The 121885-nt window shown below is 48.9% G+C and overlaps 9 protein-coding genes across 10 annotated transcripts; 3 read left to right on the top strand and 6 right to left on the bottom strand.

The window, feature by feature from the left end:
- Positions 1-6434: 6434 nt before the first annotated feature.
- NHLH1 (nescient helix-loop-helix 1) lies at positions 6435-14048 on the bottom strand. Its single transcript, XM_068922143.1, has 2 exons — positions 13793-14048; positions 6435-10156 (listed from the first exon to the last, which is right to left on the bottom strand). Exon 2 carries the CDS (start codon positions 9726-9728, stop codon positions 9318-9320), a length of 411 nt encoding a protein of 136 aa, XP_068778244.1. The 5' UTR covers positions 9729-10156; positions 13793-14048; the 3' UTR covers positions 6435-9317.
- Positions 14049-25946: 11898 nt separating this feature from the next.
- Positions 25947-40044, bottom strand: NCSTN (nicastrin). The gene is made up of 17 exons (XM_068922621.1): positions 39866-40044; positions 39304-39408; positions 37605-37728; positions 36948-37066; positions 35713-35858; positions 35436-35586; positions 34823-34932; positions 33789-33941; positions 32266-32370; positions 32016-32093; positions 31695-31864; positions 30360-30462; positions 30016-30111; positions 29416-29503; positions 29130-29281; positions 28570-28782; positions 25947-27004 (listed from the first exon to the last, which is right to left on the bottom strand). Exons 1-17 carry the CDS (start codon positions 39987-39989, stop codon positions 26882-26884), a joined length of 2160 nt encoding a protein of 719 aa, XP_068778722.1. The 5' UTR covers positions 39990-40044; the 3' UTR covers positions 25947-26881.
- Positions 40045-40061: 17 nt separating this feature from the next.
- COPA (COPI coat complex subunit alpha) lies at positions 40062-62134 on the top strand. Of its 2 annotated transcripts, XM_068922620.1 has the most exons (34): positions 40062-40218; positions 40432-40545; positions 41051-41124; positions 41441-41521; positions 41757-41833; positions 42343-42452; positions 46224-46333; positions 46712-46811; positions 47406-47541; positions 48444-48526; positions 49138-49288; positions 49728-49794; positions 50145-50220; positions 52446-52528; positions 53542-53681; positions 54631-54716; positions 55121-55259; positions 55612-55774; positions 55883-56029; positions 56438-56627; positions 56756-56851; positions 57223-57311; positions 57561-57684; positions 57978-58067; positions 58161-58270; positions 58479-58556; positions 58779-58847; positions 59075-59211; positions 59791-59977; positions 60067-60177; positions 60456-60617; positions 60902-61096; positions 61424-61505; positions 61878-62134. In XM_068922620.1, exons 1-33 carry the CDS (start codon positions 40077-40079, stop codon positions 61481-61483), a joined length of 3777 nt encoding a protein of 1258 aa, XP_068778721.1. In that variant the 5' UTR covers positions 40062-40076; the 3' UTR covers positions 61484-61505; positions 61878-62134. The 2 variants fall into 2 exon arrangements, with proteins under 2 accessions (XP_068778721.1, XP_068778720.1); XM_068922619.1 differs by having other exon boundaries at positions 61424-62134.
- Positions 62135-62678: 544 nt separating this feature from the next.
- S100A11 (S100 calcium binding protein A11) lies at positions 62679-65065 on the bottom strand. Its single transcript, XM_009674989.2, has 3 exons — positions 64672-65065; positions 63273-63422; positions 62679-62965 (listed from the first exon to the last, which is right to left on the bottom strand). The coding sequence occupies exons 1-3, from the start codon at positions 64672-64674 to the stop codon at positions 62813-62815; spliced, it is 306 nt and encodes a 101-aa protein (XP_009673284.2). The 5' UTR covers positions 64675-65065; the 3' UTR covers positions 62679-62812.
- Positions 65066-67890: 2825 nt separating this feature from the next.
- On the bottom strand, positions 67891-79716 carry LOC138062857 (trichohyalin-like). Its single transcript, XM_068921962.1, has 3 exons — positions 78875-79716; positions 77871-78375; positions 67891-77759 (listed from the first exon to the last, which is right to left on the bottom strand). Exons 1-3 carry the CDS (start codon positions 79010-79012, stop codon positions 68122-68124), a joined length of 10281 nt encoding a protein of 3426 aa, XP_068778063.1. The 5' UTR covers positions 79013-79716; the 3' UTR covers positions 67891-68121.
- A 4401-nt stretch (positions 79717-84117) lies between these two features.
- Positions 84118-90804, bottom strand: LOC104144181 (cornulin-like). Its single transcript, XM_009675012.2, is given in 3 exon segments — positions 84118-85872; positions 85874-85994; positions 86327-90804. Coding segments are annotated over 3 exon segments (855 nt in total). The 5' UTR covers positions 86465-90804; the 3' UTR covers positions 84118-85276.
- A 9933-nt stretch (positions 90805-100737) lies between these two features.
- On the top strand, positions 100738-101724 carry LOC104144182 (keratin-associated protein 4-4-like). Its single transcript, XM_009675014.2, has one exon. It carries the CDS (start codon positions 100738-100740, stop codon positions 101722-101724), a length of 987 nt encoding a protein of 328 aa, XP_009673309.2.
- Positions 101725-107067: 5343 nt separating this feature from the next.
- Positions 107068-108956, top strand: LOC104144183 (proline-rich protein 9). Its single transcript, XM_009675015.2, has 2 exons — positions 107068-107167; positions 108192-108956. The coding sequence occupies exon 2, from the start codon at positions 108213-108215 to the stop codon at positions 108684-108686; it is 474 nt and encodes a 157-aa protein (XP_009673310.2). The 5' UTR covers positions 107068-107167; positions 108192-108212; the 3' UTR covers positions 108687-108956.
- A 5704-nt stretch (positions 108957-114660) lies between these two features.
- LOC104144184 (keratinocyte proline-rich protein) lies at positions 114661-118685 on the bottom strand. Its single transcript, XM_009675016.2, has 2 exons — positions 118500-118685; positions 114661-116475 (listed from the first exon to the last, which is right to left on the bottom strand). The coding sequence occupies exon 2, from the start codon at positions 116452-116454 to the stop codon at positions 115675-115677; it is 780 nt and encodes a 259-aa protein (XP_009673311.2). The 5' UTR covers positions 116455-116475; positions 118500-118685; the 3' UTR covers positions 114661-115674.
- Positions 118686-121885: the final 3200 nt, after the last annotated feature.

Raw genomic sequence — 121885 nt, 5'->3', positions numbered from 1 at the left:
GGCAGGCCTGGCCCTGCGGGGATGCCCCACCGCCCCAGGGTGCACGGGGAGGCGAGGTGGCACCCGCAGCTCTGGCGGTCACTTGTCCGGATCCTGAAAGTGGGCCCGCAGAGGTGACAAGGCCCGTCCACCCGGAGCGGCCGCGGGCCCCCCAGGGACCCTCTGCTCGGGCCAGTGCCCCAGGGGCAGAGCGAGCCTGGGGCTGGCAGAGAGGCTGCCTCCGGGCTGCGCTCCGGCTCCACTGGGAGCCCTTTGTGCCAGGCCTGGGCGTGTGGGGCAGGGGAAGGATGTGCTGGTGCAGGCATACTCTCCCACGTGCGAGAGCACAGTCCATCACTGTCCATCCAGCCCAACCCAGCTGGTGCTGGTCACCTGTGCCCCTTTGGGTGGCAGAGGGGCGGAGGGTCTGGCCCTGCCCTGTGGACTTCCAGAGCCGTCGAGTCCAGTGCCGTGCCCGGGAGCGCTCCCTGCCCTGCGGCTCTGTCCCAGGGCTGGGCCTTCAAGCAGAGCCACGTTGCCTGTGTCGAGGGACCAGTTCGGACGGTGCTCCGGCCTCACCGGGCAGGATGCAGAGTGGGAGCACCTGGAATACTCCAGCCCATTTCTAGCTAGACCAAGCACGCTGGGGCTGAGGGATAGACACACTCAGCCCTCGGGGATGAGGAGGGGCTGCAGCCCCCACACTCACTGCCTGCCAGGGGCTGAGGATGCATCTCAGGGAAAAGACTAGACGCTCCACTGTGTGGCAGGAGATCGGGGGGAAGAGCAGGTCTGGGGGCCAGCAGTAACGGGGCTAGTCCCTCCACCTGCAGTGGGGACCCATTACGGAGGGTTCGGGGCCCAGCAGCTGCAGAGCTGCTTCATCCCCTCACCCAGTGGGGCCTGCCCATGCCCGAGGTCTTGTTGGCCGTTTGCAGCCCACAGCAGCAGGGGGGTCCCATTGCTCACTGAGGGGGGCCCAGCACCCCCACCTGCTCCAAAGGGAGGGAGCAAAGGGGTGCCCGGTGCTGGGGGATGGGGGTGCCCGTACAGAATCCTCTGCAAGCCCTGGTCCCTGAGGGCAAGGGACAGCTTAGCCCCTCCCGGCTTGGAGGAGGAAGGCAGAGGGTTCCCCATCACGGCTCCAGCATGCACAGCCCCTCCCGGTAGTACACGGCGGAGAGGGTACACCGTGCGGCGGGGGCGCGCCGCCTACCCGGAACAGCCGGCCCCAGCCGCCGGGCGCTTTGTATCAATGAGCCAGGCTGGGAAACGGCCGGGGCCCACCCCCTCCGCACTGGCCAATGGCGTGCGGCGCTCTCCTCCAGGCTCTCGCCATTGGTGGGATTTAAATAGATTGTTTTCTCTTAAAGGGAGGAGGTTTTGGGGGATGGAAGGGAGTGATGAGTGCAGTGCAGTGCGGTTCCTGCCCCAGCCCAGCCCAGCCCAGCCCAGCCCAGCCCAGCCCAGCCCAGCCCAGCCCAGCCCAGCCCAGCCCAGCCCAGCCCGTGAGCTTTGGGTCCATCTGGGCCCTCCATCCCGTTCCCCTCCGGTAGCCCACAGGCAGAGGTGCTGGGTGGGCCATGTCCAGCAATATCCTTTCTGCAGCATCTAGAAATGCATGGTCTGAGCATGGCCTTCGGTCAGCCCTGCTGTGTGCCCTGGGCCGGGAGCCAGTCTGGGCTTGGCTGAGCTTGGCAAGAGCTGCAGGGCTCAGTAGCCAAGTGAGGAGCTCTGCTCTTGGCCAGGCTTGGGGAGTAGGGAGAGAAACGGTGGCCAGAGCTGTAAGCTGGAGCACAGAGCTTGGAGCATCTCAGGAGAGACCCCCTGGCCCCAGCCTGCTTGTCCTTCCTTTCTTCATGAGGATCTTAGCTCTCATGGAGGAGCCCAGCGTAGCGCAGTCACTGCAGCTCCTGCCCCGGCTGCCCCACACAGTTCAGCCAGTGACATTTCATTTACCCCATTTTTCCTACCTCTCAGCAGGGCCTGATGCTGCGATTGTCCCTGGGAACTCCACCTTCAGCCTGTTTCCCTGGCCAGCCCAGGGCAGCTTGAGCAGCCTTGAGGCTGCTCTAGGTCACTCCCTGCTGCCACCTACAAAATGGTGAGGAGATGCAGTGCTGCATCCCACATTGGCACTGGAGATGTGCTGGAGGCAGATCCCAGCCTGTGCTGGTCCCCAGCTCCCATCGAGGAGCAGGAAGGGTCATTACCCTGCTTTTCACACAGCTCAATGGGTCGTGCGAGTCCCTGGAGCCAGCTTGAGGTGTGATGCTGGGGTGTGCTGGGCGCCTTCTGTTTGCCAGAGCTGTGGCCAGGTTTTGGCCCTTGCTACCCAGTGGGGATTGGGGAGCATTTGGGCAGCTGGGTATGGGCTCCCTTCCCCCTGCAGCCAGCTGCCCCAGGCTGTCCTCTCACTCTCACCAGCTCCAGGAGTGATTAATGGGCCCTTGGAGCTCGTTCCTGGCCAGCTGGGGTTGCTGAGCCTCCCTGCCAGCTGGGGAGGGCTGCATTGTTCCACCTTGTGATTTACAGGGACCTTCCCCTCCCTCCTCACCCTGCTCCCAGGGCAGCACGGGAAGGGCAGAGTCTGCCTGGGTCTGCAAGGTGCCCGACACAATCCCACCCAGGGCATCGGGGATCAGCACTGCACAGGGTGCTGGGCACTTCACATCCCTCTGCTGGAGACAAAGGAGTCCCCAGAACCAGCTCCTTTTTTGCTTGGAAGTGACCTTCTGCAGAGCAGGGAAGACCCAGGGTCCTTGCAAAGCCCTTTACTGCTCCTACCTCTGTGGGCTTTGGGGAAGCCCAGAGCTGCTGGACCCCTCTTGGGAGCAAGTGGGGAATTGGTGGGGGGTGCTGTGTCGGGGTCAAGGCTCTGCTGGTCCAGGCAGGTCCAGCTCTGCGATGGGCCCAAGGCATCATGGCTGGGCTTCCAGCTGCATGGCAGGGCAAAGGCACCAAGGCAGATCATTCAGCAGATTAGGAGTCCTGAGAGGGTGGCTAGTCTGTCCCTGCCCCAGGCAGGATCAGCAGTGTTTAAACCATCCCCACAGATGTTTGTCTGACCTATCTGCAATCCCTCTAGCGTCAGACCCCAGGTGATCGACACCAGCCCTTCCTCACCCTGCTGGTGAGGGCCTGCCCTGAGCACCGTGTGCTGCGGACCCTGCCTGGGCTGGGGACACGGGTCCCCCACAACGCGGTGTGCCCTCTTGCCCAGCTCTCACCTTGCCGCTGGCTCTGGACTCTGCTGACTGTTTTATCTCTGCTACAAGATCGCCTGCATGTGGCATCTGATGGCCCATTAGCTTCTGCTCCTTGTCTCTAAACAAGGCATCAGATATGCTCTTTTATCTAGTGAAGCTTTTGGGATAGGGCCCGTCTCTCGCACTGGCATGTCTCTGATCTGTATCGTGGCCTCAGGGGACCCCTGCGCTCTAAGCGACCAGCATTTAAATGATGGGTTACTGAGGATGCAGGTCCCAAGTGCACACGCAGGGTGCTGCTTTCTTTTGCTCCTCCTTGCTCTCACAGTCAGTGACTGTCAGTGATCTCCCTTTTACAGAGCTCCCTTTCACCCGTCTCTGGGCCAGCACGGGTTTGTACTGCTTTTGCACGGCTCCACACATGGGCACACCGGAGCCTGCGGCTCCATCTCCTAATCCATGTCCCTAAACAGCGTGGGGAGGGATGGGGCTGTGTCCAGCCCTGCCTGGGCGCTGCAGCGGGATTTACGCCGGGTCCTTCGTGGGGGATGGCGATGCTCCAGCGCCGGGGCTGGCAGGGACGGCGGCCCCCAGGCCTGGGGTGAGCAGATGGACTCAGCGGGAGCTGGAGGCATGCAGGGCCCTGTCCTGGGGACCCAGCAGATGGCACTGCTGTCTCACTGCAGACGAGCTGGGGACACAGCTGCTGCCCATGGTGACATCCCCAGGGATACAGCCTCCTTCTCGGTCCTGGTGACACGGGCGGCCTGGCCCCTCCAGCCACCGCAGCAGGGCTGTGCCTTGGGCCAGCATGCGGGGAGAAGGGAGGCCCTTCTCCTTTCCAAAACCAAGAAATCACATCCCGCTCTGGCTACTCCTTTTGTGGGAGGAAGAGAAGTGGGAAGGGGTCAGCAGCCATCCCCACCTCACCCTTCCCCAGGGTGGAGACAAAGAGATGCTGCTGGGCAGAAGCAGCTGAGCAGTTTCATGCTAAAGGCTTATATATTTATCTACACATTCAAGACTGGTTATTTTTGAAATGAGAAGCAATTGCGTGAAACATTCCTCCTGCACACACATACCTGTGCTCTGGGACCAATGTCATCTAGAAGCTGGGGGATGGATGGATAGATGGAGATGTGCATAGGGGAGGAGAGAGAGGAGGAAGTTAGCTGTGGGAACAGAGAAAGCGTCTAGGAAAATGTTCAGGGATGTAAAGGAGAAGCGGAGCTGCCTGTCACCCCGCCTGCCCGCAAGCACAAAGAGCAGGCAAGGGACCCAGTCTGTTGGAGACGACAGCAAGGCCAGAACCAGCGTTTAAATTAGCATGAAGTGTTTCCATTGTGAGAGGCACAATGCGGACCATATGTCAGGGCCGGGGCTGGCAGGCGGCAGCTATGGGCCCCGCAGAGGTTTGGGAGCGGCGGCAGAGCAGAGCTCACACGCCTCTAACCTGATTAACGTGGCTGTGCTGCCTCCTGGAGTGTGCGTGGCCCGCGGGCAGGATGGAGATGTCCGCCCTGCACATACCGCGGCCCTGCTGAAGCCAGCAGGCCCTGGATGCATGTCTGGGAGGCTGGCTGCAGGCTTGGCCCCCGCTGAAGGCACCTGATGGGTTGATACCCGGACTGGGGTTTGGATGCAGGTGGGGAGTGGCGTGATGCGTCCCAGGGGTCAGCACCAGGGAGAATTCCCCTGGGCCTCCCGGCTGCCCTGGAGCACGAGCAGAGTCCAGGGCTGAGCCGGGAGCCCTTGCTCGCCCTTCACCCTCCCCACGTGCCCCCTGCGCCCAGCCTGGGGCTCCTTCGTGCTGCCATGGCCCCTCAGCGCACCGGCCAGCACAGCCTCTCGGTGCCAGACAGATGCCAAAAATGAATCAAAAACAGCTGGGTTTTCCCCCCTGCCTTTGCCAAAGGGCACGCTGTTCCCTGGCCAAACTGGGGCTCAGGGACCGTCCAGCACCCACGGGGTCTCATTCACTCTTGTTCTCTACCAGCCGCTATCAGATATTGCCGCTGCCTCTCCTGACCTTTCACATCGCCTTTGCTTCAGCCCCGTGCAGGGACTTTGCAGAAAGGGCCGATCTCCCGGCTACCTTCCCCCACTCCACTCCCTCAACCAGAGGGGTGGACTTCTATTATTTCTCCTTTGACACATCTCTGCTGAGCCGAGCGGCAGCCGAGGCCAATTGATTATATGAAGAAATTTGGAGCAAGTCAGCAAACAGCTGCAACCTGCCCCCAGGGACGCGTGAGACCGGCACAGACAAAGGAGAAGAGCCGCAAACTCGCTTCGCCGTGCAGCACGGGTTGGGATGGGGAAGTGGGTAGCGCACTGGGGGCTTGCAGGGCAAAGTGGGATGGGCAGGGGACCTGGGTATGTGGGGACGTGGGGAAGGGCAGCAAGGGGCCGGGGCTCTGCCAGGCACAAGGGAGAGGTGCATGGTCAAGGCATGGGTGACTTCAGAGCTGAGGCTGCACTGATTTCCCAAGGCTACATAGGAAAGAAAAGGCAGATTTATTGGGTGTGTTTGGATGCACACAGCAGACCTTGTCCCTCTGCTGTCACCAGATAGACTTGGATGGTTCATGGCCCGCTTATCCCAACGCACCAAGCTGGGCTCAGACAGCGGTTGCTGTGCACAGGACAGGGTCTGGGAATACTGAAGGTGCTGAGCTAAAAGAAAACTTTCTGGCCTGGCTGTAAAGCAACAATCCAGAGAAGGATATTCAGTCTAAGCCTTCCTGTCCCCTGCGACTGCCCAGGACCAGGCTCTGTGCCCTGGCTCACGTGCCTCTGGAGGCCAAGGGATGAGGCAGCCAGGGTATGTGTCTGAGGACAGTAGAAGCCTCTCTGAAGCCACCTCCAATCAGATGAGGGTGCGTGATGGGGCCCTGGATGACCTGGGTGCTCCCCTGCCTGCTCGGGGACACCTCAGAGGCAGGGCAAAGCTAAGGATGCTCTGCAGCTGAGTGTATACCTGGGCTTGGAGCAAGCCTAAGCATGGTCAGCAGTGGTGGGACCCTTCCCTGGCTGGACCAGCCCACTGTGCACCAAGAGCATGACTCTCCATTCTTCGGTTTTGATGCTGCAGAATGGAGAAGCTGATGGCTTCCCCCCCACCCTCTGCCTTCGCAGGCATGGCCGCAGCCATCAATTACTGCAGCTGCCATCACCACCAAACAGCACAAGGAAGAGAGGGTTAAAAGAAAGCTTAAAAAGAAAGAAAAAGGGAAGCAGGGCATTCCAGCTTCAAGATCTCTCTTTTACTGGCAGTTTAATTCGTTTCTCCCTCCCCAACTTCCTTGTAAACTCGTACATAATAAATCCTTGCACAGTCTGAACAGCCAAGACAAACATGCACTGGGTCACATCATGTACAAGGGTGGAATGGTTTGTTTTCTGCCATGGTCATTTTTGTTTTCTAATTTTCCTTCTGAAAAAGTGCACAACACAGCAAATAAATAATAACATTTATCAATAAATTAATTCAATAAATATCCTCGTGGCACAGAGACGTGGTTTGTGAGTGAGAGGGAAAGGGTGGGTTGCCCTGCTCTTTTCTGCTCTGCCCCTGCCCTGCTCGGCTGAGCGGTCGGTAATGGGGAAGCCGGCTGTCCTCCCATGCTGGGGGTCTGCTGCTCTGGCTCTCTGGGATCCCACCTTCACTGGCAAATCTTTGCAAGACAGAGGTAGTGATCATTCTCCCTGCTTTTATGGAGAAGGGGAAAGTGAGGTACGGAGCAAGGAAACCATGTGAGCTGGTGGCAGAGATGGGAGAGGGATAGAGCCAGGAGGTCTGGCGGGTCCTGGGAACCCCGGCTGGGTCTGGCAAGGCTCAGACACACGGCGAGGGCAGCAACGGATGCCTTGAGAGAGCAAAATGCAGAGCACTGGGCCCTGCGAGGGCCAAGTGGGCAGCAAGAGAAGGGTAGGTGCTGCTGGGAACAAGTCGACAGCCTAGTCAGCAAAAGGGAGAGGGACAAGGAAAAGCAAAGAAAGAGTCCCCGCTTGGCCATCCAGCCCTGGAGGTTTGCTGGTGCTCCCAGGATGTGGCACTGGCCCTCTTATCTCAAACATTTCGCCTCTGGCCCGCTGAGGCCCATCTCCCCCAGATCCTGGGTTGAGCGCTGCCTGTCTTGCTGCTAGGTTCAAAGAGCAGCAGCCCCATTCAGTTCCTGACAGACCAGGCTGCAACTCTGCTCCTGGCCCAGAGCATCGGCATTTAGCACGATGCTAAATGGTTTCTGCGCAGTCCTGGTTCCCCACCCTGGGCTCTGCTTGTGCTCTTGCCACTGCCAGTGCAAAATTAACTCTTAAAAAAAAAAAAAAGGAAAAAAAAACCACAAGGCAAAACATTCACTCTTGTAACGAGCTTCCACCAGTCTCAGCGGGCCCTTCCTGAGAAGAGGCCGCTTGGATCTGCTTTTCCTTCTCACTTCCCTCCTTCTCCCAAAGTGACGGTTTGTGTTACAGAGCCTGGCGGGGAGAACTCCCAGTGCTGGGACCTGGGCAAGGGGCTGGCTGTGGGACTCCCCTGGTTCCTTCCCTTTTCAACCCCATTGCCATTATATCCGTGAGCAGCAGGTAAAGTGCAGTTTACCGCAGCAGAACGTGCACTGTGGAAGGTCACGTTGCACCAGTGCTGTACTGGTGCAAACGGAAGGGCCTGCAGCACCCTGGTGTCCCGGGGTGAAGCCTCTTTGCATATGAGCCCCAGCAGTCCCAGCTGTGCTGCAGAGGGACATGGCCAGGGTGCTGGGAGAGCTAGTCAATGACATCCCCCTGTGCTGGGGTGTGAGTAACGCTTGTGATCCCAGTCTGACTTTTCTAAATAGGAGCACTGAACTGGGGAGACAGAGGAAGAGCAGGAAGGGATGAAGAGCGGCAGCAGTCAGTTCTAGTGCCCTGCAATGGTCACACCTCTGGACGCAAAGGGAGCATGTAAAGGGTCAGGCCAGTGGGGTTTCACACTTGTTTTGCACTAGTGCAAAGGAGAGGCAGGCAGCGAAGCCTTGAACACACGGCTTTGCGGGAGCAGACTCCCACCCGACATTCCTGAAGCAGGAGATTTTGGGAGATGGACATGCAATGGTGCGGTTTGGCCAGACCCCAGGGCCCACTGCAGCTACAGCCAGCCAGATGCCTCCCTTGTGTGGCAGTGGGGCCAGCATTGCTCCAGGGAGGATGTGGCTGGCACCTTCCAGATGGGAAAGCAAGCAAGTGCCCTTCTCTCTGCTCTGTCCTAGGAGGATCTTGCTGCTTCATCATCCTTGGAAAGTGTGGCCAGGTCCTGCCTTGAGTCTGTAACTCTGCCTTTTCTGCATCACACTTTGTGCTTCCTTTTGGTGCAAGAAAAGCCAGGGAAAACCCAGATAACTTGGTCTGTGCTCAAAGATGCTCCTGGGCTTTGCTACCCCTGTGGAGAGAGGTCTAGGGTGGCAGGATGATCCCAATGTGGGTGTTGAAGTGCCTAGCACATGATGCTGGGGCAGAACAGAAGCAGACAAAATGCCAAGACTGGCCATGCTGGTAGAGTGGCTGGTGGCAGAAGGTGCAGACGAGTGGATGCATGAGCATCCAGTGGTGCTGCTTGGTGCTGCAGCGTTTCACAGATCCAGTTTGTGGCTCAGATAAAAGAAGTAACACAGACAGATTTGTACTCAGTGGCTCATACTGTGGATCAGGTAGCAGATGTGGCAGACAGACTGATGGATGTGGGCTCAGATCCTGAAGGCGCTATCAGCAGAACTTGCAGTGGAAAGATGGAAAAAAGCGGGTAGCATACATGATCAACACAGGTTTCAGGCAGCGGATCCAGCAGGACGGAGAGAGATGTGGGGCTGATGGACCAAACATGGAGCCCCTTACTGAGGCAGGATGGAGAGGAGATGGACATGGGCTTGGTGGTGTGGAAATATAGAACATAGTTCAGACAGAGGGTGTAGCAGACAGATGGGGACTTTGTCCATTTGAACAGATGGATGAATACAGGCACAGCATATTGGATGCCCAACATGTGGTTCAGGTAGTAGATGGACAGATGGACTTGAGCTCATAGCTCAGATGTCCAGCACATGTTCAGGTAGGAGATGTGGCAGACAGACAGACGGATGCAGGCTGGGCAGCTCAGACGTCCAGCACGTGGTTCAGGTAGGAGATGTAGCAGATGGCCAGGCGGAGGATCTCAATCTTGGAGAGTTTCTTGTCTGGTGGCAGGGTGGGCAGCAGCTTCCGCAGCTCCGCGAAGGCCATGTTGAAGGCCTCAACACGGATACGTTCCCGCGTAGCGTGGGCTGTCCGGTATTTGGCTGTGGCACGCCGCCGGCGCCGACGTTCCTCCCGGCTCAGGTGCTGCAGGTCTTTCTTCATTGCCTCGCCCGGCTCGGCTATTCGGGACTGACCGCACAAGCCAATGCCGCTGGCGTCCTCCACGCTGCCTGCACGACCACCCCCACCACCGCAGTCACTGAAGACAGACTCAGACTCTGAGTGTGTTGGGGGCAGGTCAATCTCCGTTTGCTCCGAATTGAGCATCATTTTCAGAGAAGATGAGTGGACAAACAGATGGACACTTCAGAGAAATGGTACTTCAGGAGGACAGACTGACCTGGGCACGTTGTTGAAGCAAAACTGCTCCAAGTTAAGGAGAAAGTCTCCGGCTCACAGTAAACCACTGGTTATTCTCCTCCTCCTCCTCCTCATCACACAAAGTGTCTGCGAGGGAATTTCACAATTATCCCTTTCCCCCAGAGAACTTGTCGGGTGAGCAACAGCTTTCAAAATAAATAATGTAAATAAAATAGTAGGATGCATATAAATTAAATAAATAAATATCCTCTATGCGTGCATGCGTGTGCAGGGGAATATTGTGCGTGTGCACAGAGATCACAGGCTCTTCTGTGCAGTCATTGCAGGACCCAGTTTTGAAGTCTTCAGATGTCAGAGGTGAACTCTTCCAACATGCTCTAGAAAACAGAAGCACAGGGGCACTCAGTACCATCTGCCTCCCAATGCAAGACAAGAACGGAAAGGCTACATGAGGACATGGTTAGAAAGCACATCTGTTTGCTTCCCTTGTCCCTGAATCGTTGGTGCGAGCCGGCCAGGCAGCCTGGGCCAGGACAGGGGCAGCGCAGCCTTGTCTGCCCTGGTGCTGGTGCCTGCGTGGGACGGTCTGGGGAGGGAGCCCACGGGGCGGCTGTAGGAGTTGGTGGAAGCTGCTTCTCCTGGCTCTCTGGAGGGATGACAGGTGGTGGATGAGTGAAGGAGAAAGACAGACTGCGGGGGCGAGAGAAAGGGGGGGCTGATTGTATATTAAATGAGCCCGTATGTCATGGATTCTGGCACCCTGGACATATGGAACCCAACACAGCTGCTTGGCTTGATGTGTCCAAATGGAAGCTGGCTCCCCGCTCCCTGCGGGACGTTGCACTGCTGGCCGGGAAAGCTGCCTCTCCAGCTCCCTTCCCTCCCCCTCCTGCTGCCTCTGCAGCTCAGCTCTGACACGCTGAGGGCCCAGGCCCAGACAGATGCCTGCAGTGCACCAGGAGCAGGTCTGGGAAAGGTAGGGCCTTGTCGGAGGCACATCGTCCCCCGAGCAGGGGAAGGATCGGGGTGGAGCAAGGGAAGGGGAACAAACTTCGGCAGGAGCAATGCTGCTGCTCAAAGAGATTGCAGCCCGCCTGGGAAGACAGCCAAGCAGAGATGTACAACATATTACATCTCTCAGGCCTGATAAGCCTGTAACGAGCCATATGACTAAGAAATGCAAAATGAGCAGATACGGACAGGCGGTGAAAGGAAAGAAATATTCTATATCCTATTTTAAAATTGTGACAGACAGAGCCTTTGATGTGCATTTACAGAAACATTGCCCAAGAAACACAAGGAACCCCATAAGCATACTCAAAAATGCCTCCACAACCCCTCTGTCCCCCACACAAGCATACATGGCTGTTTGTCTGTGTGCTTACAGACATGCACACACAAGCACACGTTTCCCAGCACATATGTGCAAATATTCTCAGCCAGAAACTCCTCTGTGAGAATCTCACATCCATTTATGCGCCATAATTTACATCCATGTTCATACATTCACCCTGAACCAGGCATTTGCATGCACACACACACATGCACAATTTGCTCTCAAGTGTCTTCACACAATAATTCACACAACAGCAACATTCACACACACACACACACACACACACACTCTCACAAACTCACCTGCATGGCAATACTCAGATTTCACTAAAAAATTATCTGGACTTTCTAGGTATTTTTCTAGAATGCAAATCCTTTCAACTATGTGTAATAGTATAAGTAAACCCTTCAAAGACTAAACTAAAAGTTATTCTTGTGAAACCCTTAGACTGAGATGACGGAAGGAACTGCATTAGGTAAGGGCTAATGGAAATGTGGCTTGTAGTCAGATCCAAAGCGATATCCCCTTAAGGCTTTGAACTTGCAATAAAACATACTGCCCTTAGAGCAAGATTGAGTTTGGCTTTGCGTTTAACTTGCTCTCTCTGTGATCAGGTTCAGAGGCAACAAGTCAGGTACCCAGAGACATGACCAACGCAGAAGCACATATGTTGAGTTCCCAAATTAGCCACATCTGCTCTAGCTGTATATTGCAACTGTGATTCCTGCGTCTTACTGAACTTTCTCTTTTGCCCTCTAGCTTTCATTTCCCTCGATCCTTGTTCTCCCCTCTGCTTTTATGACGTTCCCACAGACCCAGGATCTCTTTTCTCCTGCTCTGCGGAGGGGAGAGCGGTCCCTCCCCTCCAGGGGCTCTGCTCTCAGGAGCAGCATGTCTGTCTGTGAACAGCACTTAAACAGGGCAGCCTGTGCCCAGCCTGCGAGCTGGGGTAGCCCCTCTCCTGCAGCTCAGCAGGGCCAGCCTGAGGCTTGTTGCTGCAGCCGTGTTTCTTTGCATGCTGGCGGTGCGTGCGTCATGCCAGGCAGCGCGTGGAGCCGCGAAGCTCCTGTTCACAACAGCCAGCCCCTGAGCATTGCTCTGAGCCACCATGGCTCCTGACAGTGGAGTAGGGCAGCCGTTCCGGCTGCGATCACGAACTCCAATGAAAGAGGCTGTAGCCAGGCTGGGAGGAGGAGGGAATGTCGGCTCTGGGGCTGGGCGCATGCCACAGACCAGCCCTGATCGGTACCTGTAACGCTCTGCAGCGCGGCACGTTCAGCCCCTGGGCTGGGGGCGCGGTGATGAGTTACTGTGTGGACATCCGTGATCACGTTCATGTGTGCAGCTCCACACTCGTGTGTGCAACTTCTGGCTCTTTTTAAATGTTCTTCCCCCTGCTCCTAGGGACTGGGGAATGCATTTGATTTCTTGGACTAGCTTCACTGCTCTTCTGTCTCCCTGTTATCCCAGCACGCTGCTCTGAAAAGAACAGGCCTGATACTCTTTTGCTCTGCAAACTTGGGTGCTGCCTAATCTGGCTGGAGACCACTGGAGGTGCAGTCCGCATGCAGCAGGTGAGCTACCCTGGCATGAAATCGCAAAGCAGCTCTGCTCTCCCCTGGCCTCATCGCTCCAGCGCGGGGCAGGGAAGGTGACAAAAAATTGTCTCCTGCCCTAGCCTTCCTCCCAGCCTCCGGGGACTGACGATGTCAGTCGTATCCTGGGGGAGGGGAGGGTGCAGAAACTCTCTTTCTCCTTGGGAAGATGGGGATGGCAACATGGCATGGGAACAGCCCAGGAACCGCTCACCAGTCCATCGTGGTCCATAGAGGGCACAGGACCTGTTTTACCATCACCACCAGAGGCCCCATCTCAGCTTCCTTGCAAGCAAATTCAAGGTGTATCCCAGAACAAGAGGCAGGAGTCTTGTGTGGGGGCCTCTCTCTTGTTTTCAGTCGCATGAGGATGTTGGCAGGACACACTGGGTCATTTGCATGAAGATGAGTTTCAGTATCCAACCCAGACTCCTTAACCCACTCCTTTGATGTGTTAGTCCTCAAGAACTCTTCCTTCATGCAGGTGACTTCTGCTCTGAGAGGCTCTTCTGCTCTTTCCTTTGGATGAACTCTAAATTGCCATCTTCCTAAATTTATCTAAGGCAAGAATCTCATTTGACCTACACTTGTTCCAGTCCTTCCTCAAGAGCTCAGCAAAACGCCAGTAACACTTACACTCCTGAAGGAAAGTAATGCTCCCCGCTCTGTGCTCTCCTTGTTTGCCCTTTTCCTTGCACTCTGGACCAGTGGTGCAACAATTTGTGAAGATTCCCTGGTCATGCAAAGCAGGGATTAGGCTATGTCTAGGACCCATTTTCAGGCCATCTAAATGGAGGTTCCTTTTCTTTTTTCCAATCAGAAATCCTCCATGTCACTGATAAGTCCAAAGTGAAGGATGTGCACATGTGCATGCATTAAATGTTACATCAAGTGCGAGTGGAAGGGTCAAGCATCTCTTCCTGAGAGAGCTTGTAGATTATGCAAAGGGCTGTCTTCTAGCACAGATAATACTGCTAAACTCGCTGTCCATCTCCCTACCTGTCACGCTAGCATTTCAGCGGCCACAAACCTCACAGCAACATCCAGGTGCATCTCTAACCCATCCCAAGGAGCCACCTTACCCCTAAGCCGATGACCATTCCCGAGCTCCGGCTTTTCTCTTCCAGCAGGATGAAGCTCAAATAATCCAGGGCACAAGGAACTGCTTGGCTGATCCGTCCATTGACAAGGAAGAAAGTTTCCCCTTGAGCACGTGGTGTCCTCCTCTGTGGGATAGGCTTGGGGGTCAGGGGGAACCCCAGCAGCTTTGGGGCCCAGGCATGCTATTCCTAGGGCAGGAGGGTGAGCGGGCCACCGTGCCTTGAGATGGACACCCCAAGGAGGCATGTGCCCCATATGCTATATATACACCCCAGCCTCGCACGCTGGGTCCGACCCCAGCTGCCTCATTGGCCACTCCAGTGCTCCCCCCCTCATAAATATTAAAGTCAAGAGAGGGGATGCCATTGGCTGCGTGGGAGGTTGGAGCCCCCGGGAGAGGAGGGAGGTGGAGGTTGGATGTGGTCCTGGAGGGTGGATGGAGGTGGTGGGCTGGGAGGGAGGGAGGGAAGGAGGGAGGAGGGTGGGGGTGCTCCGGGAGAAGGCGACATCTGTTCTCCATGCATATTTCATAAAGGAGAAAGAGAGATGAGGTGGGGGAAAGGGAGTGAGCGTGGAAAGAGGAGAGCGAAACAGGCAGGCAAGTCTCTGCGCTGGGGTGGGACGACGCGCAGCGTTTGCAGAAGAAACGGGACGGACGGTACAGCTTTCATGGCGGCTCCTGCTGGCGTGCAGCCCCCACTGCTGTGGTGTGGGTGCGTGTGTGTTGGGCAGCGTGTTTGTGCAGTGCCTGCACGCATGTGCGGCCGTGTGCATGTGTCTGTGTGCCTGCATGAGCAGGGTGTGGGTCCATGGGCGCACATGTCAGGCAGGCGAGTGCTGCTAGGTGCCTGGGCGACCGACAGGCTCTGTCAGGAGCAACAGCCTACCTCATAGCTCCTTTCTGTGAGCTGCTGTAAAATACACCTGTAGTAAAGTTTGATGAGGAAAGGGAAAAAAAGTGAAAGAAAGAGGTACCCAGAATATACAGTTATTACTTTGAACATCGATGCTCTATTTAAGGATGAAACAATGATCTCTTTTGTGGGCTAGACTTGGTTTCTGCCTCTCACCCTTCTCCTCCGATTTCAAATCCTTCTGTTAAAAATAATCTGCCTTAGTTTGTTCTCATCATCAGTAAACTCCCTGCTCTGAAATCTGTGCACCCCTTATCCTGCACATACATATCTGTGTGTGTGTCTTCCCCAGATCTCCCGGCAGTTTGCTTGCTGGAGTATCCGTCTCCATCCTGTCTCTCTCTCCCGAGTGGGAGGTTACTGTCCCCCCTTGCCTCCCGCACACTGTCCCTGGGGCTGGTTCCCCCTGCCCGGCCCAGCAGGCGAAGCCCAGGTGATGGGCATTCGCACCTGGGTAGCCTCCAGCCCACGGCACAGATCAGCAGATGGTCGTGGAGCTTGCAGGGCGAGCGGCGGCCGAGGCAGGGGGATCAGGTGGCAGTGAGGAGCCTGCCTCACCATTGCTATGGCACCGATTATAAAACAATATTCGCCTAATGAGCTCGTGGCAATAGCCACATCCGCCCTGAGACTAACACGCGCACGAAGCACAGCATGCCTGGATAACGCACTGGATACAGCGCACGTCATGCATCTAGCACCCGCGCACCCCATGCACATTTCTCACAAGCACACACATGGCACAAATCGTTCCTCTCTCATATGCAGACATGCAAACAGCACAAACGTGCCCGTGCAGGCACATGTGCCTCATCACACACCGTGACACACCAGCGCCGTCCAGCCCCACCGTGCACACGCCACCCCCTCCCTGTGCACACACGTCCCCCTCCTCCCTCCGCACGCGCTGCCATGCTCTGCCTGAGCCCCCCAGCTCCCCCGAGAGCCTGATGGGCTGTTTATTTCTTGCTCGGTGCTCCTTGCTCTGTTCCTGTCTCGCCTGCCCACCCCCAGGGCCAGCTCCTCTCCCCCTGCCAGTGTGCCAGCAGGGCCCCACCTCTCTCCACAGCTGATGCTAGGCTGCTCCGGGCATCCTGCCGGGCTTGGCAAGGAGGGGAGGGAAGGCGCAAAGCTGGCTGCTCTGCTCCCCACTGGGAATGCGAGGCCTGCTCTGTGCCTGGCCTCACGGCCGCTGCAGAGTACAACATCCAGGCTAGCGGGCAGGTTTCTGCTCCCTTCAATGATCGCTTCAACTCAAGTTGCTCTCTCAAGTCGAGGCTGAGGTAGATCTATCCTCCCTCCCCTGGATCCTTGCTGCTCTCCTGGGGAGCGATGCACAGCGCTCTGGCACAGCTGCCCGGTTGCACTGTGCCACTGCGGGGACAGACTGTCTGGATTACTTGGCCCCGAGGCAGGGGAGACTAACACGGGCAGCCCTCTCTGCTCCACACCAGTGACACCAGCAAAGCTCCTGTTCCTGCCAGACAAGGCCCGCTTCCTACAGCGCGGTCACCTTAGCTCTGCCCTGGGATGCTGCAGATCGACCTTCCCTCGTTTCACAGGCAAGATCTGTGATTGTGAAGGCCTATTCACTTTTCAGCATCCAAACTTTGCACTGTCAGGAGCAAGAACTTTGTCTGGGATCATCCCTCAGCTTGGAAAACCATTGCTCTTTGTCTATGAGAAGGATCTAAGGGCAGGATGGGGTCCTCATGCTGAGCGCTGCACCAACGCAAACACCAACTTGCGGGGCCTTGCAGAGCTGACCATCTCGGGGAAGACGAGATGAACACCGACAGGGCTGTGCTCTCCTGCTGTGCTGAGGAGCAGGGGAAGGTGAAGCAATAGCCAAGGGTCTCACGGGAGGGTGAGGACATAGCAAGAAACTCAAGACCTCTCTCCTGCAATCCAAGCCAATACTCCCCCCCCTCAGCTGCAATCTTCCCTGCTCTTCAGAGCCTGCAGCCCGGGGGAACTGCTGTGGTCCCTGGGAGGGACCTCCTACTCCGCCAGGCTGCCAAGGGCAGTTTGGCTACTAACTTCAATTTCTACTTCCTCGGCAAGGAGAACTTCTGAGCTCCAGATACCATAAGATTGGCCAAAAAATGATGCAATTTGGGGAAGAAGGAACAGAAGACCCTCTGCCTTTGTTCTTCACTTCTGAATCTCCCAACTTCCTGGCCAGCAGAAACTGGTGTTCCTTGTCAAAACCAACCAGCTCCCTTAATCACAAGAGTGACAAGCTGAGGCCTGCACACAATCCTCATTTCCTCTGAATTCCCAGGCTTCACTTTCAACACAGCATTCAGGAAGAAAGTGAGGCTGTTGAATACTAGTAGGAACAGAGCCAACTTTCTAAAGTCTCTCAATGACCAGTGAGACTGAGGTCCACATGGGTTCATTGTGGTGCTTAAGTCCAAGGGGATAAAGCCCTCCAGGATTTGCCCACAGAGACAGAGGTCAGGAATCAGCTGTGGCTGAGAGGAGCAACAGCTCAGGGCTGGGGGTCCCGAGCCGCGCGCACTGCGTGGCGGAGCCACTCTGGGCTGCGTGTGTGCGGGGAGGGCACGGTGAGGTATGAAAAGAGACTAGAAGAGGCAGCATTTGGCAGGAGATGAGGTGACATATTGTACAAAGCCACTGGGGACCACACTGGCCTGTGCTTGTCAGGGAAAACAGACGGCTTTAACCCTTGTGCTGCTGGACCCAGCCAGAGTTTCATAACTTTTATAGAGCAAGGCAGTGCATGCTCAAACCATGGATGGGAGACCTTGAGGGGCATCCCTGCCACATCGTACTACGACTCAGGACACAGAAAAAACAGAGTCCCTGGGGCTCAGAACCCCTACCAGTGGAAAAGGATTATCACTGCCCTTAACGCATAGGGAAACTGAGGCATGACAAGGCAGAGGCACACAGAAATGCACTTTATAGAGAGGGCAGCTCCCAGCTCCATCATGTCTGGTTTGCAACATGCTCTTGCAACCAACCTGCAAAGGTTCAGATGCTTCACATAGATGGCTCAAGGCCTCACCAACCACACTGTGATACTAAGGCAGAGCCGTGCCATGTGCCCCCGCACTCTTTGCAGACAGACTGGGAAAGGAAGCTATTTGGATTGACATTGGAGAAGCACCTGGGCAGCCTGTAAGTCCTCATTCTGGGGTGACGATGTCCTCTGAGGCCAGTGCTCAAAGCCTTTTTGTGCAAGTGTGTTTGAGCACGTAATTGTGTGTGCACGGGTGTCTGCACAAGCTTCACGTGCAGAAGTATGCATGCACACATAAACTTGGGTTGCAGGGTGTGCATGCATGTATGCGTGGGGAGGCAGGTGGATGAGCAGGGTCCAGGGTACCTCTTAGCACATGTGTTTATGTGCACGTGTTTGTGTGCGCACACCTATGTTTACTCATACATGTGTGAAGCTAGAAACAGGAGGTCTCTGATCTGCATAGCTCTCCCCACACCCTGGGCACGCTTGCCTGGTTAGTGACAGAAGCTCTCAGCTCTGATAGTCCCTCTCCTCGCCTTTGTCTCCCTGGCTTTTATTGAGCGCAGGTTTTGTGAGCGGTCGGTGACAGACGGCCCTAGTGCTCGATAACTAGACAATCTGTCACCACCACCACTGACAGCTTTCACAAGGAGCCCCTTTCCTTTCATCCTTCCCGGTTCCCTTCGTTGCTGCTTGTCCCCCTTCCACACGTGCTCTCTGGCTTTGTTCCCCCCTAAAAGCCAAATAGCGACAGAAGCTCCTGATCATAATATTGCTCTAATCGAGTCTGTCATAATCGGATCCAATCTAATTACGTTCAGATCCCTCTCTTCTCCTGACTCTCTCTATTGCCTGTCCATCTGTCCCTCTCTTCCCTTCCAGTCTTTGTGTCCATCCATCTGTTATCTACAGGCCTTTCTCCCTTCCCATCATCTCCCTGGGCCCCTGCCCCATTTGCAGTGTGGCCGCCCCGGCCCTTTCCTCCAGCGGCTCCCTCTCCAATCCATCTCTCTCAAAGGCCTCTCCATCAATCCACTTAGCAGCAGCTCCCTGCCTCCTCTAGCCCATCTGCTTCTCCATTTCTGCTGGCTCTGAGATGCAGAGATGCTGTTTTGTTTGTATGTCGATCTTGATTAGCCCCAGAAACCTCACTGTTAAAGCTATGCTGGCGCTGGGGAAAGATCACCTGGGTAGCAGAGAGCTGTAGGTCCTAAGCAACATCCTCCATCCCTGCCTCACCCTCTACCTCCTCTGAGCAACCACAGGGCACACAAGTAATCAGCTGGCACACAGGTGCGAAAGGCTGGACAAAGCACTGAGCAAGGAGAACGGGGCCTCAGGAGCACAAGGTGGCACAGGACAGACTGGGAAAGGGCAAGTTCAAATCAATAAATGGGAGGTGGCAGCAAAGTCTTCTCCTAACACCGCCTCCCCAAACCACCTTCCAAATTCTCTAATCCTGGTATTTTTCTCCAGAAATGCAAACAATTGACTGGGCAGACAGATGGGTGGGAGATGTAACTGGATGTTCTCAGTGCACATGTGAAGAGAGGACAAGGTAGAGCCGAGCTGGGGTACCAAAGGCACAAGGTGCAGGCATTAGGTGCCCAGCTCTCACGTCCTTCTGGTGCTCTGACAGGTCTGGATTTGGGGTGATGGGTCAGCAGCTGGGTCATCCTAAGGTCTTTTGTGCCTTTCCCAGCAGCAGCTGGTGGTGGTCTCTGTCAGAGACAAGGGCGCCGGCATGGATGGACCCTGGACATGATCCACTCTGGCAGTTCCTACGCTCCTATTTGTAGTATTCAGACCCTGATTTTAAACACATGTTGGACGCAGATGCCTGCTGGATGCCAGCCAATGGCCTTCGCTTGCTGCAATAGTTATCCTGAGCTAGGCTGCCTTCTTTCCTTCAGCTGGACCACACCGCTGCTCATGGGCTTGACACAGAAAGAAACTGTCAATGACTGTGGCAATGAGAATGTTGGAGAGTCACTCTAAGCTACTGGTTAGAGCACTAGACTGCAACACAGGACTCACGGGTTCTCTTATAGCTTTCAGTGACTCAATAAATGAGACTAATCTCTTTACATAAGATTCCTTGAGCTGTAAAGCAAGGATAAGGTTGCATACCTGACTTCAGCATCACACTTCTTCATCACATTCAAGTGTCCTGGGCAAGGACAGGCAGGCAGCCCACATCATGTAGCACTCAAGATCCTCACATGAAAGAGGTGAGGGATGTGCAGACAGAGGTTGCTTGTTTGTATCTCCACCTGTTTACTTTTGTCTCAGCAAGTGCTTTCCCAGGTTGGCTTCTTGTAACCAAAACAATTCATTAGCAGTGCCCTGATGTATCCTTTAGACAGCAGCATCCCACAAGGGCTATTATGACTCTATCCAATGTAATGGTCCATGGACCCTAGTCCTGGCGGTCTGCATAGGTAAAGGATGGCCTCATGCCCGTTTCACAGATGGAGACTCAAGGCATAGGGCATGCAAAGCTCAGAGGTCTTAAAAGAATTCAGCACAGACAAAATCTAGTCTAGCTTCTGAAGGCGTTACAGGAGTAACCCTTGTTCAAATCAAAGAAGAAAGCAAGTGGCAGACTTTTCTCTGCATATTTATTTGGGAGTTACAGCTAAATACTCTTCCTTCAAAACTCAAGCAACTGAGTCACCTGTGAAAAGAGGGCCTAGCTGTCTGAATATGCCTTGTAGTGGTATGTACAGCAATGCCTCAATACCTTTAAATCCTGAGCTAAAGGTCAGGCAGGCAACAGCAGAACTGGGAACAGAACCTGGCCACACCGCAAGGAGAAGCGAAGGGGGTGAATGACAGTCCCAGCAAGCCCATGTGCGGGAGAACGTAACTCTGGCTAGCTGCAGGCGCTGCTGCCCAAAACGCAGGTGCTGGGCCTTGGCACCAGGAACAGAAGAGGCAGCAGAAGCTGCACAGACTGGAAAGAAAGGATAGAAATCAGAGAGCAGAAGTGTCACTTTAAGTAAGGGAAATAGTGACTTCTCAGAGAAGTGACAGAGAGCACCATACTGTAAACACTGCTCTGCTATGTCCCAAGCTCACTCCCCAGCTTGGATATGCCACCAGCACTTTGTCAGAAAGTCTCTCCAAAAATCAAGCCCTCCATCCTCCAGTCGGCTTCAACTCCATTTAAGCTGCTGACAAAAGGTAGAAAACAAATTATTTAAGACGACACCAATTTTTTCTTCCTGTCTTCACTGCTTCCTTCACCCAGAAGCCAAACAGCCCTGGCTTTGTTCTGGGTATTAACTAACTTTCCTGCCTCTTAATATTCCAGAGCCATAAAGATCCCAGGAGCTGGGAGGCTGGGCGCTAAGAAAACATACATTTCCTCTCCTTTCTCCTTGTTTCATTGACTGTCACCCCCATATGTCTCCCCCCTCAGGGCACAAGGGCAGCTGCAAACCCTCCTCTCTGGGCTCAGCCCCAGCCCTCTGCCTCCTGGGAGGCAGCTGAGTTCAGAGGTCAAGAGAGTCAGTGGCATCTTCTTTTTGTGCAAAAATCCCTGGTAGAGTTGCGTGGGGAGAGAGGAGAGGAAATTGCTGCTTGCAAATTATATGTCTGGGCGGGGGGGGGGGGGGGGGCAGGCGAGTCTCTCAGCACAAAGCCTAGGGGCTCTATGGCAGAGACCACATGTGTCAGCTGCCCTTTTCCACAGCCAGGGAAGTCAGGGGCTGCCCAAAAAACCCCAGTGTGGGTTCTGCTCAAGCTGGGGAAGGTTTGGGGAAGTTTCTTTAGGGCTGTTTGGTAAGCCAGGCACAAGCACAGCACCAAGAACGTGACTTGGAGTTGCACAGGGAGCCTGTGGGAACATCTGAAAGGACAGGGCTCCTCACTGACCTGTCCAAGGCAAGATAAAGGGATGAAGCTGATTTTGAACAGTCAAGAAAAAACATGGCAGAGAGATCTCCGGGTTTCTAGCCCTGGCTTGGCACTTTGTGGCCAAAAGGACAAGGAGCAGCGAGTGAATTAGTTACAAGTATAACAGAAAAGCTAGTTCCACAGTCCTGCTTGCGCTCTGTTGCTCGATTCCCTTCTCCAGGGCTGTCCGACCAACACCAAGCTCACTGGAGCCAGATGCAGCGAGAAGGAAAACAGGCACAGAGATGCAGCCTTCATCCTCAAGAGCAAAATAGCACAAGGTGCAGACAGGTGACTGCCCTGGGGAACAGCTGCCTCTGCCCTTGCTGGCATCAACAGCGTGTTTATTTTGAATAGGAGTTCAGCAAGACTTGCTAGAAGTTGCATCACTTCTTTTTCCCCGGCAGAAGGCTGCAGAACTTGCTTTTTCCAGACTCCTCCTCTTGAGGGTGAATTTGTTCTTGGCTGCTCCACTACTTTCTCCTTTCTTCCCTGTAACTTTGGTCAAGCCTGGGCTAATTCTGCGTTCTGCAAGAGAAAGCGTTTATCTGATTCCCCAGTTAATCTAGAACCACATCCAGAGATGGTCCTGACTCCCAACATAGGGCTCCGTGCCTCAAGCTACTCCTTCCCTTTGCAGCCAGTGGGTTAACAGCTCACAGATTTACACGGCCCAGGAGAGAGCCTGGCCACCACGTTGAGTACGACTCAGTGCTAAGGGGCACCCGAGGGCTCATAAACGCTAGGTGAGAGGCAACGTGGGGATCCACACTTCACAGGGAGGGCCATTAGGCCTAGAGAGATGGCAGGGGAAGCAAGCGGAGGCCAGAAAGGGCAGCCAAGCTAGAAGCCAATGGCCATTTGCAGTGCTAGCAAAAACAGGGGTGCAAAGGGCTGAGCAGGGGAGTGGGCTTGTGGACCCTCCACCAAACCTCGCTAAACCAGCAAAATAACTGACCTGCTGAACTCAACACCTGAAAGAAGCCAAGGATGCCAAGTGCTTGGACAGAACTCAGAAAGCTGTCCAGCATCTTTGAGGAACAGGAAGAACTAGTTAGATCAGCAATGATTTAAAACACCCACAAAAGGTAGTATTTCTGGAAGAAATTCAAGGACTCATGCTTTGGAGCAACAAGCCAAAGTCTTAAAACAGAAGAGGGCATTTTCCCAGTACCTGAACTTGATAGCTATGCTGAACTGACAGGGAATAAGCTTTTGTCCCCTGTGCTGACTGTGCTATAGAGATGGTAACCTTTAGCAACTGGGAGAATACCTTAAAACTCTGCAGCAAGGTTTGCCAGAAGAAATCTGCCAAAGCCAGAGAACAGCTAGTTATCTCTGGAGCATTCCTATAAGAGTCCTTTCCCAGGTGAACTACACACTCCTGTAGATGAAGTGGACCAGCAAAGGCAGATACAAATGGTGCTTGCTATATCCCTTCCCTAGATCGAGAGGCAGCCAGGGATAATACAAGGTGAGAAGTTGCTTCAAAGGCGACCAGACACCGTGGAACAGGAAAGTTGTTTGCTTTCCATGTTTTGCATAATTTCCTATGCAATCTTACTCAATTATCAAAGCAAATGGGCTTTGAACAGGGGGATTATCTTGTTTACATCAGCCTACCTCAAAGGTGGCCACACCAACAGCTCTGCATTGTCACCCAGTGTAGCTATCTGAAGCTACAGTAAAGCAGCTAGCAGAAACAGGGGAGCTAGAAAAGAAAGTACTTCTCTCACTGCTGCCTGGAATGACTGTGAAGGTCCAGGCTGTACTGCTACTTACAATCTGCCTTATTTAGGCAGCATCCATCCAAATATATGTGGTTGCGCCTCAGAACTCAATAATTTTGTTTTCATTGCAAAGATAAAGATACACCTATGTATATGCCAACGCTCCAACTATTTTCCACATTCATAGACGGAGAAGGCACTTATTCTCTGTTGCTTATTAGCATTAGGAATGCTCTAATTAATGCACATAATCCCTGGAGTGATGGAGAAAAGTGTATCAAGGGAGTTATCAACTTTAAGGTTTGAGCAGCTGAGGACAGCTGCTGTTACACCAGGAACTAGAGATACAACTCTATCTCAAACCAAAGGGCAGCTAATGCACATTATGAAGGAAGGTAAACGTGTGGCCAAGCTTGTTTCATTTTTAAACTGGGGACATCTACTACAGATATCTGTACTCAGACTGAAGGCATGAAAAGGATGTCTTAAGAGTAAATCTTTCCAGAGGTAAGACACTAACTCTGGATTTAAAACAGCAGACAGCAACTCCCTAAGGGGTAGCGATTCAGTAGCAGCGCACAAAGGAAGCAAATGGTTTCTTGATCCCAGCGGAGGGGAATAAGCACTCCCAAATCCACTGTCAGCTCTCTGTTTGAAGAACAGGAGTGAGGATAAATGACTGAATGGGTCACAGAGATCCTGATTCCTTCCAGCCTGCTCCATTTATGGGCTGGAGAAGGATGCAGGTGAGGGGAGTTAATTCTCCATGATATACAAAGCAACTCCTTTCACTAACATTAGCTCTACTTTAATAAAACCCTACTGTTCACCTGAAGGTCTCAAGAGCATTCCCTCACTTCTGTGAAACAGGACAGTAACAAGGTTTACAGACAAGAGAACAGGCACAACAAGGGGAAGTCAAGTGGTCACAGCCACCCTGGGGAGGGACACAGAAGAGAAATCTGGGCCTACTGACTCACTTCTCATAGCTCATTTACTTCCCAGATGAATCCACCAATCCTGACTATTTCTTCCCCACACCCTTTAACCCAACACTAAGGCCCAAATCCCCAGAGGAAGTAAGGCTCAGATTTGAGCAGCAGAAGCCTGACTGTCAAAAACCAGCTGAGCAAAATGAATTTACTAACCATGACGAGGAAGGCTGGAAATACTGATGGCTACTCCCTTTCCTTTCACCCCTCTGTGCAGCAACACTGCTGGCACCAAGAGAGTTTGTGGGATGCACAAATCCCCAGCTCAGGGTAAATTTTAGGCTGACAGTCAAGCAAAGACTTTCGGTGTTCTCCAGCACTGGCAGCAGCATGGAAAATTTATCTCTGCGGCAGCGCCTGCCAGCCTAGCCCCCTTGCTTCTCCATTCCTTTTGTCAGCCACTGATAGGAGGGTTGCTCATTGCACTGTCCACAGGGGAGACCTGTTGGCCATCCAAGGAGCGGCGTAGGCACATAGGCACAGACAACGGAGGCAGCTGTTTGCTAGCCTCGCCAGAGAGCAGCTTTGAACAAAAAGCTGGTAGTGGAAAATGAGGGTGAGAGTGGTAAAAGGGTTTATTTCTGTTTGTATGGGGGGGGGGGGGAAGCAAGGAGAAAAAAATTCCAACCAGAAGCCTTCAGGGAAAGAAAAAAAAAGGCAAACAAACAACCCCCCTAAACAAGCACAGAATCCAGATTTGAGATTAGAAAGAGAAGGAATGAAGCTTTTTTAATTTTAAAGCTATTGAGAGTCTCATATATATGGGCACAATTTGTTGATTAGCTATCATTGATTCCACCGTCTCTCCACAAAGCTCCACCATGAGTTAAGCATTTTCACTTTGATATGTGAAAAAAAAAAAACCACAACAAAAACCACCCCCCCACATATATAATAAACTTACCTTAGGGAGGCAACCCCCCCCACATACTTTACAAAATTCTGTGTCAGATCACATACTGTTTTGAGGCCCCCCGTGTCATGCAAAACACTTTCATGCAAAACACTTTCATGCACTGACATAGTCTAGTTGGATAATCTGAGGGAACTGATTTTGTTCTGATAAAGTTGGAATGATTCCAAAGATTAGGAATCAGAGTGTATAAAAACCCTTATAATAAAGGAAAGGTATCTCCATTTAAATTGAGATGTGAGTTTCTTCAGCATTGCTAGGAGAAATGGAAAGAGACCAGGCATAGAAACATTCCACCAAGTATCAGGAACAGTTTCCTGATAGCAAGATGTGTTAACAAGTGGAAAAAGTCTCCCCGAGGGAAGCAAGGTCCAGTTGAGAAAAGACTTAAATACAATAAGCTTGCATTGTTCTCTAGGGAAAGGAAAATGATGCCTGGTTTAGTGCTAGTCAGCTCTGATTTCTTTGATTAATCCTCTCCGCCTATTGAGCTCTTCACTTTGGACAACATTGCTCTCCCATCTCTGAATCAAGATGACTGAAGAACAAGTGAACTTACTTTCATACAAAAGAAAGAATCAGGAATATCTGAGAGCCTTTCTCTCCTGGGCTGGTCAGTCACAACCGGTAGCCCTCAGGGTCCAGTCCTACTGGGTGCTGTGCAATAGCATCAAAGGAAACAAGAGTGTGTGAGTATGCTCTTCATAAAACATATTTATTACATCAGTGCCTAGGGATCAACCAAGATTGAGGTGCCGCTGTACAAAGCACTGTATGGAGCCATTAGCCATCTCAGCCTTGGAGAGCTTACAGTCTAAACAGGTAAGTCGGACGACAGTGAGTTAACTCTCTGTCCTGTCCGAGGGCATCATTTCTTTTGTTTGTCCAGTTCTAGAAAGGATGTAAAAGTTGCACTGCGAGTTAAAAAACAAATCAGACAAGTTCCACTCCTCCCAAGACCAAACCATTTTGCAAGACCCAGTGTTTTTGGTCCTTTTGGCAGCAACTAAGACAATACAGGCAATGGGTTAACTTGTAAGTGGAGATTTTTTTTTTTTTAATTAAATGGAACTATTTATATATATATATATACACACACACAAAACCCAGAAAATATTGCACCTTTAAAAAAAGACATTTTACATCTAATCATCTGTTTAACAATACCTTGCACTCCCTGCATTGTAGTATACACAGATTCACAGCAACTGTTCAACATTAACAGGTAATCAGTACTGTCAGATACCACAGAAATCCACCAGTCCATGTACATCCCAGAAAAAATACCTTTACACTTTCCACCCTTGCCCTCATTTTGAGGATACATCCATCACATTGTCTTCTTGGTGGCATCCAGGACCAATCCTCTCAAGTTGCTCAGAAGAAAGGACAAATTACCAAGAAAGGCTTTGGGAACTTCTTAGGCAGTCATAATCTTGTTAGGACTTGGTCAGCATGGTTTTCTGGGAAAGTCTTTTATGTTTTGGGGCTCAGACCCCAGAATCTGAGCATGGAAGTTCTGGAGCGAACCATTTGCGTCCCTATCCAGGGAGAGGGGCATTCCAGTGTAGTTTTATCTTTGACAATTATAATCCAAGGACTGAGACTTCTCAAGCCCAGGGAGAATCTTCAGTAAGCCACAGCCCCAGGGTCCCGAGGGATGCTAAAAAGTACATCCGCTTTGGCGTTGATAAAATATGTGGCGAGGAGAGAGAAGATCAGAATGGCAATGCCCACAACCAAAGTGATTATCTAGGAAGGGATGAGAAACACTTAGCATTTTGTTACAAAGACAGACCTTGCATCACCTCACAGAATTTGTATTGAACGGGGCTCATATATTAAAACAAAAAGATTCTCTGAAGACCTTGTAGTCTTAGACAAAAGAAACAGGACCGCCAGACAGGATCAGATCAGCAGTGCACACAAACAGATGTTTAGGAGAAAAGGCAAGAAACTTATATCATTCACATAAAGAAAAGTGTGACCCAGTATCATGTTTCAAAAAAAAACAAAACAACCCATTGGAGTGGTCGACGCAGTTAGCAAGGATTTTTAGCACGCATTCAATGTCAACGGTGACGCTTTGGCAATTTCCGTTATTTGCATGAACAGTCACCTCCTCCAGCAAGGAACTGTAAATGCTTTCAACCAGCACAGTTGTGTGCAGAGCCAACATCTCTCAACAGCTTTAGCATAACTGAGATTATCTCCTACTCAGCACATTCCCTAAAGCCTAAGTGCCATACCAGTCTAAGGCACACAGCCATTAGGTTCCTCTCTGTTAACCCTTCTTGCATGGTAAAACTACTATTTCCAGTTTCCCCTGGATATCTCAGAACAGTCCCCATGCCATGGCCAGAAGCGCATGTGTTGCTACAACTCACATAGTACATTTTACATCAGCTCAACGCTTCAGGGATGGCTAAGCCTGAACCGTGCATCTCTGAAAGGCATCAGCGCCCACTGGGCTGTAACAGTCTGAGAGACACAGGCAGCAGGATGAGACACACAGGCAGGGCATTGTCCTTGCCTGACATAGTGTTAAAAAGGCCCAGTGCCACACAAATAAATTGCTCATAGTGCAAATAACCATCTGAGAGATGCAACAATTGCCTGGGCTTGCATGGCCTTTGGGTGGCTTACTGCTGGAACACATGACAACTACAGTGCTTTGCACTCTGAAGTCCTTACCAACAGGGTATGACATCATTAACAACCAACCAGAGGGCATCACGATAGGCACACAGTCCGAAAGTCACTGTAAACTTAACCCTTATTCTGCTGGTACTTAAGCCTTATTACACCCAGCTAAGTGCTGCTTAGAATCTGAGACTGTCAATCAACAACAGCTTTTACTTGTAAAGACTTTTGCAAAGGTTATTTCTTCTATGTCCCAAGAGGATTTAAACTGCAGCAAAGAAGATTTGGGTTGCAAAACACCTTAAAAGAAGCATCACTGGCTTGGCTTCCATTGCTTGGGGAAGGGGTTAAGACTCATGTCACTTGCATCTTCTGTTCATAGAGCTCAGTCTGCTCACCAGACTCTGATTATTCTGCACCGTCTTGGCCTCAGCCGACTAGGTTATTAACCTACAAATGACTGGGGGTGGTAGGGTATCACCAGTGACACATTATTGTCACAAGGGTCAAAGGCTGGCTCTTCTTAGTTGGGGAGCTCACAGAGGACGACGGCACAGCATCTTGCAATGATCTCTGAATGGTTTCTCGAGCTGTCAGACGTTATTCAAAGTCTTATGGATTTTGCCTACTTTTTTTTTTCCTCTATTTTCTTTTTTAAACCTGTACAAACTTACCTCTAGCTCCTTGCTGGCTACCAGGAATATTCGGGCACGGATCTCTTTCCATCGACTCTCTGTCCATGTGGAGTACTCGGTAGATCCCCATTGTCTGAGCTCGAAGGCAGGAGAGAGTGCTTTGCTTAGATGGACAGTTGACCGAACACAGTAGGGGACTCGTGATGTTGAATTAGGGTCCTGAGAACCCTGCACCCAGGCATACTCATACATCTGTGAAGCAAACAGGGCAGTAAGAGACAGCAAGGCATCAGCAAATAAACAGACTAGTTCCCCTGTTCTGGAACCTCACTCACATCTCTAGAGAGAGAAGGGCTTTATTGACTGTTCTGTTTACAGACTGTTTACTGACTGCAATGGGATCCTTTTGCCCGCTCTTCCTCTGCCCTTGGGCATTAAGATGCCTCTTTGTTGGAGGAGCTTCCCCAGTTCTCCCATGCGTGATCACGGGCAACAGAAAGTACTCCTAACCAGATTTGTTCAAAAGCAGAAACACAGCAAATGAGACAGCAGTTCTTTCCTTGCCTACCATCTGCTATCCTACTTTAAAGGCTACTTACTTCTTTCTCAGTGTTGGGTGTTTTTTCAGGGTTCAGGCACTCTTCCTTGGTGAGGTTGACAACAGTGCCTGTGAGGTTGGCCAGGACATACTGCACAAGGTAGGTAGTGTTCACAGGGCTGGAAACTGCAACATAGTGTTGGGGAACATCACCTGGAACAGTCAGAAAAATGGGATTGGCAAGGAGAAGGTCAGAAGCAGATGACATTTCTATGGAGCTTTAGAGAGTTGCCAGGTAACATATGGGGTCAAAGCTAATCCTACATTCTTCCCTATATCACACTTACCTAGAATTACTTTTATGTCTGGTTTAATGATGGACTGAAACCAGGAATTGTTCATTTTAATCAGAAACCCATACAGCATTCGAGACACCTGGAAAGAGATGGAAATTTGTTTATATAAAGAGGAGAGAACACAGCATCTTAATGGCGCTCTCTCAAGATTATCTGGCTGAGAGTTGCTTCCTACTCTAGGGGCCAAGAGCACAGCAAAGGAGTCACTATATATCACAGCTGTACATAATGCAGGGATGAGTTGCGAAAACTGGGTTTGATTCTAGCTCCGCTCTTTAGCTGATCCCTGTGGCACATACTGCCATTACGCCTCAGCTTCCTCTTCTGCTTTGTGGAACGAGGATAAAGGAGCTCCATTTTATAGGAGGCTTGTGGATCTTAATGTCTGCCCCGAGACTGAGAGGGAAGGTACTACAGAAGGGTGAAATGTTTTTCATTTAGCTTTGGTGGGGAAGGGGAGAAGGGGAGCAGCAAAGCCCTCATGGAGACAGACAGGACAGCATGCTGTGTAAACATATATAAACAGAGACAGAAGGGAAGTACGTGAGGGCTCAACATAGATGCCAGGGACTCAATTCCATCTGCTCGTACCGTTTTTGGATCTGCCTGAATAGCAGAGGTGTTGTTGGCTCCCCCCGCAAGCTGGTAGAGAGCACGGGCGACCACTGTGGCAACTTCTGCCAGGGACTGCAAAGGAAGAGGGCTCTGTGTTAATCAAGATAGGCAGACCCAGCACAACAAGGAAGGAGAGCAAGCCAGAACCTACACATCTATCAAAGTGCTTACATCGTGCTAGCGTCTGAGTGCCTATTGCCTTTGTCTGCACAAAGCACTCCAACCTCCCCCTTCTCCCCGTGATCCTACTTGCTGTCTACCCCTACCCAAAGCCTCATCCGTCCCAGATACAACAGATAAAGAAAATGCAAAGTAGGAACCTTGGCTGTTTCTGTGACATACTCCAAGGTCTCCTCAGGGCTAAGCCCTTCAGGGTACTCCATCCGGATGTTCTCTGGAGTGTCATACATGCTCTGGTAGTATCTGAAAAGAAGGCGGCAAACAGAGCTGAGAAGGGGCGGAAAGAAACCACAGGGCATGGAATTCAGTTCAGAGTGTGCCTAAAGCAAACAGTGGGAGCAGTCTCTTGGGAGCAGAGATGCAACCCTGCCAAGGCACTACCCTGCCACACGCTCCTTAAACCATTTAATGAGGCTTTATAATTAACTTGGCCCTTCCACAGCTTCTCCCATCTGAGGATCTTCAAGCAATTTACAAGCTGTGATTAGCTTTCAGGTGGACGACAGCCCAATTTATTAAATGGGTAGAGAAACTGCGGCAGAGGCAACCTATGCGCAAGGCCTCATGGGAAGAGAGCTCTTAATGCAAGTCATGCTAGCAGACTTTACTGATGCCTTATCTTGAAGCTGGTGAGGAGTTCCCAATCAGCTTTATAAGAGGTTTACATCAAAGTATCTGCAGCAGACGGAGCTGACTAGGAAATGGGGCTGGAAGCCCACTGCATGGTCTATGCATTTGACATTCCCAGCCAACCTAGGACTGATCCCCCAAGTCTAAAGATGGGTCACACAGAAGCGAGTTGTGCTTTTCCTCTACCCCAGCATTTTCCTGCCCTTTCAAAGAAGTGCAGATCTAGAGCTGAAAATGAAGCTACTTCCCTCCCTTGATCACTACAGATATTCCCAGAAGGGGTTATAGAAGGGTAGAAAATGAAAGGAAAGAGACAATTTGAAGAGAATTGGGGAGTGAGCGGGGAATAGGCTTTAAGGAGATCTATTTGTCTTCTTCCCCACATTCCCACTTTCAAAGTTGAAGAAGAGAGGATCCCCAAGGAACAAATTGTAGTAGGGTCAGGTGGGGTAAATGAAAGTGCCCTTTCCAATGCCTGGGGCTCCTTGCCACTGCAAATAGAAAGATATATTAAAAGGAAAAAAAAAAAAAAAAAAAGCAGCTTCTGGAAGAACAGATGAGGCTTAGGCACGCTCAGTTGCCGATTGCTCACCTCTGGCTTCCAGCCAGCTGTGGGGAACATTTTCTGTACAAAACTGGATTTCTTTCGGTTGTCAGAATAATTATGTTGCGCCTGTTCAATTACATGGCACATGTTTGCTCCTCTGCTCCCCCTGGACTGCCACTCTACATGTATGTTAGACAGCACACCCCCGGGCAGAGGCATCGCGGAAGCTAGGGCTGCCCTCTGCCGGCTCCAACTTCTGACACAGGCCAACGTGTGCCCTTTTGCCCCTGAGAAGTACCTGTTTTGGAAGAAAGTGTGGTGGTCAGCCAATACCACTCCGGGGATGTGCCTGGCCCGAAGGAAGCGTTGGAAGGAAGATGGGGGAAGAGGCTGCGAATATCCAACTTCCTGCAAAGTCACTTTTGCTCCTACACTGCTATTGCTCAGAATTTCTAGCAAGTTTTTAACCTGAAAAGAAAAGAGGAGAAAACCACACTGTTCCACTGTATTTTTGGAGGTGGAATTTCTCTGGAAAGGTTAACATACTGATCATTGGTAGCTTGCTAAAGACTGCATAGCCTTTTGGCTGGATGAAGGAGTATAGATTGCTCTCTATTACCTGCATTTGAATTGATTCATTCTTCCGAGAGACAGGATCTGTATGCATCCACAGAACAGAGCCATTCCTTAGAGCCACCTGCAAGAAAAAGAACCACCCATAAGCACATAGTAGGACATCACTTAGTCTTGGTAGAGCAGGGGAACCCAGTCCAAGGAGAAGTCAAACACAGTGAAAGGCTGGCTGGGAAAGCCACATTTAAATTATTACAAAGAAACAGGATAAAAAAGGTCCCTAACTTATCCCACACCTGATTCAACTCCACAAATGAATGAATGTTGTCCAGGCGGAGAGGAAACTTGTCTTTTTCCATATCATACACCATTCGTGAGCTGCCAATGTAATCAAAGGTCTCCTGCAATAGAAAAAAAAAAATCATATATGAACCACATAAGGGTAGCTGCCTAGCTCAACTGTCAGCCATATTTGAGAGGCCGAGGTAGGACAGAGCCAGGAGTTCAATGGCCAACAACTGCATCAATTATTTCTGGAATTCCGTACAGCCCAGCACACGCCAAAAGACCAAAGTAAGTATTACACTGTGCCTGGCTTTAAAGACAAATAAAGGCAGGGATGGAGCAAAGGACAAAAACACACAGGGACAAAAATGCAGAGGAGAGCTAGTGAATTCCACAAGCAACAAAGACTCAGAGGCAAAGTCAGAACGGTATCAGTGAGCACTAATATCTAACAGGGTACTGCAAGTGAGTAACAGCAGAGGAGCATTAATACAGCCTCTACTCCGGAATATGCCACTTTCTTTGTTCTTGGGTGAGGAGAGGGCAGAATACAAAGTTAGGGAAAAGGGCAACCATCCATTCCAGGGATTAAAAATATGAGCCTTTTCTGAAAGGAGGGGTGTCTGTTTCCCTGGGGGAAAAAAAAAAAAAAAAAAAAAAAAAAGAAAGGAAGGCGACATCACAGGAATGAGTTTGTCACAGGAGCTGCAAGAAGCTGAGCATTGCCCAGGGAAGGATACATGTCTCTAAGGAAGAAGATCCCTGTTACAGAGAAGGGCAATAAAGTCAGGCAGCTACTAGATTTCCCCCTTGACTGATTTACAGCCAAGTCTTACCACTCCTCCTACATTCTGGGAGCACAACAGAGACTTTCCACTCCATAGCACTGCATGCCTGTCTCCCCCAGGAAAACTCTGACTAGGGATAGATGTGCTGGGGAGGGTGAATGAAATCACGTGGCCACAGCATGGGGCTGTGGGAGCCAGTTTCACAAAGCTGCACAAAAGAAGCCATCAATGTAGATGCCTTGAGGGGAACATCAGCTGTTGGCCATCAGTCCCTCCTCCACAAGCTTATTCTGCTTTAATACAGCTGTCAACTCCAGTGCTGGGCTCTCTGAAGTGAGCTGCATTTCACTGCCATCAACATATATAATTTTAATCTAGTCTTTTCTGGGCTTCGTGTCAGAATTTAAAGTGCGGCCACTGCATTCCACCCTGAATGGTGGTGAGGCAGAGAACAGACACAGACAGAGATACTGGCGAGAGAAAGGAGCAAAGGGAAAGTTTGTGTCATTCACCCAGAATGAACTGGGGGCAAAAAAAAAGGTTGCCTGAGTGGAAGCTCCATCTCCTATCGCTATTCCAGAGCGGTTGAAATCTCGTTCTCACTGAGTAAACAGAGAGAAACATGCTGCGGGGATGCAGATGATGACCTTGCAAAAAGAATGGCAGAGAGTTCATTTGCAGGGAGCCAGGGACTGATGTACTATCTAACGAGCCAAACGGTGGAGTGGTGCTGCTACTGCTCTTACCCCTTGAAAGAAGGTGAACATTATATTCCTTTGCAGCAAATGAACATCTGACACTTTATGAAGGGCTTCAGCAGCAGCCAAGTGGGTCACAAAAGAAGAGACGGCACTCTCTGCCCCTGGGGCAACATTCCAGAAGAAGGAGTGGCTGTCAATCTGCAAGCATGAAGAGCAGGCATAAGAAATATGCACATAGGCAGTGAGAAAATAGACCCTGGCAGAACTGACCAACGAGCAAACTTTATTGGGAAAGCACCAGTCAAATCTGCAATGTCTCTCCTATCTCACAACGCACCCCACTTACGAGGGAAGAAAAAAAGCACTCTGCTTAATGAAACTTAAGATGCCGGTTCCACTGCTGTGCCAGTCCTGAGGCCTCAGAGCTCTGCCAGCACACCTCAGTCCTGGCCAACACGCCTGCCAGATATGCTAATTCAGGTATCCTACACTCAGCACTTCAGGGCTAGGCCTCACTGAAAACTGAGATTACCCAGTGCACTGTAATTTTAATAATGCTCACCAAGTAAAAAAGACTGCTAGACAGGGGAGTAAACTTTTTTGCTCAGCTTTGATACCTTCTCACTGCTTGACCTGCAAAAAAAAAATCTCCATGTGATTCAGTTTTGCCCTTCTGTTAAATACTGACAGATCAATGAGATCTCCCCCTCTGCAAAACATTCCAAGGATGTAAACTATCTTAGAAAAGCACAATCAGAAGTGTTGACTATTTCTACTTGTCTGGTTCCTACTTGTCTGGTTCCTTAAAGGCTTTGCATCACTGAGCAAATGCCCCAAGTCATGTAGCAAGACAAACAGAAATAAAGTCCAGATGTCCTTATGTTGAAATAATAGGCTCTACTATCTAAAAGGCTCCTACTTGCAGAACTATTATAGTCAGTCAGATGTAAAGCAAGGTCTGAAACATGGGAAGAAATTAAAATATTTAGGAGGGGTATATTCCAGCAAGGCCCTAAGCCCACATCTTCCCAGAATCCTTTCAGCCTGCTCTCTTCACAGCAAGATTAAGAGGTACCTACTCGAGTGGCAACAATAATGACTTCTTTCTCAGGGTCGACTTTTCCAGAAGAATTGATAGGTTGCAAGGTGCTCCACACATTGTAATCAAGAAGAGGATCACATACAACCTCTACGAAGCAGAAACAACACAACTCAAGAGCTGAGACTACAGCAGTGACAACAAGTGAGAAACAATCTTTCTGGTCAGCTATAGCTCATCAGCGGTTCTATCACAGCAGCAAGCTTCTGCTCAGCATGGGTGTAAGTCCTGGCCCCAGGAAAAGTCACTGATAAAACATGCACCAGGACCAGGATTTCAATCTATGTACACGCACTGCTAGTGAAGTACTGATATCAGAGCCATTCTTTATGATCTGTTTAGCAGATATTAAGTCTCTTCCTCAGCCAGAATCCCCTCTGCATACTAATTTTCCAAACCAATGACAAATGTACCCCTAAATTCTTCATCGCTTAAATAGTTTATTTTGAAAAGGCTTGGTCAGCAAGCAAATCTTCGGGGACATTTTAGAAATTTTCTTTCTTTCTTTCTTTCTTTTGAGCCATTGTATTCCACTGGGATTTTTATTATCAGTCTTGTCCCACATCATGACAGGGTAAGAGGAATCTGCTTACCTGGATTAAGGCTGAAGGTGCTTTGGATGGAGCTGCGTCTCATGCAGGTAACAGTGCTAGTGACAGCATGCATGTGGGAAAAAAGCTGCATAGCACACAGAGGGTACTCAGGGCCAGATCCATCATGAGGGACATTATGATCTTGATAGCACTAGAGAGAAATAAAAATTAGTATAAGACTTAGTATTTCTGTAATAGTATTGCACACTGCAATACAGCCCTCTTTCTTGAGCCATGTTGCAAATCCCCTCGCCCGCCTTTTGGCAAAGTGCAGTACCTGCTTAATAACTTGAGTCTCATTGGCATCTTCAAGTAGAAAAATAGGGAAGTCAAAATCCTCATAAGAAAGCCCGCTCCCCACGGGATTCCACACAGTACTGTTGCAGTGTGCAAACTGAGGGCCATAATCTTTGGAATAGACACCTGGAAACAGGAAGAAATGGGCAAATCACCGCAGGAAAGGTAAGGGCTGCTGAGAAAGCAGCAGCAAGCATACATTTAGCACCGTTATGGGCTAAAGAACGAGCTGACAAAAGCTTAGAGAGATGGAGCTGGTCACTGCATGCAGCAAAGTGGCAGAGACAGAGCACTGTGCCATGTGGACAGAGTAAGAAACATGCATGCTCAAAGCCATCACATGCCAGGAGGCTGGCATGAGAACTCAACAAGCATTTATCACATGCTGAGAGAGCAGAGGAGGCATACAGAGAAACATCATACTTCAAAAGGAGGAACATACACACCAGCATTTTCTGAGCTCATCATGTGCTGGAAGTACCTCTAAGGCATCCATAATGTGCCAATCATTTTAATACCTAGATACTGCGTGCAAACAGCAGGAAGGCAGTGAGACAACAAATGCCAGCACACCAAACTCATCTCAGGAGTTTATATAGCATCCTTCACAGCAGAGCAGCAGAAACCTTTGTGCAAACTACACAAGGTATAGTAATCTCTCCCCTCGAAGTAAAACACAGTAGTTTTGCTGCATGAAACATTTCTAAAGTTTAGGGGAGCATGAAAAACAGTGAAATGAAAACCCGACTGAAACTGCAAGAGGAACACAGGGAAGCAGAACAGAATTTAAAAAAGTAACTAGTAGCCCAGAGTTGTTAACGCCTACTCCACCCAACCTGCACAAACACAAGAGGCTTAATGATCATGTTTGGAAAAAATACAAGTTTCATATGTTAAAGAAAAAGAAGCTAGAGCAAATCTGGGTCAGGTTTAACATTTTAATGACATAATGCCATTTTATCCAGGGCAGATTCAAAAGCTCATCTAACAGTCTTTCTTCAAACATCAGTTCCAGCCCTTGTTGAGAATGGATGAGATTCCAGCTCAGACCAACTACTTCTAAAGGATTTACTGAGCCTGGACCTTAAACATCATTTTGACATTAAACTGCAGCTGCAATTTTGGCTGGCCTTTGCACTTCTTGCTTTGACCATACAACGTAAAACTGCTGTTTCTCCTCCACCCAACAACAATAAAGACTTTACAGTTCCTTACCAAACCCGTCGTTGGGGCACTTCAAACCAGGAGAGAATCCTTGGGGAGGGCTAGGTTTGGCAATGGCCACAGCAAGGCCTGAAACTCGTGAGGTTCCCTTCAGTTGCAGCATTACCCTCCTAGAATAGAGAACAGAGGAGTGAAAATTTGAATTCACTAACCAAAAGTTACAATCCAATACATGCTATTGCTGATGTACTACAATCAAGCACTGCTTGATGCTTTTGATCAAAACATGCCCCTTTCTCCTTATCTTCTCAGAAATACATGAGATTATGCACATGTCAACAAACAGAAAACAATCACTTCACCCACTTTTCTCCTCTGCCCAGAGAGAAATGAGACAGATGTTAATCATGTAATTTAATTAAATATAGGAAGTGCTACAGCAATGAACATGACTTTAGAATTTACATAGAGCAGAACTCTTGAACAACCAAACCATTCATTTAAGAAGAAATGAACAAACACAGGCACTAAGACAGTAAAAATACAAATGCTCCAACCTTACTGTACATTGGTACAATCAGGCATTCAGGGCTGATTTACCATGCGTCATTTGAAAAATGACATTTTTCATCACCAGATTAGGGACCCTTGTTGGTCCTCTGGGCTCTTGTCACCTTGGGAAGATTAAAACTGATGATGACTCATTACCTGTTGAAAAGGTTCCCATCTAGCAGTATCATATATGGTGGGTGTGGGCCATCTGCAAGCACCCAGTTCAGGTCTTCTTCCTTCTCAACCACATGGATCACCCCTGTGTCTCCGCTGATGGAAGCTGCGGAAAGAGAGCAGGCCCTTCATGTTTCACTGGAGCCTGTTTCTTTCAAACCTCAGAAAAGAAGGACAGTATGTCGCAGAGAGGTTTAAGGAAGAACAGCTCACAGGATTAGAGAGCTGAAGGAAGGAATTTGGTGAAGTAGCACTTTCAGCTAAAACATGCCAGAAAAGTAAATAGGCTTTTTTTTTTTTTAAAGTGAAAAAAGCCAAACATTATAATTTAAGAAGTAATAGCAATAAGCACCCACGTGTTGAAAGCATCTTTTGTCTAAGCTCAAAGTGCTTAAGGAATTTCAGCTACCTAAGCACTACTAGTTTTCTGTGACCAAAGAAAATAAGAAAGGATATAATAGGAAATTGAGGCCCAGAAACAGAAAGGTGCAAAGAGGAGACAGGAACTGCCTCAAGGACCACAATCACAGAAGCAGTTTAGAGCTGCCCATTATCAAAGAGTAAAGATTGCAAATTCAGAAACTGAGTGTTCAAGCACAGCTCAGCACGAGGCCTGGAGCACAGAGAGATAAAGATGGCAAAAGATCACGGTGGCAAAGAGGACTAACAACAAAGCAGGTGGAGGAAGAAGCAGGTCTGACTACTTGTCATTTCACTCCATCCCAAAGAAAACATGCACGTGCTTTGTCCACTGCCCAAGAAGCAACTGTTAAAACAGGTACTTTGTCAATGCCCGCAGTTAGTAACTGTTATCATTGTCAAGAACTGCTAGTGACTAGGAAGGCGGGATTGCAGGCAGCTGTCTGCATTAACACTAGGCTCACACCCAATGATGGAAGTCAGAGAACCTTGTACCCCAGGTCATCTATCAAACCAAGTGCAGCTGCGCTGCCCTGCAGTACCAGCTGACAATCCCACTGCAGGAAGTGGCTCACTCAGGAACCGCAAAATTCAGTCACAAACTAGCAAAACACCAACTCAGAGAAAGCCCTTTCTATATATTACTGCCTTCAGCAAGGAATGTTGATTGAATTGGGTGTCCTTATTTCTCTCTCCGTTCTTACCAGCCAAGCAGTCCTCGCTTCCCCAATCCTAATTCAACAAAAAACTTACCAAGTTAACAAGCGCTGCACAAGCAGCACAACCAAGCCATCTGTTCCCTACAGATCTCAACTTCCCACTTCTTCACCCCCTGCTCCCTTTGTCCAGTCCCTTGTTACCCCTAACTCACTCTGCAGCACGCACACCTTTACCTTGTACCCCTAAATACTGGCTGGGCAAGAGATGGCCTACGCTGAGGCCTGGTTTTATCCTATGCGTGCGCTAACTGACTGCTACATACAAGCAGTAGATTGCTGAGTTCAGAGTGCTGCTCTCTGCCAGGCACTGATCGTCTGTCAGAGACTACAGGAGCACAGCCTAAGGCCTCTACCCTTCAATTTAGCAGAAACTGGTCAGCAAGTACAGCCTTACTGAAGCGGGACTGGAAGAGAGGGCAAACAGCACTGAGAACACAAGCAATGTTGTCAAGGCAAGGCAAACAGAACAACACTCTTATGCCACATCGCTCAGGGCCTGGCCATCCCAAAGGGCAGCTCTGGGGCCCCACAGCAGTACTCACACTGGCAGCCGATCTGGTGGGTGGCATTCAGGAGGCGAACGCACGGCGCCGTTTTGTTCAGGGGGATGTAGATCTTCCTCTCAATAGAGTTCCCCTGGCAGGAGCCTGAGGACAAGAGATAGGCCCACCTCAGAGAGGGCCAGATGAGGGGTCCTGAAGGGAACCCCCCCAACTCAGAAGGAAAAATACAAGGCCCTCCCCCATTTCAGAAGAAGAGAGACTACCCTTCCCCCCAGCTCAGAAAGGGGCAGACGATGTGGGGTCTCGAAGGGAGCCCCCCAGCTCAGAGAGAAAAACAGGAGTCCCCCCCCCATTTCAGAGAGAGACATTTGAGGCCACCTCCCCCCCCCCCAAGAGAGAGGCAGACAAGGGGGTCTCAAAGCTCAGGGAGGAAAATGGGAGCCCCCCAGCTCAGAGAAAGACAGTTGAGGCCCTCTCCGCCTCCCTCCACCGACACCTCAGAGAGGGGCCTTCCTCCCCCCCGCCCCAGCAGAGGCCGAGTAGCCGCAGTTCGGGGGCGCCCTGCCCTGTCCCGCCCGGGCCCTCGCCCAGTCATCCTCACCCGCCGCCAGCGCGGCAAACAGCAGCGCCCGGAGCAGCCCCCGCCAGGCCGGGAGCGGGATCCAGCGGCTCCTCGCAGTGGCCTCCATCCCCCAGCCGCCCCCAGCGCTGCCCACCGCCGCCATCTTCTCAGCCCTTCCGCTTCCTCCACCGCGGCCACAAGGAGGCAATGCCGGAAGTCTCTCTGCACCAGCCAGGAGGATTACAACTCTATGGTCCAGGAGGACTACACGGGACGGAAGCGGAAGTCTCTAGGGGGCACTTCCGGGGCGCCGACGTGGACCGTCAGGGTGGAGGGTCGGTGGCGGTGGATGATGCTGACCAAGTTCGAGACGAAGTCGGCTCGGGTGAAAGGTAGCGGCTGCGCCGGGAGTCCTGAGGCTGGGGGCACGGGCACGGGACACGGGCGCCGGGTGTCCCCGGGCTCAGGGGGCCGGGCCCCCCCCCCCCGCTCTGGAGCCTGCGAGGCCCAGCGGCCCCGGCCGGGGCGGGGGGGGGCGGCTCTAACAGCCCCGAGGCTCCGTCGGCGCGGCGGCTCCGCTCTCACGCCACTGCGGGCCTCGGCAGGGCTCAGCTTCCACCCCAAGCGGCCGTGGATCCTCACGAGTTTGCACAATGGCGTGATCCAGCTGTGGGATTATCGGATGTGCACCCTGATCGACAAATTTGACGAGCATGACGGTGAGCGTGTTCGGGGCGGGGGGGTCGAGATTGGGAAGGCTCGGTTTTGCAATGAGAGTAAAGGCTGAAACTTGCTTGTGGGAGAAGATTGGGGTGAGAGAGAAGAAAGTGTGTCATTTTGCTGAAGGCATTGCTCAGGCCTCTGCTGGTTTGACTTCAGTCCCCATTTGTTTTACCCTGTCTTTCTTCCTGGCCAATTTATTAGTTTCTGAACATTGTGTTCGGGCCTACAGAATAGTGAGTGTATTAGCTTCATTGTCAGTATAAAAATAAACTTGTAATTGTGTGTGAAGGGCTTGGATATTCTGTGATTCCTGTGAGTGCCCTGATAGAAAGGAATATGATCTCAGAGTTTTGCCTGGCTTTTCATTGTTGCGTTAAAGTTTTTTATTTTATCGATATCCAAAAGAATCAGGGAGGGATAAAAATCATAACCTACGTGATATAAGGGACTGTTCCAGCTATCAGGCATCTGTCTCTGTCAACCTGCTTCTCCTGTTTGTAGGTCCCGTTCGAGGTATTGACTTCCACAAACAGCAACCTCTCTTTGTTTCTGGAGGTGATGATTACAAAATAAAGGTAAAACTTTACCCCGATATCTCTTGTTCTGTAAAGGACGTTGCCTAGGCAAGGGAATGTGTTGGGGAAATGCTGACAAGGTGAGAGAGTGAGAGGGAAAAAATAGCGTTAGGCGCTTAAGGATTCTGCTGTTCCAGAGGCATTAGAGATAATTGTAATGAACTGAAGTGTCTTCGCAGCTTGCATTAGAGCCATATCGTAAAATAGAAGAATGAGGTTTGTATGTGAGTTAACATCTTTAATGTGTTGTGAGAGAGCACAAGAAGTCTTGGCAGGCTGTGGCACGGGCTTTTTGTTCTGTTTCTGTGTCGTGCAGGTCTGGAACTATAAATTGCGCCGTTGTCTTTTCACTCTGCTTGGGCACTTGGATTACATTCGCACTACCTTCTTCCACCATGTAAGTCTCTTTGTTACTTAACCCAGTGATGTATGTCTGCTCTCTTTTCATATAAAATGGTATCCTTTTTTTGGCTGCCCTGGCTCCCCCTCCTCCCCCCCCCCCCCCCCCCAAAAAAAAAAAAAAAAACCCAAAAACCCCTGGTCATTCGTGGGGACCATTGGAAAACATTGGGAGGGGGGAAATGTCTGATGTGGAGATTATTATTTCATTTGCAAAATACTTTACCTTTTAGGAATATCCCTGGATATTGAGTGCTTCTGATGATCAGACAATTCGTGTTTGGAATTGGCAGTCCAGGACTTGTGTTTGGTAAAATCAATGGGTGCTTTATGAGTAACTGCAGGGCTGGGGTGCAAGCTATCTTAATTTGTTTTTTTCAAATGGGAGATATTATTGATGTTTCAAAACTGCATAGTTGAAGGAAAAGAACTGACAAAGAAAATTGATCAGTTTTGAATATATCTGTCGGTCCTTTCTTTTGCTCGTTTATTCTGATGCTACTAAACCATCTCTTATTTGTGAATTGACATGTTGTTTGGGTAAAAAAAATTTCCCCGGTTGAAGTAATATGTTGGTATTCACCTATGAGGTTATTGTCATCAGTAAGTAAGCCCTTGAACGCTCTCCGCAAGAACATGCATCCAGTGTTCAGTCACACTAACTCTTGAAGAGTTGCATTTTTTTTTTTTTTCCTGAGTATCACGTTATTATATATCCCTTATCAACCTTCTTCCTCAGACTGAGCTTATTCCTGTGGCTACAAATGTATGTTAGTATCTGCTATGTTTAAGTGGTATTTTCTGTCCTTTTTGTTGTAGTGTGCTGACAGGACACAACCACTATGTGATGTGTGCCCAGTTTCATCCCTCTGAGGACCTGGTAGTGTCAGCCAGCTTGGATCAGACTGTGCGCGTTTGGGATATTTCTGGTGAGCTGCCCAGGTTGAGGGGGTATCCAGTGGCACAGCCCACTTCAAAACTGCAATTGCTGAAAGCCAAGTGAGGCAGGAACTAGTCGGTTTGTATCTGAGAGCAGAAAAAGTAGCTTGTTGACTGCAGGAGCCTCAGGCAGCAAAGTACAGAATTCTCTATTGACGGCGACCCATTGCCCTCAGTTTCCATGAAGTGTAGGATGTTTGTTGGTAGGGACCTCTGGGTGTCATCTAGTCCAGTCTTCTGCTTGAAGCAAGAATTCTCCAGTGATAGATCAGGCCAGCTATAGCTTTGTGCAGTGATGAAAACCTCTGAAGATGGAGATTCCACAACCTAATATCCCAGTGTGTATGTGTGCTCTTTGTGGGTTTTTTTTTTTTTTTGGTGGGTGATGAGTATTGCAGTCAGAAGGCACATAGTACTGTCACTGGATCAGCTTTGCTGATGTGCCAGACTTTGTAGGGGGAATTCTTGAGATTTGTGGTTCATCTTTATCCCCTTGAAAAACTCCTGGAGGCAGCAATAAGTCATTCATTCAGAGATAAAGATAAAAAGGGCTTTTCTCTTTTTCCTTTTGGGTAACCTAGTTATGGATGGGAAAAGGAAGGCAATATTAGAAATTTCTTCAGCATACAATTTGCTTGTCCGTTTCATAAAACGAAGCGTATTCTAAAGACCAGAGCAAGGAAATGCAAATCAGAATTCCAAAGTATTTTGCTAGTAGGTTATTGTTAGTTGTTTCGTAGGTTACAGCTAGGCCACGAGGTGACTTAATGATTGAAATAGGATCCCTAAATAAAAAAGTAAAAGAGAGGAAGTATTAGATGGAGATGAGGGACTGCTTGAAGGCAGGCAGGTGGGACAGAACTGATGGTGTTACAATGTTGTCTATCCCTAGAGATAGATTGTGGTCCTTTATCCCACCTCCCTCTCTCAACGTTGCAGTTTTGGTTGGGCATGCTGCATTGTTTGTGGTACACACTCAGACATGGCCAGCTGGGTCAGCAGTAGGGGCTGGGGACGGGATCTCCTGGTTATTTAAAACCTGTCCCCCTCTCTGTACTGCCAGCATGGGGAGTCTAACAGCTCTTCTGCCAGTAAGCTTTGCTGCTGCATTCTCCCACAGACTCTCTCTTACTGAAAAATGGATACAAAAATTAGGATTTCCCCTGCGCTGTCACCCCACAAGTTTTTCCCCCAAATGACTTCTGATTTGGTTCTAACAGTCTACTGGGAATGGGTATTTCCCCATGTTGTCTGATGTCTCTCATGTGTGCATAATCCTAAACATAGACAGCATCATTTGATACTGAGCTTTAACTCCAGTTCTGAGTGCTGCTGATAACTTCCCATTGATGTCAACAGAAGCTGCAAGTTGTGTTTTCAGCAAGTTTGAGGATTATGAGCACTGGTTCTTTGATGCCCTCAGTTAAATGAGTTAAAAGGCCGTGTTCCAAAATCCTCTTTCTGAAGTTGTCAGCTTTGTTGGCAGTGAGGGAGGAGGAGTTGTAGTGGGTGAATTAAGCATGACCTGGAGCAGGCAATCAAGACTACCCTTTTGTTTTGAATGCCCATGTGTTTTGTGCACTGTGGACTGAAACTTTCTGTCTTCAGAGCTGCTGATAAAGTATCTTCAAATACGGTCCAGGTTAAGGAGTCCATTTTTTACTAGTCTCCTGAGAGAGACTGTGTGACTACAGTCAGAAAGAGCATGCTTGTATATTAAAATGCATGAATATTTGTTTTGTATTATTCACCTGTGCTGTGGAATGAAGTTCTTGCTTATGGTGCTGATATTAACTTACAGAAACTACAAAATAACCTGTTTTTTCTAGCTCTTTGTAATTGTTAACCAGGAGGAGGGTGTTAGTTGTCCTGCTCAGAGTGCGCTTTTGTGTGTACTGTAACATCACACACCAGCTTCTGTTTAACTTCCTCTTAGTTGGCAAACGTTGATGTCTGCTGCTTGGCAGAGATCTTCCTTGTTCTGTCGGGACTGGGATTAGTTCATCAGGGTGACCAGCTTAAGTGAGGATCACCTGAGGATTTGGACTTTAATTCACTGTTATGCTGTTGAGGAGCCCTGGGGCTGAGAGGACCTGAGCTGACAGACCTCAGATAGCATTTGTAGACCTAGCCTACCTCTTTTTGAGCATCCTTAGCAGATGTACTTTCATGATTGGCGAAACCTTGGTACAACTTCAGCCTCCACTGCGTTTTTCTAATTGCCCATTGGATACAGATGGTAAGTTATAGACCCTCAAGGATAAGGCCTGAATTGGGAAAAAGAGGAGAGTAGAGCAAAAGAATTTGCAAAGGACTGTCTGTCGTTCTGTGTTGCCCTTAATATGTCAACCACTGTATTCCTGAAAATGGTTCCCAGGAATGCCCCAAAGCTTTACAGTTCTCTTCCTTCTTCCCTCCTAACCTCTGGGTTTGTCAGTCACAATTAGCATGTGTCCCCTTTTCTCTGGTTATTTTAATACCTCTTCCTCTTGGTGCCCTTGTGCATGTTGAGCCGAGTCTCCTTTTTAAATTTTTTTTTAAAACAGCTGTCCTCAGAATGGCTAACATCTATTGTTCTGCTACAAGTACTTTCTCTTTCCCTGCTCCCTCCCCAGAGCAGCACAGGAAGCTGGTATGTTCCGAGTGTCCTGCCTTCCCTCTAGATCTGTGCAGTTATGCCAGAAATTTTCCACTTGTGTTCCAGTCCTGTTTCACTGACTTGTCAAAGGCTCGAGGATTTTCTCTTCTGAAAGCTCTGTGTTTCTTCTTTCATCATCCTTTGATTATGTGTGTTTTATTCCTTACTTTCTGGAGCAGTTTTTGTCAGCTTTGTAGAAGCTTCCACTCAGCCATTCAAGTTCTTCACTGTTACTTGGACCATCTCTGTGTGCACCTCACCCAGTGTGCAGAGCATTCATAATTTTGTCCTTGGTATTGTTTGTTCTCCTATTGCACCCCTCTCTCTGTGGGCATCCGTAACTGGTTCAGTTCTGGTTTTAGTCCATCAGTGTTTTCTTATTCTTGATAAATTTCATGATGGCTTCCTTGGGCCACTTACCTTTAATTTGAAAAGTATATTTCCTAAATTTTGCTTTAGGATGCTTTATCTACTAAACTCACTGTCTCTTCCGTGTGCGTTGCTGGATGAGAGGCTCATTTCAATGCTCGTTTTCCCGACTCTGTTCCTTTTGGTTTTGAACGCGGGATGGCTGACAGGTCTGTTTTTAACTTGGATAACTTGGAGTTTTCTTCAGAATCAGGAAGAAGCTTTAGTTGCTATAGTTTTAGCCTCTTAGAAAAGCTCCTCAGAATACCTTGTTTCCAGGCAGATTGTCCTAATTGATAATCAAGAGGTGAATGAGAGCACTCCTCAAACTGGCATAGATTACAGCCCCCTAAAAGTTGCAAGCTCAAATTAGCAAATTAGGAGTGAGAGAGAAACCAGAACGTGTCAGTCCTTCTTTGCTGTGATGCCGCTATCTGCAGCCTAATGAGCTGAGGTGATCCTTTGTATGGTATATAGCATTGCAGATTTTCCTTTTGACACATCTAATCTGAGTTTGCGCTTGTGGAGGAAGTGGAAGGGAGTCTTGGATGATTCTCTTACCCTCTTCCACTCTTCCAGTTCTTCCTTTCCACCTAAAGATGTGTGTAAACAGCACAGGAAAGCACTCAGCTTGTTGCTAAATTAGAAGTATTGTCTTGATGATGTAATTTTTGCTTCCTCTGCCCCTGCTTCTCCTTCCTCTCTGCCCCTCAAGGCCTAAGGAAGAAGAACCTGTCTCCTGGAGCTGTGGAATCGGATGTCAGGGGAATAACTGGGGTGGATTTGTTTGGGACAACAGATGCAGTTGTGAAGCACGTTCTTGAGGTACTGTGTTAATATATGTGCACTGTGCAGCCTTTTCAGCTTTATTTAATGAAGTCCCTGTGATGACTTCAAATGATCCTCCAGAAGATCTGAAAAACAGTGGAGGAAAAAAAAAAGAGTTGATACCTGACTCAGGTTTATAGATTTACATGCTGTTGCAGAATATGGCATTTATTTTTAAGAAATTTGAGCTCTGAAATCTGGAGATGTTTGCACTGTAACCAAACAGCTACTGTTTTCTCTATACAACTAAAGTCTCAGCTAAATAGCAGACATTATTGCCTTGTTGGGGGGGGGGGGTTTCCCTTTTCTCAGCATTCTATAATAGCCCATTAAGGCTAGGAAGGCTTCAAGTGACCATTTTGTTTTTACATGTAGGGCCATGATCGTGGAGTGAACTGGGCTGCCTTCCACCCCACCATGCCACTTATTGTATCGGGAGCTGATGATCGACAAGTGAAGATTTGGCGGATGAATGGTAAGGAGATTCTCCAAAAGGAGCACGCAGAAAGAAGGGAGGCTAAGTAGGATAAGAGTTGAAATTTATATTTGAACATCTGTAGGTCGAACCTGAAGGTAATTTACGCTTTGCAGGCATGTTTGTACAAGTCAGTGGTAAACAATCCCAGGCAGCATTGCCTTTTGCAGTTTGAGGAGAGCTCAGTTCCCTAGCCAATACCTCAAGCTTCTTTTATGTTTCAGCTACATCTGAGCAGAGGCTTGTAGGAACAGATCAGGTTGACCCGGAAGTTTTTTGAATGTACACCAGTACAATAAGAAAGGGAGCTTATTCCAGAGCCAGAAGCCCTTCATCAGGAACAGGTGTACTAATGTCAGCTCGGCTAGATAAGCTATATAATAGATTAGCCAAAAGATGCTAAGACTTACTTTACATGTTTGTCAGATGAGTTGTGCTACAGGTGAAAAAAATTGTGAATGTAAATTGGAGAGAATGATATAGTAACTAGGAGCCCATAGAATCCTCTTTCTAAAGTTGTTTGCTGTGCTTCTGCTATGGCACAACTTAACTTGCTTAAGCATTAGTTTCCTCATTGTGTTTTGCTTTTGTTAGAATCGAAGGCTTGGGAGGTCGACACTTGCCGTGGACATTACAACAATGTCTCGTGTGCTGTTTTTCACCCACGGCAGGAACTGATCCTTAGCAATTCGGAAGACAAAAGCATCCGTGTCTGGGATATGTCTAAACGGTTAGTGCTTCTCAAGCATCTGACTCAACCTTATTATGGAATTTTTTACACAAATGGAAGGCCTACAAATATTCTTAGAGCAGTTCTTAAAACATCAGTTTTAGAGTTTGAAAATTCATGGGTAAGAAACCATGTTCTTCACGTTCTCTGTCCCTTCGAGAGAGACGCTGTGGACAAGGCTTGCAATTATCTGAAAGCAAATGGAAGAGTGCTGGCTTGCCTATTGACAGTGCTGCTGAAAGTATTTTGAATGAGAATATATTATTTGCTTTGTCTGGAGGAATATCGTTCTGCTGAAATGGATACAGAATGAACCAGACTAGAGATTTGTATGTAAATTGAGTATTCTTTAAAGGATTGCTTTAATTTTGAAATCAGTTACTAGATCTAGTACTATTCTTCACCTTAGGCATCAGGAATAGCACTATAAGTCCAAATACTTCTGACATGAAAGGACTTCATAAATGGACCCTAGCTGAGTACTGAGCGCAGTTAACTTCAGGTCTCATTTTGACATAAGTCAGTTTATTCTGTTCTTATTTAGAGAGCTTAGCTAGTCCTAAGCTAAGCTTATTCCAGGTTTGGACTCTCATCTGCTCAGACTCTTGTTTGCATAAGAGACATTTCTGGTTTAGAGAAGCAAAGTAGTTTGTACGTTTTAAAGTTGGAAATAGTATTTGAGTGTCCTGACTTTTGAACCAGCCTGACAGAGTATGAAACAGAGGCTTTCTCTAAATAAACCAGAAGTCTTTGGGTTCAGTGTTTTGAACTCTCGGTGGACTTCCCCATAATGAATGCCAAGATGTTCTGTACTGTTAAGCTCAGGATCTTCGTTTTGTGAGCTGGAGCTTTCATCAAGGTGTCACTCTGTTTATTTTCTAATCCCTCTCTTGCACACTTAGCACGGGTGTCCAGACATTTCGTCGTGATCACGATCGCTTTTGGGTATTGGCTGCTCATCCCAACCTCAACCTCTTTGCTGCAGGTAAAAAGGAGATCTACTCGGGCTGGCAGACTGCAATGAAGAGAGTACATATTCCGTGCAGAAAGTCTGTGCATCAAGGATTTGATTTTCATTAGCACACTTTGCAGAACACACTGGCTTGCAGATGTTTATATTAAATGTACTGGAAGGAAAAGATCCTTGTTTAACTTGCTGCAACATCTGAGAGCTGTGAATGGAACACAATTTCATTGCGCCAGCTGTTGATCAAAGCTAGAGCAAGACGGTCTCTGCCTTAACTAGTTAATGCTCTAAGGCATTAGCCTTAGGCGTAGGACAGATCCAAGAGGAACCTGTGCTGGACTAGTTAAAATTACCCAAATGCCTGTCAGCAAGGCATAGTGTTTCTAGTGGAATGCCAGATTTTAGATGTGATGGGAAACCTAAAGGGGGATGGAAACATGGCCCTTAGTGAGGAAGGAGATAAAATCACTTCTTTCAGTCAGGTTGAAAAGTAGTAATGTGGCTGACAGTCATTGGTTGCAATCTTTATTGGACTTTCTTGGTCTGGGGGGCTAAGTCATGTCATCTACACGATGAAAAAAACATGAAATTTAATCTTTAAGTTTGAATTCTCACATGTCTCTTCTCAGGCCATGATGGTGGCATGATTGTGTTCAAACTGGAGCGTGAGCGGCCTGCTTATGCTGTGCATGGGAACATGCTGTATTATGTAAAGGACCGTTTCCTCCGCCAGCTTGATTTCAACAGTTCAAAAGACGTTGCCGTCATGCAGCTGCGAAGGTAGGAAGAGATGAGAGTGTTCATGTTATGATAGTTGATGGTATCCTGAATCGCTTGTTAGTTCCTCATTGATAAATTATATTGTCGTTTTCTGTTCAGCGCCTCACTTTCAACTGATTGTTCTGCCAGATGAACTACGAAGCCTAAAATAAGTTGATTTAGGTCAATTTTTATCTGTGTACAGTTACATTTTTCTTTTTTTGTAACTAGCTTCAAATTTGAAGTAACTTCAAACTGAAATACCAGCTCTTTTATTTAGAAAATGCCAATATTCTTAGTTTTTCCATGTGGTTTTGAGTCGGGAAATTCATCAAAACTGAGCTTTTCTGGTAGTCAGTGCATTTCAAAAAATAAGTTTTTATCAGAAGATGATTTGGGCAGAAGAAACAGTGATCTGCTCTATTACTAACTCTCTGTTCTCTTCATCACTCCTCTTCAGTGGCTCCAAGTTCCCTGTGTTCAACATGTCATACAACCCAGCTGAGAACGCGGTCCTCCTCTGCACGGTAAGCCAGATTAGCTGCAGAATGTGCTAAAGAACTTTCCAGGAGGCTGTGAATATGAATTCTGTTCTCAAGATAAAATTTAAAACCAAATCCCAAATGCAGAGGATATGAGATACAAAGCTAGACTGGGGACTGATTTTATGGGTGACTTTTTGCTTATGAACTGTTTTGTGCGTTTATTTTTGATCCCTACCAACTTGCTCCTTTTAATCTCATGTTACAGGCTGAATATAATTTTTTTATCTTACTATTTTAAATAATTTTCCTTCTCAAGTGGGTATGTAATTTGGCAAAGTGGGGAAATCCTATCTCTTAATGATTTTTTTGTTTTTGTTCCCTCACCCCTGCAGAGAGCCAGCAACTTGGAGAACAGCACTTATGACCTATACACCATTCCCAAGGATGCAGACTCCCAGAACCCGGATGGTAGGCATTTTTTATTTTACATTAGTTTTTGTTAGTGTGTTGTCTCTTTACGGCTGGCCCTTCCTCTGCTCTTGTACTGTGTGTTTGTGTATGTGTTTTATGTATATGAAAGCTTTGTTTCTCTAAGCCTCTCTTGTTGGACTCTTTCTCCGTGTTTCCCAGCGCCCCTGCAGCACGCATCATTTGGCCCACTTCCTGCCTCCTATATCACAAGCTTCACTGACTTGAAAAATTCATGTTCATCCCAAACTTTTACTGCTACAAATATATATTTTATAATTTTGTTATTAGGAACTTTCCATTTTCCCTTTCGGCACAGCAGGCAGCCTTCCTGGCTTGTCAACAGAGATGGATTTTAACCAGATATGTTTTGTTCTAAAAGGGCTTATACTCTGAAAAGTGGCTGTAAAAGTGACAGTGCCAGGGCACCAGTATTCATTTTTTCCTCTCAGCAAATTCCAGATCAGTTTTGTGCAATTTACAAGTCAAAATATGATTTAGAAAAAAAATTTTTCTTTCTCCTAACTGTGAATTCCACTTGGGATCTGAAACTCCAGCTGGTTCCTCCTGCCTCTGTCGTCATGGCAGTAAAGATTCTGAAATGAGTGGGAATGATGAATGAGTTAGACTGGAATCTAGCTTACTTCTTTGGAGATTTATTAATTTCTGTGGGTCTAATAAAGGGAAGATTCTTTGTCAGTACAGTCAGCAGGTGTATTTTGGAGAAGGAAAGAGAAAGGGAGCTTTTTAGTCACTTTATATAGATTAAATGTTACTGAATGTATTTCATATATTTATTCTGATTGAGAGGTTCAAAGCTGCCTTGTTTGGGGACATCTGACTTGTGACCCTATTAAGGAGAGGGGTAATTCTTTCAGAGGAAGAGGCATATATGCTTCATGAAAACCAAATACTCTTAATGTACTTTCAGTTGAAAATTGAGACTCTCCCTTGTCTTTGTCTTGTGTTTATTTTTCTAGGGTGTTTTTAAGCACCCATCTATTCTCAAGGACAACATAAAATTCTACTAATTTATAAGTATCTTCCTAGTTAAATGCTGTGTATGCAGCCTTCTGATGATCTTCCAAATCTGTAAAGTAGGGATTTAACGCATGCCCTGGAGTAGGCCAGGTAAATAAGCTGAAGGACGTGAGGATGACAACAAGGGGAGCTAAGCTTCCTAATCACTCTTCCATAATCTTGTGGGTAATGTATTTCAATCGCTTTCTACCTGATGCACAGTCAGCGTTAAAGATTTAAAGCCATTATGTGTGGGGAAGTCAGTAAAAACCCTGAATTGTGGAGAGTCATAAAAACAGGTGAAGTTGCCTTCAGAAAGCCCCTAGCTGAGCTGAGAATAGAGTTTAGACCAGTCTTCCATGCGTTGGGTGGTAAATGAAACCTAATTGCCTTGCCTTTCAGACCTAAGTTAAATAGGATGTAGATCTGCTACAGGTGACATTATGCTTGGTGAAATGGCACTCAATCTAGTGAGTTGAGTGGCTTGCAGGTTCCCTAAGAAGGTCTCCCAAAACACTCGTGTTTTCAGCAGCAGGAGTACTGTTAAGGAAAGGGACTGGGACCTGAAGAAGGAGAAACTGTATTTTACCAAAACAGCAGCAGTTCTCTCACCTCGCTTGTCTGTTCCTTTCCTCTGCTGCAACAGCCTTCCCCACATCTGAAACACATCTGAAATGCATCCTGCAGTACAGTTCTCTCTATGCCTCTGACATGCAGAGCGTTTTGTTTATATTAGCATTTTAAAATTGAGAGAACAGCTGCGTGCTGGGGAAAGTGCAGCCTTTTTCCTCCAGCTTGTTATGTTAGTTTGCGGGGGGAGGGGGGGGGAGAGAGGGAGAGGGGGCTTACATTGAAGCCGGGACCCTCGCTGCTCGGTTTGTTTGGCCAGCAAGGCTCTGCTCGTTAGCTTGACAGACTGTGCTGTCACCCAGGATGGCCTGCTTCAGTGCCAAGCGGTGGGGTTGGCTGTACAGACAGCCACTTGTCTTGTGCCTTGGCTGGAGAGAAGGGCTGGCGCTGGCCACACTGAGATCTGAAAGGACATTGGGGGAGGAAATGAGACTTGCGAATAGCCTCAGGTTAAACATGAATTAGTAGGAAGCAGCTGATCCAACAACAAGATGGGATCAAACAAGACTGACTAATGTGTTGCCATAAGAGCTTGCCAGAAGTTTTATGCACTGCCTACGTTTTGCTCTCCCTAGCCCCTGAAGGGAAACGTTCCTCCGGGCTAACAGCTGTGTGGGTAGCTCGTAACCGCTTTGCAGTCCTGGATCGCATGCATTCGGTAAGGGGACAAACTTAATAGGGTCATCTTTTTAGCTGGGTATACTGTCATTTTGGAAGCATGAGTGGAAAGTGGGAAAATTGGGTTAACAGAATTATTGGTGATCTGAGTAGACTGGCAAAGCACTGCCAGTGAAGACTGGGTTGCAGATACAAAGAAACATAATATGGTAAAAATGTAATGAATTTAAATATTGTTTAACTTGTTTTACCATAAATGTTACCTCTCAGTTGCTGGAGGCCTGCTATAAAAGGTGAGTTCAGAAATGAAAGCTTCCAAGAAAAGGACTGTGAAGCTAGCCAGGCCACTTTCCTAGCATGCAAGTGCTGAGTAAATGGTGAAAAAAGCAGGTATAGGTATTTATAAAGCTCTTTGTTCTCACTCATAGAGTGCAATAGGAGAAAGAAGAAAGACAGTAATGGAAGATTCCCCCCCCCCCTTGGATTTACTTGATGGGAAGGGGAAGAAAAGTCTTAATCTTTGCCTTGTACAGGATACTGTATTCTTCACAGTTTTTAGCATTTGATTGCATTGTTCAATATTTTCTTGCTTAGTAAATTCAATTTAACTACATATCTGTTTTGTTACTACTCTCTTCCTCGCTTCCCCTTCTCCCCCTTGCTGTTCTCGTCTCAACTTCCCCAACTTTTTTTTCTTCTTTGTTTTAACTACATTATATTCTCTATTGACTTTGTATATTCACTTGTAAAGAGGGCTTGCAAGTTTTATCAGTCAGCTAATAATGACAGCAGTGGTGATGAAGGGAAAGGGTGCGCTGTGTGAAGGTGCACTAAGAAAAACAGATTTTTACCCTGACAAACTGACGTGATTGAGTTTTCTGGCAGGATAAATTTCTGTTGATCTTGCTTTGTGAAAGGCTGTATCTTCTGGTTTTTTGTCTCTTGTCATTGGGGTTCAGCTATACAAAGTGTCTGAGCCTAAACATTCCTGCATGTCTTTGTAGATTCTACTTCACTTTTCTGTGGTGTTACTTTTCGTTCATCACATGACAGATCCTAATCAAAAACCTGAAGAATGAGATCACCAAGAAGGTGCAGGTGCCGAACTGCGATGAGATTTTCTATGCTGGCACAGGGAACCTGCTACTAAGAGATGCAGACTCCATCACCCTCTTTGACGTGCAGCAGAAGCGGTAGGTTTCAGCCTGCCGGGAGAAGTTTTAATATTGTAATCCTGCTGGCGTGTGCCCTCTGGGGACGAGTAAATTCTGGAGTGCATTAATAGCTATTAGCATCAGCTGCAGGCTGTGTCAGACTGATCCAAACCACGGCTAACAACTGTTACGGAAAGCACAGTGTAAACGTAGCCAAGGTGCAATTTATGCTGCAGGCATTGTGCCATTGATCACAGGGAGATGTGCGCCATACCCTTGTAAATTCTGTGACAACAGAATTGGGTATTACAAAAGGAGAAATAATAAAAATAAGTAAATAAATTGAAAAACCTCCATCAGGCTACGCTTGCCCGATGCCTTGTCCCTTAGGATTTATATCCGTACAAAAGGCTCTTAAACCACGATGTGGTAGCATATTCGTATTGATTTAAGTGTTGCTAGCCACAAAGAAACAGATGAGGAGCTGGTGGGTTTAGCCGTATTTGGGACTTTGAGGAGTCTGGTTATTTGCAAATAGATACGGTGTATGTTGCTCACGTGTCCTAGAGCTTGCCTCATGAGTCTCATTTCCTTATTTGTATGCCTTTTGTCTCTATGGTATTGTTGGGATAGTTGTGAAATAATTTAACAAAATAAATGCTGCTTGGAAATACCGTATTTTCCATATTCTCTTAAATCTATCCTTAAAAAACAAAAGCACCTTCAGAAACCTAGAATTTGAAGTCTCTTGTCACCTCAAGTATGTTTGTTGCTGCGCAGGTACGGAGAGAGGTTTGTTTTGCTAAACTAGACCACAGAGACGGTCAGTTCTGTCACACAATTTTATAGCTCCAGAATTGCATAAGGGGGATTTGGAGCATCTGCAAATTGGGTTCAGGGTGTTGGGCACTGGTAGTCATCATAGAGCTTGCTGTGGGGAGGAGGAATATTGTTCAGCTCTCTGATGTCAGCGCTGTCCTTTCCACAGAACACTGGCCTCGGTGAAGATCTCCAAGGTGAAATATGTCATCTGGTCAGCTGACATGTCCCATGTAGCTCTGCTGGCTAAGCATGGTAAGCAGGGGAGGCCTAAGTGTTTCACCTGGGTCCTAGGCACTACATCGGCCCCTTCCCCTTTTGGGAGCAGAATCTCTCTTTTTATGGCCTGCTAGAGTAACCGTTCAGTGCCATGGCCACAAGTGAAGGTATAGCTGAGGACATGCACAGTACAACTTTTCCGCAAGGTTTCAAAAAGGAGGATTTCTTAAACTACTGAAAAGGATTCGGCTAGTTTCCTTCATAAAGTAAAGACAGAGGGTAACAATTCTGTTTGTGCTTGCTATTATCTCTTAATGTCTGTCTGACTCTTTGAACAGATCCCTGTTGCTGGAACTATGGAGGAGATAAGCATGGTTCAGAGGCAGATATTTAACAGTAGAGAGTTACATATCCTTAATTCTTTTGTTTTTCTTCTCCAGCCATCATGATCTGCAACAGAAAGCTGGAGTCACTGTGTAATATCCATGAAAATATCCGTGTCAAGAGTGGAGCCTGGGATGAGAGTGGTGTTTTCATCTATACCACCAGCAACCACATCAAATATGCTGTCACCACTGGGTGAGTCTGGGCATCACCCACTTAGTCCCTGAACTGGCAGGCCTTGCACAGACTACTATGTTTTTTTGACAGAAACCAAAGCTGGTGCTGGTGCAACTGCACTTTTTCTCAACATGGACATACCCAAAGGCAGCTAGAACTAGATGGTTGCACTGGCCTCATCTTTGGCTGCTTACATTGCACACTGGTTCTTTATTATTGGGGGGCAGCCCTGTTCCTCAGACTGGGGCTTGCTTTTATAATCCAGACTAAGGTGACAGAGTAAGTGTTTGAGCCGCCTTTGAGATACAGGATGTGGTCATACAGATGTATAGTGTTAGCATGCATGTCACAGGACTGTGTTTTGGTGTAGGGATCATGGCATCATCCGCACCTTGGATCTGCCTATTTATGTTACCCGTGTGAAGGGGAACAATGTGTACTGCCTGGACAGAGAATGCCGTCCCAGGGTCCTCACCATTGATCCCACAGAATTCAAATTCAAACTGGCATTGATCAACAGAAAATACGATGAGGTGAGGAGGCAAGAGAAACGCTGCACTTTTCCTTGACCGTGACTTGGGGGTATAGGAAAATCTCTCAAGTGACATTGTCACCTTCGTGCCTGGGCCTTTTCTTTGCAGGTGCTGCACATGGTGAGGAATGCTAAGCTTGTGGGCCAGTCCATCATTGCCTACCTGCAAAAAAAGGGCTACCCTGAGGTGGCACTGCACTTTGTCAAGGATGAGAAGACCCGGTTCAGCCTGGCACTGGAATGCGGCAACATTGAGGTGAGGTGGCAGGTGGTGCTATGGGAAAGCCATGTCTCTTCGGGCAAATGTCACTTTATGCTGCGAGGGGAGGAGTGTTAGGAAGGAAAGCTTACCTCTCCTTTTCTGCATTGCATTTCACAGAACATGCATCTCCCTGGGAGAGTAGATGAGAGTCACAGGTCTGTTTCCTAGAGCAGGGAATGATAGCAACCTTGTTAAGGTGCAGGCCCTCAGCTGAGGGCACAATTTAATGCAGTGATCCTTAAAAGCCTATACCTTACATCATAGGTATTTTCAACAGGAGACTGCAGAGAAGACTGCCTTCTGCAAAGCCACTTACTGTTTTTGGTGGGGCAGAGAATAGAGCTCAAGTCTTGTGAGTGTGTTTGGCTGTTTTTTCGGGTGACTGTTTCATTCTCTTGTTAGATTGCTCTGGAAGCAGCCAAGGCTCTGGATGACAAGAACTGCTGGGAGAAGCTGGGAGAAGTGGCATTGCTGCAGGGAAATCACCAAATTGTAGAGATGTGCTACCAGCGCACTAAGAATTTTGATAGGCTTTCCTTTCTCTATCTCATCACTGGCAACCTGGAGAAGCTCCGGAAGATGATGAAGATAGGTGAGTCCCAGGGTGGCAGCAAAGAAGAAAGAGGTAAAAGGAGTAGAGCGTCATTCCAAGAGGGAACGAGTGGCAACACAGTGGAGGCCAGCAGAGCTATCGTTACTTTTGTTTTTCTTTTGATTTAGCTGAGATCCGTAAAGATATGAGTGGCCACTACCAGAATGCTTTGTATCTAGGAGATGTGTCAGAGAGGGTGAGGATCCTGAAGAACTGTGGGCAAAGTGAGTAATATCAGACTAACACGTGCTTCTGTGGGCTGGGGAGAAGCTGCAGAGGTTGTACGGATGGATGATAATTTCTGGAGGCAGATAATGTAGTCCCTTACATGAAAAACAGAATCAGATGGGAAGAAAGTAATTCTAAGAGCTAGAGTATGATCCAGGAGACCTGAGACAAACTTTGACAATCTGAATATGCTCTATCATTGCATGCGCACACTCTAGTCCTAAATCCAGTGACGCCCCTAAAGGTATAATTATAAATCTTAGTAATCTTTCCTTTGTGGCAGTGTGGTCATGCAAGCTGGCATGAGAAATTTTCTTGCTCTAGGCAATGAAGGACACCCACTCATATTAGCTATATCTCATTTCAGAGTCCCTGGCCTATCTCACAGCTGCAACTCATGGTCTGGATGAGGAAGCTGAAAGCCTGAAGGAAACATTTGATCCTGAAAAAGAAACAGTTAGTAAATTAACTAATGCTTTATATTTAATTACGAGAGCCTTAGAGATTGGGAAGAGGATGGCAGTAGGATGTGGTGTTAGTGCGATTGATGAGGCAGCTTCTTTCCAGGAGGGAGGAACCATCTCTGTTGCAATCACTGCTGATCATCAGGCTTGAGACTGTCTATGGTGCCTAAAGGAGGGGTAGGTCAAAGAACAGGATTTTCCTTATATGGTCTTTAGCTGATTTCTGTTCTTTTCTGCTCAGATTCCAGACATTGATCCCAATGCAAAATTGCTGCAGCCTCCTGCCCCTGTCATGCCTCTGGATACCAACTGGCCATTGCTGACTGTCTCCAAGGGATTCTTTGAAGGAACAATTGCTAGCAAAGGTATTGCTCTATCCCTGGAAAGCTGCATTAAGCTGGGAAACGTAGAACTGAATTTGTCCCCATGGCTCCTGAACTGTTGCTGTTAAACCTCAGATTTGTTGAATGTTACTAGCAGAGATTGGAATCCAGCTAGATATTTACACCACCCTTAAAATCTCTCAAGAAATCTTTTGTCCTTTTAACAACAGGTGGTGGTTGACAATTGGAGGGAAAGGTATTGGCCTAAGAATTCTTTGGTTAACATCTTTTCTTCTCAGAGATGAATAAATGAATAATCTTATCCTTTTTTTAAGGCAAAGGGGGTGCCTTGGCTGCAGATATTGATATTGACACTGTTGGCACTGAAGGCTGGGGTGAAGATGCAGAGTTGCAGCTGGATGAAGGTGGGTGAATCCAAGAGTGTTTTTTAGAAAAGTGAGCGAGAAGAGCATGCATGTGTGTGTAAGAGCTCTAACTAATTCTTTTCTTCCATGCAGATGGTTTTGTGGATGCTGGAGAAGGCTTTGGAGAAGAAGGCCTAGGTAAAGGGCAGGAAGAAGGAGGCGGATGGGAAGTTGAAGAAGATTTGGACCTTCCCCCTGAACTGGTAGGGTGCTTTTGGGTGCAAGGTGCATTTGTGAGAGTTCTCAAGTATCCTGGTTGTAGTGACTTGAGAAGGCAATGAGAGCTTTCAGGGAAGAATTATTTTCTGGGCTTTACCAGAGAGTCTCTGTCACCACAGTTACAGCCAGCTATGATTTCATCTGGGTGTCAAACACTTGGATGCTATTCGCTGTTCCTGTATGTTTCCCCAGGATGTACCTGCTGGTCCAGCAGGAGGAGCAGAAGATGGATTCTTTGTGCCACCCACCAAAGGCACCAGCCCTGCTCAGGTAATGGGACAAATCTTTTGTTGTCTTTCCAATAAACTTTCTACTTTTGGTTCCCCCTTCCCCCTCCCCCTCCCCCCAAACTCTGTTTCAGACTTTGTGTTAACACTCAGCTGTGAGCACAACACAGGAACTTGTTATGGGAATGAGGGGTGATGAGAGTAGGTAGGGCAAACGTGTGCACGTATGCAGTTCTTGTAATATGTTTCTCTTCCCTTTTTGTAGGTGTGGTGTAACAATTCTCAGCTTCCTGTTGATCACATCCTGGCAGGCTCCTTTGAAACAGCAATGAGAGTAAGTTTCCCCAGGAGTTCTTGGGGAGGTTGGAGGGGAGAGCTTGCCCTTGTGCCCAGGTGTTCTTCTCTCTGATCTAGTCTGAAGCTTCATTTTGTGTCCTTTTGTGAATCATTTCATGCATGGTTTTCTCTGTTTATGAAGTAAGAGCCTGAGTGTTGATGTCTCTGCAGTCTCTGTAAAGCCCTACGCGTCTTTTGCTCAGCAGATTAATGTGTCCCTTTCAGCTCCTTCATGACCAGGTAGGAGTCACAAACTTTGGCCCCTACAAGCAGCTGTTCCTGCAGACCTTTGCCCGTGGCCGTACAACCTACCAAGCCCTGCCTTGTCTCCCTACCATGTATGGATATCCACATCGCAACTGGTAAGCAATGGGGCTAGCTCCTTTTCTGTGCTCTTTGCCTTGTGCCGTTTTCCTCCCTGGCACCTTGGAAGTTCAGTTGTAGCCAGAATTCTTCTCCCTCTCTTCTGAAGGGAGGAGCCTTCCTGTTTGATGGATGTAAATAGGGAGTATTCCATATTTAGTGGGATTTTTCTGCTCTTGTTAGATGTAGAGACTTGAAAGGACTGCCTCCCTTTTTAGAGGTTGAAAACAATGTGAGGCACTTGAGATGCTGGTTTTTCTAGCTCTAATACTTTCCCTCTGGCAAAGCTAATCTGAAGCTAGGACATCTAGAGAACCACAAGTGTATTTTCTATGGTGGTGGCTGGGAGTCACTGTAGAAAAATGAGCCTTACTTTCCAGCTTGTGTTAATGCAGAGACAGCTGGGCATTGTGGGAGGCAGAATTGTGGAAGCACAGATGCCGTTGGTGCTAAGGTGAGACAGACACCGTGGTCCTAGGTCAAAGTGTTGCTGACAAGTTGCAGTTGAGCTGTCAATGTAACGTTGGTGTGTTCTGGATGCCCTCTGTCCTTCCCCAACACCTCTCTGGTGCTCCCAGGAAGGAAGCTGGCTTGAAGAACGCCCTTCCTGCTGTTGGACTGAAACTCAATGACCTGATCCAGCGCCTGCAGCTGTGCTACCAGCTCACTACGGCTGGCAAGTTTGAGGAGGCTGTGGAGAAGTTCCGCTCCATCTTGCTCAGTGTGCCCTTGCTGGTGGTAGACAACAAGCAGGAGGTTGCTGAGGTGAGGGGCAACTCTTTCTTTTGACCATGCCCTGCATCCTCCAGGGGCCGGAGGCCGAATGCCTGACTCCCTGTGTCGCTCTCTCCAAGGCCCAGCAACTGATAGCCATTTGCCGGGAGTATATTGTAGGGCTCTCAATGGAGACAGAGCGGAAGAAGCTGCCCAAAGAGACCCTGGAGCAGCAGAAGCGGATCTGTGAGGTACAGAAGCTCCATGAAATTCTTCGTGGAGTGGTTGGGAGGAAGCTGGGGAGGAAAATAGCCTTTTGGTTTAAAAAGGCACTGGGAATCATGAGTTCTGCCATTTCTACCATTTCCTCTTACGTGGAGTTGTGCCTCGGTTTTCTACCTTTAAAGCAGATGTGGCCGTGATCACCTGGGAGGGTTTGGTATGTTTCTTGCACTTTTTCAGTGCATCCAGTTTCTCACTTGGTTGGTAGTGACTGTATCTCTCCTTTTCCTCCTTCTCCCTAACACAGATGGCTGCCTACTTCACCCACTCCAACCTGCAGCCTGTCCACATGATCTTGGTGCTGCGCACTGCTCTCAACCTCTTTTTCAAACTCAAAAACTTCAAGACAGCTGCTGCCTTTGCTCGTCGGCTGCTGGAACTGGGTCCAAAGCCTGAGGTGGCGCAGCAGGTATGTCTGTGAGGTGCATGGCCAGGAATATAACAGAGTGCTCTCTGTGTGCTTTGGAATGAGACCTGCTTGATTCAGAGAGGACTAACTATTGCTTCCTGCAGGGATAGGCTGAGGCTTTTGTGATCAGGGCAGAAGTGCTTGCTGATGGGAAGGGAGAGGCATTGAGAGGAAGCACCCTGGTTTATGCTTGTTGCCAGTTGAATCTGTTCCACCTCCTGTGGTGCACTTTATTTGGACTGCTTTGTTGCTCCCCCTCTGGTCAATGTGGTTGCTTTTTGCAGACCCGCAAGATCTTGTCCGCGTGTGAGAAGAATCCCACTGACACCTATCAGCTCAACTATGATATGCACAACCCCTTTGACATCTGTGCTGCCTCTTACCGGCCCATATATCGTGGCAAACCTGTGGAGAAGTGTCCGCTCAGTGGAGCCTGCTACTGTCCTGAGTTCCAGGGACAGATCTGCCGTGTCACCACAGTAAGGGAGTGTAAACGTCTGTAATCGTGCACTCCTAGTCCATGATGCTTCCCTTGAGAATTCACTCCAAAGATTCCCCTTTGCGCTCCCTAGACTGACTTGGCCTGGGTTTTGGGTCTAGAGTTGCATGTCTGAGGACTTGGCATGCAAGGAGGAGCAGTTTGGGAATTGTGTAATACAATGTAGTTTAAATCCTACCTTCAGGGACTGACCTTGCAGTGTTCGGCCGTGTGCGTTCCTGAGAACTCCGTAGGCTGTGAACACCACATGTGGGGTTGGGTTGTTGAGCTGCTTTCAAACATTAATCATCTCCCTTTTATTCCCCAGGTGACAGAGATCGGCAAAGATGTCATTGGGCTGCGGATCAGCCCACTCCAGTTCCGCTAGGGCCCTGCCCTGTCCTGGGGAGGTGAGAGGATCAGAGGGAAATGGTCCCGTTTCACAGCACAGTGTTGAAACTTTTACCTCCCATCATTCCGGCTTCTAGTCAAATCTCTTCACCATAGTTGTGCCCGTGCTATTGTCTTACATACGCTTCCTCTCCTAGGAATGCTGTAGTGAGACTCTCCGCTGTTTTTGAGCAGTAGCAACTTGAGAGTCTGTTTCCAGATCCAGTTGATGTGACATTTCTATGTACTATTGCCTCAGAGCTACAGTTCCCCCTCCAAAGCCCAGTCTTTTTCCAGAGGGCAAAGGGTGGCTTTTGCTGAGACCTGGGTACCATACAGTGCACACCATAGAAACTACTTGATAGGCAGTGACTGGCTCTCACTTCCTTTAGAGTTGGGACTCCTGAAAGAAGTACTCAACCTGCTGCAGCTGGAACGGCAGGAAGAGCTGATCTGGCTCTCACTGGAGTGGGGCACTGTCTGGACCTGGGGCCAGCACAGGACCTGACGCAGAGACAGCTCTGCTCCCTTTGGAAATGATGGGAGAGCAGCTCAGAATCTAACTGCTATTGTTGACTTTTTTTGGTTCTGCCAGCTTTTTTCAACATTCTCTACTTCTCACATGAATAAAATAAATTGACCATCTTGATCCGCCTCTTTGGTAGCCCAGTTGGTCTTACTGAGATAGAATGGATGTTGGATTTCATTTCCCCTTTTCATATTTTTTTCCAACCATCTTGTGCTCTTAAGCTACCAGCTTTGGAGGGTTTTAAAGTTCCCAGAAAATGGAGGCTACATTGCTGAAATAATTTAGTATGCTGGCAGGGGGTGCTTTCATTAATTATTAGTGTATAATTGCTCTTACCAGTGCTCAAATTATCGTTACTTGTAATGCTCCTGTCTTCACATTTACCTTGTGTAGTTGTACCATTTGCAATTACTGTGCCCTTCCCCATGATATTTAACAGACTGGATGATCTCCAAGGTCAGATGAATTGTAGTTTTCAGCAGTTACAAGACTGAAACATGTGCAGTTAGGGACGCTGTGAGGTTGAGGGGAAAAGACCTGTGTTCTCACATCAGTGGAGAAGCAGAGGAGAGGAACAAGAGATGCTGGCTCCCTCAGGTGTCTGGACTGGTTGTGTAGTGCTTCCCCCTGCCTTGTGCTACAAAAATAATACCATGCCTTATGCTAGGATTTAAAACCTTTATTTTATTCAGAAAAGGGGGAGTGGGGACACCCACGTTTCAAGGGGACTACTTCCAGCGTTGTGTGGTACTTGCTCACGACAAGTCCACGGTGACGGAAGAGGCAGAGCTGCCTGGGCTAGCGGCGAGGGGCCTGCACAACCAGGGTATCGTGGCATGCTACTGCAATGCCCCCAATGAGGTTCAGGAACTCCTGGAAGTCCAGCTGCCCGTCACTGTTCAAATCAAGTTTCTTCATCATTCTGTCCAGGACAGCTGGGTCCTTCTGATTCTGCAAAAGATCAGGGAGTCTGCTATCAACATCTGCTTAGAGGCAACGGTGCCCCTTGCTGTTATCTGCCAAGGTATGAACCCTGCAGCTACTGAATTTTAATTACCCTTGGAGAGGGGTTGACAGAGGGAGACAGAACTCAGTGGGGGCAACTTTTGTCAGGATCTACTCTTGCTTCTGGCAAAAGTGAGTTCTTCCCACCACTCACCCCACATTTCTTGTGAGAATAAAGGTTTTAACTGCTGTCCTAGGGGCTGAAGTACACAATGGAAAACTCCTGGAAGGGTCTGGCGTGGGTTTTGCTCACCTTTGTGAAGGAAGCCAGCTCACTGTTCATGAAGGCAAGGAACTCTCTCTTGGAGAGCGTGCAGTTGTCCCCTTCGCGCCCTGCATACCGCTGGAAGACAGCCAGCAGGGACTCGATGCAGCGTTCGGTCTCTGTGGGTGACACCTTTGACTGAAGGAGTGAGAGCAAGTTTAGGCTAGCCCTTGAAGAGAGCTCTTTGCTTGCAGAAAAGAAGCAATGTTATTTCTAGAGGAAGGTTGGGGTGAGGGGGACCTTGTGCAATTGCTCTCCTGGAGGAGTCTCCTATGCCCAACCTATTCAGCTACATTTTTCTTTAGTGTTCTTCTAATGCACAACACTGTGGTGAGGAAGTACCCAGGGGAGGGATGGGGTGTGAATCATGCTGCTTTGGGATTCCTGGGCTCTCTAGCATGGAAAATCTCTTGGGGAGGGGAGTTGCCCGGAAGAGGAAGAGCTCATGCAGTGAGAACGGCTGCTCCCTCAGCCTGGAAGAGCAGCTAGTTTTTTCAGTGCTTTCCAACAGGACTGGGCTACGCCTGCTTTTCTAGAAAGATAAGCATTTCCCCCTTTCCCTCCTCCTGCCCTCCCTGGACAGAGCAGAAAGTCTGAGTCAGAAGACAAAAATGCGAGCAGTGCTGGCTCCCTCAACTGCTCGCTTCTGGGACCTGCAATATTGCGATGGCCGGGGGGACGGGGAGCCAGAGGGTGAAATGCTGACCTGGCCAGGAGGGAGCTGGGCTGGCTAGGGCTGCTGCACTGGGGACACCCAGGGAAAAGGGAGGGGGACAACATAGGCCCTAAGCTGAGCTCCAGTCTTTGGGAAAGGGCAGCGCAGGGGAGAGTTGGGAAGAATCTGCCCTTCCCTCTCTAACCTCTGCATCCTGGGGACTCTGTGGCCACATCCTGCCCTGCCTGAGGCTGAATTTAGCCTTTTTTGGTTGATGTGAGAGAAGCCAAGTCGCTTCCGCCCTGGGCCCTGCTTCCTCAGTTCTTGGCTTTGCCTGCGCCCCCTGCCCCGGGGTCTGGTGGAGGGAGAGATGCAGCCCTGACTCCAGGAATGGGTATCAGAAACACGAGCAAGAAATAGAGAGAGAGGGGAAGGCTGTGGGGGGACTGCAGGGGGACAAATGCTACCTCCTGTTCCCCTACAGCTGCAGGGACCCTCTGCCCCCTCCGCAGCACTGCACCCTCTTCTGGCTCCCAGGCCCTCTCCTAGGGAGTGATTTTAATTCAGCCCTTGGCACTGTCTCCTCTTTCTGATGCTAGAGCACGTTTCTCTTTCAGCTGCGCACAGAGCTCTAGGGCTGTTTGCTGGAACCACAAACAATCTCTTGCAATCTCCTTCCAGCTGTTACGGAGTGGCATCTCCCTCCCCTTCCCAGGGACCTGGCTCACTCACCATGGCTGGGGCGTGAGGAGGGGGCTCGATCCTTGGCAGGGGCTGCGGCGCAGCGTGGCACAGGCAGGAGCTGGGGCGGTTATGAGCCTCACTCTGGCTGCCACCGCCCTTCCCGGCAGAGCCAGCGTCGAGCCCTGACTCAGCCCCCTCTGCCGCGTTAGGCAATCACAGCTCTAACGGCAGATCTGGACGTGTCTGTGGTTCCCACCTGGGGCTCAGGAATGTGTGGGGCCCCTCCTCTGGGCTCTCTCATCCTCTTCCCTCTCTATGTGTTATTCTTTACAGTGATTTGCACTTTCGTTTTTCTCCTTCATATCTTTCAACCTTCGTTTTTCTTCCAGCCTGTTTTCTCCCCTCGGTTCTTTGTCGTTTGTCCCTTTGCAGCTCCCTTTCCTTCTCACCCAGCCTAAGGGCCCCCAGGGCTGCTTTGCTGCTACCCAGAATGTCCTCAGTGTTTTTGCTTGCGACAGTGAGGTTTAGCTTCCCCTGCTTTGCTAGAGAGGCACAGGTGAGCAGGCAGCTCTGCCCTGCCGAAGGCAGTGGGGACCTGGGGACAAGTACTACATAGCTGGGGCTGCTGGAAGGGAGCAAAGGACTTGCCAGGGATGTCAGACCCTGGGGACTGTCTGCATCCCTGCTCTTCGTGCTGACCTGTCCCACCTGGTGAGCTACGCTGATAATGTGTTTTAAGCTTGTTATATTGCAAAAGGGGCAGCTGCCTGTGCTGTTGGGTTCTCAGGGGCAGAAGGAGACCTCGCTGGGGCTGGGGTGCCGGTCTGAGCTCCCTACTGCAGCCAGCCACCCTCGTGCCTTATGCTGCTCAGCTGCAGTGAGAGCCTGTGCTGGCCACGGAGGGCTTAAAACGGGGAGATGCAGATGTGGAGGAGGGACACCCAGAAGGCAAGGGATGTGCTCACGTAGCGTGGAGGTGGGACGATCAGGGCTGTCGGATTTGCACTGCCATGAAATCAGCACGGTAGAGAGGAGAGCTGGGCTGAACCCTGGTGCCTGTGGCTACCTTTGCCCAGGGAGCAGGGCTGGTCCCGTGAGCAGTCCAGGGCCATGCCCTCATCCCCCAGCCGCCCTCCATCCTGCAGCCAGTGGGTGCTGGGGAAGCTGCTCAGACATGTTGGTTTATCTGCATTTACATAGCCACTGCGTAGTTACGGCACCCTTTTTCTCTGCTCCTTTGAGGTGAACATGAACATACCCCAAACCCTGCAGGTCGTGAGGGCCAGATTTTCCCCGTGACCACCAGCCCCAGATGGGGCCAGATTTCCCCAAAAACTTCAGGTGGAGCCTGGAGCAGAGTGGCCAAGGATAATGCAGGCAGCCATGACGGTGTGTAGGGAGTGGGGATGCCCTCTGGGCTCAGGGGCAGCTTGTAGGGATGGGGCTAGCTGGGAAATCTTGCTGGAGACTGACTCATCATACGGCAGGAGAAAGGGAAATCATATGAAGCACCAAATCTGGGGAAGAATCCTACTTCCTAATCTATTTTCCTTTCTTGCCCCAATTTCCTTCCCCAAACTATGTTTTCCATGTTTTGGGGAAAAAGTGCCTCCCCCATCCAACCTCTCCTAAGCCTGAAACATTTCAGTGCAAGTGGATCAAAAGGACTTTTCAAAGCAGGGAGCTGGGGGCAGGAAATATGTTGTTCTTCTCTTTGGACTTTGCGCTTCTTTCTGTGCTTTTGCAAACTTCTTTTTGTGATCCCTTAAAACCAAGATAAGAGCTGTTCAGATGGACCAGCATTATTTCCTGTTTTACAAGAGCAAATCCCAGAAAGGGCTCTGGCCTAGCCTGGTCCTAGTTGCAGCGTGGGGTTTGGGGAAGTTTCTGTTTCCTGCTGTTGCTGTGTGTTTGCAGTCGGGAGTTTGGCTGTGTTTGCAGACAGGCCATCTGTGCTGCCATATGTCTGTTACTGAGAGGTGCAACAGTCACGTGCATGAAGGGAGCATCTTGGAGAGTTGTCACCCTGTGCATCCGCCTGTCCCAGGTTGGGACAGATCCTTACGAGTTCCTCTGGCACCAGCTGTGTCTGAAACATTAGAGGAAAGCGGCTGTGCAGCCAGCCTGTGCAAGTGAGGAACCCCGTGCACTTCCTCCTGAAGCCACGTCAGGCTCTAATGGGCTTGAGATGCCCTTGCTCCTCCCATCTGGTGCCATTACCAGCCAGCAGGCTCTGACTTGTACAGCTCTAGTTGCGTTGCAGAGCGAGTCACAGATGGTGGCAGGGTTGTCCTCGCTTCTCCTTCCATCTTCTAGCAAAATCATAGCCCCATCTGCTGCTGAGGGAATCAGTTCCTTATTGCTCAAGGGAAAGGAAAATGAGTAAAATCTGATTTTCGTGAGGGAGGGCCGTGGACATATTCTCCAGTTGTGTGCACCATGTCTGAGAAACAGTGCATTTTCCAGGCCACGTTGCTGCCTCTCTTCTGCCCGAGGACCCGTGAGTGGTCCCAGACATGGGGCAGCCTGGGGTTAAGATAGGCAGATGCCTGTGGCCAGGAAAACGAGCATCTAGATAGCTCCTTAGCCAGCAGCAGATCTCCACTGCGGGCTTTCCCTGCCTGTGTCTGTCGTGAAAGCCAGAGAGCAAGGGCACATCCTCGCATGGTGAGGGCTATATGACCCACCATGAGTCTTAGATTATAACATATGTGGGCTGCTATGGGAGTTTTAGAGGTACGTGGGCTCCTAGATGTGTAGCTGGGTATTTGGAGGGATTTTCAGCAGATTTTTCATCTCTGTCTGAATTAAGATTAGGAGGGATAGGTGGTCTGAACTGGGACGCCCTCCCACCAGCCTGAAGTCTTTGAAGAAATTAGATGCAAGGTTGAAACATGGCAGCAGTCAGTGCAGTCATCAGCTATTTATTGTGATTTTTCATGCAATACGTCAGTGTGAAAAAGAAACAATCCCTCCCTGTACCCGACCCACCACCACCATTACCCTGTGGTAACCACAGCATAACTCAACTACTTCAAAGCCTCCTTGATACTGGAGCTGGGATTATGCTCAGCTGCTAGGAAAGCAAAAATGTGTAACTAAAAGCACTGAGTCTGCATTTAGAGGTGTCTTTTCCCAGCCTCAAGGATTTTCAGGCCCCAGAATGAATATGATTGAGATACTGGGATTTTTTTTTGCATTGCGCAGCAGAAGCTAACAAGCAGGAGAGCCTGCCACAGGGCTAAGGATATGTGAGTGCAGTGTGAGATACAGAACAGTGATGCCACAGGATAGCAGAGATGACAGGGATATAAAGGACAGAGATACCCAAGGAGTCCAATTGCAGTAGAAAAGTGAGTAAATACTGCACTTAAGGTGGATAGACATAATGCAAGAAAGCAGAAGTTACAGAAGCTAGCAGAAGCTAGAGAGTAGAAGCAATCCTCAAAGAGACTTGGGGAAGGCCCACCAACTACCTGGCAGAGACCAGACATCTCCCTAAGATGCCTTGACCTCATCCACACCGGGACAACTTGGTGTCTCCTGTGACCTTGGAGGGCTGGGAGGGCCCTGGCTCTGCTTGGTGCAAAGATGTGGTTCCTCTTCCCCTTGTGTCTGGGACTCGCTTGCTTGGCAGTAGCTCCTCTTGCTGTTTTCTTTCTGTTGCAGGTGGCTCCTCTCTGCATCCTGCTGACAGCAGCTGGCTTCCTCCCTCGGGGGTGGCTGCAGACAGGTATCTTCTGCAGCTCGCTGGCCTGACTTGCATGCTGGTGCCTGGTGCCCTCCACCTTCCCACAGCTGCAACTCTGGAGCCTGGCCTTGGGCCGCCTGGTCCTGGCTGTGTTCGGATGCCTTGGACAGAGGTAGGTGGCTTTTGGCCTCCCTCTCCTTGCACTCGTTCCCCTGCTGACTTGATTCCCCCCAGGGTGATTTGGTCTTCTGTGGCCAAGGCTGGCTTCCCTCCTTCCCTGGCGCTCGGGGCTTGCCCGCTGGGTGGCAGCTGGATTCGGGCTCCTGCAGGACCTGCTCTCCAGAGGCTTTCGATCCGCTTTCCTGTGGCTCCATTTCGGTATCGGGCATCCTTGAACACTGATTGTTCCTCCTGTCCTGTCTGAGTTCAGCCTTGCAAGGTTGATGAGGTTCACCCTTAATGCTATCTGATGGGGGCTCCTGACAAACCCCTTCCTTCACTTCTATTTCAGCCCTCTCGTGCTGACAGGAGCTTTTTCTATTCTCCTGCGGCTCATGCTCATGTGGCTCATTGAGGTCCCCTTTTCTTTCCTGGGGGCTGGAAGGAGGTGGCTGCTGGCTACTGCTCCTGTCCACACATGGTTCCAAAACACATGTGTCTTTGTGCTGCGGGGATTCAGGCTCCTGAGTATCCCCTGGAATTCTCTCGTCCTCACTGGGTTCTGGCTCCTGGCGACTGCTTCCTTCGCGCGGGACTGCCAGAGGCTGTGGTGACACATAGCATTTCCTTGCATAAACAGGTTGCCCCAGGTCATGGGGCTGGTAGCAGACAATCTCGTAGGTGGCTGACTGGGGATTGTTTAGCTTCTGGATCACGTGGATTAAGTATGCCACAGTATGAGGCTTGCAAGGCAGAGGGAGGAACTTGACGTCTGGCTGTACATCTAGCTCATCAGGAAGATAATGGATCCTCCTATCTGCAACAGACTCCAGCTCTGCTGGCAGGCTCAGGTGCTTCGTATCCAACTGCACTATTTGGAAGAGGCTCCTATCATCCCTTCTTCCTTTGCCCTCAATTGATGGGTACCTTTTAGGTTCATGCACTAGTGTTTCTTGCTTGTGTAGCAGTGTGCAATTCCTCTTGCCCTGGTGCTCTGTAGGCTCACAGGGGTTACTCTCTGGTGCCTCACACTGTAACCCATCTGGATGATGGTGGCTAAAAGTATAACACTCTTGTTCTGACTCACTTCTGTCACAAATGCTTCTCTCATGGAACTCCCTCTGGGTGCTCGCGGGAGCTCGCTCTCCTCTCTCCCGTGCCTGGCGTCTGCTGCTCTCGGAGACGTCAGCTGCGAGCTCGCGTTGGCGATCGATCCTCGCCTGGCCCGCTGGCTCTTCCAGCTCTCGTCCCCGGCGAATCCTCCTCTCGTCCTCTGCTGGTTCGCCCTCCTGGGAACGGTCCCTCCCTGCTGTGTCGCCACGTGGCTCCGGTTCGCGGGAGACACGGCAAACCCTCAGGTCTGCCTCGGCTGCCTCTTCTGCGGTCCGGCGGGTCCGTTCGTAGGCGCTCGCGGGAGCTCGCTCTCCTCTCTCCCGTGCCTGGCGTCTGCTGCTCTCGGAGACGTCAGCTGCGAGCTCGCGTTGGCGATCGATCCTCGCCTGGCCCGCTGGCTCTTCCAGCTCTCGTCCCCGGCGAATCCTCCTCTCGTCCTCTGCTGGTTCGCCCTCCTGGGAACGGTCCCTCCTTGCTGTGTCGCCACGTGGCTCCGGTTCGCGGGAGACACGGCAAACCCTCAGGTCTGCCTCGGCTGCCTCTTCTGCGGTCCGGCGGGTCCGTTCGTAGGCGCTCGCGGGAGCTCGCTCTCCTCTCTCCCGTGCCTGGCGTCTGCTGCTCTCGGAGACGTCAGCTGCGAGCTCGCGTTGGCGATCGATCCTCGCCTGGCCCGCTGGCTCTTCCAGCTCTCGTCCCCGGCGAATCCTCCTCTCGTCCTCTGCTGGTTCGCCCTCCTGGGAACGGTCCCTCCTTGCTGTGTCGCCACGTGGCTCCAGTTCGCGGGAGACACGGCAAACCCTCAGGTCTGCCTCGGCTGCCTCTTCTGCGGTCCGGCGGGTCCGTTCGTAGGCGCTCGCGGGAGCTCGCTCTCCTCTCTCCCGTGCCTGGCGTCTGCTGCTCTCGGAGACGTCAGCTGCGAGCTCGCGTTGGCGATCGATCCTCGCCTGGCCCGCTGGCTCTTCCAGCTCTCGTCCCCGGCGAATCCTCCTCTCGTCCTCTGCTGGTTCGCCCTCCTGGGAACGGTCCCTCCTTGCTGTGTCGCCACGTGGCTCCGGTTCGCGGGAGACACGGCAAACCCTCAGGTCTGCCTCGGCTGCCTCTTCTGCGGTCCGGCGGGTCCGTTCGTAGGCGCTCGCGGGAGCTCGCTCTGCTCTCTCCCGTGCCTGGCGTCTGCTGCTCTCGGAGACGTCAGCTGCGAGCTCGCGTTGGCGATCGATCCTCGCCTGGCCCGCTGGCTCTTCCAGCTCTCGTCCCCGGCGAATCCTCCTCTCGTCCTCTGCTGGTTCGCCCTCCTGGGAACGGTCCCTCCTTGCTGTGTCACCACGTGGCTCCGGTTCGCGGGAGACACGGCAAACCCTCAGGTCTGCCTCGGCTGCCTCTTCTGCGGTCCGGCGGGTCCGTTCGTAGGCGCTCGCGGGAGCTCGCTCTCCTCTCTCCCGTGCCTGGCGTCTGCTGCTCTCGGAGACGTCAGCTGCGAGCTCGCGTTGGCGATCGATCCTCGCCTGGCCCGCTGGCTCTTCCAGCTCTCGTCCCCGGCGAATCCTCCTCTCGTCCTCTGCTGGTTCGCCCTCCTGGGAACGGTCCCTCCCTGCTGTGTCGCCACGTGGCTCCGGTTCGCGGGAGACACGGCAAACCCTCAGGTCTGCCTCGGCTGCCTCTTCTGCGGTCCGGCGGGTCCGTTCGTAGGCGCTCGCGGGAGCTCGCTCTGCTCTCTCCCGTGCCTGGCGTCTGCTGCTCTCGGAGACGTCAGCTGCGAGCTCGCGTTGGCGATCGATCCTCGCCTGGCCCGCTGGCTCTTCCAGCTCTCGTCCCCGGCGAATCCTCCTCTCGTCCTCTGCTGGTTCGCCCTCCTGGGAACGGTCCCTCCCTGCTGTGTCGCCACGTGGCTCCGGTTCGCGGGAGACACGGCAAACCCTCAGGTCTGCCTCGGCTGCCTCTTCTGCGGTCCGGCGGGTCCGTTCGTAGGCGCTCGCGGGAGCTCGCTCTCCTCTCTCCCGTGCCTGGCGTCTGCTGCTCTCGGAGACGTCAGCTGCGAGCTCGCGTTGGCGATCGATCCTCGCCTGGCCCGCTGGCTCTTCCAGCTCTCGTCCCCGGCGAATCCTCCTCTCGTCCTCTGCTGGTTCGCCCTCCTGGGAACGGTCCCTCCCTGCTGTGTCGCCACGTGGCTCCGGTTCGCGGGAGACACGGCAAACCCTCAGGTCTGCCTCGGCTGCCTCTTCTGCGGTCCGGCGGGTCCGTTCGTAGGCGCTCGCGGGAGCTCGCTCTCCTCTCTCCCGTGCCTGGCGTCTGCTGCTCTCGGAGACGTCAGCTGCGAGCTCGCGTTGGCGATCGATCCTCGCCTGGCCCGCTGGCTCTTCCAGCTCTCGTCCCTGGCGAATCCTCCTCTCGTCCTCTGCTGGTTCGCCCTCCTGGGAACGGTCCCTCCCTGCTGTGTCGCCACGTGGCTCCGGTTCGCGGGAGACACGGCAAACCCTCAGGTCTGCCTCGGCTGCCTCTTCTGCGGTCCGGCGGGTCCGTTCGTAGGCGCTCGCGGGAGCTCGCTCTCCTCTCTCCCGTGCCTGGCGTCTGCTGCTCTCGGAGACGTCAGCTGCGAGCTCGCGTTGGCGATCGATCCTCGCCTGGCCCGCTGGCTCTTCCAGCTCTCGTCCCCGGCGAATCCTCCTCTCGTCCTCTGCTGGTTCGCCCTCCTGGGAACGGTCCCTCCTTGCTGTGTCGCCACGTGGCTCCGGTTCGCGGGAGACACGGCAAACCCTCAGGTCTGCCTCGGCTGCCTCTTCTGCGGTCCGGCGGGTCCGTTCGTAGGCGCTCGCGGGAGCTCGCTCTGCTCTCTCCCGTGCCTGGCGTCTGCTGCTCTCGGAGACGTCAGCTGCGAGCTCGCGTTGGCGATCGATCCTCGCCTGGCCCGCTGGCTCTTCCAGCTCTCGTCCCCGGCGAATCCTCCTCTCGTCCTCTGCTGGTTCGCCCTCCTGGGAACGGTCCCTCCTTGCTGTGTCACCACGTGGCTCCGGTTCGCGGGAGACACGGCAAACCCTCAGGTCTGCCTCGGCTGCCTCTTCTGCGGTCCGGCGGGTCCGTTCGTAGGCGCTCGCGGGAGCTCGCTCTCCTCTCTCCCGTGCCTGGCGTCTGCTGCTCTCGGAGACGTCAGCTGCGAGCTCGCGTTGGCGATCGATCCTCGCCTGGCCCGCTGGCTCTTCCAGCTCTCGTCCCCGGCGAATCCTCCTCTCGTCCTCTGCTGGTTCGCCCTCCTGGGAACGGTCCCTCCCTGCTGTGTCGCCACGTGGCTCCGGTTCGCGGGAGACACGGCAAACCCTCAGGTCTGCCTCGGCTGCCTCTTCTGCGGTCCGGCGGGTCCGTTCGTAGGCGCTCGCGGGAGCTCGCTCTCCTCTCTCCCGTGCCTGGCGTCTGCTGCTCTCGGAGACGTCAGCTGCGAGCTCGCGTTGGCGATCGATCCTCGCCTGGCCCGCTGGCTCTTCCAGCTCTCGTCCCCGGCGAATCCTCCTCTCGTCCTCTGCTGGTTCGCCCTCCTGGGAACGGTCCCTCCCTGCTGTGTCGCCACGTGGCTCCGGTTCGCGGGAGACACGGCAAACCCTCAGGTCTGCCTCGGCTGCCTCTTCTGCGGTCCGGCGGGTCCGTTCGTAGGCGCTCGCGGGAGCTCGCTCTCCTCTCTCCCGTGCCTGGCGTCTGCTGCTCTCGGAGACGTCAGCTGCGAGCTCGCGTTGGCGATCGATCCTCGCCTGGCCCGCTGGCTCTTCCAGCTCTCGTCCCTGGCGAATCCTCCTCTCGTCCTCTGCTGGTTCGCCCTCCTGGGAACGGTCCCTCCCTGCTGTGTCGCCACGTGGCTCCGGTTCGCGGGAGACACGGCAAACCCTCAGGTCTGCCTCGGCTGCCTCTTCTGCGGTCCGGCGGGTCCGTTCGTAGGCGCTCGCGGGAGCTCGCTCTCCTCTCTCCCGTGCCTGGCGTCTGCTGCTCTCGGAGACGTCAGCTGCGAGCTCGCGTTGGCGATCGATCCTCGCCTGGCCCGCTGGCTCTTCCAGCTCTCGTCCCCGGCGAATCCTCCTCTCGTCCTCTGCTGGTTCGCCCTCCTGGGAACGGTCCCTCCTTGCTGTGTCGCCACGTGGCTCCGGTTCGCGGGAGACACGGCAAACCCTCAGGTCTGCCTCGGCTGCCTCTTCTGCGGTCCGGCGGGTCCGTTCGTAGGCGCTCGCGGGAGCTCGCTCTCCTCTCTCCCGTGCCTGGCGTCTGCTGCTCTCGGAGACGTCAGCTGCGAGCTCGCGTTGGCGATCGATCCTCGCCTGGCCCGCTGGCTCTTCCAGCTCTCGTCCCCGGCGAATCCTCCTCTCGTCCTCTGCTGGTTCGCCCTCCTGGGAACGGTCCCTCCTTGCTGTGTCACCACGTGGCTCCGGTTCGCGGGAGACACGGCAAACCCTCAGGTCTGCCTCGGCTGCCTCTTCTGCGGTCCGGCGGGTCCGTTCGTAGGCGCTCGCGGGAGCTCGCTCTCCTCTCTCCCGTGCCTGGCGTCTGCTGCTCTCGGAGACGTCAGCTGCGAGCTCGCGTTGGCGATCGATCCTCGCCTGGCCCGCTGGCTCTTCCAGCTCTCGTCCCCGGCGAATCCTCCTCTCGTCCTCTGCTGGTTCGCCCTCCTGGGAACGGTCCCTCCCTGCTGTGTCGCCACGTGGCTCCGGTTCGCGGGAGACACGGCAAACCCTCAGGTCTGCCTCGGCTGCCTCTTCTGCGGTCCGGCGGGTCCGTTCGTAGGCGCTCGCGGGAGCTCGCTCTCCTCTCTCCCGTGCCTGGCGTCTGCTGCTCTCGGAGACGTCAGCTGCGAGCTCGCGTTGGCGATCGATCCTCGCCTGGCCCGCTGGCTCTTCCAGCTCTCGTCCCCGGCGAATCCTCCTCTCGTCCTCTGCTGGTTCGCCCTCCTGGGAATGGTCCCTCCCTGCTGTGTCGCCACGTGGCTCCGGTTCGCGGGAGACACGGCAAACCCTCAGGTCTGCCTCGGCTGCCTCTTCTGCGGTCCGGCGGGTCCGTTCGTAGGCGCTCGCGGGAGCTCGCTCTCCTCTCTCCCGTGCCTGGCGTCTGCTGCTCTCGGAGACGTCAGCTGCGAGCTCGCGTTGGCGATCGATCCTCGCCTGGCCCGCTGGCTCTTCCAGCTCTCGTCCCCGGCGAATCCTCCTCTCGTCCTCTGCTGGTTCGCCCTCCTGGGAACGGTCCCTCCCTGCTGTGTCGCCACGTGGCTCCGGTTCGCGGGAGACACGGCAAACCCTCAGGTCTGCCTCGGCTGCCTCTTCTGCGGTCCGGCGGGTCCGTTCGTAGGCGCTCGCGGGAGCTCGCTCTCCTCTCTCCCGTGCCTGGCGTCTGCTGCTCTCGGAGACGTCAGCTGCGAGCTCGCGTTGGCGATCGATCCTCGCCTGGCCCGCTGGCTCTTCCAGCTCTCGTCCCCGGCGAATCCTCCTCTCGTCCTCTGCTGGTTCGCCCTCCTGGGAACGGTCCCTCCCTGCTGTGTCGCCACGTGGCTCCGGTTCGCGGGAGACACGGCAAACCCTCAGGTCTGCCTCGGCTGCCTCTTCTGCGGTCCGGCGGGTCCGTTCGTAGGCGCTCGCGGGAGCTCGCTCTCCTCTCTCCCGTGCCTGGCGTCTGCTGCTCTCGGAGACGTCAGCTGCGAGCTCGCGTTGGCGATCGATCCTTGCCTGGCCCGCTGGCTCTTCCAGCTCTCGTCCCCGGCGAATCCTCCTCTCGTCCTCTGCTGGTTCGCCCTCCTGGGAACGGTCCCTCCCTGCTGTGTCGCCACGTGGCTCCGGTTCGCGGGAGACACGGCAAACCCTCAGGTCTGCCTCGGCTGCCTCTTCTGCGGTCCGGCGGGTCCGTTCGTAGGCGCTCGCGGGAGCTCGCTCTCCTCTCTCCCGTGCCTGGCGTCTGCTGCTCTCGGAGACGTCAGCTGCGAGCTCGCGTTGGCGATCGATCCTCGCCTGGCCCGCTGGCTCTTCCAGCTCTTGTCCCCGGCGAATCCTCCTCTCGTCCTCTGCTGGTTCGCCCTCCTGGGAACGGTCCCTCCCTGCTGTGTCGCCACGTGGCTCCGGTTCGCGGGAGACACGGCAAACCCTCAGGTCTGCCTCGGCTGCCTCTTCTGCGGTCCGGCGGGTCCGTTCGTAGGCGCTCGCGGGAGCTCGCTCTCCTCTCTCCCGTGCCTGGCGTCTGCTGCTCTCGGAGACGTCAGCTGCGAGCTCGCGTTGGCGATCGATCCTCGCCTGGCCCGCTGGCTCTTCCAGCTCTCGTCCCCGGCGAATCCTCCTCTCGTCCTCTGCTGGTTCGCCCTCCTGGGAACGGTCCCTCCCTGCTGTGTCGCCACGTGGCTCCGGTTCGCGGGAGACACGGCAAACCCTCAGGTCTGCCTCGGCTGCCTCTTCTGCGGTCCGGCGGGTCCGTTCGTAGGCGCTCGCGGGAGCTCGCTCTCCTCTCTCCCGTGCCTGGCGTCTGCTGCTCTCGGAGACGTCAGCTGCGAGCTCGCGTTGGCGATCGATCCTCGCCTGGCCCGCTGGCTCTTCCAGCTCTCGTCCCCGGCGAATCCTCCTCTCGTCCTCTGCTGGTTCGCCCTCCTGGGAACGGTCCCTCCCTGCTGTGTCGCCACGTGGCTCCGGTTCGCGGGAGACACGGCAAACCCTCAGGTCTGCCTCGGCTGCCTCTTCTGCGGTCCGGCGGGTCCGTTCGTAGGCGCTCGCGGGAGCTCGCTCTCCTCTCTCCCGTGCCTGGCGTCTGCTGCTCTCGGAGACGTCAGCTGCGAGCTCGCGTTGGCGATCGATCCTCGCCTGGCCCGCTGGCTCTTCCAGCTCTCGTCCCCGGCGAATCCTCCTCTCGTCCTCTGCTGGTTCGCCCTCCTGGGAACGGTCCCTCCTTGCTGTGTCGCCACGTGGCTCCGGTTCGCGGGAGACACGGCAAACCCTCAGGTCTGCCTCGGCTGCCTCTTCTGCGGTCCGGCGGGTCCGTTCGTAGGCGCTCGCGGGAGCTCGCTCTCCTCTCTCCCGTGCCTGGCGTCTGCTGCTCTCGGAGACGTCAGCTGCGAGCTCGCGTTGGCGATCGATCCTCGCCTGGCCCGCTGGCTCTTCCAGCTCTCGTCCCCGGCGAATCCTCCTCTCGTCCTCTGCTGGTTCGCCCTCCTGGGAACGGTCCCTCCTTGCTGTGTCGCCACGTGGCTCCGGTTCGCGGGAGACACGGCAAACCCTCAGGTCTGCCTCGGCTGCCTCTTCTGCGGTCCGGCGGGTCCGTTCGTAGGCGCTCGCGGGAGCTCGCTCTCCTCTCTCCCGTGCCTGGCGTCTGCTGCTCTCGGAGACGTCAGCTGCGAGCTCGCGTTGGCGATCGATCCTCGCCTGGCCCGCTGGCTCATGTAGCTGGAGGCTTCTCTTATTTTCCACTGTGTGATCCTCCCATTGCTGTTGGTTGCTTCTCACAGTTACTTGTCTTTCTTGTTCACCTCTCTGACAGCTTCTCCTCTGATTCTCCACTCGTTCAGATTCAAGTGACTGATACTGGCTACGTTCATACACTGGAGGCCCTGTTTCACGTGATGGACCACAAACCCTTTCATCTCTCTTTCGTGCTGGCTCAGATGATCTGTGGTTGTGCCTCTCATATTGCAGGTGTTCGGTCTCTTGAGACTCATAACTGCTATATTGGTGTCTGTGAGGATATGGTCCATGTGACAGGTTTTGATTCCTTAGATCTGCCTTTTCTTCTTCCTTGTGTTTTTGATGACTTCTGCTCTCCAAATCCAGGCATTCCAGCTCATGTGGCTGGCGGCTGCTATATTCAAATATTTTTTGTTCTAGCTCATGGAGGTGATAGCAGCTTTTCTCATCTGTGAGTAATTCAGGCTTATGTGGCTGGTTGTGACTTCCTCTATCTGCTTCTTGTTCTGGCTCCTGTGGCCAACGGCTGCTCCTTCCATATACCACTGCCTCTTGGTCTTGTGGCTGATGGTTTTTTTGATCATTCGTTTGTGGTGCTGGCTCATGTGGCTCTTGACTACTCCACCGGTTTGGCAGTGGTTGAGGTTTACATGGCTCATTGTGACTCTTCATGTCTGCCAGTTGTTCTGGTTGAGGCCCCTCTTGGTTTTGTCTCTCATCTGCCTGCGGTTCAGGCTGACATGCCTGCAAGCTGCTGTGTTTGTTGAGTTGCGCTTCTGATTCATATGGCATGCATTGGATCCTCATATCTCCTCCTTGCTCTTGCTGACGTGTCTGGTGGCTGCCTTTCTCGTACACCAGTGGTTTGGGCTTTCTTGACTCACTTCGGCTCTGTATATCTTCTTGTCTGTCCAGCTCATGTGGCTGGTGAATGTTATGTTGGTCACATGGCTCTTGGCTTCGTTCTTTGTATACTTGAGAGGTTGGTTCCTCAGATTTGCTGCTTCTTTTTGCATCATTTCTGCTTTGTGTATTATGTTGCTGGTGATGACTCCCTGTTTCCTCTAGGGTTTCAAGCTTGTGAACCCTGGTGTCTTGTTGTGTCTCAGGTTCATAGGGTGGATGGCGATTATTCTCACAGATCTGTGGTTCCTCTTCCTGGAGCTGACGATGGCTCCCTCTGTTATCAATTTTAGGCTCTTGGAGTGACTTGCCACTGGTCATTAGCTTTGTTTTTTGCAGAAGACATGGTCCCTTCTCCAGATACCAATAGCAGGCCTTAGCCACTCTGAATACCAGAAGTAGGAACTCATTAAAATCTATTTTCCCATCACCATCCCATTCAAGAAACTGCAGAACCTTGTCAATTGTTTGAGGGTCACGTGGGTTCTGTAGGGAAAACAAACACAGGAAAACAATAACAGGATTTTAGCCCTCCTGCTCCTTTCCAGAGAAATACAAACACAGGAGTAACTGCAATATTTTCTCCTTCCATCTCTTGCAGCTTCAGTTTTATAGCTCAGCAATGCTGCCATGTCTTTGTTCTCCACTTTTCTGGTGGTTTCCTGGCTACAGCTAAGCAGCTGGTTCTCTTCTTTTTGAGAGATGCTATATCCTTCCACTATATGCATTGCCTTTGGAAGAAAACCATACCTTTCCACAGTTTCTTTCCTAGTTTTTGCCAGTTTGTTCATAACAGAATTGGTTGAAACGGTTGGCAAAGCAGTCAGTGCAAAGGCATGCATCTGCTGCTACCCCTTGGTAAACACCTCCCACTGCCATCTGGTAATGAAAATCATCCCCTCTCCTGGAGGAGGTGTCTGCAATCACTACTCTCCAGTCAGCCTCCATAAGCGCTTCGAGGGCTCCCTCTCATAATAACACTCACCACTATGACATCTGCAAACTCCTTCAGGATAAACTTTTTCATCTCCCTTCTGCTGAGGATGGAGCCGTCTCCCTCTTCCTTTGCATGTTTGTAAAAGATGCTAATGATGGTGGAAATGCTGTCTAAGAAGTGAGACATCTTCCTGCAGATTCAAGCAAGCCTGCAAGAAAAGTAGGAGATCTAAGGACAGGATTAACTTGTTTGTCTCTTAGCATGAATGGAAAGGGAAGAATTGCTGGGCTCAGGCTGGCTGTGTGCGTTGACAGGTTGCTATGTGCTATGCATCTGCTCCTGTGCCATGGTGATCGCTGTTCCCCCCAGAGCACTGGGAAGAAATTCAAATGCTTAGGGGTTTTAGTGGGATGGGGAGTGTCCTCCAGCTTATCTACTGACATATTCGAATGACGTTTGATATAGGATGGCAGGATGTGTGCATTTATGGATCACAGGGAGGGGACTGAGAAATGATGACTCAAGAGATACCCCAAAAACCTGTCCTCATGGTGCTATACCAAGCATTTATGTTTCCAGGACCCACCCTGCTGTCTCTGCCTGCCACTGAGGATGTACCAGCTTCTCTGGAGCAAGTTAGAGGATGTCTAATGCAGTGGTGGCCTTCCCTTAGACAAGATCTAGCTGGCTTAGAGACAGGTAGAGAGGTAATACAGTATTAAAACAAGCCCTGTGGCCAATCCTCCTATGACCAGGAGTATTGTAAATCAACTGATGAATCTTTCATTATAGCATCATTTCATTGGCAAATAGATTGTGGCCAGAGGAGAACTGCCATATCACCTAGGTCAGAGCTACTTATTTAATTTTGCTGTGATCTGCTCAGCAGAAAGCAGTGCTCCTGTTTGAGTTTTGTGTCTGGAAACCTTGAAAGCCATCTGCTTTCCTCCTCGCAGGATCCCAGAGCCTGTTATCGGGATGGATCGGTGCTGGATCTCATCTTGCACATTGGGAAGCTGTGCTGCCTGTCTGCCTCACTGCCTGTGTAATGTATACACACACATGCACAAACACACACCCCTCTGTATACAAAATTCTCTTTCTTGATATTTCAGCAGAAATCTGAACATTTCTACAATCTGTTCATTGTGGCTGCAAGCTGAATCCAGACCAAAGTAAGGCACAAAACCTGACTCCCTCTCTCCCTTTCCCTCAGAGGACCACTGCTTCTACACATAGGCACAGCGATAACAGCATGCAGATGTCCAAATCTCACAAAATAACATTTTACTGGCTATAAACCTGAAAGAACCCCAGAAAACAGTGCTGCAGGAATGACATTGTCACCTAAGATGAATCCTATGTCAAGAATCCTATGTTCTTTCCAAGCAAAATGAGTGTTTCAAAAAGAATGACTTACCCAAATCACCAACGGGATTAAATGGGATTCCAGTGAAGCCGTGCAGAGTGAGCAGAGGACCTGAGCGCTTTTATAGGGTCCTTGATGGAGCTAAAGAAAGGAGACACCCTTTGTGGACGTTGTCCTGATTCATCTTTGGCCAAGCCCAGCTGCACCTTCATGTCCTCAAACGGGTTATTTAACTTATCATCCTCTTACCTATCATTTTAACCCAGAAATAGCAGCCTCCATGTGGCAATTCAAGCACTGGCTGGTTCCACCTAATCCGATTGTAAAGTTATTTTACAGGTTGATTGCATTTAAGATAAAAAAAAAGCCAAAACCCTCGAATAGCTGTAAAACATAGAGATGTGTTTAGAGGGGGCAAATTTTTATATATGTATATATATGTGTGTGTCTGTATAGGTATATGTTTATATATATATATGTATAATGTACACAGGCATGCACACAATACCAGAGTGAAATTTGGAGGATGTTGATAGAAGCATTGAATTTAGTAGAGCTAATTGTGAACAGATCTGAGAGAGTAAGAAATCTGCATGGCCTGTGAGCTTGGTACTGTAACACCAGAGATTATCTGTGTTTGCTTTTTTTGTGCAGTTCTTTCGGCACCTTGGGCCTGAGGTCAATGGACTCTGGATCTGGCTTCTGTTCACAGTGGAAGAAGGACAAAAGGACTGCCAGGCACTATGGAAATGGTGAAATGGAGGCATATGGCAATGAGATCCCCAAATCCTTGGTTTGTGTGGTGTCTTTGTAGGGGATGTTGAAAAATATACTTTATTTTGGTAATTTCTTGTTAAGGAACTTTTCATTGTACTATTCAGGTTTTTGTTGAAGAAAAAGAACATTTTTAAATTGTGAGGTTTGAAAAATGAGAATTTTTACAAGAAAATGTATGTTTAATAAGCTTTTCATTGAGAAAAATCATGATAGAACATTTTCAGATTAACTGTCTTCCATGAAGGACTTTCCTTTTAACTTTGCTTGATCTTTAATTAAAACTAAAAGCAGAAACATCTCTACTGAGAGGCAAATTTATGTTGAATCTTCATCTGGTTGCTCCAGGCAGCTTTTGGTGTAATTACCTCCACAATCCTTTTTTTATCTTTTAACAGTATATTAATTAGAGACCAACTCATTTCTTTATTCATCCCAAACTCTACTGGTACTCAGAGAAAATAAGGAAGACATTAGCCATGCCACCTGGGCTCCTGCTTTGGAGTTCAGAGGAAGGCTTGCTGCTTCGACAAGCGTGCTGGAGACATTACAGAGAGGCTTCAGAGCATGAACTTGTCGTGCAGCCTTGGGTGAGTTGCTGATCTGGCCCATCTGTAAGGTGAGATAATAGTGGGTGTAGGAGCCTAATTAATTAGTGCTGGTAACACCTTGGGGATACTCATATAAGTGCGTATAAAGATTGTTACTACCCATACTTCATTTTTAAGCTTTTTTTCAAGATTAAATTATACTTGTGCAAATTATACCCCACCTGTGGGATAATGATAGCCTTGGGAAACTGTAATGTTATGGTAGATTGGAGTTATTATTAAAATTAGAGCATTACAGTGCAACTGGAGCTTGTACGCTTAGTGTCCTATAACAGTCTGTAATCCCACCCGCAGGAGTTACAGCAGTGTGGGATGACCAGGTGCCGGTTGGGCCACTGGGCAGGCAGAATTCGGCTGTTGATGCCAGAAAAGAGACAGGGCGTTTTGATCGCACGCACATTGAAGCCCTGCCTTGCTTTTTCGTATTTTGCTGCTGTTCCCGAAACAAACCAGTAAATTTCAAAGCACGTTCGCTACAGTATCAAACCCCCAAATTCTCCAAGGGTTTAGGTTTCCCAAAGACATTTTTAAAAGAGGGGACACAGGTAGATTTTTAAAAGCCATTACGCACCAAAGTACAGATTCTTTTCAAATGTCTTGCACCCTGGGAAAAAATTGTTCCTTGCTTTCTTCTAATTTGGCTTCTGCCTTAAGGAGATTAAACAACATTTTTGTTATTCTCTCTCTTGAGGTACCTTCAGCTTCTTTGGAATGGGGGAATATCACACAGGAGAGACATCAAGGAGCTAAAAGTGAGAGAGACACAGGCTGGTCTGTAAAACTGAAGGGGCGGGCGGAGGAACTAGGGATGGTACTGGGAGAAGGACAGAGGAGCAGTGCATGAGAACCATGTGCATTGTGCAGGCAAGTCTGCTCACTCCCTGCATCTGCCCTGAGAGCAACAAGGGGGCCTGATGGGGCAGTTCTGCCCTCCTGCTGCTTGCACCCATCTGCAGTTCCCAATTCTGCACCTGTCCCTAGAGCATGATTGGGAGCAGGAGGCCGTGTGCCATTGTGCCTCAGCTGACAGCACGTTCACCGATCCACCATGCAGCCTCTGAGGTCTGATCCTGCCTAATCACTCCAGCCAGCCACATTGAAGGGGACCCCACGAGCAAAGAGACAGAGGCAAACTGCTTATGATCATTTTGCAAGAATCCATGCCGGCCGCAAACACTGATGGAGTGGCTGGTGGGATTAGTGGGATTATATGGGGCAGCCAAGCCTGTAGAGCATCTCGCCGCAGAAGAACCAGGCGCCTCGCAGGGCGTACCCTGTATGGGAGACCGGCTCCCTTCCAACGCCTCCCAGCCTCCCAGGGTTCTTAAATAGCTATTTGTTTCAGTTGGGTGATTGTGTTATAATGTTCTTGTTAAAAAGGAACCAAGAAAACCTCCTAACTTCAAATACGATACTCCTGATGGCAAAAACAGTGTTATTCAGAATAGAGTATATAATTAACAAAAATGAGCCAGAGGCCAATTTAGGTGAGCACAGGACATTCTTCCTTAGCTCACTTTTGTTCCCACCCGGAGCTGGCAGCATATGGTGCTGGAATAGCTTCAGCCCAGCTCAGCGTTTCTCTGAGGGCAGCAGTCATGTCCCTAACAAGACTCAGTGGCTGCCTGAACCCCGTCTTTTATCGGTGCTGCAAAGGGCAGCAGAATAAGAATATGGATAAGAAGATGATGGATGGACAGGCAGATGGATATGTAGGGATAGTTTTGAAACGCTGATTTTTCTGTTCTGATTCAGCACACAGCAAATTGTGAAATTCTGGGGTGTCCCAGAGGAGCGATGTTTTATTTTCCAGTGAGGTGTCTGTGTGCTGTGTGTCACTGACCACAGAGCAGAAGGTGGGGGTGCATTTATAATTTGCTGATTTTTCTGGTAGGGCGCAAGTGAAAGATAGTATGGAGAAAAACAGGCTAAGCATCACTTTCCCAGCAGGATGCTGAGTCCTGGGCCTGCCCGGTGGTCCAGCACACATCTGAACCTCATAATAATCCCCACTGACTTCACCAGACTGCCCATGCTTTCGAAACTATCCATGTTCCTATCTACATTTTTGGATTAGACCCTATTCCCTGAACTGCTGAACTAAGTTTGAAAATGGCTCTAATGGTGCACACTGTGCTTGTGATCTTTCTATCGCTGGCCTCCTGGTTGTTGCTGGGATCAGATATACCTGAATAATAGTTTTCTGTGTTTAATATATCTGCACTCCATCCTTTGAGGACTTCTATGGCTAAAAGGGATTTTTAATCTTCACAGCATCCTCCCCATTTCCCTTGCTTCTCAGAGTACTAATAAGTGAGGTTAAATAAGACAAATCCCTCCCATTCAGTGTTAAGCAGCTGTTTATTCTTTTCACAGCAGATGTGAAAAATGCCCAGAGCAGATGGTTGCTGTGAGGGATCTGTTCAGAGGTTGGTCGTGCCATTGTGTTAATGCAGACCTTTTTTCTTTTTTGAGGACGTCTCTCACCGGGATGTCACACCTCTGCCCACAGAGCAACCCACTTGCCTCAGCAGAATTGCAAAGGTACCTCCAAACCTCCCATTTGACTGGCAGCTCAGTTTGAGGGGAGCCTGCCAAGGGCAGTATTTTGGCTCTGCTTTGTTTTAGGGATGTCTCAGCTCTCGCAGAGAAGGACAGAGTGGTGGGACAGGGGCAGAAGGGCTTGAGGGAGGAGAAGGAGGAAGGTCCCTAGAGGCAGAGCAGACGCTGCAGGCACCACTAATGCCACTGAAGCTGGACTGGGACATGAAACCCCAACACCTCTGAAACCGGGGAACGTGCCTTGGCCTGATGTTACCTGAGGTTTGTTTGATGTAACAAGAGTTGGGTGGTGAACAGCAGCACCTTTAGGATATCTGCCCCAGACAAGCCCTTCTCTCTTTCCGTCCCTGCCTCTACCTTGAACCCTGATAAATGGAGCAATGTGGCCATGTGTCATGCAAGAGACAGACCTTCTGGTCCTCTGCACCTTGTCACATCATCTGGCTGGTTGTTTGGAGTGGGGCTGAGAACACGCTTGCAGCAATACACCAGGACACTGTGTCATTTTGCCTTGAGTTTTATTATTACATGGACAGAGGCAGCCCAACAAAAAGTAACAGAGAAGGTCTCTAGCCATCGAATAACTCAGTATAGAGCAGGGATGTGAAGCCCAGGGTTAATAAGAAATTAGGCAAGATATGATGAATAGGAATGCAAACCATAGTGAAACTGGACAAAATGTACCTCCTCGTAGGGGACGAGCTCCAAGCAGATCGGAAGAGTTCAGCTAGCTGAAGCGGGGGGGAAGTTTGTGGGGACACTTTTTTAACTTACCCAAAATCACGCCATGGCCAGCAGAGGGAAATGTATAACAGCATTTCAGATTTGCTATTGCCTTTTCTGCCTCAGTTGCAAGAGGGATTGTTTTTGTCTTTACTGCTGTGGCGGCCACTGATAAAGAAATTGCTGAAGATTTTAGGAATTACAGGAGTACAGGTCTGACCTAGGTGCTTGCTCTGCAGCAGGTTGTCTTTGGCCATGAGCATCTTGCTGCTCTTGTGCTGGACAAAACTGTGCCTTACTGCTGAGCTCCTGCTCCAGCACCTCAGGTTTGTAGCTCTGACTGAGAGCTGGGTCACAGCACATTTCCTGGTGCTCAGGACCCTCACTGAGGCTCACATCCTGCTCCAGGGACTACAGCTTTTGGGCCTCACTGGGTTTGGGGTCCTGCTGAAAGGCCTTGCACAGCTGAGTCTCATTGCTTGTGTCTCTCCCTGGTGTCTCAGAGGGACAATTCAGGTCCGGCTCTGCTGACTCCATCTCCAGGACCTGATGGCTGCTCGAGGCCTTCTCTAGTGTCTCAGCATCCTGGGCCTGGTGGTACTTTGGACCCTGTTCTGGTGTCTTGGTCTCTTGGGCCTGGTGGGTTTTTGGGTCCTGTCCTGGTGTCCCAGTCTCATCAGCCTGACAAGTATTTTGGTCCCGCTCTGTGGTCTCAATGTGCAGGATCTCAACTCTGTTTGGGTCCCATTCTGGTGCCTCTGTCCCATCAGCCTGATGGGTGTCTGGGCCCTGATCTGATGTCTCAGGCTCCTGGGTTTGATGAGTGTCTGGGGTCTCACCCTTATGGACCTGATTGTTTGTTCCCTGCTCTTGGATCTGCCAGTGGTAGGAGACCCTCTCAGCTGCATGTGGTCCTGCTGGCTGCTGCTCCCTGCCTGCCTCCTCTCGGGCTGTCAGCTCGTGTCCACTTTCCAGTCTGTGGTACTGCCTGAGCAGTTTGTTACAAGGAGTAACAAACCTTCGCCACGCAGAAAACCAGACTAAGAAACTCACTGAAGTCAACCCTGTCATTGGTGTCGTCGTCCAAGAAGCACAGCACCTTCTCCACAGTTTCCAGGTTGTGGGGGTTCTGTAAAGAAACAAGCAGCAGTGGCAAAGTCTGTTAACCCTTTGTGTTGTCTCCATCTAAGAGTGTTTGAGCAGGGCTGACGCAGTCTCCGGGCAGAAATCCGGGCTCCCTGCGCTGTGCTCTGCAAGCAGCTAACCCTGGGAGAATGAATAACCACCTTCTTTGCTGCAGATCCTCTCACCTCTGAACATCTCCTTGCCTTTCCCAAAAAGCCGGGTGCACACATGTGCAATGGAGAGCATGGCTTGACTGACTCTGCTACACTTTTGATCCCGGCCCTGCAACCTCTGTGCACCCTCTTGGCAGACACTGGCTGCAAGCTGGATCCTCACCGCTATCACGTCTGCAAACTCCTGCTGGATGAGCTGCCTCAGCTCCTCCTTGCTCAGGGTGCTGCAGTCCCCATCTCTCTGGGCATATGCATAGAAAGCAGTGATGATGCTGTTGATGTTTTCCTGGAGCTGGGCCATCTCCCTGCAAACCTGAGTCAGCCTGCAAAAAAAGCACCAACAAAAAGGAGTCTTTGTATGTTTTTTTTTTTTTTAAGTTACTCTTGAAAAACACAGCTGGACAGAAAGACAGAGAGAGAAAGAACTGCCAGAAAAGGAGGTAGACAGAATAAAGTAGAAGAAGAGAAAGAAAATGGAGAACAAGAAGGGACTCACGGGAAAAATGAATCTCTGACTCGCTGCAGAGACAGCTGGGTACGAGGATGAGCAGTGAGGGCTGGAGAGATGAAGGACAGTGAGAAGTGAAAGGTTGGGGAAGCAGGCAGATAGCAGGAGAGGGGAGAAAAAAATCTTGTCCTTGGCCTTAATTTGGCTTTATGTGGAGCAGAACAGAGCTGTGAATGCACGTTGCTTCAAATGAGCCACAGAATATTATGATTCTAGGTCTCTTTTATGAATTTTTTGACTCATAAAAAGCCAACATAGAAATTCCTTTAGGAGAGCTCAGCAGTGGTAGCTCCAGGAAGACATTCATGGCCAAAAGCTCCTGCTTTACTGCCAGTAGCAAAGTCAGACAATGTGAAAATAAATGAGTTTCTGTATATCCAGGCTTACCTAGGTCAGCAATAGGAACAGCTGAGCTTCAGGAGTGGAGTTTAAAGCAGATCAGCTATTGGTGGTCTTAAATAGGGTTTGTAATCATAGCCTGCATCTTGCAAAGGAGACACCTCTTCCACAGGGTGCCCTGAAACGTTTCTAGCCCAATTATGCTGTCATCCCGTGTCTTCATTTATCTCTTCCTCATTAACTTCTGCACTAACGTTTTTCTCAGAAGTTATTGCAGGGTCCATCCTAAGCTTGCCCCACCTGCAGACACATTTTTGAGGCATTTTACCGAAGAGGCTATTTTACCACTGGAGGTTTTTGTATAAGGTGATGCCTGAGGAATGCCTGTGATTCGCATGTTTGGCAAAGGTGTTTTGTGAGACTGCGATCCCCGAGGGAGTGACATGGGGCCGCTCTGACACCCAGGGGAGGAGGCCACCAGGAATGCTTTCATTTTGAAGTTTAAAAAAAGAAAAAAAAAAGAAAAAACCCCCCAGAAAATTGTGATGTTAAGATGCATATGATTCCTTCCAGAAACTCCCCCTCTCCTGACTGCAAGATAGGTGTCAAGTGAAGAAATCTTTTCAAATAGTGCCACCAAGAGGCATTTGGAGCAGACTAGGGGCGTGGTGCTGTGCAGCTGATCCTGCAGCTGCATCACCATTTACTGGCTGGGGAAACTGAGGCACACTCGTTTCTCTGGAAATTATTTTATAACTCCCTACACTTTCGTTCCCCCTGGCTGCTACAAATGCAGTGTGAGATGAAAGCTCTTCGCTGGCCACTTTCAGTAAGACTTTTAAGTGTCCTAACTTTAGCCTTCCACTTTTTAAACTTCTTTTCTTGGCCAGTAAATGGCTATTAAGAGAGAATGAAAAAAATGAATGACAGAAACCAGTATAGCTTTTAATGTACAAGGTGATATTTGGACACAACAAATACAAAACTGGTTGTATTTTATTAGAAAAAAAGCACCATGAGGAAAATGCCCTGGGTGGCTCCATGCAGAAAGGGAGGGTTAATGGCTCTGAGTGCATTTGTGTAAAGGGCCTGCAGGTGTGCAGGGTCAGGAGGGGATAAATAAGGCATCCGAGGAGCCCTTAGGTAAAGCTTGGGAGGCTGTGGGTGTTGGCTGTGCAATGTTGTCCTGTCTGTCTCAGTTGCCTGCTGGGGAAGGTGGATGGTTCCTGGCAGTGCCTTTCAGGGAGGGAAAGCTCTGGAGCTTAGAAATGCCATGCTGATAACTGTGATGATTAGGGTCTCTTGAAGCCTCTAGCAATGCCTTTTCTAGTTTTTCTCTTTAATGTTCAAAGTTCAGCTCTGAATTTGGTCAGCTTGAACCTAGCTCTGAAGTGTAGGAAGGGGATTTTCAGTGCTGCTCATTGAGCTGTAATTGAAATCATGCTTTTATTTCCCTCCTCCTATCTTATCTCTCTGTTTATTGATCTATCAACCTTTGTCATATCTGAATATACACTACTTTTCTCTAACACTGAGTGCTTGCTGCTAACCTTTTCATTAAGCTGCCATAAGGGGGGAGAAGTACATTCTTGCTGGAGTTATTTCTACTTGAATCTCTCACCCAGGCTCTGAGGAGGGCAGATCCTCCTCCTGTAGGCAACAATATACAAGGTTTATGTTGTACAGGATTTCATACATGCTTTAGGAAACAGAGAAGGTTAGAGGGTCAAAAGATATGTGAAGAAATGCAAAGAGAGCAAGAACTACATAAGGGGGGGGGGAATCACCTTTAGTACAGCTGGAAATAAATTGCAATCTAGAGAATTCAGGAAGGAGGCAGCAGGTGTTTCTGATCCTCTTGTGCTAATGAAATCACCTGAAGCTTCAGTGGTGCTGGATTGAGACAGGTGGGAAGTAGGCAGGGAAGTTGTGAACGAGCTCGCTCCTCGTTTCTAAGGAGCCTGGGGGGTTGCAATAACGGCAGCAAAGTTGATGCAGCTGCCTGACCCTGGGGGTGGGAGCAATCCCTTAAAAGGGTCTGAAAAGAAGCTGATCTGCCTGAGAGCAACTTGGCACAGCAAAGTATTTGCATTGCTCTTTCCCAGGAAAGCTGCTAGTCCAGCAGAGCCAAATCACTTAGTATTACTCAAAAGTGTTTCACTGGGGCATCACCTATGCCTGCCTGCTATGGGCCTGAGTTAGGAGCTGCATTTCTCTCATGTAGGGTATCCTCTGCCAGATTCAGCATTTTATGTGTGCAAGAGCGTGTGATGTCTCTAGTTTCCTGAAGAGCTGGAGGGGGGACTGTGAATTGAAGGAGCATGAATCGGAGAGCAAGTTGCCATTAGTCAGCTCTGTTGTGCTCAGGCAGCAGGAATGATGCAGGTTCTCCCAGGTCTCTGAGCATTTCCTGCCCTGTGCTGTCTCCGCCATGATTTGAGGGAAGCACAGTCTAGCCACAGATTCTTCTCCTGCCTCTACAACTAGCTCATGGTGTTTTTGGCCAAGTTAAAGCTCGAGCCCTGACTTCATTTTCAGCCAGTATGAAAGGAGGCTAGCAGGCCTCTGAGGCATGCTTGGTGCAGAGATTTCCCAGCACCCTGAGATCTCCAAGCTGTGCTGGTGCTAAAAAAGATGATGTTAACATTGCAACTCAAAAAAAATCAGGGTAGGAGGGGCAGAGCCTGATTTTAACGTGAATGTTCACTCCTTCCCTGGGATGGCAGTTGTGTTCATGGGAAAAATAAATACTTTGGGAGTTTACATTCAAAGCAGCCGAGATGCATGTTTATCTTGGCTGAATTTCCAAGGCTGATTTGCCACAGAGGAAAGGTGCAAGGTGTGGCAGAGGAGGGAATGAGTCTGCAGCATGTTGTTTGCTTGGCAAACCTGCTGTAATTACCACAAATTTTTGAGGTGTATTTGCCAAAGGAGCTCTGACTTCTGAGCTCACTGGCAGAAAATGTGTTGGGGCAGCAGGCAAACAAGCTCCTCTGGACAGGCAGAGTATATATTCAATTTCTCAATAAAAATAAAGAAAGTAATCATTGTTTATACCTGTGTGACTCAGTTTGATTGTTCCTGCTCAGCAAGAAGGATTAGAAGTGTAGATTAGTAGGGATGACGGAGGGAAAGTGCCACAGTGAAGGTTTAATGTGAGAAAGCCTTTAAACATAGGTCTTGGAGAGCTGAAGGGCTGCAGGGCTTGGATGGCTGGGAGCTCACTTTGGGAGGTTAGGATAAAAACAAGTGGCTAGTTAGTGCCTGCATGGGACCCCAAAGTTTTATTTTTAACTATTCCCTTCCTAAACCACTGCCTGTACCTTTTCTGCCTGTTCTTGCCTTCTCTTTTGCTTGTTGAGCCAAGAGGCAGTTTACTCTGAGGTTTTAGCTAACCTCCCTTTTCTTGCCTCCCTCCTTGTTCCACAGGCGAAGCGCAATTCCTAAACTTTGTGAGAGCTGGAGCCTATTATACAGAGAGCTTATCACTACATCTATGTCATTATCAGGAATTAAGCGAATTGAAGTGAAATGCCTTATTTTCCTATGCTACCTAGGTATTCCAGCAAGTTGTTTCTGATGCAACCCTTTTTATTGCTAATTCATTGTGACATTAAGAAGTGTGATACATTAGCTTTTCTCTAATACACTTTTCTACTTTTTTGCATGTTAATGAGCATATTTAACATATTGCTTCAGAGATAATTGGATTCCAAGACTTCCTGTGGTAATGCACTGAAAGCCAGCTAGCAATGCCTTTAGTATCCGAAAGACTCTTTCTGCATTTGAATAATCTCACAAATAAAATTAAGAATTAATCTCTTGGCTGAAGCAAGACTTTTGTGGATACATTTTTTTGTTTCGAGACAGTTTTAATACATATTTCAAGAACTATAGTTATGAAGAAGTTAATTAAACCCTTCCTTTGCATTTCTACCATGGAACTTAAAAAGGGGCATGGGTATTTCAGGTCATCTTGTTGCTCTCACCCATTGATTCTTCTCCTGAAGACAGGCTTTTTCTGTGATTCATTTGCTCGTATCCAGCTGGGTGCTCTAATACAAAACGCAGGAATTATCTTTGGGTAAATTATTTTCTGAAGGGACAACGGAAATCATGAGTTTACTTATCCAGCCCTAGGAGTGGAAGAGGAAAGGCGGTGATATGTAGCTAGACATTAAGAATTCCCAGTACCTTACTGTGTGCAGTGTTTTATAGAGCAGATACGACATTCCATGTTTCAAGTAAATCTTTAGCAATCAGAGACTAAGAGTAAACCTAACATGGAGATTTGATTATAGTTGTATTTGTGGATATGAAGAATTATTTCACTTTCCTCTGAAGGCATCTGGTTTTCACTGTCAGAAAAAAGATACCCAGTGAGGTAACCATGCATTGGCTCCTCTCGGGCAGTCTTTAAATCCAGATGTTTGTGAACCCTATTAACTGATGGGCAATAAAAAAAATCACACAGCTTCTACTCAGTTACCGCCAGCCCAGAAAACTTGGTCTAAGTTTTGCAGTTTATCTGTCACTAGAAAACAAGTTTGGACTATCTGCCTGTATTTCTTCCATTGTAATTTCTTCTAATTGTAGCAGGAAATCTCTTCAAGCTGTTCTAGTGCACTGAGCTTTCCCCTGCCTTGCACCACCAGAGGACGCTGCTCCTACACCTGCACTGACATGCACACCTATGTGTGTGTGCACACACCTGGTGTGGGTGCACAGGCCGCCTGAAACACCTGCCGGATGCTGGTCCACATGTGAGGTCTGCTCTCTGCTCCTGACAGTGAGGCTTGAACTAATCTCCAGAGCCATGCACATGGCTTAGCTTTTGGAAAATCAGCTTCTGGTCAGAGCTCTGACCACATTGAATGTTGCCTTGAAGGTGAATTAAAGCAGTTTTTTTGTGGTAGTGCTTAGTGGCCAGGCAGGCATTGCAGCAGACCAGCTGCGACCCTTCCTGCTTGCTTTTATTTCTGTGCTGTATAACATTGAGCTCCGAGCTGCAGCGCATATGGGGAGCATGGGCGGGGAGGAGCAAGCAGCGCCTCGCTAACGCATGTCACTGCTGAGCTTGCACAGCCCACAAAGCACATCTCCTCTCTCCCTGGGACCAGCCTCAGAGGAGAGGGGCTCAGACAGGACCATGCAGTCTTTCAGCTTGGTCTCTTTTGGCTTGCTGTGCTGAGAGGGTTTGGTAGAGACCTGAGTCAACTTTGTGGTCACCATGGAAGTAAGTCATAGGCTGCACTCATTCTAGCTGCTCCCCTTTGGTGGTGGGGACTGTTTCCGTGCTGCTCCCCGTTAGCTTCCTCACTGGCCAGTACATCAGCAGGAGAATTTCAATTCCTTTTCCTAGGCAGTTGCAGGAGGAAGTTGCAATTTTGGGGAATGACTAAAGCCTTAGTTTTAGGGGCATCTCTGGTTGGGGCAAGAAGCCTCCTGTTCTGAAAACCACCTCTAGCCCTCCAGGAGTGACTGCAGTGGTATTGAGGGCCAGATATGGAGACAAAGCAACATCAAAGGGCTTGGAGGCAGCCGTGAAGTGCAAGCAGGAGCGTCGTCTCAAGCAGAGGTTGGAAGGGGGCAGAGAGGACATGTTGGGAAATGTAACCTGGTTGAAACCCCACCAAAGGCAGGCTGGGAGGGTGGTGGAGCTGGCTGGGCAAGGTGGCGCGGGGAGGAATGCATTGCGTCAGCTGGCCAAGGAGAACTGGCACAGGTGCTGGGGGCGAGCTGAAGCTTGCCTGGCAGGGAAGCGTTTCCAGCAGCGGTATGCTGGCGCTTGCGGCCGTGTGAACAGCCGGGCTGGGAAGCTGGTTGCACAAGACTCATGGGGTGGCAGCAGGGAGGAAAGCCAGCCAGGCAACATACCTTGTTCTGCGCCATGATACACCCGTTCCTCTTGCAGTCAGTTCAGCAACGCAACGCTTGTCTGCCCTCTCCACTCTTTCCTTGTTTCCAGACAGGGAAATATCCTGTTCTTTTTTTATTGGGGTTCATCTTTCTTCATCCTGGCTTTCCCAAGAAGTAAAGCTTTGAGGCTCACACTTGAAATCTAATTACTCTCAAACCTAGTATTTGTAAGCAAATTTGATGCAGTGGCATGGTTCAAACCAGTGCTAAATCCCTGTGAGTTTTATGAAGATAGAAAGTGATGTGATTAATGCTGCCCCTGGAGGAAGGGCCAATCAGTTCTCCCTTTACCATGCTATTGGATGCACAGGAGAGACAGCCGAAACCAGTTCTGCCTGGTCAAAACGACGCTTTGAAAAACGTGACTTAAGAAGTGTTTTGGAAAGTCTGAGCTCCCATCCTGTGAAAACTGGCCTGAGATGTCTGTGTGGAGCTCTCAGCATTACCAGCTGTGCCTGAGAAATAAGGCTCTTGCCTTTTGCTTGTAAACAAGGTTCAGCCAAAACCAGACTGGATGGTTCCTTCCCCTCTGTAGGAAAAGGTAAATTACTAGCTGATATGTCAGGAATGTCACAGTCACACCTGATGCCTCTCTTCCAGCTCTATCAATTATACTCCATGCTAATGACAAGGCCATCACAAGGCAGGAATGATGCCGGGAGTGAGGGGAGGAGGAGGTTGCCGTGAGGGGGCATGAGACCATCCACAGGAACGAGGAGGTGGGAGAAGGCAAGGAAAAGGCTATTTGTGGGTTTTAAGACCCAAGCATGGTACATCCACAGACAGCAATGACCAGGGAAAGGTTCTAGCTGGAGCTGCTCACTTCTTTGCCTGCTGAGCAGTGGCTACACTTGAGGAAATGACTGTCTCTTGCCCTGCTGCTTTGCCGTTGGCGCTGCAGGCCTAGGATTGCCTCCTGGGGCCAGTACACTGCTGCCTAACTGCAGAGATGATCTCTGCCCCAGTCTGCTTGACTGGAGAAGCATTTGCTGAAATTACAGTCAATGCACCCACCAAAAAATAAAATAAAATTGCTTTTTCAGGTTTAGTTTTCCTGTAAAACACGAGCAGCCACCAGTATTTATAGCCCTGGGTAGACTGTGAAGTCCTTTAAAGAGCTACAGAAATCTTCAACTTGGTCTAGATGAACACCTCTAACTTGCTGAAACTTCAGGAACAGGAAACTCTCACTTCTTTGCCTGCTGAGCAGTGGCTACACTTGAGGAAATGACTCTCTCTAGGACTCGTTGCTAAGCACTTGGAAGCACCCAGGGTAATGCCAACAAACTCTGAACATCAGTACATGGATGGCTGAACGTCTGACATGCCTGATGGAGTGCACTGTGTTGGCATAACCGTAAATGCAAGTGTGTAATGGTGGTAAGTGATTTCTGTAATTGAGATTATGTGGGAGAGCCCAATGATTTATGTAGGACAGTGTCAGAAGAGTATCTTTTAACAGTGAGTGGAGCTTGTCTGACTTCTGCGAATGCCTGTTTGGGAATGCAGAAAAAAATATTCCTCTATTTATCATCTTCACTTCTTCATTTTTAGTAGTCATTTTTATGTTACTATAGGCTATCTTTACTAAGGTTTGATTTACAGGCGTTTCAAAAGTCTAATACTGCAGATCTAATCTAATTCACAGCAGAGTTGTATTGCAACATAATGGATAATATATGTAGTTCTAGGCACGATAATCTGGTGTAGTGTCTTGGGAATGATATCTGTTGATTTATTTACCAAAAAAAAAAAAAAAAAGCAAAGAGGAAGGAAATAATTGACAAACTTTTCAGGTCATGAAGATTTATTCTCTCAGTTCAGTGTGCTGCAAATATTGCTACAATATAAAGACTCATTTCATCTCTCTCTGAATGCACACACGCAGTGCTAACATGCAGACATGATTTGATATGCATATGGAGGTGGAAAATCCTTTCTGACAGAAGACATTAAAGACGTGGAGAATGATGTGCAATCATTCAATAAAAATGACTTTCACTGAGCGGTTCTTTGCAGATGCCTCCATTGCTTCTAATCATTTTTCCGGGCTGACCTGAGTTGCGGGGGGCTGTTTTATAGCAGCAAACCCCTGTGGCTGCTGCTACCGCAGCACCTGCCCCAGCACCCCATGGCGGATGGGAGCCTGTCCCTGAAACGCCGGCACTGAACGCGATAGCAGCAGCTGGGCAAGAAACGGCAGATGATATCTCAATTACACTGCAGGCAAATGCAAGAATAATTGGTGTTTCCTTCTCCCTCTGGCCTTTCTACAGTTTTTTTAAAGCTTTATCCATCTACTGCATCAGGCTACTGCTAATATCTAGAGATATAACTCAGTCCTTTGTAATGCTATTACACGATGGGGGAATGAGCAAAGGCTCCTTGCTGCTCCTGAGGAGTATGAAGCCTTTTAATTACACCGAGTCCAACCCAGGCTTCAACTGGAAGCCTGTTGATGGATTGCAACAACGAGGCATCCATCCCTCAGCATTACTCCTCTCCTGGCATCTTCTGTGACTTCGCTCTATTCAGTGCTTGCTCTTTCCTCACCCCCCAATACCTCCTGCTATTTTATAGATCCTTAAAAGACATTTCTCAAACTGTGTTAAAATGATGCCTTTCAGCTACTTTTCTTAATATTCTCATAATAATTTCAACCTAAAAGACCTGTATAAAAGAGGATAGAAAGCCCAAGGACAAGATCCTAACTGAATTTAAGACTTATGAAAGTAGTTATTTGTATGTGGAAGTAAAATTTTGAAGATGATGAAATGTGTCTCTCTGAATGCAATTACTTGCATTGCCTACATTTCTGCTATTATTATTGTATTTAATATTATGCAATAGAAATAAGAGTCATAATTAAGAGCCGATTTATTTATTTTTTTTATTTACCATGAAATCTTTTTCTCTCTTAATACAAATGAGAAATCAAGAGAACCACCAGAAGGAGATCCCATTTGTGCAGGAAAATCTCTCTTTATTGCATGCTGGTGGCTGCCGCCCTGTTTCTTGCCTTGCAGCCAGTTCTGACACCTCGCCAGGCACCGCTCCACAATGACAGCAGTGTGGGTGGTGGGGCAGCTGGGTGCCTGCTGGGGAGAGCCGGTTTCCCCAGGTGCTGCCATGCTCTGTGGCATGCACAGCTCTGTGCAGGTTGTGCTTGGAGGTGCACAAGGATCCACATGGATGATGAAACACCTATCTGGTCAGGGGTTGCAGGTGATCATGCCCTGAGGACAGCAGGGCTCTACTGGTGAGGCTGCGGGCTGCAGGAGGAAGGTGGTACCTTGCCGGCCTTGGTGGGCATCACAGGTGATGGCTGCCAGACACACGCCAGTGGTGATGCATGGAGGCACGCAGGGGTCCCAGGCAGATGGGTGCTCGGGGCAGTCGGGACAGCAGGTGCCCGCAGAGATGGGAACAGTGGCAGGGCAAGCGCCCAGGCAGGTGGCTGCACCCTGGCACGGGCAGGCACCCACCCCAACAGGCAGTTTGGGACAGGAGTGCACACTATGCATAGAGTGGGTGACTATGGCTTCTGTGGCACCCTGCAATGGGCAAGTGTCTGTGTGTGCAGCCAGCCCCATGCAGGCAGCGGGTGGCAGGCAGGGTGGCTGGCACTGGTGAGACATCTCTGCACTGCAGGCAAGGCTGAAAGAAAAAGAACAGTTTGGTCTCTCCTAATGCAAAGCATCAGAGCCTTCATTTTCTAGGCTGGTGAATTTTTCAGCAAGACACTTGCTGTTTATTTCACAATTTGATCATGAAAAAAGGAAAGGAGAGAAGTTTTTGCCGCTATTTTAAATTCTGCAGCCACTTCCTATGAAGAGTTTGGTCATTCTATTTTTCTGCATAAACTGCTAAATCCAACTTTCCTGTCTAAAAAGCTGTTTTCAGCCAAACAATTTCACCCTAAGAGCATTTTCTTGGCCAGATAGCAGTGGATTTAGTTAACATTTTCAGTAGCATTATAAACTTTGGGTTATTCCCCTCTCTTTTCTAGACCTCCTCTTGCTCTGATACTCCCTTGCAAGGAATACCCATCTCCCAGCGGCTGCAAGAGGTGCAGCTATTACTACCCTACCTTTAGCATTGCTAAAGGCAGCAACAAGCCCAACAGGTAGAAGTAGAGGCAGAGCTGCCCAGGTTTAGTGTGGGGCTTGGCACACCCACCTGGGACCTTGGCTGTACACAGTGCTGTAGTCACTTTGCTGCTTGAATGAAGCTGGATAACTAAATGCAGAGCAGTTTTGGCTCCTGCCCACAGTGTAGGCACTCCAAGAGCTAGGTCGTACGTTAGTCCACTAAATCCAGTGCTGAGACAACAAAACATTTTGCAGAACATCCATGGGAATTACAGCAAATGAAGATTATGGTTACTCTTTTAAACTCTTATCACCAATGAGGTGCAAGGGCAAATAAACAATTTCCTTCATGCAGCTTGTAACAGTAAGCTATATGAGCACATAGTAGAAATTTAACCCCGTAGATAGGCTCAGATTTGTACAAGCCAGAAGATACTCACCTGACTCAGTGGTAGCAAATAAAGAGAACAAGCAGACACAGCAACTTTAACCTGGGCTCTGCGGTGTACATTCAGGAGCCTGGCCTCCAGAGATGAGGTGCCCCAGGTGCTCAGACAAGCTACGCTTTGCTAACCCAGGCCTGTTCTGCCTCTGTCCCATGATGGATTATTTGGCTAATTGTTTTTAATGGAAACTGGCTATTTCCGTGGCTACAACCTTGAGTGAGCCAAGATGGTCTGCAAATTCACGTGTCCTTTCAGTGGTGCTGATGTCAGAGAAGAATTTGGGAAATGAATGGATTCTCAACTTACCATCAAATATTCGGACAGTCATGGGTCAGATTTTCAATGACAGTATGACATCTTCACGTCCAACACATCATGTGTGCTATTAGAGACAGAATGGGATGTGGGATTGGGGGATTCTTTTAGCCAAATCTGGCCTATTTCTGTCATTGCATCTGTCCTATTCAGATCTGGTCTTCCTGGTAGTAGATCCTGACATGCTTTTGGAAACTTTTATGAAATCATCGCTAGTCTCATGATGTTTTACATTTTCTCCTAAAGCTCTGACTAAAGAGCAACACGATATTCCATCACCATGATGTTACCTTTATCCTTGTGCAGTTGTTCCCTGGAAAAGCAGATCCAGGAGAAGCAACCATCACCCTTTTCCCTTCAGCCCACCGGCTTACCAAATTCAACTGCATTGTACTAAGGGTTAATTCAAATTACTTGGTAATGCAAGTGGGTCACGCATGCTAAATTTATTTATTTCAATTAAAATAACCAAAAGCCACTGCATAACTTTCTACCATCATAATTTATGATGGGAGACCACCATGCTCAAGAGCACATTTACAGGTAGGAGAGTGTGCAAACACAAAAACACCTCTTGGCTCTGGGTGATATATGCCCTCATCTCTGCATGCAGGTGATGTGGGTTCGATGCTTGTGTCAATGAGTGGCTTGGGGCTAGTTCAGAGCAAGCAGAGAAGTAAATTTGAGAGTCTTTGATCTTGTACGAGGATTGCCCTTGTTAGCTCTCCCTTCTCTCTTCTAACACAGGAAATTCAGCTGAGAGCGTCTTTCCTTGACCACAGTTGTGGCGGGCAGAAAGCGGTGACTCCGTACTGCTGCAGTCAAGGACACGTTGCTATCTTTTGCGAGCGGCGTAGCTCAGTTGCGAGCTGGACTGCACAGAAGTGCTGTGAGCACAGCAAGCAAAAAACACCCATTGCCAAGACTGCAGACTGCACCAAGCACAGACAGTTCATTACCCTTGGGGCATCAGTGCAAGAGGTGGGCTTTTTTAAGTTCTGGAACAAACTAAATGAAATTAAATGTCTTAACGTAAACAGGGTGATGTCATCCCTGACTGCCCTACTGCCAAAATCTAACCAATTTCAGTTGCACAGGAGTATTGTATTTGGCTGAGGTACAGAGCTGCTGTGAAGCTGGCCACAATACATGGGTGCTCCCATGGACAGGACTGCCTTAGCAAGAGCACAGTTGACAGCTCCAGGGAAGTGCATATTCACCTTTATCTGGCACTGGAGACCACATCTGGACACTGTGTCCAATTTTGGGCCCGCAGGTCTGTTCACCCTAGAGAGGAGAGGGCCTAGGGGAGATAATACTGCTGCTTTCTGCTACCTAGGGGGTATTAATGGAAAAGATGGGCTCTTCTCAGAGGTGCCCAGAGAAAGGGTGAGAGGTAACAACTGTAAGTGGCAACAGGGAAATTCTGACTAGATATTAGAATAAAACGTTCACAGTGAGCAGGATGCTGTACATTAGTGAGAATACAGAAAATTACACAAAAGAGCAGCACAAAACACAGTCCTATCCCATCTGTAACAGAGGAAGGTGCAAGAAAATGTACAAAAATAACTCATATCAAATTAAAAATTAATCCCCGTGAGGTTTGTTTTCTAGCTGCATTGCCAGTTCTGTGGTCTCCCGCCCCCATATGAAACATGTGGATCAGGTGTCATGTGTACCACCTCAGTGGCCAGGTTTCATTAAAAATGATAATGTAAGCAAGTCATTTAAGGATTGGAGGTAGAGCAGGTTTGACTTACTAAAAATTTTATTTCCATACCCCTGAGGTGTCTCACTTCCGGAGACATGGACACTAAAATCATATAAAAGGGTTCATATTGCAGTGTTTCTCAAACCATTTTGATTTCCTTTGCTTCTTCCTGTTAGAGATTTGGGTAAGTCTTTTTTGGCTTACTGGGAAGTAACACAATGGATGGGGCTATTTATTTTTTAACTGTGTTCTGCAGAAGCAAGTAAGAAGACTTAGTGCTTCAGCATAGCAAGATTTGTATATGAGTCTTACCAAATACCTGAGCCAAGGGTAAAAACTCATTCTATCTTTCTCTAATGTTCTGTTAGCCATATGGTTTGCAATTGCTGTGCTTTCTCCATTGAGATGCTTCTCAGGGTAGCTGAGAGTGGCATAACCGCCTTCCTTCTCCAGTGACTTTGTTACCCTGCTTTAACTAGGAAATTATGAGGTTTGCGAGGGATCAAAAGGCAAGGACTTCAAAGGGAAAAAAGTGGGAGGGAAGATAAGGAGTGGAGACTTGCAGGCTGCGAGGGCAAGCCATGCCTGGAAGAGAGTCTGGATGAGAAGAGCTGGGAGGACTTCTGCAGAAGAGGTGGGGATGCAGTCAAACACTTGCAAAAGTCTCGTAGCATGAAGCCTCCTCTGATGTTGTCCAGCTGAGGAGCTGCATGGGGACGGGGTAGTATCATCAGCCTAGTCCCCATCCTTTTTGGATGGGGAGCAGGAAGTAACATCAAGGAGTTAATCCCAAACAGAGGGGAGCTGTGGACCAGTGGGCACTGTCATATCTCCAAACCGTGCAATATAATCTCACAGTGTCCAAGTAACAGTACTTGTCTTTCCCATTTTGAGAAGAAGTTATTTGCAATGTTTGTGCAGGCAGCAGCTACAACCTTGTCTAAAATGCTATGGATTTTAGGCTGTTTTCCAAATACATTGCTCCATATTTCATTGGAAAAAGTGTAGTTTAACTCAATGAATGAAATAACTTTGTGAAGGCTGAATATCTCCATTTCCCACAATGTATTTTCCTTTCCTTCTTGCAGGCTTTCCCCTCCCCCAGAGATGTTTTGCCAAAATGAGTACCAATGCAAACAGCCCTGCCTTCCCTCTGCTGTCTTCTGGCTGAGGAGTTTTCCCCAGCAAAAATGTGTGGAATCCTGTGGCACTGTCTATAACGTTCAGCACTTAACTCAATGCATGGATCCCTGTTGCTACAGTGGAGTTACTCAGGCTGCCACCAAGTATGTGGACCTGTGTGGTAATGTTGGCCTGACACAGTCTGCCAGGTGTGTGGACCCGTGCAGCTCTGTGGGCCCTCGGTACACCACCACCTGTGTGGATCCGTGCTGTGGCGGAGTAACGAAGTGCACCACCAAATACATAGATCCGTGCTATGGAGAAGTGACCAAATGCACCACCAAGTGCGTGAATCCGTGCTGTGGAGAGGTGACCAAATGCACCACCAAATGTGTGGATCCATGCTGTGGCAAAGCCACCAAGTGTACCACTACGTGTGTGGACCCATGCTGTGAGGAGGTGAGCAAATGCACCACCGAGTGTGTGGATCCATGCTGTAGAGAAGTGACCAAATGTGTTTCCACATGCATGGACCCTTGCTGTAGCAAACTGACCAAGTGTGCCACCATATTTGTGGATCCGTGCTGTGAGGAAGTCACCAAATGTACCACCACATGCGTGGATCCATGCTGTGAGGAAATCAGCAAGTGCACCACCAGATGCGTGGATCCATGCTGTGGAGCTGTGACCAAGTGCGTAACCAAGTGTGTGGACCCATGCTGTAGCAAAGTGACCAAGTGTTCTACCACATGTGTGGATCCATGCTGTGAGGAAGTCACCAAATGTACCACCACGTGTGTGGATCCATGCTGTGTAGCTGTGACCAAATGCACCACCAAATGTGTGGATCCATGCTGTGGCAAAGCCACCATGTGCACCACTACGTGTGCCGATCCGTGCTGCGGGGAGGTGACTGAACACACCAACAAGTGTGTGGACCCCTGCTGCAGGGGTGTTCAGGCTGCTACCAAGTGTGTGGATTCCTGCGGCACAGCCAGCGTGACGCAGGCCACCTCCCAGTGTGTGGATGCATGCACCCCTGCCTGTGCCCATGTCTATGCCATCAGCTGTGCAGATGTCTGCCGTCGTAAATGCATGGCTCCTTGAGCCGCTGCACACATGCAAGGATCAGATGAAAATGATTTGCAGACTCCCTGTCCTAATTAACTCTTCCTCTTGTCTTTGCTTCCTAGTTCCCTTCTTGTCCTAGGAGAGGGGAAATCTTCCTGTATTTTTTCTTACATTTTTATATAACTTCTGCTATATTTCTTTAAAGCACAATGCCTTTCTTGTAACACGTAACTAATTGACTTTGCACCCCCAGGAATATTGTATATGCCTGGGAGAGCGATCCTGTAATTCTTCTGCTCTGCACTGATGTGGATGGAGGAATTTCTCCATTTGTTTTTTCTTTCCATCTTTTTATTTTCCAGTAGATGTGAAGTAATAAAAGCTATTGATCTTGGTATCAATTCTCTGCATGAGTTTCCTTCACTTTTCCACTCCCACAGGCTTGCACTTTCTCCCTTTAATTTCTTCCTTAAAGACTGATCTCTTTAGAGTGGCAGCAACTGCTGGAATGTGTGAGAAGGACTAAGACTATGTTAGCCAGGGGCCCGGGACACATCTGCAATACAGTGGGTGATTCCTGGGAAAGCATACGTTGTACGTCAAGAGGAAGCACTGTTCTCCCATGGTTTTGAAGACATTGAAAAATCCAACCATTTGCTGAATTGCTTCTCTGAAGCCAGAGATGCTCAGGGCCACTGGCATTTGCGTGCAGCCTTTTCTCAGGCTCTGTCCCACAGGCAGAGACAAGATGTTCCATTACAAGCAATGGGTAAATAAGCCACTAGCGAGAGGAAGATGAGCAGGTCTGGAAGAATGCTTTGTCCCTTGTGACTTTGTCACCCATGCGTAAGAGGTCCCTATCTCAGCATTTGCAGCCAGCTTTTGTTTCCTTGTCTCTGGTGGTGATGGGGCGAGTCTCGTCAGTCAGGGAGATTGACATAAATTCATTCACTGCTGAATTCTGCAGAAATTTTATTACTACTTGCAGGGTGTCCCAGACAATTTTGGGGGCCCTCCATGAAAACTTGCAGACAGGAGCCAAGCACTTCCCCCATCAGCACTGAATTTGTTTGCAAATTGCTTTCCGAAGAGTGAGCAATAGCCTCTGGGACGTAAAGTCACGCTGTTACCCCTACCAAGCACAGCACTCTGCAGGTTTCCATAGCAGAGACAGCGCAGGATACAAGAGTGGGATCAGACTTGGCAACAGCTGCTGAAAGGAGGAAGAATAAGGCAGGAAGACTGTGGAGGAAGTCAGTCCACAGATATGGGCACAGCTCCATTTGCAGGGACCCACTGGCCTGTTCTTAGAAGATGTAGCAGGACACCAGGCTTGTGACTAACCTGCAGTTAGCACCATCTCACTTTTTCTGGTAGAGGAGTTTGACCACTAATGGGACATTGTAAACCATACCTTATGGACGCCGCAGTGCGCGCGGATTCAGGAGAGCCGAGCTGCCAGCTGGCCTCGTGCACATTACTTGGCCCGGGCAGCTCTTCCGTTTCCCTTCCTCGTCCCCGAACAGTTTGTGGCAGAGCCTGGCTCCTGCTGTTGGTTGCACAGCGCTCGCCACAATGCACACTTGGTCCCAGCTGAGAGCTCTAGGCGTTATCTAAGCACAAATGCTACACAGTAGAGCTACCAAACCAATTAAGGCTTCCTAATCGCCTCTCTGTGGAGGTCTGACCTGACTCCAAGACTCCTTTAAAGCTCACTAAAGGACTCTGTGTAAGCAAAAGTTTTCGCTGCTGCTGCTCCCAAATCAAACAGAGCAATCTTCTGGGAAATAAAAAACTGTAAGTGGAAAAAATGACATTTCCCCTTAAATTATTCCTCTACAGTATCTCTCCAATGGCATGGTTCTTGCATTGTCTTTAAACCTTCATATGAACTAGGAAATTCAGATTTTAAAAGGCTGAGACCATTAGCAGGGAACAGACACTTCATTTCCGGGTGGGCATCATGAGGTTGTGCCGCAGGAAAAGGAACAGAGACCCTTTCTCCCTGACTCCCGAACGTTTACACACTACCTGTCAAGTTGCTATAATACTTTTGAAGAAAATTGCAGTTCAGGATGAACAAAAGTCAATAAGCCCACTGTTCTTGCTCTATTGCATAATATGTGCCGAGGTCTAAAAAGCATTCTTTAAGGATCAGGGCATTAGTTTGTCTGGTAATGTGGAAAACCAGATTCCCACTCTTAAGCATCAGGAAATCAGAGCAAATATCTACTACTGTCAGAAGGCAAAAAAATTAAAATATATGACTTTTTTACTGTAGCCACAGCTAGTTCCTCTTTTTCAGATGTAATTGCATTCAGATGCTCACTTATCATTCTTTGTAGGACACTCATCTTCCTGCATAAACAGGAAAAGAGGTGGATAGCACCGCAATGGGGTTCCTCTCAGTCCCAGAAGTAATGATTTAATTACTTGATCAAATTGTCCCTGGGGCATGGACGAGACAAGCCACATGTTTTCATGTGAGGCTAATTACATTCTGCACTCAGACTCCTGACATCCGAGGTATGCAAGGATTTCTGAAGTCAGATATGGACAGGCAGCCCAGGAGGCTGGAGACATGGCCTGCCCTGGAAGCTGGCCTTGGTGCATGGTATCTGATGGGAAAGTCAGATATAAGGAAGCCCCAGACTTTCAGATTTACTGTAACAGAATGGAGGCGAGTGGGCTGGGAAGGCCTTGCCATTCTGAAATTATGGGGAGAATCCTTGATTTCTATGAAAAAGCTTTTCTCCACAAATTGGGGGTGGTGTATTATATGGGATGGTGCACATTCAGTCGAAATGCAAGAATTCTCCCAATACAGGGTCTAGTATGAAATTCCTCATGCTGGCCAGTGCTAGATGCCACAGAGGAAGAAAGCTTTCTTACTAGCCTTTTAGGTAAACCAAAGGATATATCCACAGGCATCATACTTTTAAAGCAAAGTGTTCAGCAGTTTATGAACTAGATCTCTCTTTCTCGCAGAAATCCAGATGAACAGCCTCAAACAGCACCTGCTCAAAGGGTTTCCTGGCTCCAATCTTGACACACCTGCATCTTTGATAACTTTTGGTGATGAAATAAGAAGTCTCTCTTGGATTATTGGGAGTTGAAAGTGTTGGCTACACTCTTTTTACTGCATTCTTCAGAAATATTCTTTTAATCCTCAGAGTACTGCATTTGAGGGGCTCCTCTTGGGTAGTGCCAGCCAGATGTTGGGGTAGGGGAGGTTTCAGTCTCTCCCCACCCGTGCTCCAGGAAACACTTTTTTTCTGGTCTATTGTCTGCTCTTTTCATCAACGCGTTGCCTGACGCACCAGCCTCTGCTTCTGCAAGAGAGCTTATTCTTTGCTATTTAATTAAATGGATCTTAAAAGTAGCAGATTTGGAATACTGCTTCTTTCCAGCCCTTTGGCCAAAGGAGGATGGGCATGAAAAGATGCTGCTGTGGAGCTCTGAGTCGTTGAGCTTAATGGGATTAATCAAATGGCCAAATTGCTCATAAATATAATAGAGATCCACAAATAAGGGTCAATTAAGAATAATAATCCAGTTCTGTCTGATGTTTCTACATATTACAAATGCAGATCAGTTTCTGTCTCCTAAAAAGCCCAATTTTCTTGTAAGTCGTTACAATTTCTTGCTTATTGAAATATAACAATAGGATACACAATAACCCACTATAGAAAGGGAGTTGTGGGACCAGTCCTTGGCACTGGTTTTGGAGAAGAGTCGAGAGCCCCAGGAAAGCATGAACTGTGCAAACACCAGGCCAAGAAAAACTCCTGAGCAAGATAAGGAGGAGAGGCAGCTGCTGCAAGAGGATCTGGAGGTGCTGACGGGCGATTGCTTTCTCAGCATCGTGCAGCAGGGCAGTTCAAGGAGGAGAACACGTCTATATCTGAGCTCATTCATTTGATAATCTGTGGGGATCTATTTGATGAGGTTGTGGTTGTGCGCTTCCTCATGCTAACACAAGCAAACTATGCTGTGCAAGAGCCTATTTCGTCCTGCTGTGTATAAAAGCTGCCAGTGCAGATGCATGAGTTTGGGGGAGACATCGCACACCATGCATCGAGCCTATGCTCACTTGCCTGTTCTACTAAGTGAGGCCAAGGGATGATGGAGCAGCTTGAGGGTGGCACCGTGGGTCAGGCCTTGCTTATGCTTGGTTGCTTTTTTGCATCATCTGCCGATCTCTGAATTTGGGGGCAGGGAAAGGGCTCACTCCTGCAATGCTGTATCTGGTCACGGCATGAAACGGAGCTGCAGAAAAAGCAACCTTTGTGTCCCTATGCAGCAAAGGAAGAGGAGCAGAAAGCGTGAACTGTGAGGACGTTAAAAGCAGTACAAATTCCTCAGCTTGCATGGGTTTTGGAATTTCAGTTTCCCCATGAAAACACTAGAAACGAATCTGTTCCCATGCCTGTCATTCTCTAGCAGGACTCCTGGTTTCCTGTGTAAACAGGAAGTAGTACTCGTGCTGAATGGGATTTTTTTTTTTTTGCCCATTTAGTGTTTGTGTAAATGATTTAATTGGAGGACTTGGCAAGAATGACAAAACACATCCAGACAAAGCCAAATAATTGCATTCCACCTCCATGATTGGAACATCTCAGAGAAGTGAAGATTTTCTGGGCTGTGGAGCTGAGTGAAATACTGTGATCAGGAAAAGGCTTTAATATGTTAATATGGAGTTCTGGGCCTAATACTCACTTAAACTGAGGCCCTTTACACTGCTCTGGCAATGAAGGAAAAGTCTTTAAAATGCATGTCCCGTTCCTTTGCACTGAATGGCTTAAAGAGGTCTTCCAGGAACTGGAGTTGTCTCCAGCTTGTCATTGCCAAATGTGAACTTTGTCAATAAACCAATAGCTTGGAGAGGAATGGGCTGGGTGTTTTTAATAGTTAGAAAGGTACTGGAGAACCAGAAACAGTCTGTCAAAGCACTGATGGCCCACTGTAGGATTAGGTCTCTCTTACCATGAGATTGAGGACATAATATTTCTCATGGAAAATCATATCAATTGTCCACGTGCCCTAATAATAGTCACTGATTCCAACTGCTTTGGAAAAACCTAAGGTATCATTCAGACATTTACAGAAATAAGGAGATGAAAATATCTGAGCATATTAAATCTTTTTAAAAAAGCAATTAATCCAGTACCTGATTCTTTTTAATTACCGTATCTTTCCAATTGGGAATTGCATGACTTGGGTATTAGGTGGAAACAGAATTTACTGAGGATCACATGATTTTCCTGGAAGAAGGTTTCCATCACAATATAGGATGTAAACAAATATGTAATGCATGTAAAGGTGGAGCCTGTTCAGGATGCTAATGGTCAGGTGTCCATACCCCTGGGCTCCCTCGTTTCCGGAGGTAACGCCACGCAAACCATATAAAAAGGTTGGCATTTTGACGCTCACACCAGTTCATTGGACTTCTTCCTCACTCATCTGCATTAGTGAACTGGTAAGCCTTTCTTGGATTTATCACGAAATGATGTGATGGCTGTGCTACTTGGTTGTTCTGGTCAAAAGAATATATTACTGATTGCAGAAGAGTTTTGCTTCAGGTGTTGCTCTTTGGCCCAGGATTTATCCTAGGATGGGGGAGAGGGTATTCGACTCTTATGTAGAGTTATTTCTTCCTTCAGTAACTTGCAAATGTCCTGTCACTGCTGCAGAAGCTGACTGTCTTTCACTCTCCTTCATACTTTGTCTTCATTAATTTTTTTAAACCTCATTAAGTTCAGAAATTAAAAAAATTACTGGATGTTGCAAAGTAAGGCTTGGGACTTCAGAAGAGATGGGTGGGAATAAGCATGGTCCGGAAGAGGGAAGCTGCAGGAGACCTAAAGGCAAAATTGTAGGAGACATATGGGAGAAGTCAAGATGAGGAAATGAATTGGAAACAGGAGCTGCAACCCCTGGGCCAAGCCTTCCCTCATGAAAGGATAAGCCTATTAATTTTAATGCACCTCCAGTGATGTACCATGATACAAAGCTGGAGGATTTGGAAGAGTGTCTGAATTTGCGGTCTCTGGGCTTTAGCTTCTGGGATTAGCAGGTCAATGTCTACACAGATGGGGATGATCTCCATGGTGTTCATGGGGAACTTAAAAAGGATGAAGAAAAGATAGGCTGTGGAACTCCTGCTGGTTTAATTAAGAAAATAAGGAAACAAACGATTCTCATGTCAAGGCTTCTACCAAGTTTAACTGAATACATTTCTATGAAATTCAAGGTTTATGGCTCTCGTCTTCCTAACAGTGATACTTGCTGGTTCCCAGGAAAGGAAGGAGTAATCGGTCTGTGTTAGTTTGTACATATCTAAATCCGGAAACAATCCACACACGCCTATTTTTCTAGTAGGCCTTTTCTCAGTCCAGTAGCTAATTGCTATGTATACTTTAAAAGCTATGCTGTGAATTGTGACTCAGGGATAAATGAGGAGCATCTTCATTTTGTGTCCCTTTTCTTATCTTTGCCTTCAGCTTTGCCAGTGCCCCAGCGAGATGTCCTGCTACGAGCAGTGCAAACAGCCCTGCCTGCCTCCTCCCACCTGCGTGAAGTGCCCACAGGGCGTGGAGCCCTGCAGCACGGTGTGCGTGGATTCCTGCGGCAGCGTCTGTGTGAAGCCCTGCTCCACGCAGCGTGTGGAGGTCTGCTCCGAGCCCTGCGCCACCCAGCGCACCACAAGCTGCTGCACCACCCAGTGCGTGGAGCCCTGCAGCACGTTGTGCGCGGAGCCCTGTGCCACGCAGTGCGTGGAGGTCTGCCCCCCCAAGTGCGTGGATGTCTGCGTGAAGCCCTGCGCAACCCCGTGCTGTACCACCCAATGCGTGGAGCCATGCGTCACCCAGTGCTGCACCAAGTGCGTGGAGCCCTGCCCAGCCCAGTGCGTGGAGGCGTGTGCCACCAAGTGCGTGGATAAGTGCGAGACAGTGTGCCTGGAGCCATGTGCTACCACCTGCTCTCGTCCCTGCTGATCACCCGGGTGTGTGGGCCTTGCATTGCAATGTCCATGGGTGCACGAGCAACCGTGCAGTGCAAAGCAGGTTACAGACCCACCAGCAATGTATCAAGACCTCTCCTGACCTGCTTACCCCTTGCCCTCTTTGCCTTAGAAAATGTTTCTCTGAACGTTTCCAGCCTTTGCTTCCTATGCTGCTACTTCTACTACTTTCTCGGCACCTCTTTTCCTTGGTAACTGCAATTGGCCAAGATTATACTGCTGAGCATTTTAGGGAGATGTTCTGTCACGGCTGAGCTGTCAGCAGTTTGGTGTTGGAAGATTTCTCCCATTTTATTCTTTAATTCTCATCTTCTCTTTTAATGTGTATGTGTAGCAATAAAAATTGACCATCGATGGGATTATCTGTCCTCTTGTCTTTTATTCATCTCCTTATTCCCATGTCTTCAGATCCAAGATCATCTTTCTTTAGTTTTCCTTTTAAAAAGCTGGTATGCTTGTGAAGGTCTCATGCCTATAAACACAGAGACCAAAGCGTGGAGCAGTTTTCTAACACTGTAAACAAAAAATGGGCAATATTTTTTGACAGATAGTAGAAAATGAGTTTTGTCCTACTGGAAAACAAAGATAGAAAATTAATTATCAGGTTATTAATTAAAAGGTAAATTTAAGTGGAAGAAAACCCCAAATCCAAATGAGAAAATATTGAAACATTCTTACTGGGTTTTTAATGATTTCTTAAAAAAAAAAAAATCAGATGGAGGCCAAACGGTATTTTTGATGATCTCTTTCTTCCCATAATCCTCACTATCTAGAAACAGAAAGTAAGGGGTTTGGCTTCAAGGGATGAATCTTTGTGTGGTCCAGGAGCAAGTGCAAGCCCTGCAAGACTGCAGTTTTGTCCCTAGGTTTGCTGCCAACACTTTGTATGGCTTTGGACAAATCTCAGTCTTGCTGTCTATCTGTTCCCCATCTGTAATGAGGAGATATCACCTCTATGATTGATAGAGTAATTGGCATTTTGGGTTCATTAATGTTTGCTTGGTGCAATAATATTTTAATTCACTTGCACGTACATCTCTTTATTTGGAGTCATAATTCTGAACCTGAAGGAAGCCCATTGTCTGGAGGCACATTGTTCCCTGTTAGGTGCTGCATTGCAGAGATAATGCTCCCATTGTCTTCGTGCTGTGCCAGTGACTTGCTCACGCCTGTCTCCGGGAGGGCCACACAATTTCCATGTCTGGGATGCAGAGAATTGCTATCCACCTACTATGTCATTATGGCAAGGGTGGAGGGCAATTAATCTAGAAGAGAAAAGAGTTATATTTAGGTGTGTGTAAATAGTGTTACCAAATCAGCCTGCAATGAAACCTTGTGTACAAGTGTAGAAAGTAGATTCCTTTTTGTGTTATTGCTGTCAACACTGAAAGGTGACAGCATCAAGCATGAATAATGGTAGGCAAAGGTGTTCGGTGTGTCTGAGTCAGGCAAAGAAATTTTGCACTTGAACATGTATTGCAGTTCAGATAGACAAAACAGGGGTAAACGCACAACTGTTTAACAGCAAAGAAAAGAGAGGAAGTTTGGGAACATCCATCTCTAATTCGTACCGGTGAACCCAAACCTTCAGGGGTTCATCAGTGAATCCTGCCATCCATAACGTATCTAATAACTGCTTGCTACTGCCATGTGCTCAGCATCAGTGCTCACCTTCAGGTGTGGAAAAAGTCTTAGTCAGGAGGTCATGTGCTGCTACTAATGAGGTCCATCTTGTAGATGAGTCATCCATGACTGACTTCAAGGCCTCTTCATCCAGCTCTATCAGCCATGTTAGTCACTTAAAATTTCCTCTCTTCTCTCCCTCTGTGCTGCAAGCATGGCACCAAACGCAGTAATGATAGACAGGAACGGGAAGCTCTAAAAGCCACAGAGGAAGCAGCAGAGGCAGCTGGCTGCCTTGTGCTCATCACGTGTCCCTGCTACAGGAGAGCATGTTGCAAAAGCCCTGATGTGTTGCTGTCCTACACACCTGTGGTTAATTTGGGGGCATTGGTAAGGTCTGCCTCTCTACAACAAATCAATTAAGCCTGGTCCTCGTTAATCTTGGGGTCATTAAGACCCCTGGTAAGTCAAACAAGGGCAGGGTGTGTGGAGATTTTGGATGATTTGTTTCTTTCCATTAGCACCTTCTGCTCGCCTGTACTCACCAGAAGTCGCATCTGTGGTCTCTCAGCAGATCATGGGGTTGTAATGGAGAACGGGCTGTAGTTCACAGGGCCAAACGCAGCCCCACAGGGCATGGCATTGAGGAAGACTCTGGGAAGGCTTGTAGCTACCTTTTCCATTAGAGCTAGAGGTAATGCTTTGGTTGAAACATTTTTCCCTGTTCCTGCCTTGGAAAAACTTCAAAGCAATTGGAATTTTTCTGAAACATGGATTCACCTGTGAAAAAAGAAATCCTGCCACAAATTCAGTAAGCCAAGCCCAATGTTTGAAAATAGAAAGTTTTAGTTCCTTTAGTGAGAAATTAAAAGAAAGGGCAAGGAAAACCCTGATGAAAATAAGGGGGCAGCTTTCTATTTTATTGGTAATATAAAATGTTTCAGTTCCCTCTTTGGGGAAGGAAGATGGAGAAGGATTAAAGCCTGTCAGGAAACACCTCAAGTTTACACAAACAGGCTTTACTGACACCTGAATGGATCAGAGCAGACTCTGAAGTCTGAGTTCAGTTGTGGGATCTTTGCCTACAGTCAGGACAGTATGAATTATTAATGAATTAGCCAGTTATTGCCAGAATGGGTGTGCCTCCCATTAAAATCAACAAGTCCCCCACACCTGAAAGCAGAAGCATCTCTGACAGACCGTGACTTAAATCCAGGTCTAAGGAGGTGTTTGTGGGGCAAGTTCTGGTTGTGAAAGATTCTGGTCATCAAGTTAATCTGTTGTCATCAGCTGCTGGAGCAGACTTCAGAAAGGGTATAAAAGCCTTCCATTCAGGAGGTTCTCTAATCCAGGTGGCTGCTTCTTCCCTTTTTCTAACAGCAAGAGACGCTAGGTGAGTTTCTCTATGCTGATTCAGCTATCCAGATGGGGGCTTAGGGGGGGCTCTGTTTTCAGGAGATGGGATGATTTTTCTTTATTTCATTTCTCTAGTAGCAATTCCAGCCCTTTTTCCTTGCTATGGGGTTCCTAGCACCCTCCATAGAGCTGACCTAAGTTTATTTTGGTTTTCATTTGTGTTATTTTGAGTTTTTCTGAGGCTCTGGACACAGTGGCTTGCTGGCTCTTTGGACCAGCAAACCTTTGTCAGCCCTCACAATTTTTCAGCGACTGATATGAACCTTTGTGGATAACCATCAAGTGTTGCGTGCTGAGTAGCAAAGGATGATATCCACTGATATTTTGTTTTGCATCCATAGAGCACCCGTAGGCCTTTCACCATGATCTCCTGGATGCCCAGGCTCTGAGTATCGCTTCTTTGTGCAAAACTGTAGCATCATTTCTAGTGGGGCAGTTCACATGTGCTCAAGTAGGAGACACAGTCCTGCTCTGAGGCTTGCAATGAAGGGATTGTTATCAAGCTTGTTCTTCTTTCAAAAACATTTGCAAGACTGAAATATCACTGGCTTTCTGCTCCTCTTGCACCAATTTTCAATATTTTCTATTGATTGTAAATGCACTAAGATTATTCTGTTTTCTTTTGCTAGTATTTTTATTGCTTCTTAGTTTGTCAAAGTTTAAATGTTCAGAAACCAGAGGAACAGAGGAAAAGAAGGAAAAATCTCTCTCATTTTTTTTCTCTCTCCCCCTATCCCTTATGTAAAGTTTTACCTTTTTGGATCACAACCTTGTTAGGACAGTGCTTGCCTCATACTCCTTTAGGGTTATATACAGTCATGCTTGGAGGCCGCAGCACAGGGCTGAGCTCCTCGGGTTAACTGGGATATGGGGAAACACGATGGGAGCCCAGAAACACACCACAGTGAAGCTACAGCAAACTGGAGTCACCAGCAGAGATTTGATCTGAACAGCAGCATCGCAAGGGATTTCTGAGGTTTTTTTATGCCTGCACTGGTAGAATTAACTTTTAAAGCCTCTTGGTTGTGAAGTCAAGGCTAAATAACAGGCTGAAACTATAAGATCCAGAAAGGAGAGCTGTGTAGGGCTAAAATTAACTGAAATGGCACCTTATTTCCTTCCAGATTTAGCAAAGATGTCTTCCCACCAGCAGAAACAGCAGCAGCACATACCTCCGCAATGCCAGGAAAAAAGTCTTCCGAAGTGTGTGGAGCAATGCCAGCCCCCAAAAGGACAAGCCAAATGTCCCGTGAAAAGTATCCCGCAGCAGCAGCAGGAGCAATGCCCAAAGCAGAAGTAGTGCTAACATCAACAGCCACAAAAGTGCCCGGGAAGATGCAATCGCTTCCTTGCAAGCTCTCCTTCTCTGTGCTAACTCTGCCAGACTAGCTAGAAATTTGCAGGGCACTGGCTTTATTTGCAAGCAGAAATTACTTTACAAAGAGATGCAATTCATTAGCTAAGATTTATTCGTCTTCAACTATAGAAAAATCAGAGGCCATTTTCTTCTGATCTTTACCTCAGGGGGTGCTACAATAAAATTATAATTAACTGCATTACCTGTTTCTTGATATTTTTTCACTTTATTAGTGTCATTCATTCTTTTCTGCTTCTTGTAATAGCCCAGGAATTGCCTTTAAATATACATATACAAAGGTACCCATGAATATTCCCTTTCTAGATTTTTCCTATCAAATTATTTATCCATATTTTTATTTCAGATAGGCACTTCTTAAAAAAGGCTTTCAGTTTTGAAAATGATCTACAAACCTGAACTGCCTATCAATAGTGATGACCAAGCAGACTACAAATACAAAAAAGGGGACACAAAATGGTCCAGTTTGTAGAAAGACCATCTAAGTTCAGGGTGCTTTGGGGCAATACTATTGCCCAGGTGTCCAAACTCGCGTGCTGGCTTGGGGCTGATGTGCTTTCCATGTCAGGGCTTAGCTTGGCACGCAAGATTGAGGCTTGGCCTCCAGCTATATATTGTGCAGTCTCTTGGGATTACTTTATTTTGCATTGGCATGATGTTATTTCACTTTTTGGACAACCAGCAATCTTTGGGTGTGTGGCCATTCAGGGAATTACGTTCTCAGGCCTTGAATATTTACCCAAGGATTATAAAATGTTGCAAGTTGTTTTCATTCTGAACTGGAACAAATTGATGAAACAAAGTTTTCTACAAGGTGTAATATTCTGAAGTAAATTCTTGTGGATCTATTCAAAACAATTAATTGTGAGTCCTAGCTGTACTATAACTGCTGACAGAAAAATGTTTTTTGAAAGTTTTTGAACCTGAGCAAAATTGGAAGTTTTCACTTGCTCAGAATAAGTAATTTTGGTTTTAAAACAATCAGAAATGGGAATGAGAATGTTTCTGTTTTGCAGCAGGAAATACTGATTTTTTTTTTCCACTCCTCTATATAGTAGAGGAGGAAAACTATCATAACTACAAGTGTTATTGAGTGATATGATAGTGGTGTCTTGCAGATGGCAGAAGCCATGGGCTGAGTGTGATGCTGTGATCAGACAATGATGTTGGAGCTGTCTAACATCCATCTGACGTGTTCAGGGCCATGCTCATGAGATTGCATCGCTTCTGGCTCATTTGCTGTGTGGGGAAAAACTTGTTTGCTTGTGCTTGCAACCAGCCTTATATACATGCCTATGCCCTATGTACGCCGAAGGTCGTAGCAAGTGGCTGCATATGTTTTGGTATATTTTTGACCATTAGGACAGCTCGACATGAGCTGAGGCACTTGCGTTTCTGACTCCTACTTCACCTGGCTTTGAGCCTAAGAAGTGACTGTATGTTGCAAGTTGCAAGCCTAGACTCCTTTTCATCTTTCTTCATGAGCAGAAGCTATTAAAAGTCTCGAGAACTCAGTATTCAACGTCATTTTTATTGTTGCTTTTTCACAGTGAAATAAATCTTGGATACAATATCAGCCTAAAATAATTAGAGATAAGTACCAAACGCATATGCAGCAACACTGTGTGGTGAAACATGTTCCAGAGTGTAATTCAGATAGCACTGGGTACCTCCTCCTTTAGTCTGTCTAATAGATGGAAGCCACATCTGAGGTTAATTTATTTCAAAATATGTCTGGGATGGATTTAATTACCTATGTCTTTTCCATAAATATTCTCGGCTTGTGCTGCTCTTTGTAGATCCTAGAGAATGTGAGGTGAGCTCTCTGAGGAAAGTGCTAAGTGCCAATAGCTTCCAATTCAGCTAAAGAGATAACTAAGAGCTGATGGATCTGCAGTAAAAATCTTTTTATTTCCTCTAGCCCAATGGATTTTGTATTGCCTAAAATATTTAGCACTATGGATTCATGATTCTAGGAAGTCTTGTTGCCATGGACCAGAACTGTTACTAGTAGGTTCTGCACAAACCCTAAATCCTGCTATTAATAGGCAAAAACCCTAAAGGCAAGGCAGGAGATGACATGCGTGTACAGGGAGCTGGGGAGGGAAGCGTGAAAAGCAGGAGGCAGCATGCAAGGCTGTACAGCGAGCTTGGGGTCTCTGCGTTCAGGTTAGGTTTGAGTAGGGGCTTCTCAAGCCCTGGCTACAGCCTGCCATCATACTCTCGGTCTCTCTCCTGGTCTGTGAGAACCAGCGGGGCAATTGGGAGACGGTAGAGACTCAGGCTACTAGGAGGTTAAACATCCATGCCCACCCACACCCCTTGGAGCTGTATTATCCATTGACAGTCTTGACGTGTCAATTAGTATACAGTTGTTAATATGGGATAATGTTGGCATTAGTATGGGGGGGGTGGAGGTGGAAGCTGTGCTAAATTCTGCTGAGAATAAAAGGACAATGGCAAATGACTGCTAATTGCAGAGGAGCAGGGGCAGAGGAGATCTGGGCTGGTATTCTGCTTCTTCAAGGCTTTCCTTGTTATCTGCACGTTACTTCTGCGTCGGTGGCCACTGGACGGGCTGCTTCACTTGTTGCTGTTCGATGGGTGGACACTTCTCTGAGAGAGAGCAGTGCTCCAGCTCGGAGCAGGGAACAGGGACCGGCACGGGGATCTCCTTGCCTTCCTGCTTCTCCTGGGGACATGGTGTAGGTTCAGGGCAGGGAACAGGGACTGGCACGGGGATCTCCTTGCACTCCTGCTTCTCCTGGGGACACGGAGTTGGTTCAGGGCAGGGAACAGGGACTGGCACGGGGATCTCCTTGCACTCCTGCTTCTCCTGGGGACACGGAGTTGGTTCAGGGCAGGGAACAGGGACTGGCACAGGGATCTCCTTGCACTCCTGCTTCTCCTGGGGACACGGAGTTGGTTCGGGGCAGGGAACAGGGATTGGCTCCGGCAGCTCTTTACATGGTAGTTTCTCCTGAGGGCATGGGACAGGCTCAGGGCATGATACCGGAGGGAAAGTTGGTGGTAGCTTGCATTGCTGTTTCTCCTGCTGTTCCTGTGGTGGACACTGTGGTATCATGACAATTGGTGTTTCTCCTTGGCCTGGTTCCACCAACGGTGCTGCTTTTTCTGGGCACGGTACCACTACTACGGGGACTGGATCAGGGCATGGCACTGGGATTTGGACTTCAGGTTGCTGCTGTGGAGGACATGGTACCGGCTCAGCGCATGGCACAGGCTCTTGGCTTTGCTTTGAAGTAATTTTACTCAAGCCAGGTGGGAGGGTTGTTGGCTGTTTGCATTGCATTTGATGTGCAGACATCTTTGCACGAAACAAGATAATCTGAAAGAAACATCAGAGCGTTATTGCATCTGCTAAACAAACTGGGTTGGGAGAAGGGCGAAACAATGCCTAAGAAACATGAATCATCTGCAAGTTAGCTTGCCCTTAATTTTCCATAGCAGATTGGCATGGAAAGAATTATGATTTATTTCTTTCTTTTTCATCCTGTCTTTCAGTTCCTGCTCTCACCTGGCCTTATCTCGTTCCTCGTTTCTGTTCTGCGACGTGGGACAGCCCTGTCAGGTCTCACTAAGGCAGAGTCTCTCCTTTGAACTGGGAGCTGATTTGCACTTCAGAGCTCTTCCTCCTGTTGCTTAGCTCTTCCCAGTGTGTTAACTCCCTTTCATTTCTTTCCTAGAGAATTGATGAGAGGAGCTGGCAAATAACAGCTCTGCTGGTTTGATAGCCGTTTCAGAAAGTCAAGATAATAACAAAAAATAATGACTGCTGAAGGCAAGCATTTAAAAACATTTGGCATAGCAACAGGTAGAAAAATATATAGATCTGGGTCCAACAGAGTATTTCACATTGACAAAACTGAAGTACTTCATTTGGCTTTGCCCATTTTAGAATAATTTTCAGATTTTTATGTGGAATTAAGGGAAAATTAAAGAATGAAAAATAATTTAAAATAGAAAAACCAAACTTCTTTGCATAGAAATGTTTGAAAATGTTTTGTGTTATTCCAAACTCTTAGAGGTTACTTTTCTAAATGAATCACTCAATGAAACCGGTGTAAAACATTCAGCTACTGTGGGAACTGGTGTCCAGGTTAGTTTCTGCCCTCCTCATTTCACTCCTTATTCTCTCACTATATTTTTCTAAAACCTGAGCTGCTAAGGCCCCCGGGGTAATCTGTCAAAGCAAACGGTTGGCGTTATTGAGTTTATAGCAAACGTGATAAGCCAGCTCCTCCTGCTCTGGTTTCATTCTGACTTCACTGATAAGGCAATGGGCTGAGGAGGTTACCTGTGGCACCATCCTCCCAGCTGTCATGGAAAGAATTAGCTGTGGTGATGCTGCCCTTGGCTCATGGATTCCCATGGCCACTAATAACCCATGGAGCTAGCATGAATCAGAACAATCAGGTGAGATTTCTTTTCCCAAGGCCAGGAACGTACAACAGGCCAAATGAATTTTCCTAACAATTTATGAAGCTCCCTCTCTTTGGTGCATTGCCGAAGGCAGGCACCAGGCTTGCCTGGGCTGGTGCTGTGTCTCCTGTGTCGCTTTTTTCCTAAAGACAATCTAAGGACACAGATAAAAAGCTAGAATCATAGAAAAGTTGGTTGAAAGGGACTTTCTAATGTCCCCTCAATGCAGGACTACCACCAGCGTGGATCAGGTGAGCGTTCTGCCTTCTCCAGGTCACCTGCCCCTCTCAGCACATTTTCAAAGCAAAGTTATTCCTCTCTGCCACATCCTTCTAGATCCTGCAGCTTGATATCAAGTGTCACTTTCTATTTTCTTTATAACAACCTGATAACATCTTTAGCCAAATTAGTATATTGTTGTTGACATGTTTGGTCTGAATGTTACAGCACATCAGGAATATATTCACCCTTCTGCTCTGTGCAGCCCTTGGTGCTCACAAATATGCCTTTGACAAAATAATTCTTCAACTAAATCAAAGATTTAAAAATGTTCTTGTTATAAATCACAGAATCATAGAAAACAGAGAAAGGAGGAGCTTTAGGAGGCCATTTAGACTGTCCCCTTCTCTGAAAGCAGAATTGGTTATACTTAAACCAATATAATTTTATCTAATCTCGTCTTCAGAAAGGATCTAATTTAGCACTTAACTATCCTCAGATTTACAAGCCTTCTGAACTTGACTTGCAGAGTCATCCCAAGACTGCTTGTGCTACCCCAATGCACACAGTTTCTCATCTTTGCAGGAGGAACCTTTTATATATTTAAAGGTGGCTATTGAATAAATCACTTCTGTAAAGAGTCCACGTACATTAAACCAAGCAGTAAAATTACAGACATAACAAAAGAAGTATCAGTATCCTTCAACTTACCCAGTTGACCAACAGGTAGATGCACGAAGTCAAGTGGTTGGTGGAGCATGGAGATTTGAGAACTTTTATATGGTTTCAAAGCCCAGCCTTCTGGGAATGAGTCCTCGTAGGTAATGAGCTCATTCTTTCACAACTGCATTTGTGTGTTTCCTCCACAGACTTGTTTTACACGTAGGCATTGTGAAGAGGCTGCTTTTGTTATATGAAGTATTTTAATCCCCTTTCTGACTAATGTGACTTAACAAAATTTTTAAAAAATGTGATTAAAGGTCATTCTCTCAGGTTGATACCTTCTTCACAGACCCCACTAAAATCTGAGTTTTTGGGATGGTATAATCCAGGGTAGCTCCACTTCAGTCCATGGAACTGAGTCATTTCATGTCAGCTGATGTTCTTGTTCCAGCTTCTAAAGATGTATTTGCAGTTTAAGATAGGGGGACTAATCTGTACTTCTCTTGCCTGCTTCTCATCAGTGAGTTCTCTGAAGTGATTTTCCAGTGATTCTGTCAACCCATGGGGAGCTGCTTTTTAATTCATTGATATGGAAGATCTCCATAGCTTTCATTCTTTCATTTCAGAATGGATTATTCTGCATGCATGCTACTTCCTGCGGTACAGAGGATGCAGCTTCTGCCTATTCAAATTTGACGGAGGAGGAAGCTGAATTTATCTCCATGTATCATGTGAAAAGTAAAGGGACTTTTAAAAGTATATGAGATTTATCACATCCAAATGGGATTGGGACACTGGTTTGGTTGGATACCAGAGCAGCATTTGAAAAGATGCTACAATTTACCAGCGAAATAAAGGGGCCATAGTGAATTCCCTTAGCATCAGTCCATGTAAAAACTTTATGGAGTGAAAATGGCTCAGTTACTATTAAAAGCACAACAACCTCTTCCCCCCGCCAAAAAGCTCAAAGGGCTGTTTGTACGCAAGTCAGACAGTCCTCGTTTGTGATGGTAGGATTACTTTCACCAGTGGAGACGATGCATCCCACGCAGAGGTGAATTTCATCATGTTTGGTTGATTTGGGACTATCTTTGTCTTGTCTCAAGCATTTTACCAGAGCTCTTATCAGAGCACCCACTGCAGGTGCAATCACTGCAACAGGCTGAGCTGGCACCCGCCGCACGTTGGGATTCCTGAGGTGCAAATGTCAGCAGCTGTTTCTAGCTGTGGTGTAACTTCCTCTATTAATAATCATTTGGCAGGATACCTGGATTTTAGACCATGTCTTCTTCTCCCATAGTGTGACTTCATCCCTGCAACTTCCTTTCTTGCCTCATCTGCAGGTGGGGCCCTGCACCGCTGCCTACCTGGCTGCCTCTGGAAGCTGCTTAGTTTTAATTTCCAGCCTTTGTTAGAGAGGGGTAGTAGTGCAGCCAAGACCTACTCCTGACTCAGGCCTCACCTATGCTGGCTGTGACTACTTTTCTGCTGATGCCGACTGCAGCCACAGCTCTGCTGAAGGCAGGAACTAGGACACTTTCCAGCCGCGGAGAACCTGCCCATCTGCTTTCTAGGTAGAATCATGCTTTACCATTATCAAAATAGCCTTTCTGCTGAGATTTGCGTTCCTCAAAGCAGAAAGGAGGGAGAATAAGCTCAGACTCAAACTCAGAGAAGAAAAAACTCGTGTTTTATAATTATTGCACCTTTTTGGCCTAAAGAGGCCAGAGCAGCAGGGTTTGGGAGGAGAGGCTGTGCATTTCATTAGATCAAATATTGCAAGTAAAAGAAGGGAATGTGCATCTTCAGGTTAGAGCTTCAATAACTTTTGTTACATCCATCAATTAGAGTGCCTGAGAGCAACAGGGCGCATAGCGTTTGTGGACCGGTGTTGAGACTGGTTATGAGCTGGACAGTCAAAGCCCTGTGTTGAGACACTCCTTTTATTTAAGCAAGCAGTCAGGTTTCTGGGATATGTTAACACTCTGGGCTCCAAATTTCCAGCCTCAACTTGAAGCACCTAGTGATTAAAGAAAATCACTTTCCATAGCTGGAAGGGAGATGACCTGAGCCCTGTCTGGAGATCAGGAGGTGGGGCCGTCCTGATTTTAAGCCCTGTTTGGGATCCAGGTCTGCAGAGGCCTGGGGAGGTCACTTCACCTGCAAGTCAGGAACCTCAGCAGAAAAATGATGGTAATTATCATGGAAGCGGCTCTGAAGTCAGCCCGTGGAAAGGGAGCGATTGTTTTTCCCATAGCAGAGGTGTAATTGCTTTCCCCTTCCATGTGAACTGCACAAAGACTATTTTTAGAGGCAAATACCCTATGCAGTGAAACCTGTCTTACTCAAACATGTGAGGAACTACGGGAGAAACGTGCATCGAGGAGGGTGACTTCACAGTGCACGTGGAGCTCCTGGCTCTCATCTGGCAGAGCATGGCTCTTCTCCGAGTCCATACCGAATTTATCCCACTAATTCCAGTTACGCTAGCAGCCTTGTATGGAGATCTGTAGCTGTCTACCTTATCTCACTTATGACTGAGATAAGATGAGCGTCTCCACATCTCTAAGGATCCTGAGCTCTGCCTGCTATATTGCTTCAATCTGAAGAAAAAGGATGAGATTTCTAGAAGAAAAGGCCACTGCTGAGATTCTTGGCCTGGGATGTGGAATGCTCGCTGCAATCCAGGCCTCATGTCTGCAAGGATGCTCCTTCATTTCTCTCCCTCTCCAGTACTTTAAACCTTTGTGCCCAAAGAAAATGATTTGAGGAAAATATTACACTCCTGGATCTTACGTCTTGGTGTAATTCAGAAGTTGCCGAACTGGATCTCCTAAGACATGGCTCGCCCTGATGGCTTAATTAGACACTGTTTCGTTAACACCCCATCCTGTTCTTCATTATTATCTCTCATCGCTTTAGGGTGGGCACCTTGATTAACTCATCTCACTCACGAGACAAAAGACATAATTACCTGTTACTGAATTTCCTAGTATCGGTCTGTCTGCCTGCCAGGACTGTGTCGTTCTCCTAGCACAGGAGGCTCCAAGGGTCAAGTCACGTTACAGGAGAAGAGGAGCCGGTCACCTCCGAGGACGGCCATGCACTGGCATGTCCAGGGGCCACCTTGGCAAGTTGGCTAACAGAGGAGCTAGATAGGACTCTTAGGATGCTTCAATATTTTTTCTGCCTGCTATTCTGTAAGTGATTCCTCTGCTTTTTTTTGCTGTAATACATTAACCAGGAGGCTTCATGTTAAGCCTGTATCAGTGAATTAGCTTGACGACTCTCAAGAGACAGACATGGCAGAATTACTCAGTTAAGGTTGGCTACTGCGATTTCAAAGTTACATAACTTCTTCGATAAATTTACTGATCTCCATCTTAAAACTTGTTACGCATTTTGCCCCTGATTCTCAGATTTAGGAGTCTGTT

Source organism: Struthio camelus, chromosome 30 (genome assembly GCF_040807025.1).
Source record: "Struthio camelus isolate bStrCam1 chromosome 30, bStrCam1.hap1, whole genome shotgun sequence".
Classification (NCBI taxonomy): domain Eukaryota; kingdom Metazoa; phylum Chordata; class Aves; order Struthioniformes; family Struthionidae; genus Struthio; species Struthio camelus.
Note: the sequence above shows the minus strand (reverse complement) of the source record. Positions and strands in the feature narration are given on the sequence as shown.

What these genes read in the sequence shown, in the direction of transcription:
- NHLH1 (XM_068922143.1), bottom strand. Translation starts at nt 9,728, where the DNA reads ATGATGCTCAATTCGGAGCAAACGGAGATTGACCTGCCCCCAACACAC.
- NCSTN (XM_068922621.1), bottom strand. Translation starts at nt 39,989, where the DNA reads ATGGCGGCGGTGGGCAGCGCTGGGGGCGGCTGGGGGATGGAGGCCACT. An exon ending in CCACCAGATCGGCTGCCAGT is followed by an intron (nt 37,729 to 39,303) that starts GTGAGTACTGCT and finishes CTCTTTCCGCAG; the next exon opens with CTTCCATCAGCGGAGACACA. An exon ending in TGTTCACCTTCTTTCAAGGG is followed by an intron (nt 32,371 to 33,788) that starts GTAAGAGCAGTA and finishes TTTCTATTGCAG; the next exon opens with GAGACCTTTGATTACATTGG.
- COPA (XM_068922620.1), top strand. Translation starts at nt 40,077, where the DNA reads ATGGTCCAGGAGGACTACACGGGACGGAAGCGGAAGTCTCTAGGGGGC. An exon ending in TTGTGAAGCACGTTCTTGAG is followed by an intron (nt 46,334 to 46,711) that starts GTACTGTGTTAA and finishes TTTTACATGTAG; the next exon opens with GGCCATGATCGTGGAGTGAA. An exon ending in TTTGACGTGCAGCAGAAGCG is followed by an intron (nt 53,682 to 54,630) that starts GTAGGTTTCAGC and finishes TCCTTTCCACAG; the next exon opens with AACACTGGCCTCGGTGAAGA.
- S100A11 (XM_009674989.2), bottom strand. An exon ending in AGCTGGCTTCCTTCACAAAG is followed by an intron (nt 62,966 to 63,272) that starts GTGAGCAAAACC and finishes GATCTTTTGCAG; the next exon opens with AATCAGAAGGACCCAGCTGT.
- LOC138062857 (XM_068921962.1), bottom strand. Translation starts at nt 79,012, where the DNA reads ATGTCTCACTTCTTAGACAGCATTTCCACCATCATTAGCATCTTTTAC. An exon ending in AGTTTGCAGATGTCATAGTG is followed by an intron (nt 78,376 to 78,874) that starts GTGAGTGTTATT and finishes TTTTCCCTACAG; the next exon opens with AACCCACGTGACCCTCAAAC. An exon ending in AGAAGATATACAGAGCCGAA is followed by an intron (nt 77,760 to 77,870) that starts GTGAGTCAAGAA and finishes ATGAATCAGAAG; the next exon opens with CGCAACTCAACAAACACAGC.
- LOC104144182 (XM_009675014.2), top strand. Translation starts at nt 100,738, where the DNA reads ATGGATCCCTGTTGCTACAGTGGAGTTACTCAGGCTGCCACCAAGTAT.
- LOC104144183 (XM_009675015.2), top strand. Translation starts at nt 108,213, where the DNA reads ATGTCCTGCTACGAGCAGTGCAAACAGCCCTGCCTGCCTCCTCCCACC.
- LOC104144184 (XM_009675016.2), bottom strand. Translation starts at nt 116,454, where the DNA reads ATGTCTGCACATCAAATGCAATGCAAACAGCCAACAACCCTCCCACCT.